The sequence below is a fragment of the Silene latifolia genome, chromosome Y (assembly GCF_048544455.1).
Source record: "Silene latifolia isolate original U9 population chromosome Y, ASM4854445v1, whole genome shotgun sequence".
Classification (NCBI taxonomy): Eukaryota; Viridiplantae; Streptophyta; class Magnoliopsida; order Caryophyllales; family Caryophyllaceae; genus Silene; species Silene latifolia.
The window spans coordinates 101,425,884-101,570,062 of NC_133538.1; the positions used below are offsets into that span (position 1 = coordinate 101,425,884).

Here is a 144,179-nt window from a genome sequence, read left to right on the forward strand (position 1 = left end):
ATTTTGGTCTGCTTTCCGCCTCTTCCTTCTACGTCCTAGTGGCGTAAGTGCACTTTGTGCTTTCTTGATGGTTCAAGCTTCTCGTTGGTTTTCAGATGCCCTTTATCATAGCCAAGGGGATGAATCTCCGAGGCACATTTTTGTGTCTTGTTGCAGGTATTTCTCCGAAGCTTTGTCATGCAAATGAGAAAAGGTATGATCGACCTTTTGGCCGACTCTTTCTAAAGTGCCCTTCATGAATGATGGGGATGTTGAAGATAATCTTTGTGTGCAGTCAGCCGTACGCCATCAACACTCTTATGTTAGCGGATGTAGTTACTTTGTTGTTTTAGCTTATGGTGGTATTACTAAAATAAAGTGCATTTGGCCAAATGAGTCAAATGCCATCGATATAAAGCCTAATCAGATATATCTTTATTTATAAAAAAAAAAAAAAAAAAAAAAAAGCGAAAATAAATTTAAACTCAAATAAATGGATGACCGATTACAAACATGACCGCATCTCCAAAAACAAGAAAAACGTTGGTCCGTAATTCACTTTCCTCCTCTTCCTCTTCCCAATAACCCTACTCTCATCTTCTCTCTCTTAGGATGCAATCAAAAATGGCGACACTGACAAAAACCCTAACCCAAATGAAAACCCTAAATCCCCATTTCGTCAAATCAATCTCCACATTCAGCATCCTTAACCAACAAGCCGTCGTCGAGGATCAACTCCCCAATCCTCCGTCATCTCTTCCGCCAAACCCCTCCACCGGAAGCCCCATGTACAACCAGAACTGGCGTAGCCCATTCCCGTCATCTTCCTCCGCCACTTCCGCTGGCTACACTATTATGTCCCCTCGCATCCACGTATGGCCCCCTCCTTCCATCGACCTCAACTCCCTTTTGAACCAGTTTGCCGATTGGGTTACCTCTCAAGAGTGGTCTGACGTCAAGGCTGTTTTTGATCAGTGGATCAATTCATTGGATGTTAATGGCAAACCCAATAGCCCCAATGTCGAGTTGTTTAATCAGTACCTTCGTTCCCATTTGATGTCTGGCACCTCCGCTGCTGAGTTGCTTGAGATTGTTGAGAGGATGGAGTTGTTTGCTATCAAACCCAATACCGCTTCCTTTAATTTGGTTATTAAGTCTATTCACCATACTGACTGGAAAGCCGCTGTTGCTCTTCTCGAAAGGTACTTCCTTTCATCATCATATATATGGATTTGCGGTAATGGACCATCCATTACTATTAGAGGTAATGGACCATCCATTACTTTTGAGGTAATGGAGAGGATCCTAACTCAACTCCGCTTTAAGTATACTCCGTTATTTCATCTGGTTTGTTCATATCAACTTCTTTCCGCCATTTTATGGTTTTACAAGTACATCAGATATTCATATGGACACGAAAGTTAAGAAAGGGAGAACTTTACCTTTATTCCCTCATATCAATTTCTCCCCTGCCTCTGGGAGCATTATAGCCACTAGTACACTACCCTCACATGTCTCTCACTCAACCCACCTTATACAATGATACCTAACCCAACACCACCACAGAGGCACAGACTTATCAAATAAGGAATAGAGAAGATAAGGTCACCAAGTTCAATAGGAAATAGGGAAGAAAACGCTAACTAGGGGGGAGGACAATTTTACATTGTGCCTTACACCTATGTTGCAAAAACAGAGAGCCTCTTTTAACACGTCTTACAATGAAGATTGTGTCGTTAATTCCATCGACTGGTTATTCAAGAAGCGTAAACAACTTGAAAGAGCCATTTTGGTTCAGTCAATCTACCTAAGCTGAGTATTGAGTTAACTACTACGTCATAAATTTAAATGTAAGGTTTTTAATGGATGGAACCTTTTTTTTTTTTTTCCTGCAATCTAGGATGCTGCAGAGCGGAAAGCTATCCCAGCCCGATGACCAATCTTTTGATATGGTCATTGTCAAGCTATTTCAGGTGAACCAGTTTGAAGCTGCATTGAAATATGTAGATCTAACTCTGAAATCTGACTATATACTGTCGTCAAGGGTTTTCATCGATTCTGTTCGAAGCTGTATTTCTATGCAAAGATTGGACTCGTTGCTGTCTATCATAGAAAAATGCAAGGTAAATTTCGAGTAGTCCGTGGGGAATTAAGTCAATTTCAAGCTACATGTACCAACTTTGACTTTGTCTATTGCCTATATTGTCAGGCTATGGACCAAAATAAATTGCTGTCACCAGATTGGTCCTTGTGCAATGTTATTGCTGAGGTTGCCATGCGGAACGACCATAGCAAGCTGGTCTTTTTAACTTTGGGATTCATGGCTAGATGGATTCAACGGGGTGAGAATACAAGGCCACCTGCCTATCTCTCTGTTGACGAAGGATTAGTGGTTAAAGCTCTTTCCACAGCTGCACGCACATATGACACCAAACTTCTGGATGCATCATGGGCTATTTTGAAGAGATCCTTGCGTGAAAAGAAGATTCCTAACCGCGAAACCTACTTGGCTAAGATCAATGCCCTTGCTTCCGTGGGGAACTTGCCAAGTGCTTTTAGTACTCTTAGTGAGTTTGAAAAAAATCATGCTACAGCTGAAGAGGATGTATTCTCACCATTCACTTCCCTTCATCCACTTGTCATGGCATGCTCAAAAAAGGGCTATGAAACTTTGGATTTGGTAGGCCTTTACTTTCTTTTATTTGATGTCTACTCCTGAGAATATCGATTTTTCTTTATAAATTACCCCTTGGTTAGGCTTTTACCAAGGTGTTAAGGATCACTCGCGTTTACCTTGGGTAATTGAGTACTTGAGTGTATTAGTGTAATCAGATCCAGGCTTTGTGTGGCTTGAACTCTCGCTTGAAAGTTTCTTCTCTATGCCTCATCGTTGGGTTTATAGCCAAGAAAACTTCATTTAGAAGTTTAAGAGTCTAAGCGTAGGCTAAATGTTTTACATGTCCATGTTCTCGTACATTATTTTTTGCCCACAAGGCCATCACTACCCCATGTCAATTATTCGCTACAATTTTTTTTCTCTGATGCACAATTTCCATTTATGGCTTGCTGCAATCACACTAAATCGGATAATTGTTTGATAAATAATGTAATTAGTGTCGTTCTTTAAGTTCATGAATTTACAGTAGCTTTTTTATCCTCACACATTTATGATAGACTAATCCAGAAGATGTTGAACCTTTTACGTGTTGTTAATCATTCATAGTATTCATCATCACCAATGCGTGTCTCTGATTTTTCTGGAACTAATATCCAAGCTGTTTGGTTATATATATACACATTTATGATATACACACATTTATGATAGTTCAATTTGTCAGGTTTATTATCAACTGGAGAATCTTAGCCGGGCAGACCCTCCTTACAAATCTGTTGCTGCCTTAAATTGTGTAGTTTTGGGCTGTGCCAATACTTGGGACCTTGACCGGGCTTACCAAACATTTGAGGCAATTAGTTCAGGTTTTGGTTTGACACCAAATATACATTCGTACAATGCTTTAATGTATGCATTTGGGAAGCTCAGGAAGGTACGTTTGTCCTAATGTCTCTCAACTTGTCTTCTTTTTTCCTTTTGTATTGCTGCTCCCCCCTCTCCCGCGGGGGCCCTTGAGGCATTAGGGTAATGTTGTTGTATTGCTGCTACTAGACCTGTCAAACGGGTCGGGCGGGTTGGGTCCGGGTCGGGTCGAATACGAGTTGGTCATACGGGTCACGGGGCGGGTTAGGGTCAGAATACGGGTCATATTCAAATATGTTAGCATTAATTAATAATTTACGACGTCTTTTTTAAACGATTTTTTTAATTAAAAAAATATTTTTTAAAAATGTAAAACATTTAAAATTAATATTTGAATCATATTCAATGTTTACATTAATTATATTGACATAACTATTAAAATAAAGTTTTTTGATAATCTATTTTTTCAAATATAATATATAAACTAGTGTGATGCCCGTGCGTTGCACGGATTCTAAAATAATTGTCTAAATAAATGTAAAATGCGTAAGATTGTTTTAGCCTTTATTGTGTAAAGAGGACTATAGATCAATTTTAATGCTAACATATTTGATTAACAATAAATATTGCTTAGATAGTATTTAATGCTAAACTAATCAACACTTATTGGATAACATACACATTTTTTCCCTTAGATAGTAGTTTGGAGAGGTTTAATGGGTAAAACAAAACAAAAAATGACAATCCATTTGTATTTTAATTCGCTTAACATTGCATGTGTTATATACAACATGTACACGACTTCTCTCTTTTGATCTTTGAATTTAAAGTATGATAAACGACTAATATAGATGTAGTCATGCAGTATACCCTTAAGCCACTTAGATCCCTTCTTTTTGGACCTATCCTCCCCACCTCAACCATGTGTTTCATATCTTTATTATTGTCAATGTCTCTTGAAACGTTTCTGACAATGAGTTTAATGTGCTCTTTTTTCATCATGAAAATATTTTTGTTACTCAATTTCTTTTTAACCGGATTGTGACTGTTACATCAATTCTCGGTGCTACTTTAAAAGTTTCTCCTTGGCTTCTCTTATTCTAAAGAGTGCTCTTACCTGATTATTTTCCACATGTAGAAAGCATCGTAATTTTCTTTTCTTGTAGCTTGCTTGGTGGGGGTATACTCCCACATAATGTTAGTCTCTCCTCTCAAGGTTTGCCTGTTTCGCCTTCTTTACCATGTGTCACCATCATTCTAAGAGCATCATCCACATTGTGTGGGTCTCGTTTTGTCAGCTCCCGCTTACCTTTTACTCCTTTAATTTGACCTTCATCATAAACTCTTTTAAAACCTTAATCACTTCCAGTCGTCTTGATTTACTCTGATCTTTTCTCCTTAATTTTTTGGTGGTTTTTGTCAACTAAACCCTCTTGATTCCCCATGGCACAAAATGAATGTAGTCGTCTGCTCTTTTGGTGTGTATTGGTTGGATTCCCCGAGATCATTTAGAGACCCATTTTGAGTTGTATTACTTGACATTCAAGTTGACCTTATGTCCCGTGCAATGGCGTGGGTTGTTAAAAACTTGGAATATTTATGAAAAGGTAGTGTAAATTTGAAATTGTTTATGTTAAAATTTTCTTGAAAATGTGGTTTGATAATATTTTTAAGATGTTTTTGTAATTGATCAAACCGAATAAAAAAATCCAATTGGCTTTACAGTTTGAACACATAAACGCATATCAACATATAAAGAAACGTAATTAAGAAAACATTTATCCACAAACGGGGAGAGAAAAATCCGTCCAAGGGGTCATAAAGGCCCAATTTGAATCGAAACCTAATGAAATTTTGTCAAATTAGAAGAAATCAATTCACAGTAATAAAAAGGCAACAACTTGAGGTAAAGACCTCATTTGGTTTTTGTAGGGTATAATAATTATATCATATTAATGTGGTGTAGGTGAAAAGATGATAAAGATGATATTAAACTATATTTGTCTTACTTCTATTTATCTTTTTTTCATACTATATGATTATTTTGAGAGATCCCATCAAAAGCATTATATTCTGTATCTATTTACGTTATTTTTTTACTTATTTCATGTCTTTATTACGTAGAAGAGTCGAATATGAACTAATATGAGATGTATAATATGGCCTATGATATTATTTTCCTAAATTATACTACCGATACGATACATAGTACTTTACTTGTGTTGTGTAACTATTTGTACAAATCTTACTAATAAATAATATTGGTTTAACCGATTTTTTTTATTGATTATAATTTATTTTTATATATATCTATTACGTATCGCTATGTTATCTTTGTGTGAATTTGATTTTAGAGTCGAAAATCATTCTATTTCCATTAGCGACACCGATCTTTCGCCAAATTAAATATTTTTTTTTTATGTGCGTGCACTCCTTTCAAATGTTTTTTTTATCTACATATTAATCATTTAGTAATAACGTATTTAGTAAAATAACTTAAATCTTATTATTAGGTCAATATAAGCATGGTGACTAATGAATATTGTTGAAACATTAAATAGGAGTATAATTTAATTTTTTAAAAATATTTGATTTCAATTTTAAAAATGAGAAAAAAATGGGGGTAATAATGTTTATTGTTGGAACTGACTGCTATCCCTAAATAGTGTGATTATAACCTATCTGAAAATGACCTGAACTTGAAACAACCCGACACAGTGGCGGCGAAGCCAGAAATTAACCCCAACGGGTCGAAAAATCTCAGTAGGGGGCGAACGGGTAATGGTTTAAGGTAAACTCGAAAAAAGTTGGAAAATTTTAACTAAAACAATGAAATTTCCGACCACCCTAGTTCATGTTTGCCCCTCTAACTCCGCCACTTACCCAACCCGACCCATTTCGAACCAGATTCTTTAAAACCTGAATTGGCCCGACCCGAACTTGACCCGGTTGGCTTGTTTTATCAGGTTTATCTCCGTCCCAATCATTTTCTTACATTTGATTAATATATTCCTCATAGAAATTAAAAGGATAAATAAATGATGGGACCTGGGGAATGTCAAAACTTTTTTTTAAGCTAACTTATCGTGTACCTTTGAAGCAAACATCCAGACTGTTGTTTAATACAGAGTATATTACTACGCGTGTAGTAGAGGTTGGACATCCCAAGAAATTTGTGCAAATCTAGATGTTAGAAGGATATAGACAAATACGCAATTATAGCAAAATTTCAAGCGATGGTCGAGAAATTATTATGAAGAAATAAAATGGGCATGCTTGCTCTGATAATCATAAAATACACAATGAATGGATCGTGTAATGATCAATTTCAGCTTGTCATAGGAAGCAATCAGGTCATTTAACAAAATTTAAAGAATGATAGAATTGCTATGAAATTCATTTGCATTCTCGAGAGTAGTTAATACTAAACAAAATTAAGTCGCTTGGATTAATTACAATGACTTGAAACTATTATTAGGTTATTAGATACTCCCTCCATACCAGACAAATGGTAACATGGTAAAAAATGGGGTTTTTAAGAAAAGAGGGTAAAAGCAGGGGTAAAGAGGGAAAAAATAGGTGGGGTATGTAATTGTGGGTTTAATTGTGGGTTGATAGGTGGGGTATGTAATGACATTTTGTGTAAATATCAAAAAGGTATAAGGATAACTTGGTAATGTTGTGAGCCAAATAAGGAATGTTACTATTGGTGTGGTACGGCCGTATTAGGTAAGTGTTACCATTGGTCTGGTATGGAGGGAGTATAATATTTAAAATATGATGTTTAGATAATTACAGTATTAAACTCTATTTCTATTTTATTTTATATATATGTTAATTTTTATTAAACATTATTTCTATATTATTCTTTATGTTAATTTTTAATTTTATTTTAAGTGTGTAAAAAAAAAATTTGAGCTTACAGACGTTATATGTTGTGAATTATCATATTGAATAATGCATATAAAATTAGAGACTATGAATATATCTAAGTTTTTTTTTCTATAGTATATCGAAGTTTTCATATATATAAATAAACACGAATATTAAGAAATAATCTTCAAATTCTAATAGAAAAGGTGGAAAAAGTAATTTTAAAATAATAAGTGCACAAATATTAAAAAATAATTTTCTAATTCTAATAGGAAAAGTGTAAATGATTAATTTTTTCCTAATTCTAATAGAAAAATTGTAAGTAGTAAATTTTAAACTTTAATTAAGTGTTTTAAAAAAGTTGGAGACTACCACGTCACTCGAAAAAAGCCTCAAATATATATTGACTAGATTTAATGCTCGTGCGATGCACGGGCCACTTGTTAGAATCTTTTGTAACAATTTTATTTATGCTTTGGCCTTTTTGTGCATACCATAAATAAAGTTGACCTGCTTAAAAAACTACTCATAAAAAGAACTAAAACTTACCGAATTTCTCAAATTTATAGCCAAACTAAATTAATGCCTACGAAATCCTTAGATGATAAAATCTGGTAGGTTGCCGTTTTGAAGAGAATCCATATCCATGATAAATTAATCTACATATACCGTACCATACCATGCAATAATTAGTGTCAACACCACCTAAGAAAAACAAAATTCATTTAACTCGTCAACTCGTCAAGAATGAGGTATGAAAATTAATCGCTAAAAATTTTCTGAATGAAGAATCAATAATAATGCATATGCTTGTATAGGTAGATTCAAAGTTGACCAAATACAAATGCATGAATGCTTATCATATTTGTACAGTCATATATGCATAATAATATAAGAGTTTAGTCCCAAATAGACTTCTATAATAGTATTTAAGAGTTTAATCTATAATGAGAATCTAATGTTTATGTCAAATATGCTAAACTAATATACACAACAAGTTGGTACTCGTATTACTCATTGTCAGTTGGTATCGCATATCATTTGTGCAATTCATTGAGTGAGTGTGTATGTTTAGCTGCAAGTTATTGGATGTGTATATTATGTTGATCCTTCATCGGGTTGCAGTTCAATTCTAAAATCTTGTCCAATAACCAACCTCGACCAGACTTGAATCTCTGTAACAACAAACTTTCCGTCATCATCGTAACTTGATCTTAGTCTTAACATGTCGCCTTTTATCGTCCTGCGTCAACTCTGTACCGGTTTATCTGGACTCCTTTAGCGAGACCCAAAATTGTAATTTTATCAATGATCCATCTTTGAGATATTGCAAAGTGTCTGTTAGTGACGTTTTATTGAATGATAACGGAAGATTTCACCAAGCTCCATCGCCTATTGAGTCCTCCATAACTATGGATCAACTCCATAGTTAAAGTTGACGGCTCAAAAGAACAAATCTCGACCTTTTTTAACCATCAGACTTACTTCAATTTTCAGATTGACAAATAACATTTTGTCATTGAGTCATTCATTGTTCTTCATAAGCGAACACTTTAAATGCTAAAGGCTTACCTTCATGGATGCATTGATATGACCGGTGCGCTAAGAGTGACGGTACTCCAAGTCGGTGCAGCAATAATACAAATCGTTTATTAACTACTCTCCCCTATGTGTCATTATATGTTGATGCATCCACGTTAATTACTCACAATAACTCATGGTTCACCTATTACTTTGGCTGCTTGCCATGACGTTATTAGTTGTTACCTGTTTTCTACAGAAACCACGCAAACACCAAAACGATCCAAGTAATCCATAAATATATACACAAACGCAATTGTTCTGCAAAAAAAAAGAAAAACAAAATAAGCATCGATCAATGGAATACTATGATGAGCAGACTAAAAAAATACGTGAAAAACTAATAGATAGAAGATGAACGGTGAAGCAAGCAATTAGGACATTGAATATGTATGTATATTAGAGCTGATCATGGGCCGTGCCTATGCGGGCTTGGGCCGGGCCGGGATGATCAAAATGGCCCACATGTGCGGGTTGGGCCGGACCGGGCCAAATGAGAGGGCCTATTTAGCGAGCCCAAGCCCGGCCCTTATGGGCTAAATCGGGCTTTTGGGCCTAAATGGGCTTTTCGGGCCTTAAAATTTACGACTTACCGAATGAGATAAGTAGTATAATACCTTCAATTTGTACTTTAAATGTGCACTTAGTATAAAAAATCGTACAAAGTATGATGAAATACATATGAATTAATCTCCAAAAATAGAATAAAAGCAATCATCGACACATTATAATGCTTAATCATATCTAGTAGATACTGTATGATTTATGTTACGTGAACATCGCTTTTAAATCTCAATAAATATATACATGAGTTTATAAGGAATTATATATAAAATTTACGCTACTTAAACAAATTTTATAAGAAAAATATTCCTTAACTAATAAATATAGGCCGGGCAGGGCCAAAATTTGGGCAAAACGCTTGGCCCAAACCCGGCCCAAAAGTACATTGGGCTTTTTTGGGCCGGCCCATGGGCTTTTTTGGGCCAAAATAAAAGGCCCAAGCCCTTAAAAAAAGCGGGCTGGGCCGGATCGGGCCAATGGGCTTGAGCCATTTGATCACCTCTAATGTATATGAATATTGAGGTGAGTTTATATTTGAGTCATATTAGAATTCTTTGACGAACTGATGATCAAACTATATCTTTAGCATTATTTATTAATCTGAGGTGTTTTGCTAACGTTGGAGACTCTATAATTGCTCGGAAAAAGATTCCTTTAATAATATAGATAAATATTGATTTTAATATTTTAATAAAATTCTTGATTTACCTTTGATCCAACGGGTCGATCCGGGTCTCGACCCTAAAATAACGGGTCATTTCGGGTTCGAGTCAAACGAGTCACGGGTCGAAAAAACCGGGTTTGTAACCCTAAAAAACGGGTCAGACGGGTCGGGTTTTGACAGGTCTAGCTGCTACAGTTGTCCGTTTTCTCTTAGATGACGGCTTCTACAGTTTTACATTTGGCATAAAAGTAGACATGGAAATGCGGCACCTTTATATTTTGTGTTCGATTGTAGAGAGGTTTATAGAGGTACAAGGATTTTGGGATAGGGAGTCCGAAGTAGTTAGCTTTTCAATGTATGTGGTAGTTTGGTACATTATTACCTCTACTGCCTCCAATAATTCTGCCTGTGACAGGGTAAAGGGGTCAGAGGTAGGTATACGTAGAATAACCTACTGACCGAATCTGAGTAAACTGATCCTAGGACCGGAATAGCCAGTAAGGCCTTGTTTGGCTTTCGGCTAAAACAAGCGCTAAATTGAATGGAGTTGGCTGAATTGAACTAAACTGAATGGAGTCGAGCTGAAGTAAATGGAACTGAAGTAAGAGTTAATTTCGTAAAGAGATGAGCTTAACAAAATTGTCTCCTGTACCTGCTTGAACTTTGTTGTACCGATATTGATCCAATCCGAATGTTCGAACCCTAAAATGACTCTCTAAAATGACCCAAAATGACATAGTTAGATTTAAAAACAAAAACCTCAACATTACATGACTCGTAATATACCACTAGCATGACCCTTTAGCCCCAATAGGTAGCACAGACACTCCTCTTAACAAGCGTAACGTCTCCAACACCCACACGCATGGAACACGCGCCCAAAATGTGTCGGACACCTATAAAGTAACTTTCTTCATTTATTTAGGCACGTATTCGACACATGTCCATGGTATTTGGACACGTGTCCATGGTATTTGGACACGTCTCGGACATGTGTCCATGGTACTTGGACACATTTTTAAACAAATCAAGTTGAATTTAAGGTGAATGGTGTATGTTGTTTTATGTTGGAGCTTGGTGGAAATGAGTTGAATTGAGAGTGAATGATGTTCTTTAGACGAGTAATGAGATGTCGAAAGAGATTGATTATAATATGGGTTTGGGTGGGAAATGAGAATGAGTGATAGTCAATGTCAAGTTTTACCTTCGTTGGTTTAAATTTAATATCAATTACTTTTACAAAAATTAAATTGTATGTTTATAACTATAAAATATATAGGGTTTTTCTACGATATACCCTCCAGTTTTCTCATTTTCTACCATATACCCCTTCAGTTCTATAAATCTTCTCTTATACCCCTAAACTTAACTATTTATTCTAAACCGTGACCTAACTACAATTTTAACGTTAAATGCTCTGTTAAGTGCCTTGGTGGACGGCTGACATGGCTGTTTTGAGTCCTAAAATACACAACACGCTTTTCCCTTCATTTTCCCAAAAGTTTCCCTCCATTTGCAGCATTAACACTCCAACCTTTCCTCTTTACTTAACCATCTTTTCTTTCTTTTATCCTATTTTTCTATCTTTTTTTTTCCCTCTCCATTCTCCCTTCATATCATGTCTTCATCCTCATGGTTGAGAAGCAACCCAATTGAAAAACTTAATTTTAGAAACCAACCTTGTAATAGATGTGGAAAAATGCGATCAGTAAGATATCCGGGTCGATAAACAACCCAAGGAAAGCTTACTTCAAATGTGAAGAGTGCAAACACTTTGTTATGTGGTTAACGGAATATCACATGACGATAACGAAGTCATTAAATATGAGATACGAAAATGAAGAAGATGATGTATCAAGTGCAGAGGAAATAAAGTATCAAATGCAGATTTTGAAAGAACAATTTCTCAATATGAAAAAGCAGCAAGTAGAGTTGATTATTCTAATTAAGTTGTTATTAGTTGTGATTATATTTGTTGTTATTTTATTAGTTGTTATTGTGAAATTTTAGATCAAATTAATGAAGGATGTATTATGAGTGAATGTGCAGCAACTAATAAAAGTTCCAGCAAACTTGCTTTCAGTCAGAATATATTAAAGCATAAAGGTTCATCTATCCTTACATTGAGTCACAAAACATTAAAGCATAAACCAATTTTGTTTTGATTACAAAAAGTGATACCCCATAAAACACAATTTGGTTTCATAACAAAAATTTCTCCCAATTGTTTTCATAAGAAATAGCTAATTTCAGAATGCAACAAGTATTGGATTCTTCAAGCTTGAACTTGGACCTGCTTCCTCTTTTTACCTCTGCTGGAACTTGCTTGAGAGTCTCCATTTGCCATTTGTAGCTCCTGCATTTGGCTATTGGCAGTGATTTCTCTTTCAAGCTCCTCTAGTGATTTGAAGGATGTGAACTCAGATGTGAATCCCAAACCCTTTTTGCTCCTACTCTTTGTAACCTTCCCTTGTATTTCATTTCTTTCCCTAGCAGTGTAACCCCCCTTGCATGTTTTGGAATTATGACCAAAACATTTACATTTCTTGCACTTAACTGTCATGGACCTCTTTCCTTTCCTCTGCTCCCCCTGCTCTCTTCTTCTATTCCTTGATGGCCTACCTATTGATCTTCGAAGGGTTGGAGGTTCCAAATATGGGACATCAAATGATGGCCATTGCTCCACATCAGGCATAGGGTTTATTGACAAACCATAAGCTGATTTGTACCTTCTAACAGAGAACCAATCACTTACATAATCAGCAGGCTCCTTCTTAGCATACAAAATAGCTCTAATGGCATACTTACATGGTATTCCAGTAATTTCCCATTGCCCACAAGCACAAGTTCTATTGCGAAGTGAAACTGATAAACGAGACCTACCATCATGCACTTCAAATCCAATACCTTTACTAGATGGATAAGCATGACAAGTTCTTGAATTTTTTTGTAGAACTATAAGCCTCTTCTGAATGTTTGGACATATACCATCATCCAACCATGAATCTGCAATCTGTTGTCTTGTGGCGTGCCTCACCATTGCTATTCTTCGAATGCCTATAATATATATATATATATATATATATATATATATATATAGAGAGAGAGAGAGAGAGAGAGAGAGAGAGAGAGAGAGAGAGAGAGAGTCAAGATCCGGTGAGAACTCCTAAATATTTGAGGATTGAGGATTTGTGAATACAATATCACAAGTTCTTCAATAAAATATCACGAAAAATCAGACCTTTGTCAATTTTTTTTTTTTTTTTTGTTGAAAAAAAAATAATTTTTTGCACAGGTGTTTTTTGTGTGATATTTTATCGAATAACCTGTGATATTGTATTGAAGAACCTCTGATATTGTAACACAATCCTCAATCCTCAAAAAGATAGTGTATCCTCACATGATCCTACTCCTATATATATATATATATATATATATATATATATATATATATATATATATATATATATATATATATATAGAGGAGTTCTAATGAGTCCAACATGTGCCATTGAGTCCATAAGTCCCTCTAAGGGCCATTGGATGGACTCAATGGATGGTTGAGATGAATTTGATTAAAGGCCATTAAAAAGAAAAGGAAAAAAATGTGGATGGTTGGATTGAGATGGGTGGTTGAGATTGAAAATTACCAAAAAAAATTACCACTAATCAAATTTCTATACACTAATTAATTTTTCTTTCTCTCTCTAGCCCCTAATTAATCAGTTTTGAGTTTCAGATTTCAGAAGTGTAAATGTAATGTTGTATGAGTTTTACAAGTGTAAATGTGATGTTTTACGAGTGTAAATGTAACATTTTAAGAGTGTAAAATTTATTTTTTGTGACGGAAATTTTGAATTTATATAATTTTAACATTTTACAAGTGTAAATGTGATGTTTTACGAGTGTAAATGTAACATTTTAAGAGTGTAAATTTGATTTTTTGTGACGGAAATTTTGAATTTATATAATTTTAACATTTTACAAGTGTAAATGTGATGTTTTACGAGTGTAAATGTAGTATTTTAAGTGTAAATTTGAAGGTCTGCTAGTGTAAATTTGAAGGCTTAAGAGTGTAACTTTGATCCTTTTAGTGTAACTTTGGTCCTTTACAAGTGTAACTTTGGTCCTTTATGAGTAAAACTTTAGTCCGACTACCAACAAACACCACCAACGTCGTCCTCCACCACCAATTCATATCCACAAAAATTATGAATGCAAATTTATATATTAACGAGTGTAAATGTAAAAAGTGTAAATGTGAGGAAATGCAAGTGGAAATTTAAAGATGAGTGTAAATGTGAGGAAATACAAGTGTAAATTTAAAAAAATATGAGTGTAAATGTGAGTAATTATGAGTGTAAATGTGAGTAATTATAAGTGTAAATGTAATGATTTACAAGTGTAAATGTGAAGAAGTAGAAAATGTAAACCTGAAAAATGCGTGTAAATGTAAAGAAATATGAGTGTAAATGTAAAGAAATATGAGTATAAATCTGAAAATTGTGTAAAAGTAAAGAAATATGAGTGTAAATGTCAAGAAATACGAGTGTAAATGTAAAAAAAATACGAGTATAAATGTGGAACAATAACAATAACACCAACACCAGCACCAACGATATTAACAACTAACTTTATTATGAAACTTAGAAAAAAAAACAGATCTTAAAAAGACTAAGTATCTATTTTATAGATCTAAGAATAAAAGTAGATCTAAAAATTTTAAAAAAGCTTTTTGTATCTCACAATATAAAAAAAGACGAGATTTAAAAAATATAAAACAAGACCATAAATAAAAAATAAAAAAAAAAACATACAAGTGTAAATTTAAAGAAATATGAGTGTAAATGTGAGGAAATACAAGTGTAAATGTGAGTAAATACGAGTGTAAATGTAATGATTTACACTTTACGAGTGTAAATGTGAAGTACGATTGTAAATGTAAAAAAATATGAGTATAATAAATATATTTATTAGATCTAAAACAAGACGATATCTAGGATAAAGAAAATTATCAAATAAAAAAAAAAAATTAACACAAAAACCGTGAACCATTATAAAACAAAACAAAACAAAACAAAACAATCTAACTACCACCAAACATAAAATAAAAAAAAAAACAAAAAAAAAACAAAACAAATACGACACACATCAACAAAAACAAAACAAAAACGACATAACAAAAGAAATAAGGAGAAGATGGTGGTGGTGATGGCAGCCGCGACAGAGAGAGGGGGGAATGGGACGGTTGTGGGTGACGGAAAGAGAAGGGAGGCGCCAGATCTGGACGGAGGTAGGTGAGGGGGCGCTAGATCTGTTTTTTTTTTTTTTTTTTTTAGTCGAGTTGTAGGTGTCGGGTTGATAGTGGTGTTTGTGGTGGTTGTGTGGTGGAAAAGTTTGTGGTTGTGTGGTTGTGGAGGTCGTGCGGTGGTTGTGGCTCACCGGCTCGAGTGGTGGCAGCCGAGTGGAGGCCGTTTGGGTGACGGGAAAGGAGAAAGAAGGAAGATGGTGGTGATGTGCGGTGGTGGTTGTGGTGTTGGAGAAGGGGAGAGGAGGTGCGGGAAATGGTGGTGGTTTTGGTTGTTGGAGGAGGCGACGAGAAATGGGTGTCGGGGGTTGTGGTAGCCGACGGAGGAGAGGGTGAGGGTGGTGGACTGCGGTGGTGAGGGAGGTCGGGGGTGGGGTGGTGGTGGCGGGCAGGAGGGTGGATGGAAGTCCGGGTAGGTGGGGTGAGGCAAAAGAGGAGGGAATTTTTTTGTTTTTTTGGTTTTTGAATTTTTTGGATTTTTGGATTTTTTTGGTTTTTAGAGAGATTGAGGGATGATATTTGTGTGATAGGAGAGAGAAGTGAGTGGAAAAAGAAAGGTTATATAGTGAAATTAGGGGGTTGATTAGTGATGGTAGTGAGGGAAACTAATTAATTAGCATCAATCCCTTCATTTTAGCCTTAATCCCTTGTTTTTCCTCTTCAATCTCAACCCTCCATCCCATCTTTTTAAGGGCTCTAAATGGGACTTATGGACTCAATGAAAAAGGGTGGACTCACTTGATCCTTCTTCTATATATATATATATATATATATAGAGAGAGAGAGAGAGAGAGAGAGAGAGAGAGAGAGATCAACTAAGGCCAACATATGTATTTGAGTCCATAAGTCCTTCTAAGGGCCATTGGATCAAGGCAATGGAAGGCTAGGATTTGATGACAATATGTGGCTACAAATTAATCCTTCCACCTTTTCTCTAATTAACTCATCAATTCAATAAAACAACCTCACTAATCATTCACCATCTCATTATCACAACTCCTCCTTCTCTCTCTACATCTCACTTTTCTCTCCTCTCTAAAAAAACCCCAAAATCCCAAAAAACCAAAACCCAAATAAATCACCTACTCCTCTCATCTTCATTCACCACCACCCCACCCGACACCAACTCACCACCCACCGCCGCCGCCACCTCGTTTTTTTTTTTTTTTTTTTTTTTTCGGTTTTTTTTTTTTTTTTTTTTTTCTTTCTCGTTTGGTGTTAATTTTTATGTTTTGAGTTGTTTTTTCCATTCATTTTTTTTGTTGTCTTTTATTTTCTTTTAATTGTCTTTTATTTTGTTAGTTCTCATTTTTTATTCATTTTCTCAAATCTCTTCTTGTTATACGTTTTTTTTTTAAGATTTCGGGTTTTAAATCTCGTTTTTTTTTGTGAGATACTTTTTTTTTCATCTAAGATCTACTAAAATATTTTTCATAAAATTTGTTGTTTTAATCTTAGCTATATAAAAATTCTTATAATTTGTTGATTTTAATCTTATATTTGACATTTTTATATAAAAATGATATAAAATGACTAAAGTTACACAGTTATGGGCAAAAGTTATACGGTTATAGACTAAAGTTATACAAAAATTGACTAAAGTTATACGGAAAAGGACTAAAGTTATACAAAACTTGACTAAAGTTATACAAATATGGATTAAAGTTATACAAATAAGGACTAAAGTTATACAAAAATGGACTAAAGTTATACAAAAATGGACTAAAGTTATACAAAAATGGACTAAAGTTATACAAGGACTAAAGTTATACAAAACTTGACTAAAGTTATACAAATATGGATTAAAGTTATACAAAAATGGACTAAAGTTATACAAAAATGGACTAAAGTTATACAAAAATGGACTAAAGTTATACAAATAAGGACTAAAGTTATACAAAAATGGACTGGACTAAAGTTATACAAAAATGGACTAAAGTTATACAAATAAGGACTAAAGTTATACAAAAATGGACTGGACTAAAGTTATACAAAAATGGACTAAAGTTATACAAAAATGGACTAAAGTTATACAAAAATTGGACTAAAGTTATACAAAAAATTGTATAAAGTTTTACAATTTGTTGCATGTTTTCTCATCAGGCAACACACTTGCATGAATTCTCCACTCACAATTTGTTGTAGCACACTCAGCAGTGTATCTCTTGCTATCAGCCTTCACCACTATGACATAGAACCCCTCTTGAATGCAATAATCTCTAAGCACGTCCTTAAAGTGTTCTTTGTCCATAAAAAGCATCCAAGGCCTCAACGTAATAGCACCAAATCCTTTATCGTCATACATTTCCCCATTCTCCCACAGTTCAGCATCAAAGCCTTCTTCCTCACCCGTCCATTGAGGTTGTTGGTATGGGACATAGCCATCATCAATATACTCAAGGGCGGACATGATCTTATTATCCTCCGTTTCTAAATCAGTGAGGTCTTCTTCATCCTCACACAACTCATCTGGTATTGGCGTATAAGAATAATCTGAGTCAGAACCATCATGGTCATTCTCATACTGAACTCTCATCCCTCTTGTGACCATCATTGTACTTCCTTGACTCACACCCACATTACTATCTTTGTTACTCTTACGAACATATATCCCCCTCTTCATAGCAGTTGATTTTGGAAGTTTGAAATGGGTAGTTGTTTGGGTTTGACATGATTCATGTACAACTGGAGTGTCTAAGCCCAGTCGTCTAATACTTCTCCCTGGTGAAATTATAACATCATCGTTTATGCTTGGTAATGGTGACTCTGGTGCAGTATTAGTTCTCATGGGGGATATTGAAGACTCAGCAATCACAGTGGATGTAGAACCCCTCCTAATCACTAATTTCTGCCTTTGAGAAACACCATTTAAGGGAAACTCAACACCCACGGTGGACGGTGCCTTTTCGCTGTCAGCAACATTTGGATTGTTTTCTTTCAATTGCCTTGCCAATACTAACACATTAGAAGGATTTAAATCGGAGCCTATCCAAATATCAATCACATTTTTTCCCCCACATCTACCAAACATTTCTAGTAGACCCTTGTCATCTTTTAAAAGAACAGACTTCATTTGGTATGCATAACTTAATGATGGGTGTTGAGGTAGTGAAAATCCGCGCTTCTCCGCCTCTTCATATAAATCATTAATTACATCAATCAATTGACACTTATCGTGTCATCTACCCTAACATCCACATGACCACCTCTGTAATGCAATTTCAACATAATGTTCTCCATTCTGCATTTAAGACTACCCATGATTAAAAATATGGTCATGATTATGCAAATCATATTAAACCCATATATTGGTAAAAAAATCTAACCAAAAGTTTACAACTTTACCAAATTAAGACTACATTTCCAATTAAATTAACACAATACAATGATCTTATCCTTTAAACTTTAAGAAAATGAAAATTAATTATAAGATAATTAACGAACTTTGCAAACATACCTGGAAATTCAGAGGTAAGAAAGAAGACGAGTATTAGCCGTTGTGAGAGTTCTTACAGAAATGGATGTGGGGTTTGGTTTTTAGGGTTCAAAAAGAGAAGGGTTTAACAAGGGTGGGGGAGTTCAGTGGTTTGTGAGTCTTGTGGAGCAAGTTCAATTGTCATTTAGACTTTCTCAAATGATTCAGCCGTCTTATATCCTTGTCATCAGCACAAAAAGACTTGTCATTATTCCAAACAACCATGTCAGCAGTCCACCAAGGCACTTAACAGAGCATTTAACGTTAAAATTGTAGTTAGGTCACGGTTTAGAATAAATAGTTAAGTTTAGGGGTATAAGAGAAGATTTATAGAACTGAAGGGGTATATGGTAGAAAATGAGAAAACTGAAGGGTATATCGTAGAAAAACCCAAATATATATATTTTATTAAATTTAAATGACGTGTCTCGTGTCCTAAATTTCATGGCATGCCATGTGCGTTTCCGTTTCGGAATGTTGGGTTTTACCTTCGCTTGTTTAAATTTAATATCAATTACTTCTACAAAAATAAAATTGTATGTTTATAACTATAAAATATATATTTTATTAAATTTAAATAACATGTCCCGTGTCCTAAATTTCATGGCATGCTATATGCGTTTTCGTTTCGGTGCTACCTAGAGTCCCATTAACCATTGACCCGGAAATTACCCAACACGGAAAAACGTTAATAAACTCGTTCTGAAATTACTTAACAATATACATAACCCGAATGACCATTTGCTAGATTTATATGTAAGCAGTTCTCCCCGATCCAATATTCCAACCGGACCTATGTCAACTGATACTAGCACATGTGAATCAAACTGAACCCATCCAACATGAAGTACACAATTAACCTTGAACTGACCTGACCGGGTTACCCTTACTGAATCTGTACTCAACCTTTATGGTTCGTGCCAAGTCTCGATGCATTAAGTTTCATCTGGATGACCCATGAAAGTCATACTAATGAAGCAGAATGAAAGTTGTATGAACACTTATGTGAAAAATGGTGTTTATGCTATATGCCTATATCCATGTTAAGTAGACTGATTCTTGAACCTGATGACAGGCTGAAGAGGCTGCAAGGGTTTTCGAACATCTAAGCAGTCTAGGCATGAAATCAAATGCCAAGTCCTATACTTTACTTGTGGATGCTCATCTTGTCAACCGGGATCCTAAATCTGCTTTGTCTGTACTTGAAGCAATGGTAAAGACATCTTTTCTATTGATTTATGTACTACTGTTTTTTCCTTATGACAACTCCTACCAGATTCTAACCTGGAAATGCCCTGCCAGATTGAAGCTGGTTTTGAACCAACTCGAGCCACATTATTGAAAGCTCGAAGGCGTTGTCAGAGAGAGATGGATCATGAAAGCGACAACCTTGTTGAATCCATTGCTAGGAAATGCAAGATCAATTTAGGGTCTGAAAAGCGCCGACACTTATTATTCAACATGGAATACAGCACTGAGTTTGCCTCCTAGTTTCTTTTTCCATTTTGTTTGTACGTATCTTGAGTTCTTCCTTTGCTTGGACTATGAACTTTATTTATACTTACCCTTCTTTCCTGTATTATTTTTGGTAGCCTTATTTTTTTCCCGGACTGCAGTATCTCTCATTCAAACATGAGGTAGTTTTGAAAGCCTAGGAATAATGCAGGAACCAATATTAGCACAAGTTTGGCCATTCTTCTTTCACTTCAGCATTTTTTACCGTGCAATGAATTGTAAGGTAAAATAGAGATCAATAGCTATAAAGAAGTTAACGAGGGACGTTTATGTTAGTTAATGGTACCAAATTATCTTGAAATGGCGTTGTTTCCCAAGTTATTTGGAGCAGGAGTAGCCCTTGGTCGTTTCCAAATAACATGCAAATGTTAAGGTTACATCTCTCTAATACTCCCTCCTAGTCACTTATCTCTTCCCCCTTTCACTTTGCATAAGAAATAAGGAATTGATTTTGGATCACACAAAATTCTATATATCACATGTAATTAAATTTAAACCACATAAAACATTTTGGAAAATGAAAAAGGTAAGAAAATCCGACTAGTTTAAAAAAGAGAAGAGTGAAGAAATGATTATGTGGGAGTATATGCACAAATCTCTGATTCCACGTATATAAGGGGTAACAAATTCTTATTGAAGACGGACATCTGTCACAAACTGAAGACAGGTCAAGTAATACCCAAGTGGGTAGATAAGACAAAAGTAGAATGTTAAGTATTTTACCCATTTGCATATAGATTCTATCTATATGATCCAAGTTTTGTAAATTACTTTCGGGCTATACATAACTAAATCAGAATGCAATAATAATATAAATTATTAAATATAGAGATAGAGATTTTACGGAGTAATACAATTTGAGTCAAACCCAAATTACAAAGTTGCAGTGGAAACCAAATTCCATTACACTACTGATGCATTGTATATTAGTATAAATAATGCAAGATGATAATGGAAGTTTAGCCTTCTAGGCTTTTATGCAGATAAATTACATGGGATCGAGTAGATGTAATTTGGTCAGCAAAAGTAAACCAAGTTTTTTATGACTAATAATTACTAATGCTTTACTGTTATGTCTTCTTGGCCCTCGCCTATGACCCTCTAACATATCTTTTAATCTGTATTAATCGTCTACTTCCTTTTATCCCAATAATTGCTTTGTTAGACGTGCCTATATATTAGAGTTCAGTTATCCTTTTTTTTTTCAATTTGTTTAAACTTCTCGCTTATTCACTAATGGTCTAAGATATATTTTTCGTTTGATAGGTATATAACTTGATCTCGGGAGCCTTCTCAAGACGACCATGTCATCAAAATTTCGAGTTTTTAGGCCTAACATTAATCGAAGTGCATGATGATATTAACGTCAATATAAGGTAAACTTCATTTCTTTTACCGAGATTTCGATAATTAAGTGCTCTTGCCTCTTGAGCAACATAACAGCTTCAACTCTATATGGTAAGTATTATTTTTTATTATGCTATTTAGCTTTTGCAAATGAATTAAAAAACTATTAAGCTTCAACTCTATATGGTAAGTATTATTTTTTATTATGCTATTTAGCTTTTGCAAATGAATTAAAAAAGTATTAAAAACAGACGTATTCATCTTAAATACACGTAGTAATATTGATGTATATTCTCAATTTTTAAAGGGTTCCAATTAAATTCAAATAACAAGCTGCTATTTCCTTTTCTAAAAGATAGAGAGTCAATGATACACGTAGAAATAAACTTCGTAGATAAATTTGGTCACGTAAAATAATTCTAATTGTTGTATATTTTGATCGACTCATTATGTCATGTGATAATTTTCTGCCATTTATTTTGTTCAGGAGAGCGAGGCTAAATGGTCGACAAAAATGAGTGGTGGATTAAAATCTGCCAAGTCAATTAAGGGGGTGTTTGACCTTGCTTATCTAAAATAGCTTTTCCTTTTTAAAAGGAGTTTTTTCATAAGCTACTTTTCATAAAAACTGTGATTGTTTGGCCAAAGTTTTAGAAAAATTGTTTTTCGTTATTTTGATATATGTGATAAATTCTTGATTCTTGTGAAAATACTAGTAAAAGTAGAAGTAGAAGTAGAAGTAGAAACACCTATTTGCTACTTCTACTTCTAAGGATAGTTATTATTTTTTTTAGCTTTTTAAAAGTGCTTTTTAAATCCCTAAAACATGGTGTTTGGCCTAACTTTTAATTTTTCATTTACAAAAGCACTTATAAAGCTAGGCCAAACACCCCCTAAATTGCTTTTCCACAAGACTTCAACATAGTCTAAGAGCTGTCAGTAGTACCAAGTCTTTGTTTATTAGTGTAGATTAAATTTCAAAAGCAGGCGTTGCATACATACCTTGCATTTTATACTTCACATAGAATTAGAAACAACTTATTTAGTCCCTTACGAGTTTCTTTCAAAAAAAGAATGATCAACTTACTTAGCGTGGGTATTGCTAACAATTAGCAATCATTGATCAATACTACTATGTATAATACTAATAATACATAATACCATGTATATTTTGCATTATTATTGTAATTTATTACTCCCTCCAATACAATTAATTTTATACATTTGATTAAAATATATCTGACATATACTCCACAAACGTAAAAAAATGATTAAAATTTGGAATGAGGAGTATTGTATTCAAGTCAATTTGACAAATCACATATCTACCTCCGATTAAGATAAACAATAAGTCTAACTTACATAGGAAAAACATAATAACTTAGCACCATAACTTTATACTAAGCCAAACAGACAACTCGCAATTCAACATTTATGGTTTATGTTCATGTCCACAACATTATCATGTTCTAAAAACTATAAACTTTTGACATCACACTAAAAGTTGAATTTTTGAACAATAATGAAATCTCCATCTTTTACAAACTGGTTTAATTTTAAAAAAAAAAAAAATATAAAAATTTATGTGATTAAATATATTTGTAGGAGCCTACAAATCAAGTTCTTAAAGAAATCTTATCTCTCCGGTTTAGAAAAGGCTAACTTATGAGATTGAGTAAATCTTATAATAGGGTATAAATCTTAATGATGATAGAACAAGTAAAATCTATCTTAAAGTATTTGAGATCTTCCGCCTAGAACGATTTAATTGCGATAATGGGTCTACGTTGTCCATAATTAATTCATACATACTTGACGACCCTGCAATTTTATTGTCAAGTATATCAACATGCATGATAAGAAAACAATCGCCTTTATGGAGAATTAACTTTACCTAACAATATCATATGCTCTTTAATTTGATTGTAAGACTTCCCTCTTAAACTAGGTTTGACAAAGGAATTGGATGTTTGTAAGTCTAGCTCTAATTTGTGAACATACGCTTTAATCGTTCCTTTTCTTATAATTTTGCTCCTAAAAAAAAGTTGGGACTGTTTTTCAAGATAAGTGGACCAAAATAGAATTTTACCGACGGTTTCGAATTTCCATATTTCTTAGTCTTAACTATATCCATTGTTTTTCCACTTTACATATAAGCTAATTACAAGTAGGCCCGTGCATCGCACGAACATTAAATCTAGTATATAATTAAAAGAGACTTTTTTTCGAGACACATTTTCCTATTAAAAATAGAAAATAATTAATTGTTTAAAATTTTCTATTAGAAATAGGAATATAAGTTCTCTATTAGAGATGAGAAATAATTAATTATTTATAATTTTCCTATTAGAAATGGGAAATAATTTACTATTTATTAATATTAGAAAAATATTCATTAATATTTTTACACTTATTATTAAATTAAAAAAAAACATTCGATATATTAGTAATATCCAAATTTTTGGAAATGTGTTAAATATTTCACAACATAAAATGTTTGTAAGAGATTAACAACATAAAAATTAAAGAGACAATTTAAGCAACGATCAAAAGTTTTTTTTTTAAAAAAATTCATGAAAAACACATAAAAAGACATGAAAAACATATAAAAAAGTAAGAGTAGTTTTTCCCTAACTTAGTGAAAGACCGTCTCTCACAAGCGCTTTTGTTGTGACAAATTTATATGCATAAAAAAGGGTACTATTCAATTATATCGAGCAAACTAATTATTATTAATGCTCTATTTTTTTTATTTTGTGTATAAATTGAGCACATCATCAATATAATTTAGGAATATACGAATTGGGAAAGGGTTCCGATAATGAGTTAGATGGTTGTTTAAGGTATTAGGAATAAGGATGACTGCGTCGGATTTGGTGGTTAATTACTTAATTTCATTGTTGGTTTAATTAGTGGGTGTGGAAGTAGGATGTAACACCCGCGAATTTCTCATTTCGACAATTAAAATTTATTTAACCGTTTAATTGATTTATTTTATATTTTTAAATTATTTAATTTAATTAATTCATTTTAAAACATAATTTTTATTAAGGCTATAATTTTAAGGCTTAATTTATATAAAAATAAATATTTTGTCGGATAGTATTAATAAGGATAATAATAGTAATTTTCCGTCTTAAATTATAAGTGTATTTCCGTCTAGCAAGATCGTTGCATTTCTATTATAAAGCTGTTTCTTTTCGGACCATCCCGATTCCGACGACACACTCTCTTACCCTCTAACTTAATGATTATTATTATTATTATTATTATTATTATTATTAGGGTTAATTGATAATCACTACCAACTTTAACACTCTTTTTCATAATCACTACCAAGATAAAAAAAGTTTCAAAATCACTACCCTAAAATCATCTCCGATCCAAAAACACTACCAGTTAGCCCTTTCCGTCAAATTTAAGAAAATAATGACCAGTTTGCCCCTTGCTTCTACATAACTCTTCAACTAAACTCTTCAACTCCATTTCTTATTCCTTTTTTTTCATTACTTGTATTACTTTGCTATTCCGAATCTACCAACATAACGACTTATTTTCTATTCCCATTCTACAACCGCCACTCCAAACCACCGTCCCAGATCTGGCCGGCAATACATCAGACTCCTCGTCTGCACCAATTATCTTCACCGGCGATCGTGATGTCCCCTTCTCCTCCCATAGTTTCTTTTTCCTTTCTTTTCAGCCTTGCGCAATACCGAAGCTCCGTTTATGGTAAGCAGAGGCGACGAAGAGAAGTGTAATGGTGGAGTGTGGGCATTTCTGGTGGTGCATAGTGGTTGTCGGAGGCGCAAAGGATTCGCCGGCGAGATGTGCAATAGGCAATGACGAACGTGGTTGGCTCGCCGGTACTAACTGATGGTGCATAGTGGTGGTCGGAGGGAAAAGTGAATGAAGGGAAAGAGATTGAAGCTTTAATTAACAAGGGGAAGGGTAGAATGGGAATAGAAAGGAAGATTTTGGGCGGGAAATTTGAAATACACGAGTTTAATGGATTTTCCGGGCTATTTGGTAGTGTTTTTAAATCGGAGATGATTTTAGGGTAGTGATTTTGAAACTTTTTTTATCTTGGTAGTGATTATGAAAAAGTGTGTTAAAGTTGGTAGTGTTTATCAATTATCCCTTATTATTATTATTATTATTATTTTTGACTACCGTCCCCACCCCCCAACTTCACTTCCCCTTCTTTGTTTTCACGCAGGAAAACAAACAACAACAATGGAACAATCCCCATTTTCATCCCGACCTTAAAACCTCAGATCCCGCCTCCATTCTCAACCAAATTCGATAAATTTTACACCAATAGCTTCCTCATCTCGTTTTCCTCCTCTGTTTGTAAGAAAGAGCTGGACTTTCTTCATGTTTCTTTTCGGCCGTCTTACAAAGGATTCGGATTTTGGGTAAATTTCTTCTGTTTTGGGTTTCGTGTCATCCTTGGGCGACTCCTGTGGCGTTTAGGAGAGCAAAAAAAAAAGGTAACGGTGATAGGTTACTCGACAAAAATGTCGAAATATCGTCTTATGTTTTATTTTACATTATATGATCCTATAAGGATGAAAGTCGTATGTTAAATTTATAGAATACACTGTATCGTCTTTTGTATTGTTTGAAGTTAGTGTAGGATATAATTGTTGTCCTTAGCATTGGTTAAATGAATTCAGAGAGGGTGTGAGATATGGATGAATGTACAGTCCATTAAATGAATACTCACCAGTATTATATATTGTCTTAGTAATGGTTGATGGTAGTGTAGATTCTAATTGTCAATGAAATTTGAAAGATTTAGGATGTCAGTGTTGCGTGAGGAGACCACTCAGTGGGGTGTCAGTAATCAAACGCCAGAAACAAGGTTCTTGCGGCTGTTTTTAGACGGGTTGCTAGCTTACATTTGAGCCAATTTGTTTACTTCTGCCTCAAGTGTATATGCAAGTATGATATGGGTCCTTTGTATGGTTAGTTTCCGCCTTCTAACATGCTTAAAAACTTTTCTTAAGTCGGCCTCATGAATTGTTAGAAAAACCAAGTGTAGATAAGTTGATGATGGATGGTTTTGGTGGACTGTTTTTGGGTCGATTCCACGGATGATTTGAACCAAATAGATGATTTTCGTCTCCCTTGTATATCCAAGTATGTAATGGGTTGGTTGTATGTGAGAAATTTCACCTTTTCATGCTTAAAATCTCGTCTTAAGACGGTCACAAAAGAACTTTATAAATCGTGAAAATGGATCTTGTCGAGCAGTTTTCGCGGGCTGTTTTGACCGGTTTCTTTATGCTAAATTGAACCAACTTTCTTGCTATTGTCTCAAGTACATGTACATGTTGGGATTGGGTCTTTTGTACGGATGAAATCCGTCCTGGTTTAGCCTAAGAAACCGTACTAAGACGGCTGGACAAAGAGGGAAATAATGTGTTTTGCTGGATTGTATACTGCGTTTTTTTTTGCATGTGTTGTCTTCTTGGGTCGCTTATGCCTGGAATGGATCACAAAGATTGGTACCGAGACGGGTTGCGCCAGGCCGTTCACCGGGTTAGGCCGGTTATGGCTAGGCCGTAGCCTCGATTAGGTTAAATTGTATCCGTGAAATATTTTTGTCCTAAGGTTTGATTAATTTGAATTTCCGTCACATGATTTATGTATCTTAAATTCATTATTTGTCATTTATTTATATACTTCTCACATGAATCGTAAATGTGGAATTATTTATTTATTCAAGTCAGAATTTGATGAAATGTCTTATTTACCTATAATATGAATTTTTAATCCGTTCATTCTCATTTATTTATCGTATCTCAAATACGATTGAATTATTCTACTTGTTTAATTAAATTGGGTCATTTATAAATAAATGCTTGCTTTGCTTATTATAAATGGTTCATTTCCGTTTGTTTACATTTTTATTCAAGTGACAAATATTGAAGAAATGTGTTACTTATTCATATTCATGATTATGATTTGGCGTGAAGTGTCTCACTTGGATTATCATCGGTTCATTACATGTAGTAGTCTCTTTCCAAGTTGATTTGTATCGCTTGGTTGAGTCGTATTCTTTTGATAATGCCTTTATGCTATACCGTATTGCTTGACTTATCTTTACGCCTCTTTCGGACTGTCCTGCCGATTGTGGGTTTAGCTCATATCTTCCGCCTCTTTCGGACTGTCCTGCCGATTGTGGGTTCTCGATTTCCGATCTGTCTTCGAGTCTTGGATGCCGACTGCTTCGCCGCATGTCGAATCGGGAACTGATCTTGTCCCGAGAGTCTGGCCAGATTTAGACTAGGACTGAGTCTTGGGAGTACCATTGTCGTCCTACCAGGGGAATTATATATTTATATATGAGTAGTAAAGGTCTTGCTTGGTTATAGATATTGGTATTTGTCTTTCAAGGCAAGAGTTATGCCTTGTGTTATTTGTCTTGGTCCTATCGGATACTAGGGGTGAGCTATAAGCCCCCTAGTTGCGATATGATCGTCGGGATTGATGTTCCCATCCGTTTTTATGGTGAGATGCAAGCCATAAGTATGAATGTGACATTAGTAGCCACGTCCCGTGCAATGTTTGCTAAGTGGTTTTCCAAGTGATGGCTACAGTTTATATTCTTATAATTCGCATTGATTGATCCCTTAACTGCTTCACATGATTCGGATTCTAATCTCATATCTATGTTGTATTTCCTTGAAATGCGTGCCCCTTTTTATAAATGACCAAATTCTTGTCTTTCATATTATTTAATTGTCTCACATGATTAGTTGTATCTTTATTATGCTAATGTTGATCTATCTTGTTCCATCTCACCTAATTGCCATGTTTAAATATAAATTTGATATTCTTATCTTTTGTAAGTATCTTATATGAGTTACCTGTTTTAGTTCTTTGGTATGTTCATTTTGACATTTTGTGGTTGGGAGAACCTTGAGTTACTCCCCACTGAATGTGGCGTTTATGTTTACATGAATGACAGGTATTAGTTGGTGCATCCATGGGGTGAAGACATGTGTGAGCTAGCGAGCACTTTGGCCTTTTAGTCGGTTTATTAGGATTGTTTAGACTCACCTTTTATTGTATTGTCATTCGAGGGATATATTTTCCCTCACCTTGACTATCACGTTTGTATAATTTAAACTTTACTTCCGCATCCTTTATTTATGTTTTGCATTTTAATGAACCCGCGCCTTAAATTTTAAAAGTTTCAAAAATCTCCTATTTTCCGCTTGAATTTATAAGTTATATTTTCCGCGTTATCGCGGGGTGTCACATAGGATGAATGAAAACTTTGGTATTATTAATTAGAGAAATGAATATAAATGAGGTAATTTTATTAACAAAATATCACATGTGTAGAACGAACCAAAACTAAATGTAAAATATACTTATTATTAAGTAGGAAAACTACTAGATAAATTGGAAAATAAACATGTTAAGAAATAAACTAACTTTGTAGTATCATATGGATAGACTTACTTTTGATTCAGAGCATGAAAGGTTTAATGAATATCGTGTAATAATTTGTGATCTAGGGGCAAAAAAATGAGGCAATAATTATGAGATGAAATTTGAAGGAAAATGTACAATAAAAGTGGAATGGAGGGAGTAAGATTTATTTATGCTAAATGAAATAAGTACCAAAGTTCGTGTATATATATAATATTCAAACTTATTCAGTCTACCAACATAGTACCTGAACACTTTGTTGGAATATTAGAAATGGAGGCAGGGGAAGGGACGAGAAAAGAGGGAAGGGAAAATAGTTGGAAGGAAAGGGAGAGAGAGAGAGAGAGATATAGGAAGGAAGATTGCTTCTTAATCTGTTATTTGTTAGAGGAGAAATAAATTGTCTTTAATAAGGAAACGAGGATCCATTGGAGTAAGGATTGATATTTCATGGAGGATAATGTGATTTAGGACGTCTCAGGTGTAAAATGTGGCAGCAAGGTAGTGGTAGTGGATTGGAGGTTGTTTCAGTAAGAACTGATCACAGTGGTCTGCGATGTTTTATTTTGCGGGTAAATTTAGTCAAGTGGGACGAGGGTGTATTTGTAGAGGGTGATCAGAAATAAGGTTATTTTATCAATAAAATATCACTTGCAGAAAAATAAATAGGTACCCTGAACAATAACAAGAAACCTCTAAAGATCATGTGGATAAACTTAATTTTGACTCCATCGATCCAAAGTAAAATCTTAATCCTAACAACATACGAGGGTAGGGGTTAGTTTCCATTTAGTGATAGATTTTTCTAGAGGCAGGGGTTTAGTTTTTCACTGATTGAATACATTTGAGATGAGTTTTGGAGACAAGGATGAATCTTGCAAGGGATGAGGTTGTTTTAGATCATTTGTGCGAAAAGGGAAGAAAAATAGGGGGTATGCGAGCAAGATTTTTTTTCAAATAAGGATATTGGGGCAAGATTGCGATGGGTTCAGTTGATATTGTATGCGAAAGTTGAGTGGAGATGAAACTATGGTGAATTTGCAGAAGCTAAATCTCACTACATACTGTAACGACATCATTAAACAATGGTAGAATAGACAATTTTATCGAATGATTTCCATTATAATTAATGATTCTGGTGGTGGTCTCAAATGATTGTTTGGAGACGTGGTGTATGTTCATAAGGAGCCGCAGCCATGTAGTATTGCGTTGGAACTTGATTCACATTCAAAAATACGTCTATAGTTTGACCGGGAGATATAACTACCTAACTACTTGTGAATGTTTGAGTAATTACCTTTGATCCAACAATGATTAAATTTGTAACACCCCGTGAGGCTATGAAATTGAGTTGTCCCACATCGGGAAAATATGAGGATCGTGCTATGTTTGTAGGAGCTGTGGTCAAACGCTTCTTCAAGGTCTGGAACGCCGTCTCACAACTCTCATCCCACCGAAATCTGGTCTCTTTCCTCATCAAAGCTGTCATAGGTCGCGCGATCGTAGAAAAGTCTTTCACGAACCTCCTGTAGTAACCAGCTAAACCCAAGAAACTACGAATCTCAGCAACATTCTTCTGTGATTCCCACTTTGTAACTGCCTCCATCTTGCTAGGATCCACCGACACACCCTCTTTAGATACCACGTGACCCAGAAAAGCCACTTTCTCTAGCCAAAACTCACACTTGGATAACTTGGCATATAACTGATTATCTCGTAAGGTCTGCAACATTAACCTCAGGTGCTCCTCATGCTCTTTCTTAGTCTTAGAGTAGACTAAGATATCATCAATGAAGACGACCACAAACTTGTCCAAAAACGGACTGAAGATCCGGTTCATAAGATCCATGAAAACTGCTGGTGCATTTGTCAACCCAAAAGGCATCACAACGTACTCATAGTGACCATAACGTGACCGAAAAGCTGTCTTAGGAATATCCTCATCTGCTATCCTCAACTGGTGATATCCCGACCTCAAATCGATCTTAGAGAATACTCCTGCGCCACTCAGCTGATAAAAAAAGGTCATCAATCCTTGGCAAAGGATACATGGTCTTCACCGTGACATGGTTCAGCTCTCTATAGTCGATGCATAGCCTCATGCTCTCATCTTTCTTTTTCACAAACAACATTGTTGCTCCTCACGGTGATACACTAGGCCGGATATACCCCTTGTCCAACAGATCATGCAACTACTTTTTCAACTCTTCCAGTTCCTTAGGTGCCATACGGTACGGTGCATTAGATATAGAACCTGTCCCCGGTTTGAGCTCCACATTGAAGTCGATATCTCTCTTAGGTGGTAACCCCGGTATGTCATCTGGAAAAACATCACTAAACTCTCCAACCACATGTATATCAGATGCTGTCAGCTGCTCCTGTTGGAGCTGGTGTCCTCCACAAATTAGTGTTATAACATTTGTAAATCTCTTACAGGTTCACAAGGGTATACTTCGTATATTTAATCAGTTGATTAATGTTTACCTAATAACGGTTGACTTGCTAGAAAGTTTGACGTTATGATCATGCAGATGGCGGTGATCAATTGGTCCCTAAAGGTCACACCTATAGGACGTGTTTGAGAAATGTGGTTATAGAAATATAATTACATTGATGCCCAAAATGACTAAAAAGTTAGTCAATGTGTTGATGAGTTAATTATTTAATGAAAATTAAATAATATTAAGTTGAGGCGAATTAACTGTCAATTCGTAAATTAAATATAATAAGTTATATTTAAATTAAATATATATAAGGTTAGTTTGGACGAATTAATCTGTTAATTCGTAGTTAAATATAATCAGTTGTATTTAATATCAACAAGTTGAATGTGTCATAGTGGTAATAGTGAGGGTACACAAGCCAAGAGGTCATGGGTTCGATCCTCACTAGATGACAATTTAACACACTTTATATATTTTTGGAAAGACTAAAATAAGGAGAAAAATACTCCTTATTTCGGTTCACTTGGCCGAAATTAGGGAAAGTTTTTCTTTTCCTAATTGACTCCAAGTTTCGGTCTGTATAAAAAGAAAGGTAGAGAATTATTTCTACCTCAATGTTTTTTCTTGACCTTGCCTCCTCTTTCTCATCACAAGAACAAAAAGACAATTAAATTTTACAGAAAATTTTAGATTGATTTCTAGCATAATCAAAGGGCATATCTCAGATCGTCTTGGGTGCAACTAATAGGCGAATATCAATTTTGATATTGTTCTTAGGCCATATTTGCTAGGACCAAAGGTTATTTCTGAATCCTTTACTTTTGTTTATGTATTTTATTTTATGACCATTAATCATCTTTATTAAATCGTTATAATCCTTCAAGTTTAAGGGAAGTATACAGATTTATTTCTCACAAGTGGTATCAGAGCTTTTGGCTACGATTTTAATTTTGATGATTTTCATAAATTATGTATGTAAACTATAACCTAATTTTCGAGAAAATAAATTAGGGTTTCGTTTTTTTTTTCGGTTGAAATTTTTTTTAGCCGAGACCTTTTTTTTCCCTTTCGGCCTGTTTTTTTTTTTTTTCGTTTTTCCTTTTGTTTGATGATTTATATTCAATTTCTTTTGATCATATCATTGTTTTAATCGGTTAAAATTATCATATGAAGTATTGGGAAATTTTGATTTAATGCAGATTAAGTTAGAATAGATATAGTATCATCATGTCATTGATACAAGAACTTGTTTTTGCTATATAGTTTTAGCATATAAGATTAATCATGATTGTTAATTCATTTGCTAAACCTTGTTCTATTAGCAACTATAAACTTTGTTCTTCATCAATTTTTTTATTAGGGCTTTTTGCCGCAAAAGGAAAATAATTTTGACGGCTCAATTTTTTTTAGGGATGCCGTGAAAAAAAACGTTTTTAGGTTATTTTTTTCTCTATTACCGAATCAGAAAAAAAAAAAAAAGATGGAAAGTTTTTTTTCGGAAAAAAAAATTATGGAAAGTTTTTTTTTCCTTTTCTTAATTGCCGAATAAAAAAAAGGGGAAGGGGCTGTTTTTTTTATGATCAGCCGTGAAGTAGCTGTTAAAAAAAAAAAAAAAATTTGTTTATTTTTTTCAGCCGAACCAATTTTAATTGGTTTTTTTTTTTGGCCAATTAGTTATTGTGAATCGGTTCACAATTTAAAGATACCGAGTTATTTTAAAGCGGTTTAAAATTTTGACGGATAGAATTCATATTACAAGTTTAATATGGATTGAAATGAAATTAATGTGATTAAATTGCGGAATTGTCACTTAATTTAATTTAAATAGGTGGTTTGGATAAATTAATCAACATAATTAATGTATTGTATTATGTATGTTTAATTTATTTTAGTTGATGCTTTTATTTTTGTTGAATGAATCGAATGAATGAATTTTATTTACGTATTTATTTTTGCAATCGGTTGTATTTTGTAATACTTAGTGTGGCCTTAGTCAAATTATGTTTTCGTAATGAAGGAAACATGATTTCTTATGTAATTATGAGATCTCGAATCTCCTTTATTTTAGTTTTGGGTTTTGAAATTAGAATGTAATTAATAGGTCAATTATGTAATTTTATTTATTGTAATTTCAAAGAAGACTAAAGATGAAGATTCAAGCTCACTCCCGCTACATGGATCAAGATGGAACATCAAGACAAGCTTCTCGGGTCCAAGGATGGATTCTAAACTTGTATTTATTGTTCATTTTGATAGGATAGGCCACACTAGGACTTTTACTGTTTTTTTTTTACGTCTTTCATTTTATTGCTTTTCATTCACATGCTAGTAATTGCATCATATTCCGCCTAAAACCAAACCACCTACTACTAAAATGCATGAAAATTGACTCATATAGTTGTATGTTAGTTTTCATGGACATGCGATGTCACACTATAAGCCATCACTTTAGTTTAAATCATTCTCGCATGCTAGATTATAGTTCACTTAAAATGAATTAAAAATAGTTGATGGGATCTTCCTCTAAAACGGAAATTGAGATTAGTCTTTATAAGGGCAAACATCTATGAGTCCCTTCTTCGTCGGTAGGCCTAATATGACCCCTTCTACGTTGGGTAAGTAGTCATGTTGACTTAGTTTACCTCAACATCATAGTCGAAGAGTTTCTCGTGATTATGATGGACTAAAGATAGAATTTACCGAAATTTATCGACCAAGAATTCTAACGGTAGAATTAGCTAAAAAGTTAGCTTATCAATTTACAGAGAATTGAGTCTTGGGGTCATTTATATAATTCTTGAGGGAGGTCAATTGTATAAATGTTTTTAAGTCTTCGCGTTATGACATTAGTTCATTAGACTTAAAATAAAAACGATGCATGCTTATTATTTTATTCTTCTTTCGCAGTGTAGAACACGCTTATTATCAATAATACTTTATTACAACAAATGGTGGAAATAACGCAATCCCAATGCCTAGTGCCACACTAGATCGTTCGTCCTGGCTTAAAATGTTCATGGACCAAATGAATCACCCACTCGATCAAGAATGATGGGTCTAATTTTGGATCGAGGCGGCACTACGGAATGCTGCCGCCATCTGCGACGGTAAGCTCGGTATTTAATCGAGCCAATACCGGTCAACCCAGGCCCAAATGCAAGAATCAACGAGTCACTCGCTTATAGTGATTTCGTTATGGAAGCGGGTGCGATAAAGAACGTACTCATCTTTGCAATGGAAACCAATTTGCAGAGACGCTTCATTGCCCAAGGTGCAAACAAGATTTTCACCACGCTCACTAACGAGTTCTCAAAGGCACCGAGAATCGTTACATATGAGCATACCTGTCGCTTCTTTGATGCGAAACTCCAGAAGGGCCAACCAGTTAGCCCACACATTCATCACATGATTGAGAATGTCGAGAAACTGGAGTCACTGAATTGTACAATCAGTGAGAGCATTGTCATTGACCGAATGCTTCATTCTCTTCACGATGGTTTTGCCCTTTTCAGGGCGAACTACTGCATGAATGACTTGAAAAAGAGTCCTCATGAGCTACACTCCCTTCTCGCATGCACCGAGAAGGATATGAAATTGAGTGGGAGCATGAAGCAGGATGTTCTCACGATTCACAACAAGAGTAAAGGTAAGGGCAAGGCTCATGGCGACCTAGCTGTAGGTAAGCCAAAGTTTAAGAAGCCAGGAAATGGTAAGAGTGCACCTCGTGAGACTAGTGGCTCACAGGGCAAGACAAAGAGTAAGGGCGGTGACATAGAGTGCCACCATTGTCACAAGACTGGACATTGGAGGAGGAACTGTCCCGTCTACCGTGAGGACATCAAGGCAGCCGCGTCGTTCTGTTGGTATGTCATCTTATATTCATATGATTGAGATTAACCATGCAAGTTTCGAACTTGGGTACTAGATACTGGTTGTGGTTCTCATCTGTGTAATCATTTGCGGGGCCTAAAGAACATCATACCTCTCGAAAAAGGTGATGTGGACTGCCGCAAGTCGGGAATGGAGCACGAGTAGTCTGCGCCTCGAAGGGAACATATGTAATCCAACTCCCTAGTGGTTTTGAGTTATCTTTAAATAACTGTTACTATGTACCCAGTTTATCTAAGAACATTATTTCTGTTTCCGTACTAGCTAAAGACGGTTTTGCATTTTCAATAAAGGATAATAGTTGTATTTTCTCTTTTAATGAAATGATTTATGGCAAAGCAGTTTCCATGAATGGAATTTATATCTTAGATCAAACCACGGAAATATTACACATGAATAATAAGAAATTAAAGGTTGGTGACAAAGATCAAACCTATCTATGACATTGTCGAATGGGACACATAAATGAGAAACGCGTAAAGAAACTCGTCGATAATGGGACTATTCCCTCATTCGGATTTTCTGCATATGGCACGTGTGAATCATGTCTCAATGGCAAGATGACTCAAATTTCCTTCAAAGGTGTTGGAATGCGCGCTAGTGACCTATTAGGACTCATACATACGGACGTATGTGGACCTATGTCAATTACCGCTAGAGATGACTATAGATATTTTATCACTTTCACGGACGATTTGAGTAGATACGGATATGTCTACTTAATGAAGCATAAAAGTGAGTCCTTTGAGAAATTCAAGGAATAACAGAATAGGGTACAGAACCAAATGGGTAGAAAGATTAAAGCACTCCGTTCAGATCGTGGTGGCGAATATCTTTCAAATGAGTTTGATCAACACCTAAAAGACTGTGGAATCGTTTTGCAGTTAACTCCACCTGGAACACCTCAATTGAATGGTGTGTCCGAACGGAGAAATCGAACCTTACTTGATATGGTTCGATCCATGATGAGTCACACCATAGTGCCTAATTCATTATGGGGTTATGCTCTTTTGTCAGCTGCTCTTATACTTAACCGAAGTCCGTCTAAAGCTGTCGACAAGACTCCATATGAAATGTGGAAGGGAACAACACCTAACTTGTCCTTTATTCGGGTTTGGGGCTGCGAGACTTATGTCAAGTGGAGACACGAGGATAAGCTCGGCCCGTGATCGGTCAAGACATACTTTATAGGTTATCCAAAAGGAACATTTGGTCATTACTTCTATTCGCCAACCGAACATCGAGTTTTTGTTGCGGCTAGTGCGATGTTCTTAGAGAAAGAATTTCTCGAGAACAAGTCGAGTAATAGAACCTTCGAGCTGTCGGAGATTCCAGAACCAACAACCGAGGAACAGATGGAGGAAGCTGTACCTCCAACTGATGATACAGTTAATATTCCTGAGGAACCTAGGAGGTCATGTAGAGACTCTCATCCTCCGGACAGATACATTGGTATGGTCGAGGAGAATGACGTTTTACTTCTAGAAAGTAATGAACCCGCAACCTATAAAGGTGCTATGGCCTGTTCCGACTCAAAGCTATGGCTCGAAGCCATGCAATCCGAGATGGACTCCATGAATGAGAATAACGTATGGGATCTAGTTGATTTACCTAATAAGGTAAAACCTCTACAGTGCAAATGGCTTTACAAAATAAAGCGCTCTGTAGACGCGCAACCAGATATCTATAAGGCACGACTTGTGGCAAAAGGTTTCACTCAAGTGCAAGGTTTGCATTATGATGAGATTTTTGCACCTGTAGTCATGCTACGTTCCATTCGGATAATCTTAGCGATTGCCGCATTTCATGATTATGAGATTTGGCAAATGGATGTGAAAACCGCCTTCTTAAACGGTTATTTGGAGGAATAGTTGTACATGGTGCAACCCGAAGGTTTCATAGATCCTAAACATCCTAAGAAGGTATGCAAGCTTAAGCGTTCCATTTATGGACTTAAGCAAGCTTCTCGGAGTTAGAATCATCGTTTCGACCAAGTGATAAAAGAGTATGGTTTCACTCGATCGGTCGAAGAACCATGCTTATATATCAAGTCGAGTGGGAGCAAGATTGTGTTCTTAATATTGTATGTCGATGACATACTCTTGATTGGGAATGACATTCCTCTCCTATCTTCGGTTAAAGAATGATTGAAGAACCATTTCCAGATGAAAGATCTGGGTGAGGCACAGCGTATTTTGGGAATCCGTATCTAGCGAGATAGATCACGACGGACGTTATCACTTAGTCAGGAGTCTTATTTAGATAAGGTTCTTGAGAGGTTCAGCATGACCAACTCCAAGAAGGGGAACCTTCCTATGACGACTGGGATGCAGTTGAGCAAGTCTCAGTCACCCACGACGCCTGAAGGGATTGAGCGCATGAGTCGTGTTCCTTATGCATCTGCAATAGGATCGATCATGTATGCCATGATATGCACACGTCCAGGCGTGGCATATGCATTGAGTATGACGAGTCGGTACCAAAAGACTCGGTGAAACACACGGATAGCAATCAAAAATATCCTCAAGTACCTACGGAGGACTATGGATTGGGTATTGACTTATGGAGGCGATACTAAGCTATGCGCAACCGATTCGCAGATGCTAGCTTCCAAACGGATCGAGATGATTCAAAATCTCGGTCGGGTTCGTCTTCACTCTTAATGGTGTCTGCGGTCACCGGAAGAGTTCCAAACAGAGTGTTGTAGCAGATTCTACTACTGAATTCGAGTACTATGCCGCTTCGGAGGCAGCAAAGGAAGCGATATGGATGCGTCAATTCTTACAAGGGCTTTCGGTAGTTCCTAGTTCGAATGACCCGATCACCATCTATTGTGACAATAGAGGTGCCATCTTCCAGGCTAAGGAGCCAAAGTCTAGCAACAAATCTAGACATGTACTTCGGAAGGCTCACCTGATCCGTGATTACGTGGAGCAAGAAGAGATAGTGATTGACAAGATTGCGACGGATGATAACATCGCGGATCCTCTCACCAAACCGTTGAATTATGATAAGCATGTAGGGCATGTTAATTCCATTGGAATTAAACATGTTCCAGAGTTGTAGTACTTGATTATGGATTTGATACATTATCTTTTTCATATATTATTTATAACTTCATCGTTTTATATATATAATATTTTGTTTTTCATGTGGATTGTACTGACAACATTGAATGCCACAAAGTGAATTGAATTACATTATATTTGTTTTTGTCCGTAATCGCCAATGTGAGCTGATAACTCCGGCTATTATATTGTGCAGTCGATTGATGGTGGGTTCAACGAGCCATAAGTTAAACGGTTGACTAATCGATCACAGATACGAGATTATGGCGATACCTCGTAGGACAACTTTTTGTGACAACGTAATGGAGTCCTAAATGTTTAATAACATTCGGTGCCAGGTCGTGGATAGGACATCCATTGTGTTCCTAGAGTCGATTCTTTTGACTATCAACTATCTCTTGAGATTAAGGCGCTTTTGGGTGACTTTGGTTTCTTTCTCACGGTCTCACCGTGAATCGGGGCTAAGTAGATTTTTTCTGGGTCATTTCATACCGTGCTTACATCTGCAGGATTCGAGTTGAGGAAAATATTCAACCCTTATCGGGTATAGTTATTTCTCAGGGCCACTCGAGGAGTTGTAAATGAAATGCATGGCCATGCTCGAATGTTGATTCGTTTATCGCTTAAGTTACTCTCTAGTCGGAAAACCATTCTTGATATCGATCGCTTGTAAAATACGACCTTTGTGAATTCGGATTTGCAAATTGTTTTACTTTGAGTGGGAGAAATTTTATAGGATATGAGAATCGGTTATCGCACATACACTTGTGAGGACAAGTGGGAGTTTGTTGGAGCTGGTGTCCTCCACAAATTAGTGTGATAACATTTGTAAATCTCTTACAGGTTCACAAGGGTATACTTCGTATATTTAATCAGTTGATTAACGTTTACCTAATAACGGTTGGCTTGCTAGAAAGTTTGACGTTATTATCATACAGATGGCGGTGATCAACTGGTCCCTAAAGGTCACACCTATAGGACGTGTTTGAGAAATGTGGTTATAGAAATATAATTACATTGATGCCCAAAATGACTAAAAAGTTAGTCAATGTGTTGATGAGATAATTATTTAATGAAAATTAAATAATATTAAGTTGAGACGAATTAACTGTCAATTCGTAAATTAAATATAATAAGTTATATTTAAATTAAATATATATAAGGTTAGTTTGGACGAATTAATTTGTTAATTCGTAGTTAAATATAATCAGTTGTATTAGTTGAATGTGTCATAGTGGTAATAGTGAGGGTACACAAGCCAAGAGGTCATGGGTTCGATCCTCACTAGATGACAATTTAACACACTTTATATATTTTTGGAAAGACTAAAATAAGGAGAAAAATACTCCTTATTTCGGTTCACTTGGCCGAAATTAGGGAAAGTTTTTCTTTTCCTAATTGACTCCAAGTTTCGGTTTGTATAAAAAGAAAGGTAGAGAATTATTTCTACCTCAATGTTTTTTCTTGACCTTGCCTCCTCTTTCTCATCACAAGAACAAAAAGACAATTAAATTTTACAGAAAATTTTAGATTGATTTCTAGCATAATCAAAGGGCATATCTCAGATCGTTTTGGGTGCAACTAATAAGCGAATATCAATTTTGATATTGTTCTTAGGCCATATTTGCTAGGACCAAAGGTTATTTCTGAATCCTTTACTTTTGTTTATGTATTTTATTTTATGACCATTGATCATCTTTATTAAATCGTTATAATCCTTCAAGTTTAAGGGAAGTATACAGATTTATTTCTCACAGCTCCGTACGCCTATCTCTCACTTGGCAAAGAATCAAGGGACACTTCTTCCTCAAACATGACTTTTAAGATATTACAGCGATGAACTTACACTTTGGCCTCACGACAAACCCTCTATAAGACACTCTGACACCCTTGGGACCCTTTAAGGACACTTTATTTTGTCGGCAGTCTATCTTAGCATCATACTTACTAAAGAGTCTATATAACGATATACTCAAGAGGGGGGGGGGGGGGGGGGGGATTGAGTATGTAAAACTCTTGCCCACTTTTTCGACTTATTGATAATTTATTAATTACTCGAAGTTTATTAATTAAACTCGACTAATTAATTTATCGTATGTGTGAAAATGAAATAATAAATGCGTAAATAAAGGTGACACACGAAGTTTTGAAGTGGTTCAGTTTCACAAGTCGAAACCTACGTCCACTATTCTCGATTAATAACTTTAGTACCTTACTAAGGATTACAAAATTATCAATCTAACTCGTACAACTAACTATAGTTGTAACTCAATTTGAGTATCGTTAAATACTCAATTTCTATCTTACGTTAATAAGAAAGTACTACTAGATTCTACTAGTGTTCACGTTAATGAACGAGTATGAATACAATGAGTACTATTATCCTATTAATGAAACAAACAAGAATGATTGACTTAATGAGGCACACGGTTTTAGCTTTAGACACACTTGGGTTTCGAAAATAATTTGCAAATAAGAAAAGATGGAATTTGAAATATGCTTAATATTTTAGCAAAGGTTTTTCTCAAATTAGTGTCTAATTCTTTCTAATGAAATGCTTTGGTATTTATAGGAGTAGAAAAAACCTAAAACTAGGTTAAAAGCTCGAAACCCTAGCCGCCTCCTTAGGTTCGAAAATCCTTGAGGTGGGCTAGGTCAATTCTTTATATTTATCTACAAAATACCTTTTATTCAAAAACCCTAATTACTACTAGGATATTTTCGACTAGAAGGTGATATGGCCATAATCCATTTCACTCTAATTGAAACCCTAACAATAATTAGTTTTAATTTAGAAAACTAAGATAATGTGATTAGAAACCCTAGATTACATAACAACCCATAAGTTGTATGATAAATCAGTAGGATTAATATAATCTATATTATCAATTTCATTTAGAAAAGATGTAGTATAAATATCATTTTGATTTTCGAAACACTAAGTAAATTTAAAACTTAGATTGCGCTCTCTTAAGTCGTTCATGGTTATAGGTCAAATGGCTATAACCAAGAACTTTGATAGGTAAGGTTAGAGATGAAATAACTATAACCATACTTTCTCAAAAACCATTTTGTTCATACCATTAGTAGAATGAAATCCGATATTCCTAATCTTCATGAGATCTTCAAATATAGATTTCTTTCTTCATTTTGATCTATAAGCTCTTCATCTTGAGCTTCCATCAAATAATATATCATTTTGCTTGATTTAGTCTCCTGAGGTTATGAGCAAAACAATCATAACCAAACTTGATTGCCAAGCTTCAATTTCATCATGATAATTCCATCATATGCTATAACCATAATTAGTCTTCACGGAAATTGTCAACTAAAATGTGCACCATTGAACAAACAATTACACGCACAAGTGTATAACATATTACAAATCATAATACTTGTCATTATCAAAACTTATATGAATACGGTCCAACAAATTCCCCCTTTTTGATGATGGCAAGTCTCTTATGATTTGTGACTAAGGTCAAGTTCCCTCTCAACATGCTACTACCAAAGTTATAGTAAGTTGATCGCAAGAACAATCTATTTGTATTCAAAGTTATAGCATGGAACCCTTTAAGAGATTAAAGATCTTGACAAGGAGCAAGCTTAGGCAATAATTCAAGTCATACGATTTCTTCCCCCTCTTGACATCATCGAAAAGACAAGAACAAGACATAAAACAACTAGAATAATATAAGTTGAGGAAAGAGATAGTCATGCAAACACAATTTAAGAAAACGAGAACAATTGGTCTAAGCACACATCATAAGATTATCCAAAACAAACCATATGGGCCGAAAAAGAGAAGCCACAATGGGCCAAATCAACAAAAGCCAAAATGGGCCGAATGGTGAAGCATTCAAAATAAAGTACTTAGGAAAACAAAAGGAAAAGGGAGATGGGCTTATGGGTTTTGGACTTGGGTAGGGTCAACATAACCGGGTCGAGTCCGGTACTCGAGAGAATCAAGACGATCAAGACGATCAAGACATGAGCGCACATTATTTGCCTGAGCCACCAAGCAAATGTCGAAGTTGGCCATCTTCAAAGTCAAAGCCCGAGTAACTTCATAAAGTTGGCCCATTTCTTCCCTCATTTCACGCCCAATTTGCAACAAAGCTCCGCCTTGAGTTGCAAAATCCGCAACCGTGTTTGATTGACGATCCGTAGCTTTGAGAGTCATGGCCAATTTTGTTTCAAAGGCCATTAGTCTTGCAAACAAGTCATCATTGCTAACACCCGAGCTAGACGACCCAACACCCTTTCCCGTTGCAATTCCCGAGACCAAGATCTCAACCAATTTGGATTGAGCTTCCAATTTTTCATTAACCGACATCATAAAGGCATCAAGCTTTTTGTCCATGGCTTCGAAACCCTCCAATTTCTCATCCGTGTTACCCTTTGCTAGAAATACCAATTCCGGACCACAAGCGAAAATTTTCATCAATTTGAAATGAGTATCACTCATCTCATCCCTAGCACTTACACCATAACTAGTCGGACTAACCACCCCCTTATTCTCCAAAAGCCGAGACACCCACATACCGTAAGGCAAGTCAATAGTTGTATAAACCTTGTCCTCGGTTACTAGCATAGCGGTTTGTATGATACGGTGAAAGACTAACAACGGGAGACTCACTTTATTTCCCTCCATCCAATGATAGACCACAACCATCTCATAGGTCGACAATTTATCCCGACCACCACGGCGAGGCACGACGGTATTCCATAAATAATTAAGGAGGAATTTCAATTTTGGTGACAAATTACCCGCCAACAAACGATTACCACCCTTAGCGTCAACCTCAAAATAATTCTTAACAACCTCCTTCTCACCCTCGGACAAGGTACCCCATTCTGCACTCGGATTAATTTCGGCCCCATCATCAGGAACCGAAAATAGAGCACAAAAATCATCAATGGAGACCTTGACTTTAGTCCCACTCACAACCGCACACAGACATCCATTCTTAATCAACACAGTTGCATAAAATTGAATGACTTCAATAGGGTAAACAGGACCCGAAAACTCACTGATTGTAACCCACCCTTGAAAATTCAAGAAAGTATCAAAGAACTTTAAGGCTTCGTACTTATCATACCATTTTTTGGAATAAGAACGTCCGGCATGAATGTCGTAGTCGGATACATGATGAACCAGTTCCCGTTCCTCCTTGGTAAGACGAAGACGATCAAGACCCATAACAATAACTTTCGGCATAGAGTGTCAAAACAGGGTCCTCTTAGCACCGTCACGAGTTATTACTTCTTGAATTTCTTCCACATTGTCTTCCTCAACATGTTCCTTATTTTTACCCTTGCTTAATCGCCTTTTCTTGCTCTCGACTTCCGGCGGACTCCGGTTTTGGTTGGGATTGAGCGGTTTCGGGTTGGCAGAGGGAGATGGATGAGGAGATGGGGCATTGGAAGTGTTGCATGTGGGTTTGGATGCGTGTGTTTTAGTGTTTGATCGGGTTGTGGGTTGTATGGTTGATGATGGTGATGACTGAAAAGAGGAAGATGAAGGTGGAGTGTTTTGGTTTTTGAGAAGTGATTGTGATGTGAGATGAGGGAGGTGAAGGCTTTTATGGGATTTGATGAATAAGACTTGTGGTAGGTTATAATTACTAGGGTGCCGTGTAAGATGAGTTTGTTTCCTTTTTTTTTTTTTTTGTTTTAAAAATAAATAAAAAGGAAATCTAATAACAGGATTTGAAGAGTCTATATTTAGGGAATAACATGATAGGGTAAATCTTTTGAGGAAGATATGTCAGCTTGTCGATCGACCAACTCTCAACTCCTTTCCTCAGTTCCGCTTCGCGACGGCTTCCAAAATGGGTCGCTTCCGAGCTCCATTAGCATCTAAACTCGGGATGGAAGCTCTCCTTATCTTTGATAGAATTTGGCCCACATTTGCGCATTTGATCAACGTATCGTGCAAAAGTCGAAACATGTACCAACGTAGCAAATACGGGGAATATGACACCAAAATAGCTAATAAGAGCATCTAATATGCGTAGAAATGCGTGACATGATAGTAATAAACGTGCATATAAAATGCACACATCACTCTATAAAACCTCCAATTCCAACCACACAAATACTACTATACAACCAGTTGTATAATGAGCATTGTACAACCCTATACATTTATCCGAGCTTATGTGTAATTTTTCTGAGTTTTGTAAAAGTTTATTTTTTTTTATGTTTAATTGTGTGAGTTCAAAAACTTTACAGCATAACAAAGATTCTTTTAAACAAAACTCGAAAACTTCGGTACACAGCTCGAATTCTACTTCATACAACTACATACAACAGGTTGAATAATCTACTCATTGAACCAACCACACATACCAAGTGCTGCGGAGCAAAATGAAAGCTAGAGGAATGGGAAGACGAGAATTCTCCCTATACCTGTTGCAGCAAGTGTAATAATTTTAGGCTTTTTAGCTGCTCCGGCACTGATTGATTTGAACCTTCTAACATACCGAGTAGATATTCTAATTCATGATGCCACGCACTCCAGGCGACCTAAATTAGTTGTCATAAATACTCCCAATATATGAAAATATAAAGCATTATCCACACTCCATAGACAATATTGCTAAGCAACTTTAACTCTCCGATTAGCGAAAACTCCATATCAACAGCATAAAAGAACAGCAGTAAAGTCCAGGTGGCGTCTGACGAACATAAATAGCCGTATTGAAATTGAAAAACAATGAAAAAATGAAGAGTGCAACATGATAAATAAATAAATAAATAAATAAAAAGACGAGCCAAAATCAGCACAGGCGCAAAGCTATTCCCATGAATAAGACTTCAACTTGACATCGAGATTGACGAGTAGTGTGATAAAACAAATTTTTCACACAGCTTGTACACCTCATCTTTTGCCCCTATTGCCCCCCATCGACGCAGAGCCTTTTCCCTTTCCCTTTCCCTTTCCCTTTTCCTTGGCTTTTTCATCCTTCGCTTTCTTATTCATTCCATGTTGCCTTGCATCTTTCTTCATTCTTCTATCGACAAGAACTTTGCCATTCCCGGGTCTAACTTGGACCCCTTTTTTCGCAACAACCTTCTCTTTCCCGGGTTTTTTGGGAGTGGCCTTCTTGTAAAGTTGGTCAATCATCCTCCTCTTTGAACGGTCATTAATATCAGTCTGGTCAGCAATACTATTAGCCTTCTTTCTTACCTTCTCCAAATTCCTCATGGCCACTCTCTTCTTTCTCGCTTTCGCTTCTGCTACCTTCTTAGCGGGCCGGGCATTGATCTCGTTAAACCTGGCCTTTTCAGCGAGCCTCTCCTCCTTGGTAACAAGCTTAGGAGGTTGATTATGGGTCTTCTCATAGTCCACGAACCACTCGGGCAAAACCCGATGATCATCATCAAACATTCGCTTATTGTATGCCATATCTTCCATCTCTTGTCGTTTCCTTTTGCCGCCAAGCATTTTCTTTCCAAGTGCCCTCAACTCGGCCTTTGTGTCGGAATCATAGTCAGAATCGTCATCCGAGGATGAGCTGTCGCTCGAATTACCAGGAGCAGGGACCACCTCCAATTCATCTGCCACCACCTTTTTGGAAGTTTTACTTGAGCGAGAAGCTTTATGGTCAGCTATAACTCGTACGTCATCATCAAGGTTTTTTTCTTTGGGATCTGGGCCAGACTGATTCTCAGCCTTTGTTGAACTTTTCTTGGGAGATTTTGTGCCTGATTGGTTCTTCAATTTTTTGTTTGATTTCATTTGGGGAGAAACATTTTGTTTTGGGACATCTACCACCATATCATCATCATCATCATCATCACTTTCATCCCTCCCAAGGTCACCTTCCTCGACTGCTTCTACAAATATATTGTCACTAAACCACCTAAGCCTAAGCTCCTCTTGAGTTGGGTCAGTTTCCTTGTCAATTGGAACGACAAGAGGATTAGCTTCTTGATCAGCCTCAACTTTGTCAGAATCATATGGTTCGGCTATGTCATCAGCATCTTCGGTATCCTGCACAAACCAGATGTAAATTGCTACACTAATCAAGATTATGCTACAGTATTTATGGGATTATACCACTAGTTGAATTGCTATCCTCAACACTGGAAAAAACTAAATAAAGAATATTGTTTCACATCAAAGGGAATGACGAGCAGATGCACTCCAGAGATCTGAAAACGTAACGACTGAGAATTGCATTATTTATGGGATTTTATCCCCACTAATTTGCCTCTTAGAGAGAAAATGGATCCTACCTTCTAACCCAACTTGTTATCCAAACAAGAGAAATTATGCCTTTCCCTATCCACCAACCCAAATCAAGGATTAGAGTTTGTTTGGATACAATAGTAGTAGACAAGGGGAGAGGGAGGGAGGAAAAGGACCGGTGATGTTTTCCCTCTAAATTTTACTTATGTTGGAAGGATTCCAATTTGGCTTGAAGAAGAGAAAATGGAATACTCAATTTCCCTCCCAACACAATTAACTACTAAACAAGGGAAATCGTGCCCGTTCATTTTCCTCCAAAATCCATCCATCCAACAAGAGCTATTAATTAAATCACAAATAAAATATACGAAGTACTAACTATTACCTCCAAAAGATCATCAGCATAGGCTTTTTTAGCACGTTTCCTCTGCTTTGTGCTTCCATCTTTCCTAGTTACATATCGTTCATAAGCTTCATCAAGAATCTTTTCCAGCTTTTCATCGTACCTGAAGAAAAGCACAAAATACAGTACTACTCAAACTCAAGATTTTACAAGGAAACATGCATATTCACGAATGAACACTTGTGGCACTCCATTACAAAGAAAGAAGCTCACTTTTCTCGCTCTTCATCGGAATCCAAGTCAGTAGATTCACCACGCTCAACTACCTCATTGTTGTTGACATCGTCATCACTGTCAGGCAATTCGCTGAGATCGACATCATCTGGTTCATCAACAGTTGCTAGATCATCTTTCCCCTGAAGAACATGACATGAGTAACATAAACGAAACTGTACATAATGATGAACATGTCTCTCATGATACCAGTCTTGAATCAAGTACCACTCAACGGAACTATCAAATATGATGAATATGTCTCTCAATGAAAGAAAAGTTAACACCAACAAAAGAAATAGAAATAGATTGACGAAATAGAATGACATTAACGGAAACTAACAACTATTCATGACAAAATGCTTAAGCCGAAAAGATCAGATCCTTTTAACAGTTGTCTTTTTTTTTTTTTTTCCTTTTCTCAAACATGGAAGATCAATTTTATCACCCCCTGCTTGCAGTGAATCATTTTTCTAGATCAAAAGGTCCCCAAAAATAAATTTGAAAAGAAAACAAAATTCAGGAATGAAAAAACTGTCAAAATATCTTTCAAATAAAACTTAATATACGTAGGGGGAGGAGAGGAATTTAAGAAAATTTTAAGGGGTCGTTTGGGTCAAAGTATCGGAATGGATTGCAATGAATTGTGATACCATAGAGGTATGGAGTTAGAACCCCATACTTGCTCACAAGTGTTTGGTTCGATCTTGGAATGGATTGAGTATAGTAATAGAGTGGAATGGATTTAGAAACTTGGGTGTATACATGGGTATGGGATTCCAAAGGGTTAGAATGGAGTTAGAATCCATTGAGTATCTAACTCCATTCAAAAACCTTCCAACCAAACACTAGGATTGAATCATTTCCAAAATCCTAAATTCTATAGAAGCAAGGATATTGGGACCCTTCAAAAGCAACATGAGTGTTTCCTTCCATAAGGAAGCTGACAAAGCTACCAGGCCCAAAGTCTAATGAAAAGACCAACACATCCCTTACAAAATACAGGAAATTAGCTAACAAAAACGCAGCAAAACACTACCATCACATCTACATCTTTGTTTCTACCATGTATCTAATGTGACTCATATTTGTGCACATTTAGTCCCCGAACTAGCCTCGTTCCTATGCTTTCTAGTGCTTATTAGGGTCGTTTCTTATCTTTGGTTCCCTACTTTGCATATTCTTTGAGGTTTTGTGTCCTTGATAAGAGAGGATTGCTAGCCTTGCACTTATGAAGCAAAGTGGAGCTAAATGGAGTGCATCTAATGACCACGCATCAAAGAGGAGACAAATATTAAAGGCCTAAGTGAATAAATCAAGTAGAATGGGCAATGATAAAAGCCCCCACGAGAAGAAGAGGAAAAGTTGATCAAGGATCCGGGCGTCCCGAGCTCAAGACTAGCGTCCCAAGCCACAATCTGGGGTCCCGAGCTCAGGACGAGCGTCCCGAGCCACAATCCGGGCGTCCCGTGGTCAAGTCGAGCGGATCCCTGGGCAGCTCGAGCATACTTCAAGGACAAGTCGGGCGGCTTCTTATGGGACTTGCAAAGCACTAATCTTCTTCTTAGGGACTTAATCGTCATTTAAATCCTTTGTTACCCTAATTCTTGTACTTAGTATAAATACTCCATTGTTTTAGGGGATTCATCATCAAGTTCTAATTAAGTTTTAATCAAGTTTGGATAATAATAATCAAGTTGTATTTACTCAATTCAATATTAATCAAATTTTAATCTCTCTTTAATCATCCAAGTGTTCTTAGATTTAGTTGGGTAATTTGAAGACTATTTGGGGTTTATTGAAGACTTACAACTCTTCATCACTAATCAAGTGTTCTATTATTCTTTGCTTATTATTTGGATCATTCTTAAGTTGGTACAATCTCTTTTACCCTTTGCTTAATTAATTATTGCTTTACTCATTCACCATGTTTAACCTCGTTAATATGATTGACACCCCTATTAGCATGTTTACCATGACCATGAGTGAGTAGTCTTCTAGCTAGGGTTAATAGGGGATTAGGGGAATTAAAACATGGGGGTAGATCCATACTTAATCTAATATGTTTTCATAAAGATTACTTGTTTGTTGTAGTTTCAACTTATGCACATATTATGCTTAATGAATTGCTTGATTGACAATCTTGCATGAATCTCTTATCCATTCAACAAGACTAGTAAAATATAAACTAACTCAAGGCTTGTTAGACCATGCAATAATTTACTTGTACCAACTTAAGAATGATCCAAATAATAGGAATTGTAAGAAACTAAGTCGACTTGTAGGTGTTGTACAGTCTTGACCGACTCGGCTCGGGGACTCAAATCTTCCTAGGAATTGTAAAACATAAACTAACTCGATTCCACTACAACAATAATTTACTTGCATCTATGTAAACATGTTTGTATGATCACCACCATGTATCCCCTATAAACCCATGATACCTTAGTGCCTTAATCAATTGTTTACAAACCCCTATTTGCTTATTTGCTTTGTTTTGCTTTCATTTCTTTACATTTCATTGTTAAGTAGTTTAGTTTACAACCCTCAATCTCAACACAATTTGTGACACCCTAAGACATAACTCTCTACAACCGATAACTTAATTCAGTGGGATCCGACCTTTACTTGCCACTCTACTAAGAGTAGTTAGTTAAGATTATAAATATTGTTTTGATTGGCTAGCTTAGACGACAAAGCCTTACATCGTATCAAAAAAGGCGCCGTTGCGGGGACGATGTTCAATTGAATTGTTATCATTCGTTGTTTTTAGTTGTGTCTTTCTTAACCTTGGGGAAGTCAAACTCCTCAAGGTAATTTTAATTGTTTTCTAGTTGTTTACTTTTTGCATGACCAGGAGATCACAAGGTAGACCTTTACCTATTGATCCCGAGATTGAAAGAACCTTGACCAACATTAGAAGAACCGTTACAGAGAATTCAACAAGTTCGGGTATTGGAGAACTTCTGGACATTGGTGTTGTCCAATCGGATAGTATTGAGTTTACCAACCCTTTTGCAAGAGAAGGAGAGGAGAACCCAATTCAAAACCAACCACAAAATCAATCCACAATGCCTAAATTTTCATCTCATTCCGTACCAACCGAGGAGAACCAACCCAATGATACTCCTATACCACCACATCTAACCGGTAATTTCATTGCCAAATCCGCATTCATACTTTTTGTGACTATTGTGATGCAATTTCTCAAATTGGGGTAACTCAAGACCAAATTCGATGGGTGTTGTTTCCTTCTTCTTTGATCGGAGCCGTAAAGCAATGGTTAAAGAGCCTAGACAAGGCTACCCTTGGAATTGATTCATGGAAGAAGTTAGCACTTGCCTTCTACAAGAAATTCTATCCTCCGGAGAAGACTAACATGTTAGAGAGCCCAAATCACCGGGTTCAAGCAAAGAGATGAGGAATCTCTATATGAGGCTTGGGAGAGATTCAAGGATACATGTCGCTCTTGTCCTTATCATGGACTAAGTGAATGGTTCCTTGTTCAACAATTTTAGAATGACTTATATGAAGATTCGAGAAATGTGCCCAACATGGGTTCTAATGGAAGATTCACCGTGGTTGATGACAACCAAACATGGGCTAAGATCGAAGAAATGGCGGTTCATAACTCTCAATATAGTAGGCCAAGAAAAGCTCCTAGGGGAGGAAAGCATGAAGTGGACTCCATCACGCAATTGGGTGCCCAATTAAGTGCTCATATTGACACCATAAACTTGAAGTTTGAAAAAGCCATGGCCAAGCTTGATGAAGCTTCTAAATCACCCAAACATGTCAATGCCATGATGGCAACATCTTCAATCCCAAATGGAGTGTGAGAGAGTTGTGGAACCTTGGGGCACAATCAACACGAATGTAGGGGAACAAGCGAACGCTTTCCAAGCATACAAAAATGGCACCCCTTATTCCAACTATTACAATGAGAATACCAAATTCCACCTAAACCTTCTCATACAAGAGCCAAAATGTCCAAACCCACATACACACCCCCTCCAATGAGAAATCCTACTCAAAGAGCATGCTACAATCAACCCAATAACCAAGCTTTCGATGTTAAAAAAGCGGTCCTCCAAATGCAAAAGAGTCAACAAGATTTCTTTGTTCAAATGCAAAGGGATAGCCAAGTCAAAGACACTACCATCAACAATATCCTTGCTCACACTAAGATGTTGGAGACTCAATTGTCTCAATTGGCCTCTTCTAGCTCCCAAAGACAAAAGGGACAATTACCTCCTCAAGGTAATCCTCCTACAAGACATGAGACCATCAATGCTATCCACTTGAGGAGTGGTATAAGATATGAGGGACCAAAGATGCCAATTGAAGAAGATATTGTTGAGGAGAATGACAAGGAAAGTGATGTGATTGAACCATTGAGGAGAAATCCTAAGGTGGTAGAGACAACAACCAATGACTCATTAAAGAAGAGAAATGAAGAGAAGGCCAAAGAAGTTGAGAAAGAGCCTATTGTGATTAGACTTCCATTCCCATGTCGCCAAGCCAAGCCCAAGCTTGATGTGCAACTTGGAAAGTTCATTGAGATTGTGAAGAACTTAGGGGGTGTTTGGTTGGGGGTATGGAATGGATTGGAATGGATATCACCGATTCAAGTGTTTGGTTGACCACTTTTGGAATGGATTTAGAAACCCAAGGGTTTCTCAATCCACCTCAATCCCTTAGAATCCCATACTCTACCCCTCCCCCAAGTTTCTAAATCCAATCCCCCCCGGATACAAAACCTAAAATTAAGAAAGAAAAAAGAACCCAAATTGCTGTTGTTCTACTCTAGGTAAGTCTTCATCTTCTACTTTCTTAATATTTTTTTTTGCTTTTATAAAAAATTTGCTTGTGATTGTTCATAGGTATACATGATTCGTTGCAATAATACATGTGTCTATTGCTTTAAACAATATTTACAGGTTGTATGACGACTCGTATGACAATTGCCTTAAAAAATTGTGTTGTTGTATAAGTAATATTGAAATATGCACATGATTGAATTATTTTCGCAGGATTGAATAGTAGAGTTCTCAACTACATTCCGTCTGTTGATTGAATTACAATCCATTACAAAATTGAACCAAACAAGTGTTAAAAGGTATGGGGTTCTAACTCTATTCCACCCTGGATTCTCATCCCAATCCATTCCATTCCCACACTGTGAACCAAACAGCCCCTTAGAGGTTTCTATAGCATTCACGGAGCTAATCAACCATGTTCCGGCCTATGCAAAATACATGAAGGATATCCTTACTAAGAAGAGGTCCATAAGGAAGTTGGAAACCATTGCCTTTACGAAAGTAAGTAGTGCAATTCCTCAAGGGAATTCCCCTCCAAAGCTCAAGGATCCGGGAAGCTTCTCCATTCCATGTACCATTGGTGATACCACAATCAACAAGGCACTATGTGATCTAGGTGCAAGTGTGAGTGTCATGCCATATTCGGTATGTGAAAGACTAGGGGTGGAAGAGCTCAACTGCGCCAAATGACCTTACAAATGGCGGACCGGACAACAAAGAAACCACTAAGGGTGTGGGAAGATGTGCCCGTGAGAGTTGTAAAGTTTTTCATACCGGTGGACTTTGCCATTGTTGATATGGAGGAAGATTCCAACATTGCAATCATTCTAGGAAGACCATTCCTACACACCGCCGGAGCGGTGATCGATGTGAAACATGGAGAGCTCACACTTGAAGTAGGTGATGAAACAATCACCTTCAATCTTGATAAGACTATGAGAGCTCCCAACTTGTTTGAACCATGTTTCATGGTTGATCACTATACTCGGGAGGGTGACAAGAAGATGGAACCCCCATTCAAAGAACAAGGGAAAGAAAAAAATCTCAAAGAGAAGGGCAAAGACACACTGCCCAATTAGAAGAAAGATATTGATGATGTTGAAATGGCTCTATTCGGAGAGCATGGAATTTTTCACAAGAATGAAAGCTTGCAAAACTCACCCATGACAAGTATAGATGGAGGCCTCATTGGCCATGATAACAAGGAAGAAGAGTTGCTCTTGTCAACTCATGATCCACCCAACATAGGGAAAGAAGCAAGAGAAGTATGTGGTGTATGGGATGACGAGTTTGAAGGACTTGTTAACCCATACATTGGGAATGATATGACTCTAGACCAAGGCTATATCGGACTACTACATGAATGAAGACAACAATATGCCAAGGTCTATGCAAGATCTCTATCATGACAATGAACAAGCTTTTGACTACTTCTTCAAGGCGTTGAGCAACATCAACAACGTCCTTGCTTTACCCCCTTGACACCTCTCAAAAGAAGGAGAGTTTGGTGAAGTCCTCCCTAAACCACCATTTGAAAATATTCTAACCTCTTTAACTTGCATTTCTTTTAACTTGTACATTATTCAATTTTTGCATTGCATTTTACATGCTTTGTTTGACGAATTTGTGTAACATGAGAGCAAGTGAGGGGGGGATTTTAATGTGCTTCAAATGTGTAGTGTTTGTTGATCAAGTGTGGGGAAGCACATGCCTAGGCTAATCAAGCCTTTGTAATGCTACCCAAGAAGAAATGACAAAGAAAAGAAGAAGAAATGATACGGGATGAAGATCCCCACGAGCAGACTTGAGCTCGTGGGGGGCTGGAACAGAGGCACGGGTGAAAATAAATCTGCTCTTGGAGAAGAATCTGCCCGAGCCGACAGTAGCTCGAGCATTCCTGAGCTCAGGTCTCATCCAAATTCACCACAATCAAATCCAAACTTGCTCAAATCAAAAACAAATCACTCCTTTATCAACAATAAGACCATTCAAACATCAATTTCTTCACAAAATCAATCAAATTTTCTAGGGTTAGGTGAAAATCCAAAATTCCCAATTTGATTGAGCATTCAATTGAAATTCAAGGAAGAAAGGAGCATTCAAGCATAAACTTGGTTTGTTGATACTAAAATGAAAGGAGAATAGCCATGGCAAGGACTAAAGGAGGCATCAAGGCAACAAAAACAACCAACTTTATCCAAGAGACAACAAGCTCTTGCATCAAAGGCATTGGTCTTGGCTCAACAAAGGGAGCAAGCTCCGGAAACCATCAATGCTATCGAGGAAGCTACTACTTCTATCCCGGAGGTGGAACAATTGAAAAACTATCCGGAGGTAACTTTCATTTCCGATAAGTATAGGCTTGCATTCGAATCCCTAGCCAAGAAAAAGATTTTAACTACTAAATTTGTATGTCAAAATCCTTTGGGTAAATTGGGTGTCCTTGAGCAAACAAAGGCATTCTTCGAGTCTATGGGGTTATCCACCCTCTTTGAAATGAATGAGTTAACATACCCCTCTTTGACATTGGAATTCATTAGTTCCTTAAGGGAGTATAGAATTGAGACTCAAGATTATGTGTCGAATTCTGCCTCGAAAACAAGAGTAGAACGATGCATAAAAGTGATTTCGGTAAAGTGTTTGGGCTTAAGGACGATAACCGATTCATCAAGAAGCCTTTGGAGTTTGATGCCAAGCCCCTTTGGCAAGCCATCACCGTTCGTGAGTTTACTACTTTCCGAGAGTGACATGCCTTGTACATTCATCATCCGGGTATTAGGTATTGGCACAAGTTTGTGGCTAACACTTTGATTGATAGAAAGGAAGCCAATCACTTGACCGAATTAGACTTTGTCTACCTTGAGTCCATTTTGAATGTTGGTGGGAAGTCCAAAAGTGAGTACAATATTCTTCAATTATTGATCAACAGATGGTTGGACATTGATAATTGGAAAGATGGTGCGGCTTTCATTGTTAATATTTCTATGGGTCAAGCATGAAAACTTAGACCAAAAGTACGAGTGGTTTATCAAGGATGCCAATTCCATTGTCTTGCCAAGAAGATTTGTCGCATCTCCACCCACCGAACCAACTACCTTATTCCCTTTTCTGAAAATGTCGAGCGCATCATCAAGCAACAATAAAGCCCTCCTCCATTTTTACACCACCATATCCCTTTGCCTACCACGAGTTCAAACCGAGTAATGTTATGGCGGGCAATGACTATTTGACACAATTAATGCAACATATGCATAAGGAAGCATACAACGATCGGGTGAATGCCTACTACGCCCAATATCCACCCCTCTACCATCTTACTAGGCAAGGACCCCTTGATCCTTCGAGTTCTTTGCCAAATTGGGTGGATAGGAAAGTGTTCTTTCCTAATGCTTCTCAAGATGAAGAAAGGGATGATCGAGAAACAAGGAGAGAGGAGGATGAAGATGATGAGAGCGGGGAAAGTAGCGGGTCTTGCCATGATGAAGATGATGAAGAGCAAAGTTCTAGTTCTAGTGAAGAAGATGTTGGTGAAACCTCCTGTTCATGGAGGTAAATGATGATGATGTCGTGATGAGCGACAATTGATGGTTGACAAGGCATGAAGAAGGACATCACAATGCGGGGTTGATGGCTTACACTAGTATTGACCTATTCCATTGTGAGTCTCCTACCCCTCCTTTTGCCTTGTTTTTATCTCATGTTTCTATAACTTGTATAGTTTTTAACTTGTATCATTTAGAGAGTCACTTTGGGCTCTTGGTAGTTGTTTAGGTATTTTTACCCAAGTCGATTAATTTGGGTCAATGTAGTCTATATTCGTTGGTTGGATGTATGTTCGTTCGTATGTAAATAAGTAAATAGAAAAAGAAAGTGCGTAATGTAAATTAACACGTGAGATTTGGTGACGCGGAAAACCCAATGTGGGAACAACCGCGGGAGGGACGGTACCCTGCCAAGTATTGTACTATATGAATAGGAGGATGATTACAATTATGGCACAAAGCTAATCCTGCTGGCCCTAGGCGTCAGGCCTGCAAGATCTTGGACGAACGTATATTATATGCTGAGATGTGATCTTGAGTGTTGATGTATGAATGCGGGTGTTCAATGAATGTCTTCTTAATTCGCTTCCTTGGCTATTTATAGGGTAAGAACCCTAGATATGTCCTACCTCGAATATGGAAAGGGAATATAATTTCCATAAGGACTCTTTCCAAACCCGGACTCCCTTGCCAATTCTCCCTGATCTCCCTAACTTCTCCCTGACGCTTCTTTCCTTAACGCGGACGCCTCCTATGATGGGCTCCTAATCTTCCTTAAGCCCGTTTCCCTTTTCTCCAACCGCGGGCTTCCTTCCTCCTCACCACTTCTTTCATAGTCTTTACTTTATTAAGTGGGCCTTCTTTATTGTGCTGTTTTTAGCCCAAACAGTTTGGCCCAAATTACTTGTGAAGTACGCTGTCAAGTATCGAGCAAGGAATTTTACGTAACCAAATGCCAAAAAACCCTACGCCGTCTTTTTTTACTCCTTCCCATGCAAGCCGCCCTTCTCCTCTTTTCTCGCACCCAGTTCCCTCTCTCCTCTTTATAACCCAACGTCCATCTTCCACTCTCATTAATCACTTCAAATCATTTCAAAAACATTTCTCCTTTCTTAAACCCTCAACCTTCCTTCTTTTCATCTTTCGCCGGTTCCACTGGTCATCTTCCCCGTCTTCCTTATCAGGTAATCCTTCCTCCTTCCTTTTTTAATTTCCACTCTCTCTCTCTACCATGGGCAAAACTCGTCAATCCTCCACACCTTCTGATCGTAATCTCGACCCCACTTTTCCTTCTCGGGGACTTTTTAAGCACCCCCACGACTGTGATTCTGCTTTAACTCCGGCCGACATTCCCACGATCAAGAATTTGCTTGGTCTTGGTGACGGGGTGGATATCGCCATCCCTGAACCGGGACAAAAAGCTGACGCCCTTCGTCCAGGGTGCGTTAGTTTCTACCTGTACCCGTTTAGATATGGCATCCGTTTCCCTTTCCCTAAACTCATTCAAGATTTCATCTTCACCAACAATTTCGCCATGGCACAAATTTCAGCTGCCATTTGGAGAGTTCTTCTCTATTCTCTTGCCGCTGGTCAAAGTACTGGTAAATCTGTCACTTTGGGTGATCTAGCCCATATGTACAACATCAGATCCCTGGGCAGGGGTCAATTCTCATTTCGGGGCCGTGGAGAGGCTCCCTTTAGACACGTGTCAAAATCCCGTGATGAGAAATGGGTTCTGACTTCGAGTAAGTAGTCTTCCTATCACCTGATTTGTTTTATCTCGCTGCTTACTAGCTTACTTCATCGTCTTCGTGCAGGCCCCTGTGACCTTACCCGTATTGGCGCCAAGATCCTGCAAAGAAACTGTTCGTAAATGCCGAATCGAGAGAAAGTTCCCGAGACTTGCTTCCCGGTTTTTCACCGCTTCCCCGGTTTTTCACCGCTTCTTCCTCCAATCCTCCTCGATCGGTCCCATAAGTATGTCTTCTCCGGTAAGACTTCGCAACCACTTTTATTTGTACTTTTTTTCGCGACGTTTTAAGTATTCTCGTCGTGCCTGAAGCTATATATGCTTGCGAGGTTCAAAAGTTGATCAACCGGAACTCATCCTCCAAAGTGCTAAAAGAAAGAGACCTTCCGCTGCCCGATGTGGCCTCTCGCCTCAAGAGGAGTGCTCTGCTTGCGCTCTTTTCGGACTCCTCCCACGCTTTCCGCTTCACGCACGTGAGCCCTTGAGGTCAACCCATTATCTCGCCATCCGCCTACTCCTCCCGCGCCCCTCGGGCTTCATCTAGCGGAGGCATTATTGCTCACTTCCCGAGGGCTTTGGGAATGTGGACAAGGTGCCCTCATCGGCCGGAGATTGATCACCGCTTCTTTCCTCCCGTAAACGTTTTGAGTTCTCCCGCAGGAGATGGCCGAAAATGACGTGCACAACGCCTTCACGGTAAATATTCTTCGTTTTCTACTGTCTGTTTGTTTGCTTTACTTAGATTCTCGCCTCCGACTTCCTTGCCGACTTTTGATTTTTCCCGCCCCAAACCCTCCAGTCGCTCTCTCTACAACAGAAAATGATCAAAAATAGTGCGAGACGACCGTCTTACCGTGCTACCGCCAAGAACCAGGAGTCGAACGAGATCAGGCTGATTCGATCCGCACGGCGGCGGATCGATCTGAAGGAGCGTGTGGTGGAGCTGAAAACTGAGCTTGCTGTCACCAAGAAGAAGCTGAAAGAGGGGGCTGATCAGCTGGAGCGTACTCAGGCAGTGTGCAATACCTTCTCTGACTCCCTCAAGCGCTTTGATGAGAAGATCGGTGGTGATCTCCCCGGCCACCAACGTTGTCGCCTATGCTACTTTGGCGGGGAAAGATCGGCGGGATGCGTCTTCGCCCTTGAAGAGGCTCCTACCCGGCGAGGCTATAGAGGAAGAGGAGAAACAATGGAGATGCTCCACCCCACCCAACCCGATCCGAGTGTCTTGATGCCCGAAGTTGGGAGGTGAATTCTCCCCGCACTTCTTGAGGAAGGCTGGGGGGATGGAGCGACGTCCCAGGATGCTATGGCGGCTGAGGATGCCAGGCTGGTGCGCGGAAACGAGGGGTCAGCAGGCAGAGGAGGTGCCAGAGGTGGAGGTCATTAATGTGACCGATAATTAAGTTTTTTTGTGTTTTGATGAACTTTTGGTAGTCTGGCCCAGAGGTGACAGACTTTGTAATTTTTTTTTTAAAACTCTTTCTGTGTTTGCTCCTCCAAGGTGGCGGTTAAACTTTGGGCCGTACTTTTGGCCATATTTTGAAAATGCCCCTTGTCATAGTTTGGCAAGGCTTTAGCTTATATATCGTGTGCTGCTTGTTTACTTTCCCTATTTTTAGGAAATTTGCCGTGTCGACTGTTTGATCGATTTAGTAGTCATCGTATCATCGAGAAGGTCGACGTTAAGTCGTATCATCCCGAGAAGGTCGACGTTATGACTCGACTAGTCTGTGTCGGCCACAGTGGGCGATTTAGGCGTATGCCGAATGTAAGGAGGAGTGGCCGTGTCAACCTGAGGCGATTTAGACCCACCTGACGGCGCCGATGGTCGATTTAGGCGTATCTGCCGATTTTGACTACTTAACCTTGTTCATGACGCAAGGTGTGTTCATCTCGTTTAAAGCCGACAGGGGCGTCATTGAGGCAAGCTTATCGTCATTCTAGGACCGATGGAGACGCTGCACTGCAGTAGCGCAGATATCCCTACGTTCCCATGTTCGTGTGCATGCATGCGGGCCCGATTAATTGCGATTAGTGCGAGCTACGTCCGGGGGTGGTATCGGGGGTAGGCTGGATAAGCGTATTCAAATGTCAACCAGGCTCCCTTTCGTATGTTCCACGGTCGGTTGGTGAGGTGCTCCTTGTGGAGAAAATAGGTTAGGCGTGTTGGAGTGCCATGTGCCTTGTCACCCCCCGTTGGCGATTGACGATCTGCTGGACATCCTTTCAAAGTACCATAGATACCAGAATTCAAAGTGGTGTACTTAGAGAAGCCCGAAAATAAGAGAATCTATTAAAATGATGTGAAGTACTGCATCGCCATCTCATGGGTACTGGAGCAATTGTGGTCCCGGGGACGCCGCGGACCACACCATCTAATAGTAGTTTAAAATCTTAAAATAGCTAGACATCGAAATAAAAGTGAAATTGGCGATGCCTACTACCGGATTTTTATTTTAATTTTTAAAAGACGGTTTGGCTTTTCATAGTACATCATTCTGAAAGCTATAGTCTACTTATTATTAAAAGTAATCTCTTCAAGGTGAAGTATGTTCCATGGCGTTGTATGATTTGGCCGTCCATAGTCATCGATCTGATGCACCATGGCCAACAACTCCTTCTACCACGTATGGTCCTTCCCATTTGTAGGCGAATTTGCTCGCTTTTTCGATTCTTGGTGTTTTGAAACACCTCTCGGAGAACTAGGTCTCCTACCTCCCGTAAGCCCGACTTTCACATTCTTGTTATAACTCCCGGCCACAGATCGTTTGAGGCGTGCAGACGGATTTTTTGCGGTCAATCGTGTCCAAGCTTCGGTCATCTCTCGCATTGTTTAGTTCCCTTGTCGTATTTTCATACCCGTGAGTGGGAGCGAACTTCGATGGAATGATCGCTTCGCGCCAAACACCAAGTTGAAGGGTGTTTGGCTGTTGCTATCTTTGGTGTCGTTCGTCCGACCATAACACTAGTGGCACCATCCGCCCACTTTCCTCCTAACCCCCGTAACCTCCTTATCGATTGTCCATAATGATTTTGTTCTCGGATTCACTTGCGTTGGACTTTGGAGTCCTAGGTGCCGACTTTTTTAAGGTGATGTTCCACCCGGCACATTATCCCCAGATCGTTTGAGATGAATTGTGAGCCATTGTCACATATGATTTCTGATGGGATACCAAATCTGCAAATGATGTTTCGTTTTATAAACGAAATGACCTATTGTCTGTACCTCCGTGAATGCTTCGCGCTCTATCCACTGGGAGAAGTAATCCGTCATCATCAGCATCCGGGTTCTATTTTATGTGGCCCGTGGTAGGGGCCTACTATGTCCATGCCCCATGCCATGAATGGCCAGGGAGAAATAATAGGGTGCGGGGGCTCTGTTGGCCGATGGATCATTGGTCTTTGAGCGCCGGCGGCGTCGTATTTTCGTGCGTACTCTGCTGCGTCTCCCTTCATTTGTAGCCAAAGTATCCCCGTCAGAGGGCTTTATTTGCCAGGACTCCGCCCCCTGCATGGTTTCCACATTCGCCATCATGAGAGCATGCAACACGATCCGTGCTTCTTCTTTGCCCAGGCACCGTAGGTGGGGTCTCGTAGCAATTTTCGAACAATGTGTCATCGATAAGTATGAATCTGGAAGCCTTCACTCTAAAAGCTCTCGCTTCCTTCTTGTCATCCGTAGCTTATTCTGTTACAACGCACCCGCTAGGTAAGGTCTGCGCCGGTCGTCTGATCGACGGCTGCAGTGTCAGTGTGTGCTGTTTGATCGAGAGCTCTCACCTTCCTCTCAGAATCGCTCGGATTTCTTTCAGCTCTGTGGATCCTCCCGTTCACCTCTCGTCATTTCGTCCGCCTTCGAATGACGGTTACAACCTGTGTGCTATTGGAATACTTTGGATAGCTCTGTTGGTTTAAATGTTGCCCCGTGGTTCTTTAGGGTGTCTGCTTCCACGTTCGATCTAAGGATCTGTTTAAGCTTACAAAGTTTCGAATTTCGTTTAACCCCTTTGCCACTTTTAGGTATGCAATCATCTTCGAATCTCTGGCTATAAACTCGTCATTCACGTGGTTGACTATTAATAGAGAGTCACCGTATATGAAAGCGGTGTGCCCGACCCCTAACTCCAAAGCTAGCTTCATTCCTAATATCAAGGCCTCATATTCTGTTTCATTGTTGGTTGCCTTGAATTCATTCTCACTTGTTTGTCTTTATCGGTCTCCCTGTGGTGACCGCAGGATTAATCCTACGCCTGCCCCTCTTTGGTTGGAGGCTCCGTCAATATGCATCTGCCAGACTTCTGCCTCTTTGCTTCCTTCTAAGGTGAGGATCTCTTTATCTGCTAGATTCTCGATGGCAGGACTGAAGTCTGACACGAAGTCGGCCAATGCTTGTGATTTGATTGTTGTTCTGGGGTCATATTGGATGTCGTACCCACTTTCGACATTCTGCCTGACAGGCTTCCTCATGATAGCTTTTAGTGGGTAATTGGTTACGACATGTACAATGTGGGACTCAAAATAGGGATGCAATTTGCGAGATGCCACTACCAATGCTAGTACTAACTTTTCAAGGGATGTGTACCTGGTTTCTGCCGGCAGCAGAGACTTGCTCACGTAGTATATCGCTTCGCTCCCTTTCTTGCTCTCAACCAGGACACTCACTCTTACCTCTGTGACAAACTAGGTATAGGAATAGTGGTTCTCCTGCTCCGCTTTGACTGTGGCAGCAGTGCTGCCGAGGTAATGCTTCACTCCTCTCTGAAGGCTTGCTCGTCTTTAAGAGGTCCATTCAAACTTCCGGCTTTTCCTTAGACGTCGTAAAATGCGACTGCATTTATCTCAAGATCTTGAAATGAACCCGTTGTGGCCGCTACCTTCCCGCTAGTCTTTGAACATCTTTAGGCTTCTCGGTGACTCACCGCAAGATGGCTTTGATCTGCTCGATGTTGGCCTCTATCCCTCTTTGAGTTACGATATAGCCCAGGAATTTGCCAGAAGATACTCCGAAGGTGCATTTAGATGGATTTAGCTTCATCTTGTACTCCCTGAGGGTGCTGAATGTTTCTGCCAGATGCCGCATATGATCTTTGGCCTTCTCTGATTTCACTACCATGTCATCAATATACACCTCCATTGTTCTTCCTATCTATTCTTTGAACATTCTCGTTAACCTTTGATATGTGGAACTCGCATTCTTTAGGCCGAATGGCGTACGGCGTTAGAGCAATATATTCCTCTTTCGCATAAATGCCGTCTTCTCTTGATCTGCAGGATCCATCTTGATCCGATTGTATCCACTCCATTCGTCCGGAATGTTAACATCTCACGTCCGGTATAAGTCCACCATCGCATCAATATGAGGGCGGCGGAATGGATCTTTAGGGCGTGCTTTGTTGAGATCGGTGAAGTCCACACATACTCTCCACTTCCCGTTCTTCTTAGGCACCACCACTACGTTGACAACCATTCTCGGATATTTTACTTCTCTTATTTTCTTTGCCAAAGCTATCTACTTCCTGGTTGATTACCTTATTTCTCTCCGCCGCAAACTTCCTTCTTCTCATTGGATGGGCTTACACTTTGGGTCCACACTAAGCTTATGCGTTATGATGGACGGATCTATTCCCCGCCATGTCATCGTGTGACCACGCAAACAATCCATGTTGTCCGTAAGAACTTGACTAGTTCTTTGTCTTAAGCTTCCCGTACATCCCGCTCCAATGAGCACGGTTCGTTCGGATGCAGCTTATCCAGTTGATTTGATCCACTCTTCACGCTTGGAGGTTCGATGTATTCGTCTGGATAGGTCCGTCAGAATGTTGCTATGTGGGGGTGGCGGTGCACTTGAGTGCCTTCTTATAGCGACCTCTAGCTTCCTCCTCCCGATCTCCTCTTATCGTTTCTACTCCCCCCGGAGGGGGGGAATTTTATGACCGGTGGTATGTTGAGGGGACCGCCTTCATTTGGTGCAACCACGGTCTTCCCAAGACGACGTTGTAAGTAGAGGGGCCATCTATAACCAGGTGCACCGACTTGCTTGTTGACTCCCCCACGTAGGTTGGGATGACTATCTCTCCTAGCGAGTGGTCGTTTCCCCACCGAAGCCTACTAGCGGAATAGTCTTCTTCTGCAAATCCTTCTCGCCGAATCCCATATTTTCTATAGTTTTCAAAGATGATCAAGTTAATGACCGAGCTTCCCGTATCTACCAAGACCTTTCTAATCGTGCAATTGGCCGTTGATAAGGTGATGATAAGTGCGTCGATGTTCTCGCTCATCGTATGCATCTCCTTCATCAAAGCCGATCACTAAAGAAGTCACTCGTGAGAAATTTCGCACGAATTGGGGCCTATCTCCTTTGGTCTCGTAGCGTGTCTCTTAGTCCGAATATGTCGGCCCGCTCAGTGGGGCTCAAGTCCGAGCCGCCGTTATCACGTTTATAATTTTGGTGCGTGTGGGTGGGTCTCACGGCCATGAGCCTACCTTATCTTGTTGCTTGCCCCCACGTGGTAATAGGTGGCTCGGCTTCCTGTTCTTGAACAGCGCTGATCTCTCTTCGTAATGTGTAAATCCTCGTGCCCAATATCCCTGGAATTCACACTTCTTCGCTGTCCTTCCTCCACGCTTGCTCTCCTACCTGGGTGGGTTGGGCCACCCGACTCCATCTCCCATCTCCCCGAGTGCCTTCAAGATTCCTCCGATTCCCGTGGTGAATCCGTATTCGCGCAGTGGGGAGTAGCCGATTTTCTTCGATTCTCGTGACTCCCTCCCGTATGGTCCGTACCTCTCATCCTTCTTCTTTGGTGGCTTGCTTTCTTCCCGATTTCTCCACTACCGAGGTACTGTAGATATCTTGGCGTGCTTAAGCAAAGTCGGCTCGGCTAAGACATCTTCCTCCAACCCGATTGCGGCAGCCGCCTTCTCCCGTCTCGCTCAAACTATGGCGTGGATGCGTGGTTAATCGTTTGTATAGGTCGGAGTCGTGGTGGAGGCCTCTTCAAGGCTTCTACTTGAAACATCACACTCTCGCATCGCTACCTTCTCATTGTTGAACCTAGTATCAGTATTCTCCAATGCTCTCTCCCCCCCGACGATTAAGTATAGGTCTCTGCGTGCTTCGTGGCTTTACTGGCACGCTTGCGAATCGAGTAAATGCGTTCACCAATTCAAGAATGTAGATATCGACCTGTTGGGTAGGCCGACAAACCATCGAAGTGCTTAGGTCTGTTAGGGTGGACCCGAATCCTTTCGCACATCGCAAGCCTCCTCGACTTGCCCTATAGCCGTTATTCGTCATCATTTTCTCGCTTATACTTGGTGATATGATCAAAGGGATCTCGTCTTGCCGTCGAAGAGAGGCATATTTGGATTTGTGAATCCCTTTGGCATGGCCGTGATGGATATGGTGTCCACGAATGGTGAATCGGCGAATCGTTGTCAGAGTGTTTTCTCGAGTGGGGGTGGTAGCCACGGGACCCCGCTAGCATCTCGATCTTCTTGATTGGTTATCTTGGTGAATCTGGGTCCGTCATCACCGTCTGCGTATTTCCTCCGATCCGGGTTCTTGAAGGCTCGATAGCTCCGGACCGAGGGGGTTGTGGTAACGATTGTTCCCTGTTTGCAGTTCACTTGCGGGTTTGCTCGGATCCTACTACAGGTGTCCGCTCAATCGTTGCGGGTCGCGACGGGGAGGCCACCCGTTTGTGTCCCTATGCGGTTGGCGTTTGCCGCGTATCTGCGGTGTGAGGTATCCTAACCCTCGTGGGGTTATTCTTCCATCCCGACGATCGTAGCCAAATCTAACCTTGTTATTAGTTCACCCGTGGTATCTGCTGTTTGCCCGATACTCCCCGTGTCGGATCTATCAAAGGAGATCTTCCTTCACCGTCCCATTTACTAGAGTGACAGATCTTGTTTCAGGATATCAATCTGTGCCCGAGCTCTCTGTCTCTCTCCTTCGCCTCGATCTCGCTCTCCTCTAGTCTTCTCTCATGTTTTCCATAGCTTTACTCAAGATTTTCCACGCCGGTGAGTAAGACTTGTGTGGGACTAGGTGGCGGAGTGGTGCACGAACTTCTTGTTCCCTTTTCGACTGGTCACGGCAATGAGTCCCGGGAGGTAGAGAGGCTTTTGTTGTCGGTATGATTCTTGAGGTATGTCCGGGAGCCTGCGTGGCCACTGTTGATGTTGGATTTTGGGTAGACGGTGGTGATGGCGATGGTTGCCTGCTCCCTGACACGGCTTCAGATGCTTGCTTTTCCATTGTATATCTACAATATCAACGATTGACGACCATAATGCCCCACGGTGGGCGCCAAACTGTTTAGGTATTTTTACCAAGTCGATTAATTTGGGTCAATGTAGTCTATATTCGTTGGTTGGATGTATGTTCGTTCGTATGTAAATAAGTAAATAGAAAAAGAAAGTGCGTAATGTAAATTAACACGTGAAATTTGGTGACGCGGAAAACCCAATGTGGGAACAACCGCGGGAGGGACGGTACCCTGCCAAGTATTGCATTATATGAATAGGAGGATGATTACAATTACGGCACAAAGCTAATCCTACTGGCCTGCAAGATCTTGGACGAACGTATATTATATGCTGAGATGTGATCTTGAGTGTTGATGTATGAATGCGGGTGTTCAATGAATGTCTTCTTAATTCGCTTCCTTGGCTATTTATAGGGTAAGAACCCTAGATATGTCCTACCTCGAATATGGAAAGGGAATATAATTTCCATAAGGACTCTTTTTCAAACCCGACTCCTCGCCGATTCTCCCTGATCTCCCTAACTTCTCCCTGACGCTTCTTTCCTTAACGCGGACGCCTCCTATGATGGGCTCCTAATCTTTCTTAAGCCCGTTTCCCTTTTCTCCAACCACGGGCTTCCTTCCTCCTCACCACTTCTTTCATAGTCTTTACTTTATTAAGTGGGCCTTCTTTATTGTGCTGTTTTTAGCCCAAACAGTAGTTTTGAGTTTGGAGTCCTAGCACCATTCAAATGACTCCCACCTCGGTCACATTGAGGTGCCTATCTTTTTACTCCCACTACGAAGAATCCAAAATGACAAATTTCATTTATGCATTGCATTTCATGCCTTGTGAATGAATTTCCCTTCTTTTTGCACTATCAATAGTGTTTTGTCCGGTTTGGGGAAGTTCACTCATAGGGAATGCGAGTTAATCTAAATTAGCTCTCTGAACAATAGAAAGCATGCATCATATAGTTTAGCTTAGTTTGCATCACTTGTATATATTTATCACATGTAAATAGGTCACGTACAATTTGCATTTAGTATAGAATCATGCATCATTTCATTGCATTTGCACAATTCCATATTGTTTTGTCCATTCTAAGTGTGGGGATGGGAAATTCTAACACTATCTAACTCAAAAATTCAAAAAAATGATAAAAATTTCAAAAATCCAAAAACATGTTCTTCCCTTTTGTAGTGTAGAAATGTATATATTGTATATATTTGTTTGTTTGTGTTCACTCTTATCACATTGGACTGACTACGCCACATTCGAGGCATGAGGAATATGAAAACCGCATGGTATGATCTTTCCAAACCTCCTTTTTCTTCTTATATGTTAATGACAATGTGGCTTCTTTTTGCTTGATGCGGTACAAACCGATGATTATAGGAGTTGCATTTAGAATATATGGCATACTAGTGATAGTAGCATATGCATTAGATTGTATATATGCTAGTTGCATCATGGCATATAGTAGCATATGCATTAGATTGAATATATGCTAGTTGCATCATGGCAAACGTATATAGGCCCTTGTAGATAATTTTTCTTCTTGAGACTTTGTTTGCTAGAATACCATCAAAACACCATAGGATGTGTCATACTAGTATCTTTTGACCCATGGACTAAGGCCTAATCAAGAGTACCTTGTGGTGGTGTGATAACTCTTTGCTACCGTTTATTCCAACGTGACCTTTGAAGCCATGCAACCATTCTTTCATTTCTATCATCATATTTTGTCAACAAAAAGGGAATAGGCACAATAATCTCCAATTTGAGTTCAAAGTACCAAAGTGAAAATCAAAAAGTTTGCAAGTTGCATCAATGAAAAGAGTAGCAAAAATAGACTCTTATGCTTCAATAAAAGTACCCTTGCTACAAAATAGAGTTACTTTGAAAATGTTCAAAAATGCAAAGATTGAAAAATTTGTCAAGTATCAAATTGCCAAATATCAAAAACGGCAAAGAAATGTTCTCAAAAGTCAAATGCCAGAAGAAGTTGGGGGGAAAAATCAAAAGCAAACTACCATTGTGAAACTCAATTCATATTGATCCCTTTTATCCATTTATGATCCTTTCTTTGTTGCATGGTGGAGAGGGGACGACCCTTCTTCTTGTCTAGGCAAGAGGGGGAATTCCGCGATCCTACAATGTTTCTAACACCATGGGGAGAAAACATTTAGCGATTGAGGATAAAAGTAGCCTAGTGTAACACAACTTGGAGGTGATTTGTTGGTATCCTTTTGGACTTAGTAACTTGGAGAAATGATATCTACAATGGAATGTGTACCCTTAGATTGCTTCCCCTTTAGATGATTTCCGCCACTTAGATGAGGAAAGTGACTATTATTTTTGTAGATGCATCCCTTGCTTGATCTTGTGTGCTTAAATGATAGGATACATCGCCATTTTAGCAAACCCCACCTTACCTTGCAAGAAGGCATCTTACCTCATGTATGTCTTGTTGTGAGTTGAAGGGGCGGAGTGAGACCCGCTATTGTCTCACATCGGCTAATATTATTAATAAAAGTCATAGTTTTTGTCACCACTTTACTCGAGACAAGCAAATGTTCGGTTTGGGGATATTTGATGTGACTCATATTTGTGCACATTTAGTTCCCCAACTAGCCTCGTTCCTATGCTTTCTAGTGCTTATTAGGGTCGTCTCTTATCTTTGGTTCCCTACTTTGCATATTCTTTGAGGTTTTGTGTCCTTGAAAGGAGAGGATTGCTAGCCTTGCATTTATGAAGCAAAGTGGAGCTAAATGGAGTGCATCTAATGACCAAGCATCAAAGAGGAGATCAATACTAAAGGCCTAAGTGAATAAATCAAGTAGAATGGGCAATGATGAAGACCCCCACAACTCCTCAACGATCCCCACGAATCCTTAGGCAGTCAAGAGAAGAAGAGGAAAAGCTGATCAAGGATCCGGGCGTCCCGAGCTCAAGACGAGCATCCAAAGCCACAATCTGGGCTCAGGACAAGCGTCCCAAGCCACAATCCGGGCGTCCCGTGGTCAAGTCGGGCGGATACCTGGGTAGCTCGAGCATACTTCAAGGACAAGTCGGGCAGCTCCTTATGGGACTTGCAAAGCACTAATCTTCTTCTTAGGAACTTAATCGTCATTTAAACCCTTAGTTACCCTAATTCTTGTACTTAGTATAAATACCCCATTGTTTTAGGGGATTCATCATCAAGTTCTAATTAAGTTTTAATCAAGTTTGGATAATAATAATCAAGTTGTATTTACTCAATTCAATATTAATCAAATTTTAATCTCTTTAATCATCCAAGTGTTTTTAGATTTAGTTGGGTAATTTGAAGACTATTTGGGGTTTATTGAAGACTTTACAACTCTTCATCACTCATCAAGTGTTCTATTATTCTTTGCTTATTATTTGGATCATTCTTAAGTTGGTATAATCTCTTTTACCCTTTGCTTAATTAATTATTGCTTTACTCATTCACCATGTTTAACCTTGTTAATATGATTGAGACCCCTATTAGCATGTTTACCATGACCATGAGTGAGTAGTCTTCTAGCTAGGATTAAGGGGGGATTAGGGGAATTAAAACATGGGGGTAGATCCATACTTAATCTAATATGTTTTCATAAAGATTGCTTGCTTGTTGTAGTTTCAACTTATGCACATATTATGCTTGATGAATTGCTTGATTGACAACCTTGCATGAATCTCTTATCCATTCAACAAGACTTGTAAGATATAAACTAACTCAAGGCTTGTTAGATCATGCATATAGTTGAATAGGAAGAAACTAAGTCGACTTTTAGGTGTTGTACAGTCTTGACCGACTCGGCTCCGGGACCCAAATCTTCCTAGGAATTGTAAGACATAAACTAACTCGATTCCACTACAACAATAATTTGCTTGCATCTATGTAAACATGTTTGTATGATAACCACCATGAATCCCCTATAAACCCATGATACCCTAGTGCCTTAATCAATTGTTTACAAACCCCTATTTGCTTATTTGCTTTGTTTTGCTTTCATTTCTTTACATTTCGTTGTTAGGTAGTTTAGTTTACAACCCTCAATCTCAACCCAATTTCTGACACCCTAAGACATAGCTCTTTACAACCGATAACTTAATACAATACCCGTCCTTTGGGATCAACCTTTACTTGTCACTCTACTAAGAGTAGTTAGTTAAGATTATAAATATTGTTTTGATTGGTGAGCTTAGACGACAAAGCCTTAAACCGTATCAGTATCCTACTACTGTATTTACTAGGAAGCAATAACAGACCAATTAGATTAAAATACAAAGTAAGTTCATGAGTCAAACCTTGATGAAACCAAGAGAAAACAATTCGTTATCACCATAACCATCCTGCATAGCATCTATTTGCATTCCGGTTGCCTTCCGTGCTTTGTCCTGTCATATACGTACCATTAGGCTAATCTCATCAGCATACACAGATCATGTGGGTTGTTTGCACATTCAAATATCTTTTTCAAGTCTGAACCTTTTCTTATTTCCTCAATCAGAGCCTTGATGTTTTTATTTCACATGCTATATGAAAATTCATTTCAACCCAAAAAATCAGAAACCTTCAGACTCAACTGCTTAGGAGTAAAAATATAGGACCACACTAGGTTGACTAAATTGCTAATCTTTATCTATATATTTTTTTTCACTGATGGTTGATAATTTAATTTGGCCAGCATTGACCCTTTGCATTTCTATCCTCAAGCGAAAAAATGTTGGAAAGGAACCAATAGGAAAACATACAGATCAAAAAGAAAAAGGATTAAAACCTTAGCTAATCTTTTTGCCTGAATCTTATTTTCACGTTTGTTTTTACGCCCTACCGCATGTGTCAATTCCTCCATTTCATCTAGAAGCTTTTCATCTTCATCCTTTTCCTCTTCGTCAACACCATCATTCTCCTTCACAGCTTCGACAGTGGTGGTAGTTTTTGTAGTTGAATTAATGGCTTTTCGTATATTAATCCTCCACCTAAAGTATAAATGATATAAGATACCTTACTACATAGAAAAAATCAATTGAAAGTACCAAAATGTTATGGAAGCGCCTCATATAATTGGTCTGGCATGAGAAACAAAACTTAGCTCCGATACATAGCTTGGCACAGAAGTTATAGGAAACCAGTGCCATTGTATAGTTAATACCTGTCTAGAACTTTAATTAATTCAATTAATATACTCCCTCCAATTTAATCCAATCTTCCTATAAATCAAAATATATGAAGGGAATTTTGAAATACAGGGAGATTGGATTGGACGAACGGCATTTTTCAGCTCTCATTTGGTTGAAAATGTTCCTTTGAACACATCCACCTCCAAATAGAAGTAAAATAAAGCACCCATCAACTATAACAGGTGGGGGTAGTATCTTGTAATATCAGCATTTAGCACACTCAATAGGATATATGTGGAAGAAGCCTAAAAGTCACCTAGAATAATATATATCTCAACCATGTATCTCAAGAGTCAATTATTCACAGACAAACCAACCTGCAGCTGCTCACATCAAACATCGGCAAAAGGACAAGAAAAAGGAAATACCAAGAAAAAGCAGAAATGGGAACAATGCTCCTTACTTTAAAAGATGCTTGAAGTCTTGCTTTCCCAAAACACTAAGGTCGTCACATAATGTAATAACCTGGAAACACACCAAATATGAAAGGATCAACTAGAATAAGCAGAAGAAGAAGCAAAGTTGTTATTGCAGAAATACCTCCTCTGTAGTCAAAGCATGTTCCTTCAAAGGCAAACTTGCTGCATCATTAAAGCTTATGGACGTTGTTGTACCAAGCATCTCCACGGGACTGTCGGACCACACAAAATCAGAAGCTGGATGGATCTTTCTCACAAGAGTAAGGCCATCCTCATACCTGCGGTACCAGTCACAATAAGTCAATTAATTAATAAGAAAATATATATTTAAGAAGTTAAAGATTAGCCCGTAACCACTCATTTGGTATATGAACAAGCAGAAACGAAATCTTTGATTGGAACAAAAATCAACTTTTTTAAACCTAAATCTCCTTATATTATCCAGCCTATTAGAAGCTCCAGATGATTTAAAATGATGATCCATGTTAGCCGACCGGCCCGGCCCCAAACTATTTTGGGATTAAGGCTCCAATTAATTAATCAAAACACGTAGCAATTAATTAGTTTTATTGAATATTTCTGTCAGTTCATAATTGTTTAGCTATTATTATCAGCTTCAGTTTCTTCTAGCCTACATAGAAAATGTCATGTTGGCAGGAACAAGCATTCAAAAGTTATCGCCTAGCTGAATAAACACGTAGACAGTAGATAATTAATGTGTTTAAGAAGGGCCAATAACCAGCATTGACATAGAAAGCTTTTATTCTTGGGGGAAATAAAGCAGCAGACATGCCAGTAAATAGAAAACCCAAGTTTCGCCAAGCTACATTTGCTAATTAGCAGATGATGGCTTATAGCAAAGAAACACAGTTCAACATTAGCATGACTGATAACAAATGCAGAAGAAAAGATGTATAGGAACAAAACTCACCCATCACGGTGTCTTTTTTGTTGCTTGTTACCATCTAGGACATCTATCACCTGCATCACCGAGATGACGAATTGACAACAACCATTACAAAGATATCGAGAAAGAAAGGAAACATCTCGAGTGATTAGGTGTAAAGCAGGATACCTTTTGGGGTTCAGCAGCACCCTCAAACAAATACTTGATATCCAGCATGCGAGGATCAATTTTTGCAGGGGCCTTGTACTTTAGACCTATGACATATATTTCTGCGGACGACAAACGACTGGCAATAGGCTTATACACCTCTACTTTATCGAAAAACTGCGTACAAAAAAAAATGAAGATAAGACAAGCAGCACAAATATGATGATAAATAAATTATATAGAGCAAGAGAATGAATCACCTTCCTAAGGCAGTAGACGACGGCGTTGTAATCCTGGGACCTGAAAACCTTAGTGACAAAATGTCCTCTAGGAGCAAGGAAATCGGTAGCAAGCTTGAGAGAATCAATAACAAGAGAATTCTGAGAAGTAGCCTCCTGAGCCCAAGCACCACCAACATTAGGAGAACCATCATGAAGAACAACATCAAAAGCCTTAAACCCGTTATCGGCGAGGAGCTTCTTGACAGTGGCACGGCACTTGGGTTGGGTAATATCCTCTTGTACAGAGACAGCACCTCTGATAGGAGTAATAGAAACGAGATCGACACCGACAACGAGTGCACCAACGGGTGCTCGTTGTACTGCTACTTGCATCCATCCTCCTGGTGCTGCGCACAGGTCAAGTATTGACCTTGACGAGTTTAATAATCCGAATTTGGCGTCTATTTGGATCAGCTTGAATGATGCTCTTGACCTGTAGCCTTGTTCCTTCGCTAAATGGTAGAATTTGTCTAGCCTGTTCTTTCCCGTTACTTTACTCTTCTTCTTCCCCATTTTCGCTGTCTGAGGAGGAAAGAGGCTCCCTGGACTAGGGTATTTTTTAGTTTGGGTATTGGACTATTGGATGACGCTTAAAATGAGACCGCTCTATTCAAGTTTTTTAGTTTGGGTATTGGACTATTGGATGACGCTTAAAACGAGATCGACACCCAAGTTGCAATTTGATGACGCTTAAAATGAGACCGCTCTATTCAATACCAAAAAAAATAAATGAGACCGCTCTATTCTAGTTTTTTTTTTTTTTTTTTTTTTTAGACAAACGTGTACTATTTTATAGAAACGGTAGAAAAAAAGAATATATAGAGTCCGATTACATACCTCTACCATACAAACTGGGGTGTACTAGAGACCCCATAGCGGCTAGAAATCCAACGACATTTCTTAGAGGGAGGATGATAATAGTCTTCAAACTCAATCATCTGAACCTCCTTTCGTTTAGATGTTTTGACCGCACCACTAGTGTTGGAGTACCTGCAAAGAAAAACAGAATGGTTGACAGAAACCTGAGATCTTTTCTTCAAATTAACACCTGCTCGAGCAACACGACCATGGCAATAAGGGTAATCCATCTTACGACTACGTCTCGTGCTTAAATTATCTTGGACCACAGTAAATTGAAATTGAACCATGGAGACCTTACTAGCTAGAGAAAGGTCAGATGATAGTCGTAGCTTCGTATCCACTTGAAGAATAACCTCTTCATGGAGCAACTCAGTAATCGTAGGTTTAGAATCAGTTTTCTTATATTCCTCCGCGTACAAGGGAAGAGAAGAAGGAACTACTACTTCCCTTGAATTTTCTTCAAGGGGAGTTCCTGTCTGGATAGAGTTTTTAAACACGAGGGGGCGAACCCTCAAATAAGACAAGGATCTTGGGTTGAAAAACTGGAGATTCCTCCCGAGCAACAAATTTTCATAGTCTTGAGACGAAAGATATAATTTGTTCCTGTTTTGTTTTTTATTAGAGAAAGTGTAATTTGAAGGTTTCGCGGTAAAGGGATGGGAGGTATTGCCTTTATCTTCAGCTGCCAAAGGTGGGTCAGCTTCACAATTGAGATTAAAATCCATGTTACTATCAGAAGTAATCTCATCTCCACGATCAGAATCAAACCCATTGTTGAACATCGGAACATTACTACAAGACGCGACTTCACACTTGTCAACTGCAAGGAGAGGTTTCTTACCTTTATTTGCAGTAGCCAACGGGTCAAACTGAAAAGCAACCTGTTTCCCGTTGGGGTTCACTACTAATCTGTCAACCATTGCAAGAAGCTCATGATTAGCTTCTTTATTATTCGAATCAAATTGTACAGCATGCTCAAAGTCCTTCAGAGCCTCCTTGAGGAAATTTGACTTTTTATAAGCAAAGCCTCTACGATAAAGAGCTTTAACATTGCAGGGATCAAATTTTATAAAAACAGGCCTGATAAAAGCGAGAGAGCTTCAATTCGCAAGCTGCAAGATTAAAGACCAGAGATAGAGCTAGGGAATAGGTAGTATGCTGATCACGAGAGGTCGAAAAGCCAATAAAGCATAAAACATTAAGGGCTTGTTTGTAAAGGCTGACTGCTAGAGAAAAATTTTGTTCCTTGAAAAGAGAATTGCCCCTATCTTTCATCATTTGTATAGTGTATATAGATGGCTCCCCCATACTCATAATCCACCTAATTAAATCCTCATCCTCCATATCATTGTCATCGAAAATAAATACTTCACTGCGATTGATAATCCATTGAAACAAGAACTTGAGAACAAGAAAACTAGAGAGAAAAAGGGATGGATACAAAGTCGAGACAAGAAAACGATAACAGTAATAGGCGAGAAGAACTACTACGACCACACCAATGCCACCAATACCAATCCATACTAACCACCCAAAAGACGCTCGATCACGGAAAAAAGCATAAACCGCAAGCCACATACAGACCCCACTAACCTCCTGATAAAATCCCAAGAATGGCAGGAAGATGCCCCAACCCAAGGAACGAAAAGCAACCACCTCCTTGATGAATTAAGGAAGACAAACACCCAAACTAACACAGGTGACACATGAACTGTCGTCAAGAAGCAGTGAAATCAACAAAGAAAAAACCCCATGGTTATCAATCAGGCGACGTCCTGAAGACGGACAAAAACACTTGGAATCTATCTGAGAGCAAAATCAGAAGAGCCCAAAAACTCTCATCCACTCAAGTAGCTCATAATCCAAAAACAAGCTTGAAAACGATCAGAAACATAAAGACCTTCAAAGGATAAAGATAAAGCCAGTCAAGAACATACCAAGAGAGATTAGCGGACCCGAGACGAAGGGGACCAACTGTAAACGGAGATACCGGTAGGGCGGAGGCAGATAAGGAGTCACACGCAGACATAAAAAGGAGGAAATATAAGTGGCGACGATCAAATTAAACAGTTAAATCGAGATCGAGTAACGGAAACCGCCAAAGATCGGTCGTAAACAGCCAAACCTGTGGCGGTACCCGAGGTGAGGGCAGGGATGGTAGGGGATGGCGGTGGTAGTAGTTCAAGGGATCCTTAGGGGAAGAGGAAAGGTAGAGAGATAAAGGTAGAGCGAGAAAGCGGTGAAAAGCGTGGGTGATTGCAAACTATTGTTGCAGCGTGCTCTATTCTAGGGTTATTTGATGGAATATTTCAAATTACTGTATTAGTGCTTGTGTCAAATTATAGTTTTTTTTTTTTGGTGCGATTGTCAAATTATACTTTAGTGTGTGTGTTTAACCTATTTTTTTAAGTGTTTTTTTACTAAAAACTACAAATTGGTCAAATACCATGTTCTAAAAAATAAAATTTGTTTTTTAAATGCTCAAAAATCATTTTTTTCGGGCTTAATAAAAATAAAAGCATCAATTTGCTGCTTCTAGTATTTCAAAAACACTTTTTGAAAATTAACTTTGAAAAACAAAAACTCATTTTTAATAAGTTATGTCAACCATGCCCCAATTAATCTGAAAATAAAACTTATTATCAATACTACTCTAGATCCCGCGCAAATGCACGGCTTTTTAGATAATAATGTAGAAAGACGTTAATTATTATATCTTGGTAACATGCTTAAGCGGCATATAAGAGAGAATATTTGATAGTTTTCACACCAAATAAGATTGCCGTTTTAACTGAACCTAATTATATAAATTACTTCATTATTAAAAATAATATATTATTATACGATTACATCTATCAAAAGAATAACCTCAAGTAATGAACAATAAAATTAGAAAATTTGCAAAAAGAGATGGTCAACGTGTAGTACCTTTGTATCAAAAGACAGGAGATAGAATTATGAAAAAAAATTGTGTAGCATATTATTTCTCATACGTATTATTAATGCAATCCCACATGTATAACAAACTCAAAATATGTTGTTGTTGAAGTTGAACGTTGCGGGTCTATGGTTCAATCTGGTATGAAAAATGGGTTGTGTATTAGTTTGCGATACGTGCATTTTGTATAATCTTTTTAGCTTATTTCAGCACGTATTTTGTACTGTTTATATTGCATTTTGCCCCGAATTGGCTACTTTGGTTTGTTTTGTCCGTTTGGTAGGAATGAACGTGAAAGTAGTGGAATCGTACAATTTTCATCCTTTTTTGCATGCATTTTGAGGAGACGGGATTGTTCAGAGCGAGATCTTGCATTGGGATGCGTGAAGGAACGGTCTATGGAGCAGTCGATCACGAGTTTGAGCTGTTTTGGAGGAAGAACACTCGATCGAACTGTTTTGTTACTCGATCGAGTGGTTTCTATGGCTGAGGTTGTGTTGGACCATATAGCTTATATGTTTATGTTTTGATGATGTCAAGGTGTTTTACATATTATATACTTGTTGCGTGTAATCGTTTGTTAAGTGTTTTAGCATTAACCTATTACGAGCAACAAAGAGGATTGTGACGATTACATGAGAAGTTCAAGTCCTTGTTCAAGATCACACAATTCAAAGATTCATTCAAGTATTATGTGAAGACGAAGTTAAATCTAGAAGATTAATCAAGCTTGGATGATGATGTAGCCTATACTCGAAGATCTCCTTGAAGATTAGAATAGTATAGGTGATTATCTCTTAATGGTACTCAAAAGGATAAGTTTCTTTATTAGTAAAGTTATAGCTTTGCACTATAACATTACTAGTAAAAAGCTCAATGTTATAGCTCTTCTACTATAACATTGAAATCTTTGAGTTTTTATACACGACTTTTAAATGGTTCGAAAATTGTTTTGCAATTTCTTAAAGTTTATTTTATATGTTTTAATGAAAGTATTTATTTTATAAAGCCCGGTTTAGTGAGGAGTCCGGTTATATTGTTAGCGTTAATTGATGGTTATTGGATCGACTTATGAGTTGGACTTTACTATCAATTAGGGTTTCCATATAGCCTCTCTTAAAAACCTAAATTCTAATTATATACTAAGATTAGGGTTTGCATGGTTCACGAGCCTATGAGCCGTGTTGTGTCGTGTTGCCTATGAGATATTAGGTAAAGATTTTATTGTATAATAACATCTTTACATATCTTATATCTTAGTTAATATATTTGTTTGTGGTAAAAGATATTCTTGTTTTAGGAAATCTTATCATAATCTTAGAATTTATAGTAAAGATAATATTTGGAAAGATTATATTCTATCTTTTAGAATATTCTTTATTATCTTTTATGGCTTTTAGGTAAGAGATAATAAGAAGATATAATTGGTAATTATATCTTATTATTTCGGCTATTAGGGTTCTTGTAGAAACCGTGTAGCCTTCCTCCTCTTTGCCTATAAATACTTTGCTATTTACAACATCTAAAAGAGAGACCTTAAGCATAAAAATTGTTTTCATATTTTAAAGAGCAAACCGTGTGTTTTTAACGAAAACCGATTTGCATATTTTGAAAGGTCGTGTATTACAAAACTCACATACTTGTTCTTTATTTATCGTTATAAGATAATAGTGCTTAGTTGATTTCTTAACTTGTTCATTAACGTGAACCTTTGTTAGAATCATTAGTGCTTTCTTATTAGCGTAAGTTAGTCACTCGAGTATTTAACGGTACTCATTGAGTTACTGACTAGAGTTAGTTGTACGAGTTGGGTTAGTAAATTTGTAATCCGTAGAAAGGTACTAAATTTATTAATCGAGAATAGTGGACATAGGTTTCGACTTGTGAAACTGAACCACTTCAAAAATCCGCGTGTCTCTTCTTGTTTCGTTCTTTCGTTTACTTTGCTTACAATCATTAGTTGATTAGTTAAAGTTTAATCAATAAACTTTAAATAATCAATTACATACGCACAATCGAAAAAGCTTTCAAAAGTTTTAAATCCTCAATTCACCCCCTCTTGAGTATTTTGGATCAATAGACTCTTCAATTGGTATCAGAGTCTCGTGCTCTTGATTGCCTAACCGCAAAGAGGCTGATCTATCTTGTTTTTCATTTATCTTATTGTTTTATATTCCGCTGCCTATCACGTGATAAATGGATTCCAAATATCTCAAGTGTCCCGTCTTTGATGGGAAGAATTATGGATTATGGAAAAACATGATGACTCACTATGTGAAAGGACACGATTGGGAGTGCTGGAGGATCATTCAAAACGGACCACACAAAATTCTTGTGGCATCCGAGGAAGGCACTACCTATGAAAAGAAAGAAGAGGACTATGTCGAGGCCGACTACAAGAAGGCCGAAAAGAACTCCAAAGCAATAAGTCTTCTGCAAAAACGGAATGACTTCTCTGCGAGTTTGATCGGTTTTCCTCATGCTCTACGGCCAAGGAGATATGGGATGGACTCGAATTAGCTTATGAAGGTACTTCCATTGTTAGGAAGCATCGAATTGATTTGCTTATGCAAAAATATGAGCTATTCATCATGGAGCCTAATGAGTCTCTAGATAGTATGTCCGCAAGGTTCTCAAGTATAATAAATGAATTAAAAAACCTAGGTAGGAAATTTTGTACCGAGGACATTGCTAGAAAGGTTCTTAGGAGCCTTACTAAGAAGTGGCGTGCTAAGGTCACTGCAATGGAGGAATCACGAGATCTTGAAACCCTATCCTATCAAGAACTCATTGGTGCTCTCATGTCCCATGAAATTACTCTTAACAAAGACGACGCTGAACCAAGTCGCAATAAGAGTATGGCTTTAAAGAGCGAAGAAGTGGACTCTGACCTAGATGATGAAACTGTCTTGTTTGCACGACGTTTTAAAAATAAAATTTTTCGAAATAAACAAACAAAATCATCCTATAACAACAGTAACAACAAGTCATTCAACAAAAAGGTTAATGACTCAAAGTCGTCCTTCGCAAATAGAGGTTGCTTCAAGTATGGAGAATCTGGTCACATGATCAAAGATTGTCCAACATGGGAGAAGATTAAGGATAAGACAAAACGTGAGAAGACAAAGAGAGAATTCAAGCAAGTTATGATGGCTTCGTGTTGGGCGGAGACCTTGACTCAGAAGATGACGAGGAATCTAAAGACGACGAAGTAGCAAACCTTTGTCTTAGCAGTGTTAGTCTTGACCTAATCTCCGACAGTGACGATGAAAGCACAAATTCTCACTCAAACTATTGCTTTCTTGGAGAATCAGACGAAGACGACGATGAAGAGGTAAGTTATCTTGAGCTTAAGAAACGTGTTAGGAAATTGTCTAAAAGTGCTTTAATTGAATTCTTTGAACAATCTCTTGATAAGTGTCACGAACAGGATTTGGAATTAAAAGATCTAAAGGAACAGATTCTTGAAATTGCAGAAGAGAATCATACTCTCAAGGCTAAAGCTAAGAAGTTGAAATCTAAAGTTATAGCTGAGAAAGCTACAACATCAGATTCTACAATGGCTGAAAAGAAGGAATTAGAATCCAAGGTTATAGCTAATGAAGCTATAACTTCCGATCTAAAGCTTAACATCAAGCACCTTCAAGCCAAAGTTATAGCTAATGAAGCTATAACTTTAGAACTTAGAAAAGTCAAAGAACTTTTGGAAACTAAGGTCACATCTAATGAAGAAGTGATCCTAGACCAAAAGAAAGAGATAGATTCTCTTTCGAAGCAATTTAAAGAATCTAAGACCGATATGATCAACGTTAAGAAACAACACACTGATGTCGTGTTCATTCTTAATAAACGATTCCAAGACTTTCATGATAACTTCAAAAAGGACAATGATATAGATCATACGAAATGTCAAGAGGAAATTAAAACCCTAAAAGACCTACTTCTACACGCTAGAAAGGTCCATGACAAGTGGGAAGGTAGTACAAAAGTCCTAAACTTCCTAACCGAACAATCTGACAATAATATGAAGATGGGGTTAGGACATGAGTGCTACACCAGAGATCACTCTAAATGCAAATCAACACCTTCGGATTTTGATTTTAGAAAAAGGAAGTATCTTGATCTTCCCGAGTACTTGATTTGCAATTACTGTGGTCATACGGGTCATATCCAAATCAATTGTGTAAAAAAGGCTCAAGACTTACGAAAGAATGCCGAACATGCTAAAACTGTTGACACAGTTGTCGAGGATAAGGAAACCCCCACTAACGAACCTAACGAAGAAAGAAATAATAAATTTCGTTGGTTCTATGACATGGCCTTTGACTACTCTAATAAACCTAGCACCTCACAAAGCCCTTGTAGATCTCAACCCAGTAAACCTATTCGCAAGACAACTAGTCCAGATAGACCTAAAGAAATTCCGAGACCTAGAGAAGTTCCGAGACCTAGAGAAGTTCCGAGACCTAGAGAAAACCCTAACCCTAGAACTTCTCCCAAGCCAAACAAACCTAAGGTTAGAAAAACGGTCATTAGACGTGTTTGGGTTCGAAAGGACTTAGTATTTAGAGTAACTAATCATAAGGGACCCAACTTAGCTTGGGTACCTAAAAATCGTATCTAATCCTTTTCTGCGGTAGAAGTGAAAGAAAACAATCAATGGTATCTTGACAGTGGATGTTCAAGACACATGACCGGAGATAAGAATCTATTTCTTTCACTCAAGCCTTTCAACGGAGGAAAAGTGACGTTCGGGGACAATAAAAAGGGAAAAGTAATTGGCGTTGGCAAAATCGGAATCTCTAAGTCTCACGCAATAAGTGACGTTTATCTCGTAGATGGTCTAAAACACAACTTGCTAAGCATATCTCAACTATGTGACAAAGGTAACAAAGTAGTTTTTCATACTGATAGTTGTCGCATTATTATTGAAGGAACTAGCAACGTTATTCTTGAAGGCCACCGAAAAAGGAATGTTTATATGGTAGATTTAAATCTTTGTGCCTACTAACTCTTTTTCATGTATGAAAGTTACACTTGATGATCCTTGTTTATGGCATAAACGATTCGGTCACATTAGATCGCTAACCTTGAATAAACTCAAGAAGTGGGACTTGGTTGAAGGGTTGCCTAAGATCAAGTTCGACCAAGAAAAGATGTGTGACACATGTGCTAGGTGTAAACAAGTAAGATCATCGTTCAAACCTAAAAGAGTAGTGAGCACAAATGAAGCCTTGGAACTAGTACACATGGATTTATGTGGACCTATGAAGGTACGGAGTAGAGGAGGATCAAGGTACGTCTTTGTTCTTGTAGATGACTACTCAAGGTATGTATGGACTATCTTTCTTCATTCAAAAGACGAAACTTTTGATGAATTTGATTGTCTTATGAAACGTGTTCAAAATAAATATAAGACTAATCTAGTATCTATTCGTACGGATCATGGCACCGAATTTGATAATCAAACCTTTATAGAATATTGTAGAGTTAATGGTGTAGGGCATAAATTTTCTGCACCAAGAACTCCGCAACAAAACGGTGTCGTTGAACGTATGAATAGAACCTTAGAAGATATGACACGTACAATGCTCTTGTGTAGTGGCTTACCTCGTAACTTTTGGGCTGAAGCCATTAGTACTTCTTGCTACATCCATAATCGTGCTATGATCCGACCTATCCTTAAGAAAACCCCCTATGAACTCCTTAGAGGTCGAAAACCTAATATCTCCCATCTTCGTTGTTTTGGGAGTAAATGTTTTGTACATAATAACGGTAAAAACCGTTTGAGTAAATTCGACTCTAGGAGTGATGAAGCGATTTTTATAGGATACTCAGATCATAGCAAGGCTTACAAAGTATTCAATAAGAGAACTCTCTGTATTGAATAAAGTGTCCACGTTATCTTTGATGAAGATAACATGTTCGATAAGCCTTTACAGGATGAGGAAGAAGACTTGGATGAACCCGACTTTCGTCTTTCAAGAGACGATCCCCCGGATTTGGAATTAGAGGATAATGAAATTGAGGGAATAAACGATGAACTCGATCGTTCCTCAAAAGACAAAAAGGAGAAGGACAAAGTTATAGTTGATGATACTATAACATCGACTCAAAATAAGAACTCCCAAACCAATGTTATAGATGATGTTACTGTAACATTGAATCCAAATCAAAGTGGAGAGCCCGAGGTTATAATCGGCTCAAATACAACACCCGGATTGGATTCAGGGGGAACTTCATCTAATTCCGAGCCAAATGAAGTCGGGTCAAGCTCAAATAACGAGGAAGAACCAAGTACTTCGACAAAGTGGAAATACAAGAACTCACACCCCATGGACAATATTCTTGGGAATATTAAGAAGGGTGTTCAAACAAGACGTTCCTTAAACAACTTCTGTTCCTTCTACTCTTTCCTATCCATGATCGAACCAAAGAACATCAATGAAGCTCTAGCTGAATCAGATTGGATTATAGCTATGCAAGAAGAGCTTCAACAGTTCGAAAGAAACAAGGTTTGGCATTTAGTTCCTAGACCAAAAGATCGGACAGTCATTGGAACTCGGTGGGTCTTCAGGAACAAATTAGATGATGCCGGAGTCATTGTCAGAAACAAAGCAAGATTGATGGTCCAAGGATATAATCAACAAGAAGGAATAGATTATGACGAGACTTTCACACCTGTTGCACGTCTTGAAGCTATTAGACTTCTGATTGCATTCGCCGCACACAAAGGAATGAAGCTCTTCCAGATGGATGTCAAGACGACATTCTTGAACGGTTATCTACAAGAAGAAGTCTTCGTTGAACAACTCCCTGGTTTTAAGAATATCAAATTTCAGAATCACGTGTTCAAACTGGATAAAGCCCTATACGGATTGAAGCAAGCACCTAGGGCTTGGTACGACAGATTATCTAAGTTTCTACTTGACAGTGGATTCAGTAGAGGATCCGTCGACAAAACCCTATTTCTAAAAACTGAGGGTTCTGACCTTTTGGTTGTCCAAATATACGTCGATGATATCATTTTTGGATCGACCAACCGAAGCCTATGCAAATACTTTTCTGAGTTGATGACTTCCGAATTCGAGATGAGTATGATGGGAGAATTAAAATTCTTCCTAGGTCTGCAGATACAACAAACAGATGAAGGCATTAAGATCCATCAACAGAAATACATCAAAGAGTTGATTCGGAAATTCGGGATGGAAAATTCACACGCTATGCCTACTCCAATGGTGGTCGAACAAGAAATTGACATTGGATGAAAACGGTAAATCAGTTGATGAAACTACTTACCGTGGGATGATTGGGTCACTGTTATATTTGACCGCAAGTAGACCTGATATTATGTTTAGCGTATGCGTTTGTGCGAGATATCAATCGTCTCCCAAAGAATCGCATATGACGGCCGTAAAACGAATCTTACGTTATCTGATTGGAACGGCTAATTTATATCTATGGTATCCTATGGAATGCAATTTTGACCTAGTCGGTTATTCAGATGCCGACTACGCAGGATGTTCTCTAGACAGGAAAAGTACGTCGGGTGTCGCCACCTTTATCGGACCGTGTATCATCACGTGGGGTTCGAAGAAACAAAATTCGGTTGCTCTCTCAACTGCCGAAGCCGAATATATTGCCGCAGGACTGGTATGTACTCAACTTTTATGGCTTAAGCAACAATTACGTGATTATGGTGTTGACGTAGGATGTATTCCTATTCTATGTGATAATACTAGTGCGATAATAATCTCTAAAAATCCCGCACAACATTCACGTACCAAACATATTGAAATTAGACACCATTTTATTAGAGACCATGTTAAGAAGGGGAATATAAAACTTGAATTTTGTAGTACTGAAAAACAATGGGCAGACATTTTGACAAAATCATTAGCTAGAGAACGATTTGAGACTTTACGTTTGGAAATTGGTTTAATCAGTGGTACCTAAGCTTCTATATTTGTTCAATCTTTTTATGACTGACTAGTTAAGTTAAGATTGTATGATCAGATCCGTATATTGCGTTGCATGAGTAATTTCGTTTATAGAAATATTTTCTTCATAAGATTCTATTTGCTATTTAGAATTTAATTGATATACAAACTTATTTTTATCACAATAAATAAACACACCATATTTTTTTTTATCTTTCCAAATTAATTAAAAAAAAAAAAATCTCACAAACAAGCTCACAATACACGGCTCATATCTTTCCTATATCAAATCAACTTCCTAATTCATGTCATATCATCATAAATTTCCATACTTATCACTTTCCTATTCCTAATTAATAACACTTACCATATTACACCTACACTTGTTAACCCTAATACCTAGACCTATATCTACCCTTGCTTGACCGTCCACCCATACCCACTTGCTCACTTTTCTTCTTCCAAATATTTACCATCATTGCATATCCTCTCCTTTACTCCAACAATCACCATCATCTACTTTTTCAAACAATCTCCATCATCATGAACACATCCCATGCAAAAAAATACCCGATCCTCAACCCGTCACCACCAAAACCGCCCCTTTCCTCACCAAACATCACCTCTACCACCACATACTCCTCATTCCATGAATTGTCCTTCACCACAACCAAACCAAAACTCGCCCCTGTTTCGTAGTCGGGACGAATCGGTCTCCGAGGGCAAAAGACGCCGTCTTTTCAAGGGTAAAAATAAAGTTGTTGTTGATAATGGTGAAGCGATTATAGAGGAACCCGAGGTGATAGTTCGGAATGGTGTGGCTCGTACTACGCCGGGATGCTTGAAAGCCGCAACAAAAGAAGGGTTAAATCGTGTTCGGCTTACTCATGATGAAAGCATCTTGGTTAATCGAGTTTTAAGGTATTCTATTCATGGTGGTCGGTTTTATCCGAAATCTTGGTTGGTTAGTGTACCCGCTCTTGCTTTCTTTATTAATTTTCTTGATTTTCAAGGGTGGAGTCACATAAGTCAGTTTTCGGGTCCTATATACCCGGTTGAGGTGGTACAGTTCTTTGCTAGTGTGTCAATTAAGAAAGGAGTGTTGCATGCAGTTGTTAATGGTGTCGATGTTACCGTCTCTGTTTCGGATTTTTGCTCTGCTTTTTCGGTTCCTAATGAAGGGATTGAATTAAATCCGAGTCTTGAATGGTCTAATGTTAGAAGTGAAAAGGAGTTGTTAGTAAAGCAGTATTTTGAGGAGATGACGGAGGGTGTCAATATCGTGGTTCGACCTCTCTCGGCTAAGATCAAATTCCTCTTAAATTTTTTGTGGAACACAATAGTGCCGAGGAGGGGAGGCCGTGATAAGGTGTCGAGTTATGAAGCAATTATGGTTTATTCTTGGTTGGAGGGACAGAAGGTGAATTTGGGTAGTGTTGTTTTGCACCGTATTCTTCAAACTGGTCTTACGGTGACCAAGGACAAGTTGAGCACCACAATCGATTTGCCTTATGGTATGTGGATATCTCGTCTGTTGGAAATTAAGGGAGTGATAGGGACTGACAGTTACGGTGTTAGTGCTCGGGATAGTATGTGTGATAAGTTGATCAAGCTAATGGGTCTTGTCGTTGATGGACCCGAGTTGCTTCTGGCAAAGGATGTTGAGAAAGCCCCGGTGGATTCGGGTTTAGGAGCTATTGAGTCAAAATTGGAGGGATTTATGAGTGGTTTAATGGAGAAATTCGAGGAGCATTCGACTAGTTTGGCTACGACATTGTCACGGGTTGGACCATCTCGGCCTTTAGACTCGGGTTTGGATGCTAGTCGGGTGTACTCGTGGATGGAGGATGTGGACAAGCGATTAGTGGGTTTTGAGAGGGAGCTGAAGGCTATTCGTGGGGAAGTGTTCCCACACGGTGATCGTCTCACCTTCCTTATGAGTCAGGGTGGTGCTTTGGTGATGCACGGGAAAGCGATGGCCGGTGATCAAGCTCTCACGTTGGAAGCTCCAAAGGCTCTTTCTTTGAAGGTGCTTAATTTTGAGAGGAGCATTGGTACTCTTTCACAGTTGGTTAGGAGCTCATTCGACCGTCTGGATGCTTTGGAGCACCGTACTAGACCCGACTACGTGAACCCGTATAAGACCCGCAACATTTGACCTCCTCTCGTCCTACCCTCATTAACCCTTACCTTGCTTAGCTTTTCTTTTATTTTTATCTAGTGGTGTGTTAATCAAACTCTTATTCGGCCCATTTTGGCATTACACTTGTGGTTATGGCCCAAGTGTTCTATTAGACATGTGATCATTCGGCCCACTTTGGCTTTAGACATGTTTAATTCTTAGTTTGTATGTTACTTATCTTTTGGATGCTTCTAGTCTTTCATGTTATTTTATTTCTTATGGCGTTTTTATCTCTTGTCTCGTTTTATGTTATTCTAGTCATTTTTGATTTGTTCTTAACTTTTCGATGATGTCAAGAGGGGGAAAGAACGTCTATAGTAAGCATCTACCTAATCTTGCTCCTTGTCAAGACCAATTGTCTCTTAAAGTCCTTAAAGCTTTGGTATTGAATATAATTGTTTGATCTTGCGTTAATCTTTATTATCAAGATAACGGTATCATATTAAGGGGGAACTTTTTCATTAGTCACAATTTTAGGAGACTTGCCATCATCAAAAAGGGGGAATTTGTTGGACCATATAGCTTATATGTTTATGTTTTGATGATGTCAAGGTGCTTTACATATTATATACTTGTTGCGTTTAATCGTTTGTTAAGTGTTTTAGCATTAACGTATTGCGAGCAACAAAGAGGATTGTGACGATTACATGAGAAGTTCAAGTCCTTGTTCAAGATCACACAATTCAAAGATTCATTCAAGTATTATGTGAAGACGAAGTTCGTCTAGAAGATTAATCAAGCTTGGATGATGATGTAGCCTATACTCGAAGATCTCCTTGAAGATTAGAATAGTATAGGTGATTATCTCTTAATGGTACTCAAAAGGATAAGTTTCTTTATTAGTAAAGTTATAGCTTTGCAGCTATAACATTACTAGTAAAAGAGCTCAATGTTATAGCTCTTCTACTATAACATTGAAATGCTGAGTTTTTATACACGACTTTTAAATGGTTCGAAAATTGTTTTGCAATTTCTTAAAGTTTATTTTATATGTTTTAATGAAAGTATTTATTTTATAAAGCCCGGTTTAGTGAGGAGTCCGGTTATATTGTTAGCGTTAATTGATGGTTATTGGATCGACTTATGAGTTGGACTTTACTATCAATTAGGGTTTCCATATAGCATCTCTTAAAAACCTAAATTCTAATTATATACTAAGATTAGGGTTTGCATGGTTCACGAGCCTATGAGCCGTGTTGTGCCGTGTTGCCTATGAGATATTAGGTAAAGATTTTATTGTATAATAACATCTTTACATATCTTATATCTTAGTTAATATATTTGTTTGTGGTAAAAGATATTCTTGTTTTAGGAAATCTTATCATAATCTTAGAATTTATAGTAAAGATAATATTTGGAAAGATTATATTCTATCTTTTAGAATATTCTTTATTATCTTTTATGGCTTTTAGGTAAGAGATAATAAGAAGATATAATTGGTAATTATATCTTATTATTTCGGCTATTAGGGTTCTTGTAGAAACCGTGTAGCCTTCCTCCTCTTTGCCTATAAATACTTTGCTATTTACAACATCTAAAAGAGAGACCTTAAGCATAAAAATTGTTTTCATATTTTAAAGAGCAAACCGTGTGTTTTTAACGAAAACCGATTTGCATATTTTGAAAGGTCGTGTATTACAAAACTCACATACTTGTTCTTTATTTATCGTTATAAGATAATAGTGCTTAGTTGATTTCTTAACTTGTTCATTAACGTGAACCTTTGTTAGAATCATTAGTGCTTTCTTATTAGCGTAAGTTAGTCACTCGAGTATTTAACGGTACTCATTGAGTTACAGCTAGAGTTAGTTGTACGAGTTGGGTTAGTAAATTTGTAATCCGTAGAAAGGTACTAAATTTATTAATCGAGAATAGTGGACGTAGGTTTCGACTTGTGAAACTGAACCACTTCAAAAATCCGCGTGTCTCTTCTTGTTTCGTTCTTTCGTTTACTTTGCTTACAATCATTAGTTAATTAGTTAAAGTTTAATCAATAAACTTTAAATAATCAATTACATACGCACAATCGAAAAAGCTTTTAAAATTTTTAAATCCTCAATTCACCCCCCCTCTTGAGTATTTTGGATCAATAGACTCTTCAGGTTGGTCGATCGAGTAGTATTGTACTCGATCAAGAAGAGCTAGAATTAGGAGTTACTCGATCGAGTAACAATTTTGGTCGATCGAGTAGATATTTTGGAGAAGTACTCGATCGAGTTGTTTCAGATTACTCGATCGAGTGGTTTTGGCTGTCATGGGCTTTAATTAGTCCGTGAACGTGTTTTAGCTTATGGACTTAGTAATTTTTCTATATAAACGCATAATAACTAGGTCATTAGGATTAAGTTTATCCTACTTTTCATCTTTCACAGTAAAGACTGCGTTGCTTTCTCTCTTTCACTGTAACTTTGTTTTCGGGGTTATTTAGCTCGGATTTGTTTATTCTTTATGCCGGATTCTTGCGATTGTAATCTCTTTCTCCCTTTTTAATATTAATCTTTCATTTATTCATCTTAATTACTTGTTTTGCTCTTCCTTAATTTCTGCCCTAATCTTTGTTTATGCATTTTAATTACTATTTCATCATGCTTTATATTAGTTATCTTAATATTGTTATTATTGACAACATTAGCGATATGAGTAGCTAAATCATTTCATGTTGGGATTAGGGGATCTGCGGTAGAAATGTGACGATGTAGTAAATAGGTTAGATGAATTAATTGTGAGACTCCGTCCCCTTAGCAATATAACTGTATTTACCGACTTAGTTGAGTGCACGCTTCTGAGTCACCTTTTTAATCTGGTTAAATTTAATCTTGGATCGGAAGATTAGACTAAATAGGCCTGCTATGAACAGTAGACTACCCTGACAAGTACGGAAGTTAAGTTAGTGGTAATTTAGGATACAAAGTGGACCGGAAGGACCTTTCCATATCCGTCTCGCAGTAATTTATCTAAGTTGTTTACAGTTGAGTCACTGGACTACCGTAGTGAACCGAAATCCTGACATGTCCCCTCTCTATTGATAGTTTAATCTCATCTTCTGCCTTTATTGCTCTTTCCTTGCTTATCTTCCTTTTACACCTTTAGTTTAGAAAACCAATTACAACCCCCTCCCCCCCCCCCCTCCATTTGTGACCAAATAGACGGACCTTTACAGATATCTTGCCTTCCTGAGGAGATCGACCTGACTTCCATAGCTATACAGTTAGTTTAGTTAGTTATTTTTTATAGGTATACGACAGCCCTGTCAAATTTTGGCGCCGTTGCCGAGGAGGCAATTGCTCTATCTGTCTTTGTTTCGTTTATTTTATCCATCTCAGGGAATTTTTATTCCTTGAGGCAGTTCTTATTCATTTTCTTTCAGTGTTGTGTATGCCCAGGTCACAGAGGTTGGAGTTAGTTCCAGCTGATTCTAAACCAGAGAGACTGTTCAGGCATAAACTCCGTCTGCAAAGAGAATCACGAAAGGAAGCCTTGAGTTCTTCTAAACTTGAACTTCAGCATTTCCTATTTACAAAGAATCCATCTTTTGAAGAAGACATTTTCAGTTCTAGAAACCAACCAGTAAAGATACCGAATATTGCTAGTCATTCGGAGCCTAAAGCATTATCTATTCCTAAAGGTTTCAATCTCCAGACTGAGGATGGGAATACATTTGACATCCGTCCGTCCTATATCAATCTGGTGGAGAGAAATCTCTTTAGAGGTGTGGCAGGTGAAGACCCGAGGAAGCATATGGAGGTCTGTACGGACTATTGTTCTACTATCCCCGCCACAAAGGGGGTAACTCAAGACAAGATTAAGGAGGTTCTGTTTCCTTTTTCTTTGATCGACTCGGCCAGGAGTGGCTGATCGATTTGGACCGTACGGCCGGGGGTCCTGATCGAGACCCTTGCTCTTGCTTTTTATAAGAGAGATTTCCCTCTGCAGCGCACTAATCAGCTGAGGGCCAAGATTACCAGTTTCAAACAGGCACCGGATGAAACTTTCTATGAAGCTTGTTGCCGTTTCAAGAGGTTGGTGAGGTCTCTTCCTCACCATGGTTTTGATCCGTGGTTGTTGTCCAATCAGTTCTACAATGGGCTATACGATGATCACAGAGCCATACTTGATGCATCATCCAACGGAAGATTCCAAAATAACACTGACAATGATAAGGGATGGGCCCAAGTGTGATAACCCACAAGCTAAGTGTGGATCCAAGCTATAAACCTGTGCAGCAGAAAAGAAGAAAATTTGCTTCTGAAAGAAACCAGGTCATAAATCAAGAAGTAGATAACCTGCTTGCTGCAGGAAAGATTCGTGAAGTAAAGTACCCGGAGTGGTTATCTAATGTGGTAGTGGTTCCAAAGAAGAATGGCAAGTGGAGGGTCTGCGTCGATTTCACGGATTTAAACAAAGCTATCCATTCCTTCTACCACACATAGACGCCATGGTGGATGCTACTGCAGGCCACGAGATGTTGACATTTTTGGATGCCTGGAGCGGATATAACCAGATAAAGATACACCCCAGTGACCAGGAAAAGACAGCATTCAGATCCGAGAGAGGTATCTATTGTTATAATGTCATGCCTTTTGGACTGAAAAATGCAGGATCTACCTATCAGAGGCTGGTAAACATGATGTTTAAAGAGAAAATAGGCCAAACTATGGAGGTATACATAGACGATATGGTCGTTAAATCGAAGCAGGCTTCACAGCACCACCAGCACCTGGCAGAAACTTTCAATACCCTAAGGAAATACCAAATGAAGTTGAATCCTATAAAGTGTACCTTTGGAGTATCCAGTGGAAAGTTTCAGGGGTATATGGTAACCCAGAGGGGGATAGAGGCCAGCACCGAGCAAATAAAAACAATTCTGCAGCTGGAATCACCGCAGAAACCAAAAGACGTCCAGCGCCTGACGGGAAGAGTGGCAGCCTTAAACAGATTCATATCCAGATCCTCGGACAGATGCAGGCTATTCTATGATATACTCAGAAAAAGCCAAAGATTTGAGTGGACGGATGATCACGAAAAAGCATTTCAGGAGCTGAAGCGTTATCTCAGCACCCCACCTCTCCTGTCGAAACCAGAGCCAGGAGAACCACTGTTCCTGTATCTATCGGTCACAGAAGCAGCAGTCAGTGCAGTGCTAGTACGAGAGTAGGAAGGATCACAGCATCCAGTGTACTACATCAGTAAGTCTCTACTTCAGGCAGAGACCAGGTACACGTCACTAGAAAAACTTGTCCTTGCACTAGTTACTGCATCCTATAAATTGCGTCCCTACTTCGAGTCTCATACAATTTCTGTGATAACTAATTACCCTCTTAAAACTATCATGAGAAAACCAGAATTGTCAGGAAGAATGGCTAAATGGTCCGTGCATTTGAGCGGGTACGATTTGAAGTTTGAACCCGTCGGCCATAAAGTCCCGTGCTCGCGCGGACTTTGTGTCCGACTTGCATCAAAGACTCCGGACCCGGCCGAACAGGACATCCTGAATCTGGAAGAAGACAAAGGAGAGCAAGTATGGGAGCTACATGTGGACGGAGCCTCCAACGCCAAAGGAGCAGGAGTAGGACTGGTCCTCAAATCACCCTAGGGAGACCTCATAGTCCAGGCCGTACGATGTGAATTCAAAGCCACAAACAACGAAGCGAGAATATGAGGCACTAATCCTGGTCCGTCTGAAGGGCTCGGATCGAAAATCGACACCTTCAGTCTGCAGGTGATTCTAAGCTTATAGTTAACCATGTTAATGACTGCTATGAGGCCAGGGATCCCAGGATGATGGCATATCTAGACGTAGCAAAGGAGCTGAAAATCAAATTTGTCACATTCAACATCAAGCAAATCCCCAGGGAGCGAGAATCGAAGGCGACGACTAGCCACCCCCTGGGGCAACCTTCAAGACAGAACTATCTCCACGATACCAATTGTCCACGTCTTTGGAGCCAACAACATTAAAATCTCGGCGAAGCGAGAAAAGGTGTGCGGCACCAGCGGTGAAGAAAATACTCCAGATCGGAGGAAACCCTACCTAGACCGGTTTGCGAATGACGTCCTACCAAAGGATAAAAAGGAGGTAAGGAGCTTTAAAATGAGAGCATCCAGATTCATACTAATTGATGATGTTCTTTTCAGGAAATCCCTCGCTGGACCCTACCTCGGATGCCTGGATCGGGAAGAGTCTCGGTCGCTTTTACATGCTCTCCACGGTGGAGAATGTGGAAACCATGCGGGGGGGCGGGGCACATCCAACAAGGCACTGAGGCGGGGATACTTCTGGCCCACAATGCGCAAAGATGCCATGGAATTCGCAAAAAGATGCGACGCTTGTCGAGGCACGCTCACGTTAGCCACCGGCCAGTGAGCCTCGCGCACCAGGTTATCTCACCATGGCCTTTCATGAAGTGGGGGATGGATATCGTGGGACCACTACCCAGAGCACCAGGAAACAAAGTCTATATGCTCGCCATGACGGACTACTTCTCCAAATGGATAGAAGCAGAATCATTCTCCCAGGTTACAGAAACCCAGGTGATATCTTTCATTAAACGCAATATCATATGCAGGTTTGGCATTCCATCTGAGATTATATGTGATAATGGGTCCCAATTCATTGGAAATAAGACAGAAGCTTTTTGTGCTAGGTGGAATATCTCTGTAGATACCCGTATCCGTCGATATTGGAATTTATAGAGAACCCGACAAACACCCGATGATGATAGGACACATGTATTCTTTAGTTGTCATTGTCATTATTTGGAGCTCGTTTTACGAGGTAGAATGGGCGTCGTCGATGAAGTATTTTATTAATTTAAATGATATTTAAATTAATGTTTTTAGTGAATTCATTCTGTTAATTTAAATGATATTTAAATTAATGTTTTTAGTAAGTTCATTTTGTTATTTTAAATGATATTTAAAATTAATGTGTTTTTTAAGTGAATTCATTATTCATTTAATTTAAATGATATTTAAATTAAAGTTTTATTTTGAATTTATTTTCTTAAGTTTATTTTATTGAAAATAAAATAAATATTTGATTTGAAAAATCATTTTATGAGAATGTTTGATTTGAAAAGTCATTTATTTCAATTTATTAATTGATTTGAAAAATCGATTTGAAAAGCGAAGATAACTCGTTTTGAACACTTGTTTTTGAGCTCGTTTTTAGCTCGGTTTTTGAGCCCGTTTCCTTTGCGAATTGGCACGAATCTCGAGTACATTAACCCACCTAGACCAATAACCATCCACCCATGTTCGAACCCCCATACCATGGCCCAAATCCTCGTCCCAAACCCCTCACAAGCAGCCCACGCATAAACCGAGCCCCCTGTTTTTGCGAGCCAATTCTCGAGCCCAAACCCGCTCCAAACACTACCAAGACCCGTACCCATTAACCTTAACCCATACCCTAGTATCCTACCCATATTATCCTAGCTTAATCACCAAGAAAACCCCCCTCAAACCCTCACAAAAACCGATGGACAGCAGCCATACGGGATTGAGCCCGACTGCCTCCTCCTCTCTTTTAACCTATTTTAACTCCTTATAAATACCACCCCTTTACCATACATTCATTCCTCTAAGTTCTACATACATCCTACCATCACCCATAAGCTTTAAACCTCAGAAACAAACCCTAAACATCCTTCAAAAACCCTAAACAAAACCGACACACAAACTGAAACTATTTGTGTGTCCTCTTCGAAAACCCTTTCGTTCCTCCATCAAAACTCCATAAAAATTCGAGTTTCTTGTTCCTAATTAACCACATAACATCCATCTACACATTAGACAAAGATTTACGAGCCAAATTGCCCTTGAGAGTACACGAGATCCCTCGAAAAACAGAGTGAAATAACACTCTGTTTTCGCGGTTTACTCTTGTCTGTCCAGTTCTGTTTGTGCTCGTTTTTCGTGCCCAATAACCCAAAACGAGCAGGGGTTGCTTTAAGATCCTTGTTCTCCTCTCTTTCTAGTTTTCAAAACATCTTTCGAATCGAATTTTCGTCGTGAAACGAGGGAGATATCACTGTTTTAAAATCGCTGTCCAGAAACTTTCCAAAACCCGTGTTTGCTTTGTTCTTCGTCGACGACGGCCTCTCGAGATAAAATCTACCATCGATTACGACCCAAGACGGTGTCAACGATACATGTAGGTTGAGGGTGCATCAAATTCCCTTCTCTTTTCTCTTTTTATTTCGTTTTTTTATGCCTTTTTTATTGTCTTTTTTTGTTTGTTTTTTCGCTTGTTTATCGATTGTTTTAAATTAACTATGAAACTAGTTAGTCCGAGTATGAGTTAAAGTACCACTATGAACACCCGCGTTGACTTGAGATGGGAAAAGAAACCGCTACATCTGTCGGTCGTACACCCCCGTCTCATTTACATATCTTCGTGTTCAAAGTAGGGCATAAATAAAACAATTATCTAACCTTGTTCTTCGTTTTCGACCCCCTTTTGTTTCGGCCAAATCGACAGACCCTAGGACCCGTTGCATGTTAGTTTAACCTCTGGTTGTTAACCTATGGCGTATTTAGATGACTTTAATTTAATTTAATAACCTAATTAGACACGATAGGTGGCTTCGACGTAAGTTATAAAATCAATCGACGATTCTGTAAATAATTGAATGCATCTCTCTCTTTCACCTAATTTCTCGCTAGTATAAGAGTGCGTGATTAGCACCTTCTTATTGACACTCGATGAGTTAAATTAATTAGCGAATTTGACCTAATCAGACCCTTTAGGCCGTGTAGAATGCACCCTCAGGCGACAATCAATCAACACCGTTTTTTAACTCGTTTTCTAACTTGTTTCCTATCCCTTTTCGCAATCATTCGATCTAACCAATGAATCTAACTTAGGAACTAGGTTGGCCTCGTCTTGGCCGTGAGGGTGGCCGTTGGTTTGGGCCGTGAGGTGGCCGTTTTCTTTACCTTTCTCGTTTTGTTTTTATACCGTTTGTTTTCTCGTTATCTCATTGTTTGTAATTTATCGTTTGTTTATCGAGTTGTAACCTTTCAAGTTGGTTTTCTTTTATTGAGTCAAAACCTTTTCAAAAAACCTTAGTCTTGTTTGGTTAGACGGTTGTTCCCCAATGCTTGTAGGAGCGTAGTAAACCGCATGTTGTCTAAAGCAACATGGCCCGGTTTATGCTAATGCATGCTTTGGTGCGTAGCCTTATGTCTAATTCGATGAGATTAAGCGCGAGCATGCATTACGAGGAGTGACCCAAGGACCGTGGGTCATGTGAGCCGTGGGCCACCCTCATGTGCACGGTTTTCAAGGCCCAATGGCCGTGTGTTTTGTGTCGTGTTTTGAGTTGTATGTAGCAATTGTAATTAGATCGAGTTGTAATTTATTTATCGTTGTGTCGGCATGAAATGCCTGGTTTGTAATAGGTAGATCCCAACGGCTCCCCCATTCCCCCTTAAGCCTTGTTTGTTTGCTTTGAATGTTGCTAGATTAATCAACCCACATGCTAAATTACAACTTTGACAAAGTTAGTTTAGTTGCATCTAAAACGACATAGAAATTGTTGTCACATGATAGGGTTAAAACAACGTTTGCATTTCATATATCGTAGTAGCTATGACCTTGTTTGAAATCCATACTTGACTTAGTAGAGGCCGTTATTGACGGGCGGGGTTGGGTGTCCTTATGGGCTTCCCAACACGTACCCTCACCCCTTACTCAAGATCTATGGTTTGTGGATCCGTCTAAATACCATTGGATTACGAGAGTCATTCAAATCGAGTGATATAGGGTACAAGTCTTTATCTTTAATCACTCGTAGTCGATTGGCTTTATGCTTTTCGATGAAAGGTGTAAAGTTGACTTGAACGGTTCCAAGTTCCCAAAAAACTTGGTGGCGACTCTAATATGTCTTAATTCGATTCGAAAGAACCTCGAGTCGATTATGCCTGTGTGGATCCCGGGACGCAGCTTCCCGAGGGCCTTGTCCACGATTTGGCGACTCACTGGGAAAAAGAGGACTAGTTACACTTTGTTTCTAGGGTCTTTTCCTCCGAGGTGAAACTTGAAAAGAAAGTGTTGGAAAGTAAAACATTACTCATAGTGCTACGATTCATGCATAAACCCTTAAGGACTTGCCCGGGCCGTCCCAGCGTTTCTTCGTGATGCGTGGGGGGCGACGTCCCACTATGCTAGGAAGATGCACATTGCTCGCTTCCACTTCACCTCGCGTGGTTCTTGATGGTGGGGACGATCTTCTAGGTACTCTACCTTAAGACACCTTGCTCTATAAGACCGCAAAAGGATGGAGGGCATAGACCTTCTTGTAGAAGACTTGCCGAGACTTAGAGATGTCTAGGAGCATACATCCTTACAACATGAGAATGACAATGTGCAATTTGTTTTCCCGAGTCTTTTTCGAAATTTCCCATGTCCTTTTCAAAACCGAACTTTTGAACAACTCACTTTCAAAATAGCATGGTTTTAAAAAACGTGGAATGCTGCCCAAATAGGACTAGAATTTTCGGCCCAAAACAAGCTTTTATAGCCGGCATGCTGCCCATTTCAAATCTCATTTTTCAAATCGATCATTCGTTTTTCGAGATCAATACAAAATGCCTCTCGAACCTCAACCAAGCATGAAATGCGTCAAGTCGTGTCCAGGTCATGGCCGTGTTAGGCCGGGTGTGTTTCGTTCTAAGAGTCTAGAACACGACCTTGTTGGGTCACCCAAGCTCACCTCTTGGGCTTTGAGTCATGTTGGTCGACCTTTTGGTCTAGGATAGCCCACAAAAACGCCCAAGCTAGGCCATTTAGGGCGTTTCACCCGAACCTATGGGCTATGTTAGTCCAATCACGGGTTTGGCCACACCGAGTCCGGTTTATAACCGATTTATGACAGTCTGAGTCATGTCGTTTTGTCGAGTCTAAAATGAACCAAGGTCTAGATCCAACCGTGAGTCGAACCTCTGGTTAGTCAATCTCAAGTCGAGTCTTTGTTTGAGTCAAGTTGGGGTCGTGTCCTTAAGTGTGCAGGGGCTCTTACTTTAAATATTGACTCAGTACGGGGTTTTCTTGTAGAAAGGCCGCCAAAAACCCGACGTCAAGCAATGGAAGATGTCATTAACAAGCTTACGAGGCCGTGAACCTCATGATGACCCGAATGGATGCAATCGAATCTAAGCTGGGTGAAGATTCCCCTCCACCACTGACTGATCTGGAAAAACGGTTCAAGTTCATCGAGGACCGTTTGAAGCTCTCCCAGGGGAAGAACATTCACTATGAGAATGCTAGGGCCTATGCCCCAGTTCAGGACAAGTTGCCCACGAACATGGTACTCACTGACATCCCAAAGTTCAAGGGCACCGAAGATCCAGTCCACCATGTTAAGGCCTATAAAGGGTACTTGGCACTGAAGGGAGTACCTGCTGATATGCTCTCTGAAATTTTCGCCCAATCTCTGGGAGAACACCCAAAGGCTTGGTTCTACAATCTTGACCTTAAGAACTTCCCCACTTTCGAAGATATTACGGTGGAGTTCTGTAAGCACTATGCGGACAATGTTGAGATTCAAACCAACATAAGAACCTTGGAGGTTATGACACAAAAGGAGAAAGAGGGCTTTACTGAATTCCTCGCAAGATGGCGCGCTGAAAGCGTAAAACTAGCTAAGAAGCCCGACGAAGTTGAAATGGTAGATAAGTTCGTAAAGAATCTACGACCTGTTTACCGTAATGCTCTGAAATACCAGAATTTTGGCTCTTTCAAAGAATTGATAAGAATCGGGATAAAGGTAGAAGATGATGTCATAAGGGCAGAGGCTGAAAAGCCGAAAGGGTACCAAGGGGCCTCATCGTCTAAGGCCAAGGCCCCAGCAACGACCCATATTGATGAAGCCATCAATCTCTTAGAAGGGCAATCGAAGAAGTCGCAACGCCAAACACCTAGGGCATTCACCGATATCGGATGCACTTATACATACGCTCTCCAAAGGCTCATAGCCCAAGGAAAGCTGAAGCCTATTGGTCCAACTCCGGACCCTCCCGCTGATCAACAAGGTAAATGGTATAAACCGAATGCCCTCTTGCCTTTCATCAAGGGAAAGGCCATGATATCGAAAGGTGTTATCGATCAAACACGAAATTAAGACATGATTGAGAACGGAACGCTCCCAATCCCAGCCATAAAACCCAATAACATCACCAATCCATTTGGCGATCACGCCAACTTTGTTTCTGTCGAAGACAATGTCGATTATTCCCATCTTATCCGCCCATGTCACTTGAAAGGGGTGTTTATCGGAAAATATTTTTGGATTGCTCAATTCTTGCCAAACCCGAAGAATGAAATTCAAGTCGGGAGTCTTGCTCTAGAATGTACTCCTCTTATTAACGGTTAATAAAAGACAATTCGATTCACCAACCTTCATCGGCCGGCGTAGATCCTCAGAGGACTACCTCGGGATGGAGGCCGACCATCAAAGAGATCAAGGACAAGAGTCGAGCATCTAAGTGACAAAACTGAACAAGGGAAAGCTCAAGACCAGATTTGAAAAATTATGAGTCGGGATCTGTTTTCTTTTCTTAGTCGAGTCGAGTCTAGGACTTTCCTTTCTTGAAGTTGAGTCGTTTGTCCCGCGATGACCTAGGGTGTGTCCTAGGAATCGTTCTTTCGAGTCCATTAAGCTTTTTGCCATTCCAATAAAAGGTTGCGCTTTCGTTTCCCAATATGTCTTGTTTCCAATCCTCAATCATTCCGAAACATGATAAAACGCACAACACACTCAAAGGAATCCCCGGGGTAGAAATATGTCCTGTTTCAAAATGTAAGGTACACTAGGATCCCGTGTTTGATTCCTTTACCTATTCCATGTCCGGTGGTAGAAAACCTCCATCTGAACCAATGTTTGTGACAAGCTTTTAGATGATTCTATGACAAACCCGGACTAGCTCCCTGTTTCCCCTATCGATGATGGAAGGCAAGCCTTTTCCCCAACAAAATCATCCCATCTCGAAGAGAGAAGAAACCAACCCGTTCTAACAAGGAATTGTTAGTTCTTACCCAAATTAGTTGGCGAAGCCCAGTTTTCAAGGTGTATCCATTTATGACTGAGAGAATGAATAGAAGATCATTTTCAAAGAGAGAAAAAAAAAAGGTGAAAAAGAATGAAAAAATGAGAAGAAGAGAAAAATTGGAAAAATGAAAAAAAAAGAAAAAAAAGAAAAATGAAAAAAGATGAAAGAAAAAGAAAAAAAGAAAAAAAAGATGCTGAAGTTATTGCACAAGGTTTTTGGTTGAATGTCGAAGTTACAGAAGCCAGAAGTCGAGTCAAGTACCCATAGTTGAAGTTCAATGGGCGAAGCCCAAAAGCTTAAGTAGTAACCTCTTTACCCTCTAAGTCCTTCCCGAGACAAGATTCTGAGGGGATAGTCGAATTTTGAGAATCATTCCGCTTGTCTTTGTTACACCCACCTTTTTAGGGTCCGGACATGGAAATTTGAACCCACATCATTTTTCAACCCATTTGCACTCGTGGTTCATCAAACCCGAGACACCCATTCCAACCACATCAACAACCATAGCCCTTGGCCTTAGCACCACAAAACAAACCTTCGAATGATGGTTAACCATTCCAACTTGTTATTACCAAGCTCCACATCCCAAAAGATCCAAGCCTTTTACACCTAACCCCAAACACGGGATTTAACGGTACTTTACAGGCTAGAATGGGATATGACATGATACCTTAGGTGAAACCTTCGAGTGTATACACACAATTAAAATGCCACTTTAATGCACCTGGATCGAACTACGTCGGATTTGATTTCGCTCCACGCAAATACGTAGGCGATCCTTCGAATAAGGGATTCAATCCACTCATCAACCAAGTTGTCATCTTTTCGGTTTCTTACGGGTCTTAACCAAGTCCAAATGAAGCCACCTTTGTTTGGTCGGTCTTAGCACTCGATGTAGGCTAGGATGAGGATATAGGTTCAGATAAGTAGTGTCAAGTCTCGGAATGAGCTTTATCTAACGGTTTAGGCAAAGATCTTTGAGTCATATAGACGTGGGTTTGTGTTGGGAATAGAAAATATGAAAAACCCGCTGAAAAGAAAGAAGGCGTGGAAGAAAAATAGTAAAAGCCCGCTGAAAAGAAAGAAGGCGGTGGCAAGAAATGATGAAAACTCGCTGAAAAGAAAGGAGGCGAGGAGAAGAGTGACAGAATGTTCCCAACAAAAATGATGTGTGATGTCTAAGTGTTCTCATAAAATCAACATGTGTTTAGTGTCTGGGCGAAGCCAACGTTGTTGCTCCGTGAGTTTAATCCATCCTGTCAATGGCAAGTGATCTTGATTCCCATGTGCCCTCGGGAGCATGCCCATGCCATACGAAATCTTCGTCCCAAGTCCGACGACCTTGTGATTCCCATTTGCCATCTTTTGGCGCCAGAACGGCCAATTTACATTTCTACCCTCAACGAGTCAATACTTGAACTAAAACCCATGCACACTTACGGTTTTATTTTCCTTTTTTGTTTTACGGTAGCGGGCTACGCCCACGTGGTTTACGAGTCATACAGAGTGTCTGAGTCGTATTTCATGCTCACCCGTCAAGGTTCGATTTCAAAACAGAGTGTCTAAGTCGTATTTCATGCTCACCCGTCAAGGTTCGATTTCAAAAATTTCAAAATTTCAAAATTTCAAAAAAACTTTTTGCGAATTATGGATAGATGATCCAAGTAGTGGAATCCTTGTGGGTCGATGATCCAATCCTTCGAAATTCAAAAATTCAAAATTCAATTTTCGGGTCGATGGCCCAATCATTCAAAATTTTCAAATTCAATTTTCGGGTCGATGGCCCAATCATTCAAAATTTTCAAATTCAATTTCGAAGGGTCGATGGCCCGACATTCCAAGTGATGTCAAATTCAAACGTCGGGTCGATGGCCCAATTATTCAAAATTTTCAAATTCAATTTTCGGTCGATGACCCAAAGATTTCAAATAATCCAATTTCAAGATCGATGATCCAAATGTGCTTATGTGATGATTATTGCTAGTACGTTTTTGTGTTTCAAATATAGCAGGATATGCTTTTGGGGCTCTAAAGTCTTCGACTTTAGAGCCATTAGAAATCGGGGCTCTGGCCGCTTGGCTTCGAGACCATTATCAAGATGTAAAGGATGACATCCACCAAGAATTCAATTCAATTATAAGAGTAAGAAATGGAAGAATTCCGTAGCTGAAAGCAAATGATGAAAGCGGCGGCAACCTCCTTGGAAAGTCCCGTCCCATTCGGACAAGTGCTAGCAGATGATAAATTTTGGGCAAATGTCAGCAGATAATGAATTTTGGACAAATGCCAGCAGATGATAAACTTTGGGCATGTGTCAGCAGTTGCCGAACTACGACGCGGGTTTGATTCCGTCAGAAACGGATACGTAGGCGCCTAAGGATAAGGCTCAATCCACCATATATGCAATTTATGGGTCGACGACCAATGATGACAATTTGACGCAATGAAAGCAAGAGTCAATCCCCTACGAAGTTTCAGGTATTATCTCTTCTTATGGTTGGCGAGCTTATATACGCAAGTCTAATGGACTATAAACGACCAAGAATCCTCGAGTCGAGAGGGACCTGGGGTATACTTTGACTTTCGCCTTGTCCAAGCCTCGGTCAAAGTGGGGGCTCAGAGATACCCGTATCCGTCGATATTGGAATTTATAGAGAACCCGACAAACACCCGATGATGATAGGACACATGTATTCTTTAGTTGTCATTGTCATTATTTGGAGCTCGTTTTACGAGGTAGAATGGGCGTCGTCGATGAAGTATTTTATTAATTTAAATTAATGTTTTTAGTGAATTCATTCTGTTAATTTAAATGATATTTAAATTAATGTTTTTAGTAAGTTCATTTTGTTATTTTAAATGATATTTAAAATTAATGTGTTTTTTAAGTGAATTCATTATTCATTTAATTTAAATGATATTTAAATTAAAGTTTTATTTTGAATTTATTTTCTTAAGTTTATTTTATTGAAAATAAAATAAATATTTGATTTGAAAAATCATTTTATGAGAATGTTTGATTTGAAAAGTCATTTATTTCAATTTATTAATTGATTTGAAAAATCGATTTGAAAAGCGAAGATAACTCGTTTTGAACACTTGTTTTTGAGCTCGTTTTTAGCTCGGTTTTTGAGCCCGTTTCCTTTGCGAATTGGCACGAATCTCGAGTACATTAACCCACCTAGACCAATACCCATCCACCCATGTTCGAACCCCCATACCATGGCCCAAATCCTCGTCCCAAACCCCTCACAAGCAGCCCACGCATAAACCGAGCCCCCTGTTTTTGCGAGCCAATTCTCGAGCCCAAACCCGCTCCAAACACTACCAAGACCCGTACCCATTAACCCTAACCCATACCCTAGTATCCTACCCATATTATCCTAGCTTAATCACCAAGAAAACCCCCCTCAAACCCTCACAAAAACCGATGGACAGCAGCCATACGGGATTGAGCCCGACTGCCTCCTCCTCTCTTTTAACCTATTTTAACTCCTTATAAATACCACCCCTTTACCATACATTCATTCCTCTAAGTTCTACATACATCCTACCATCACCCATAAGCTTTAAACCTCAGAAACAAACCCTAAACATCCTTCAAAAACCCTAAACAAAACCGACACACAAACTGAAACTGTTTGTGTGTCCTCTTCGAAAACCCTTTCGTTCCTCCATCAAAACTCCATAAAAATTCGAGTTTCTTGTTCCTAATTAACCACATAACATCCATCTACACATTAGACAAAGATTTACGAGCCAAATTGCCCTTGAGAGTACACGAGATCCCTCGAAAAACAGTGAAATAACACTGCTTTTTTTACTCTTATCTGTCCAGTTCTGGTTGTGCTCGTTTTTCGTGCCCAATAACCCAAAACGAGCAGGGGTTGCTTTAAGATCCTTGTTCTCCTCTCTTTATAGTTTCCAAAACATCTTTCGAATCGAATTTTCGTTGTGAAACGAGGGAGATATCACTGTTTTAAAATCGCAAAACTTTCCAAAACCCGTGTTTGCTTTGTTCTTCGTCGACGACGGCCTCTCGAGATAAAATCTACCATCGATTACGACCCAAGACGGTGTCAACGATACATGTAGGTTGAGGGTGCATCAAATTCCCTTCTCTTTTCTCTTTTTATTTCGTTTTTTTATGCCTTTTTTATTGTCTTTTTTTGTTTGTTTTTTCGCTTGTTTATCGATTGTTTTAAATTAACTATGAAACTAGTTAGTCCGAGTATGAGTTAAAGTACCACTATGAACACCCGCGTTGACTTGAGATGGGAAAAGAAACCGCTACATCTGTCGGTCGTACACCCCCGTCTCATTTACATATCTTCGTGTTCAAAGTAGGGCAAATAAAACAATTATCTAACCTTGTTCTTCGTTTCGACCCCCTTTTGTTTCGCCAAATCGACGAGACCCTAGGACCCGTTGCATGTTAGTTTAACCTCTGGTTGTTAACCTATGACGTATTTAGATGACTTTAATTTAATTTAATAACCTAATTAGACACGATAGGTGGCTTCGACGTAAGTTATAAAATCAATCGACGATTCTGTAAATAATTGAATGCATCTCTCTCTTTCACCTAATTTCTCGCTAGTATAAGAGTGCGTGATTAGCACCTTCTTATTGACACTCGATGAGTTAAATTAATTAGCGAATTTGACCTAATCAGACCCTTTAGGCCGTGTAGAATGCACCCTCAGGCGACAATCAATCAACACCGTTTTTTAACTCGTTTTCTAACTTGTTTCCTATCCCTTTTCGCAATCATTCGATCTAACCAATGAATCTAACTTAGGAACTAGGTTGGCCTCGTCTTGGCCGTGAGGGTGGCCGTTGGTTTGGGCCGTGAGGTGGCCGTTTTCTTTACCTTTCTCGTTTTGTTTTTATACCGTTTGTTTTCTCGTTATCTCATTGTTTGTAATTTATCGTTTGTTTATCGAGTTGTAACCTTTCAAGTTGGTTTTCTTTTATTGAGTCAAAACCTTTTCAAAAAACCTTAGTCTTGTTTGGTTAGACGGTTGTTCCCCAATGCTTGTAGGAGCGTAGTAAACCGCATGTTGTCTAAAGCAACATGGCCCGGTTTATGCTAATGCATGCTTTGGTGCGTAGCCTTATGTCTAATTCGATGAGATTAAGCGCGAGCACGCATTACGAGGAGTGACCCAAGGACCGTGGGTCATGTGAGCCGTGGGCCACCCTCATGTGCACGGTTTTCAAGGCCCAATGGCTGTGTGTTTTGTGTCGTGTTTTGAGTTGTATGTAGCAATTGTAATTAGATCGAGTTGTAATTTATTTATCGTTGTGTCGGCATGAAATGCCTGGTTTGTAATAGGTAGATCCCAACGGCTCCCCATTCCCCCTTAAGCCTTGTTTGTTTGCTTTGAATGTTGCTAGATTAATCAACCCACATGCTAAATTACAACTTTGACAAAGTTAGTTTAGTTGCATCTAAAACGACATAGAAATTGTTGTCACATGATAGGGTTAAAACAACGTTTGCATTTCATATATCGTAGTAGCTATGACCTTGTTTGAAATCCATACTTGACTTAGTAGAGGCCGTTATTGACGGGCGGGGTTGGGTGTCCTTATGGGCTTCCCAACACGTACCCTCACCCCTTACTCAAGATCTATGGTTTGTGGATCCGTCTAAATACCATTGGATTACGAGAGTCATTCAAATCGAGTGATATAGGGTACAAGTCTTTATCTTTAATCACTCGTAGTCGATTGGCTTTATGCTTTTCGATGAAAGGTGTAAAGTTGACTTGAACGGTTCCAAGTTCCCAAAAACTTGGTGGCGACTCTAATATGTCTTAATTCGATTCGAAAGAACCTCGAGTCGATTATGCCTGGTGTGGATCCCGCGGACGCAGTTCCCGAGGGCCTTGTCCACAGTTTGGCGACTCCGCTGGGGAAAAGAGGACTAGTTACACTTTGTTTCTAGGGTCTTTTCCTCCGAGGTGAAACTTGAAAAGAAAGTGTTGGAAAGTAAAACATTACTCATAGTGCTACGATTCATGCATAAACCCTTAAGGACTTGCCCGGGCCGTCCCAGCGTTTCTTCGTGATGCGTGGGGGGCGACGTCCCACTATGCTAGGAAGATGCACATTGCTCGCTTCCACTTCACCTCGCGTGGTTCTTGATGGTGGGGACGATCTTCTAGGTACTCTACCTTAAGACACCTTGCTCTATAAGACCGCAAAAGGATGGAGGGCATAGACCTTCTTGTAGAAGACTTGCCGAGACTTAGAGATGTCTAGGAGCATACATCCTTACAACATGAGAATGACAATGTGCAATTTGTTTTCCCGAGTCTTTTTCGAAATTTCCCATGTCCTTTTCAAAACCGAACTTTTGAACAACTCACTTTCAAAATAGCATGGTTTTAAAAAACGTGGAATGCTGCCCAAATAGGACTAGAATTTTCGGCCCAAAACAAGCTTTTATAGCTTTTAAGCATGCTGCCCATTTCAAATCTCATTTTTCAAATCGATCATTCGTTTTTCGAGATCAATACAAAATGCCTCTCGAACCTCAACCAAGCATGAAATGCGTCAAGTCGTGTCCAGGTCATGGCCGTGTTAGGGCGGGTGTGTTTCGTTCTAAGAGTCTAGAACACGACCTTGTTGGGTCACCCAAGCTCACCTCTTGGGCTTTGAGTCATGTTGGTCGACCTTTTGGTCTAGGATAGCCCACAAAAACGCCCAAGCTAGGCCATTTAGGGCGTTTCACCCGAACCTATGGGCTATGTTAGTCCAATCACGGGTTTGGCCACACCGAGTCCGGTTTATAACCGATTTATGACGATCCGAGTCATGTCGTTTTGTCGAGTCTAAAATGAACCAAGGTCTAGATCCAACCGTGAGTCGAACCTCCGGTTAGTCAATCTCAAGTCGAGTCTTTGTTTGAGTCAAGTTGGGGTCGTGTCCTTAAGTGTGCAGGGGCTCTTACTTTAAATATTGACTCGAGACGGGGTTTTCTTGTAGAAAGGCCGCCAAAAACCCGACGTCAAGCAATGGAAGATGCTGTTAACAAGCTTACCGAGGCCGTGAACCTCATGATGACCCGAATGGATGCAATCGAATCTAAGTCGGGTGAAGATTCCCCTCCACCACCGATCGATCCGGAAAAACGGTTCAAGTTCATCGAGGACCGTTTGAAGCTCTCCCCGGGGAAGAACATTCACTATGAGAATGCTAGGGCCTATGCCCCGAGCCAGACAAGTTGCCCACGAACATGGTACTCACCGACATCCCAAAGTTCAAGGGCACCAAGATCCATCCACCATGTTAAGGCCTATAAAGGGTACTTGGCACCGAAGGGAGTACCCGCGATATGCTCTCTCGAAATTTTCGCCCAATCTCACGGGAGAACACCCAAAGGCTTGGTTCTACAATCTTGACCTTAAGAACTTCCCCACTTTCGAAGATATTACGGTGGAGTTCTGTAAGCACTATGCGGACAATGTTGAGATTCAAACCAACATAAGAACCTTGGAGGTTATGACACAAAAGGAGAAAGAGGGCTTTACCGAATTCCTCGCAAGATGGCGCGCTGAAAGCGTAAAACTAGCTAAGAAGCCCGACGAAGTTGAAATGGTAGATAAGTTCGTAAAGAATCTACGACACTGCTTTACCGTAATGCTCGAAATACCAGAATTTTGGCTCTTTCAAAGAATTGATAAGAATCGGGATAAAGGTAGAAGATGATGTCATAAGGGCGAGGCCGGTGCCGAAAGGGTACCAAGGGGCCTCATCGTCTAAGGCCAAGGCCCCAAAGAACGACCCATATTGATGAAGCCATCAATCTCTTAGAAGGGCAATCGAAGAAGTCGCAACGCCAAACACCTAGGGCATTCACCGATATCGGATGCACTTATACATACGCTCTCCAAAGGCTCATAGCCCAAGGAAAGTCAAAGCCTATTGGTCCAACTCCGGACCCTCCCGCCGATCAACAAGGTAAATGGTATAAACCGAATGCCTCTGTGCCTTTCATCAAGGGAAAGGCCATGATACTTGAAAGGTGTTATCGATCAAAACACGAAATTCAAGACATGATTGAGAACGGAACGCTCCCAATCCCAGCCATAAAACCCAATAACATCACCAATCCATTTGGCGATCACGCCAACTTTGTTTCTGTCGAAGACAATGTCGATTATTCCCATCTTATCCGCCCATGTCACTTGAAAGGGGTGTTTATCGGGAAAATATTTTTGGATTGCTCTGAATTCTTGCCAAACCCGAAGAATGAAATTCAAGTCGCGAGTCTTGCTCTAGAATGTACTCCTCTTATTAACGAAGTTAATAAAAGACAATTCGATTCACCAACCTTCATCGGCCGGCGTAGATCCTCAGAGGACTACCTCGGGATGGAGGCCGACCATCAAAGAGATCAAGGACAAGAGTCGAGCATCTAAGCTGACAGCTGAACAAGGGAAAGCTCAAGACCAGATTTGAAAAATTATGAGTCGGGATCTATTTTCTTTTCTTAGTCGAGTCGAGTCTAGGACTTTCCTTTCTTGAAGTTGAGTCGTTTGTCCCGCGATGACCTAGGGTGTGTCCTAGGAATCGTTCTTTCGAGTCTGTTAAGCTTTTTGCCATTCCAATAAAAGGTTGCGCTTTCGTTTCCCAATATGTCTTGTTTCCAATCCTCAATCATTCCGAAACATGATAAAATGCACAACACACTCAAAGGAATCCCTGGGGTAGAAATATGTCCTGTTTCAAAATTTAAGGTACATTAGGATCCCGTGTTTGATTCTTTTACCTATTCCATGTCTGGTGGTAGAAAACCTCCATCTGAACCAATGTTTGTGACAAGCTTTTAGATGATTCTATGACAAACCCGGACTAGCTCCTTGTTTCCCCTATCGATGATGGAAGGCAAGCCTTTTCCCCAACAAAATCATCCCATCTCGAAGAGAGAAGAAACCAACCCGTTCTAACAAGGAATTGTTAGTTCTTACCCAAATTAGTTGGCGAAGCCCAGTTTTCAAGGTGTATCCATTTATGACTGAGAGAATGAATAGAAGATCATTTTCAAAGAGAGAAAAAAAAGGTGAAAAAGAATGAAAAAATGAGAAGAAGAGAAAAATTGGAAAAATGAAAAAAAAAGAAAAAAAAGAAAAATGAAAAAAGATGAAAGAAAAAGAAAAAAAGAAAATAAGATGCTGAAGTTATTGCAAAAGGTTTTTGGTTGAATGTCGAAGTTACAGAAGCCAGAAGTCGAGTCAAGTACCCATAGTTGAAGTTCAATGGGCGAAGCCCAAAAGCTTAAGTAGTAACCTCTTTACCCTCTAAGTCCTTCCCGAGACGATTCTGAAGGGGATAGTCAGGAATTTTGAGAATTATTCCGCTTGTGCTGTTACACCCAGCCTTTAGGGTCCAGACATGGAAATTTGAACCCACATCATTTTTCAACCCATTTGCACTCGTGGTTCATCAAACCCGAGACACCCATTCCAACCACATCAGCAACCATAGCCCTTGGCCTTAGCACCACAAAACAAACCTTCAGAATGATGGTTAACCATTCCAACTTGTTATTACCAAGCTCCACATCCCAAAAGATCCAAGCCTTTTACACCTAACCCCAAACACGGGATTTAACGGTACTTTACAGGCTAGAATGGGATATGACATGATACCTTAGGTGAAACCTTCGAGTGTATACACACAATTAAAATGCCACTTTAATGCACCTGGATCGAACTACGTCGGATTTGATTTCGCTCCACGCAAATACGTAGGCAGTCCTTCAGAATAAGGGATTCAATCCACTCATCAACCAAGTTGTCATCTTTTCGGTTTCTTACGGGTCTTAACCAAGTCCAAATGAAGCCACCTTTGTTTGAGTCGGTCTTAGCACTCGATGTAGGCTAGGATGAGGATATAGGTTCAGATAAGTAGTGTCAAGTCTCGGAATGAGCTTTATCTAACGGTTTAGGCAAAGATGCTGAGTCATATAGACGTGGGTTTGTGTTGGGAAAGAAAAATATGAAAAACCCGCTGAAAGAAAGAAGGCGTGGAAGAAAAATAGTAAAAGCCCGCTGAAAAGAAAGAAGGCGGTGGCAAGAAATGATGAAAACTCGCTGAAAAGAAAGGAGGCGAGGAGAAGAGTGACAGAATGTTCCCAACAAAAATGATGTGTGATGTCTAAGTGTTCTCATAAAATCAACATGTGTTTAGTGTCTGGGCGAAGCCAACGTTGTTGCTCCGTGAGTTTAATCCATCCCACAATGGCAAGTGATCTTGATTCCCATGTGCCCTAGGGAGCATGCCCATGCCATACGAAATCTTCGTCCCAAGTCCGACGACCTTGTGATTCCCATTTGCCATCTTTTGGCGCCGTAACGCCAATTTACATTTCTACCCTCAACGAGTCAATATTTGAACTAAAACCCATGCACACTTACGGTTTTATTTTCCTTTTTTGTTTTACGGTAGCGGGCTACGCCCACGTGGTTTACGAGTCATACAGAGTGTCTGAGTCGTATTTCATGCTCACCCGTCAAGGTTCGATTTCAAAACAGAGTGTCTGAGTCGTATTTCATGCTCACCCGTCAAGGTTCGATTTCAAAAATTTCAAAATTTCAAAATTTCAAAAAAACTTTTTGCGAATTATGGATAGATGATCCAAGTAGTGGAATCCTTGTGGGTCGATGATCCAATCCTTCGAAATTCAAAAATTCAAAATTCAATTTTCGGGTCGATGGCCCAATCATTCAAAATTTTCAAATTCAATTTTCGGGTCGATGGCCCAATCATTCAAAATTTTCAAATTCAATTTCGAAGGGTCGATGGCCCGACATTCCAAGTGATGTCAAATTCAAACGTCGGGTCGATGGCCCAATTATTCAAAATTTTCAAATTCAATTTTCGGTCGATGACCCAAAGATTTCAAATAATCCAATTTCAAGATCGATGATCCAAATGTGCTTATGTGATGATTATTGCTAGTACGTTTTTGTGTTTCAAATGTAGCAGGATATGCTGGGGGCTCTGAAGCCGTTGGCTTCAGAGACCATTATCAAGATGTAAAGGATGACATCCACCAAGAATTCAATTCAATTATAAGAGTAAGAAATGGAAGAATTCCGTAGCTGAAAGCAAATGATGAAAGCGGCGGCAACCTCCTTGGAAAGTCCCGTCCCATTCGGACAAGTGCTAGCAGATGATAAATTTTGGGCAAATGTCACAGAGATGATGAATTTTGGACAAATGCCAGAGATGATAAACTTTGGGCATGTGTCGGCGCTTCCGAACTACGACGCGGTTGGATTCCGTCAGAAACGGATACGTAGGCGCCTAAGGATAAGGCTCAATCCACCATATATGCAATTTATGGGTCGACGACCAATGATGACAATTTGACGCAACAGAAGCAAGAGTCAATCCCCTACGAAGTTTCAGGTATGATCTCTTCTTATGGTTGGCGAGCTTATATACGCAAGTCTAATGGACTATAAACGACCAAGAATCCTCGGTCGAGAGGGACTGGGGTATACTTTGACTTTCGCCTTGTCCAAGCCTCAGTCAAAGTGGGGGCTCTGTAGATACCCGTATCCGTCGATATTGGAATTTATAGAGAACCCGACAAACACCCGATGATGATAGGACACGTGTATTCTTTAGTTGTCATTGTCATTATTTGGAGCTCGTTTTACGAGGTAGAATGGGCGTCGTCGATGAAGTATTTTATTAATTTAAATGATATTTAAATTAATGTTTTTAGTGAATTCATTCTGTTAATTTAAATGATATTTAAATTAATGTTTTTAGTAAGTTCATTTTGTTATTTTAAATGATATTTAAAATTAATGTGTTTTTTAAGTGAATTCATTATTCATTTAATTTAAATGATATTTAAATTAAAGTTTTATTTTGAATTTATTTTCTTAAGTTTATTTTATTGAAAATAAAATAAATATTTGATTTGAAAAATCATTTTATGAGAATGTTTGATTTGAAAAGTCATTTATTTCAATTTATTAATTGATTTGAAAAATCGATTTGAAAAGCGAAGATAACTCGTTTTGAACACTTGTTTTTGAGCTCGTTTTTAGCTCGGTTTTTGAGCCCGTTTCCTTTGCGAATTGGCACGAATCTCGAGTACATTAACCCACCTAGACCAATACCCATCCACCCATGTTCGAACCCCCATACCATGGCCCAAATCCTCGTCCCAAACCCCTCACAAGCAGCCCACGCATAAACCGAGCCCCCTGTTTTTGCGAGCCAATTCTCGAGCCCAAACCCGCTCCAAACACTACCAAGACCCGTACCCATTAACCCTAACCCATACCCTAGTATCCTACCCATATTATCCTAGCTTAATCACCAAGAAAACCCCCCTCAAACCCTCACAAAAACCGATGGACAGCAGCCATACGGGATTGAGCCCGACTGCCTCCTCCTCTCTTTTAACCTATTTTAACTCCTTATAAATACCACCCCTTTACCATACATTCATTCCTCTAAGTTCTACATACATCCTACCATCACCCATAAGCTTTAAACCTCAGAAACAAACCCTAAACATCCTTCAAAAACCCTAAACAAAACCGACACACAAACCGAAACTGCTTTGTGTCCTCTTCAAAACCCTTTCGTTCCTCCAACAAAACTCCATAAAAATTCGAGTTTCTTGTTCTTAATTAACCACATAACATCCATCTACACATTAGACAAAGATTTACGAGCCAAATTGCCCTTGAGAGTACACGAGATCCTCGAAAAACAGCAGTGAAATAACACTGCTTTTTTTACGCGGTTTACTCTTGTCTGTCCAGTTCTGTTTGTGCTCGTTTTTCGTGCCCAATAACCCAAAACGAGCAAGGGTTGCTTTAAGATCCTTGTTCTCCTCTCTTTCTAGTTTCCAAAACATCTTTCGAATCGAATTTTCATCGTGAAACGAGGGAGATATCACTGTTTTAAAATCGCTGTCCAGAAACTTTCCAAAACCCGTGTTTGCTTTGTTCTTCGTCGACGACGGCCTCTCGAGATAAAATCTACCATCGATTACGACCCAAGACGGTGTCAACGATACATGTAGGTTGAGGGGGCATCAAATTCCCTTCTCTTTTCTCTTTTTATTTCGTTTTTTTATGCCTTTTTTATTGTCTTTTTTTGTTTGTTTTTTCGCTTGTTTATCGATTGTTTTAAATTAACTATGAAACTAGTTAGTCCGAGTATGAGTTAAAGTACCACTATGAACACCCGCGTTGACTTGAGATGGGAAAAGAAACCGCTACATCTGTCGGTCGTACACCCCCGTCTCATTTACATATCCTCGTGTTCAAAGTAGGGCATAAATAAAACAATTATCTAACCTTGTTCTTCGTTTTCGACCCCCTTTTGTTTCGGCCAAATCGACAGACCCTAGGACCCGTTGCATGTTAGTTTAACCTCTGGTTGTTAACCTATGACGTATTTAGATGACTTTAATTTAATTTAATAACCTAATTAGACACGATAGGTGGCTTCGACGTAAGTTATAAAATCAATCGACGATTCTCGTAAATAATTGAATGCATCTCTCTTTTCACCTAATTTCTCGCTAGTATAAGAGTGCGTGATTAGCACCTTCTTATTGACACTCGATGAGTTAAATTAATTAGCGAATTTGACCTAATCGGACCCTTTAGGCCGTGTAGAATGCACCCTCAAAGCGACAATCAATCAACACCGTTTTTTAACTCGTTTTCTAACTTGTTTCCTATCCCTTTTCGCAATCATTCGATCTAACCAATGAATCTAACTTAGGAACTAGGTTGGCCTCGTCTTGGCCGTGAGGGGGGCCGTTGGTTTGGGTCGTGAGGTGGCCGTTTTCTTTACCTTTCTCGTTTTGTTTTTATACCGTTTGTTTTCTCGTTATCTCATTGTTTGTAATTTATCGTTTGTTTATCGAGTTGTAACCTTTCAAGTTGGTTTTCTTTTATTGAGTCAAAACCTTTTCAAAAAACCTTAGTCTTGTTTGGTTAGACGGTTGTTCCCCAATGCTTGTAGGAGCGTAGTAAACCGCATGTTGTCTAAAGCAACATGGCCCGGTTTATGCTAATGCATGCTTTGGTGCGTAGCCTTATGTCTAATTCGATGAGATTAAGCGCGAGCACGCATTACGAGGAGTGACCCAAGGACCGTAGGTCATGTGAGCCGTGGGCCACCCTCATGTGCACGGTTTTCAAGGCCCAATGGCCGTGTGTTTTGTGTCGTGTTTTGAGTTGTATGTAGCAATTGTAATTAGATCGAGTTGTAATTTATTTATCGTTGTGTCGGCATGAAATGCCTGGTTTGTAATAGGTAGATCCCAACGGCTCCCCCATTCCCCCTTAAGCCTTGTTTGTTTGCTTTGAATGTTGCTAGATTAATCAACCCACATGCTAAATTACAACTTTGACAAAGTTAGTTTAGTTGCATCTAAAACGACATAGAAATTGTTGTCACATGATAGGGTTAAAACAACGTTTGCATTTCATATATCGTAGTAGCTATGACCTTGTTTGAAATCCATACTTGACTTAGTAGAGGCCGTTATTGACGGGCGGGGTTGGGTGTCCTTATGGGCTTCCCAACACGTACCCTCACCCCTTACTCAAGATCTATGGTTTGTGGATCCGTCTAAATACCATTGGATTACGAGAGTCATTCAAATTGAGTGATATAGGGTACAAGTCTTTATCTTTAATCACTCGTAGTCGATTGGCTTTATGCTTTTCGATGAAAGGTGTAAAGTTGACTTGAACGGTTCCAAGTTCCCAAAAAACTTGGTGGCGACTCTAATATGTCTTAATTCGATTCGAAAGAACCTCGAGTCGATTATGCCTGGTGTGGATCCCGCGACGCAGCTTCCCGAGGGCCTTGTCCACAATCTCGCGTTGCGAAATCTACTCCTAGGAACCCCAGTCAATGGACAAGTCAATCCAAAGAATAAGATTATCATTGAAAACTTGAAAAAGAAACTAGAGGAGATTGGGGGCAAATGGGCGTAAGAGCTACCTCTGGTTCTCTCAAATTTGTGACAAACCGCACCAAAGGTTGCAACGGGCAAACCCCTTCACCGGTGTTCGAGCAGAGGCATCATCCCATCCGGTTAGGGTCCCAACCCACGATATGGATGTATCACGAAGACCGGAACCAGTGGAAATGGCAAGCGGCTGGACACGATAGATGAACTCGAACAGCGCCCGGATCGATGGCTTCCCTACCGACAAACTGTGGCTAGAAGCTACAACAAGAACGTAAAAGTAAGAACTCTACAGGTGGAGATCCGGTCCCGAGGAAAGTCTTCCGAGAATACCAAGAACCAAAGAAGGTGGAAATTTGCCTACAATTGGGAGGGGCCATACCAAGTAGAAAGCACAGTTGGAAATGGAGCTTACCGACTCATGACTATGGAGGGGCAAATGGTTCCCAGATCCTGGAATATCACCCACTTGAAAAAATATTTTACCTAAGTCACCAGCATGGTCAACAACGGGGTACTCAGCCTACCAGATACAGTCCAACCAGGTTCTAGATATTGCCTTACATATTTTCTGGCTCTGAATATTTTTCTGTCTCTAAGTATTTTTATGTCTCCAAATATTTTTCTGGCCATAAGATATTCTCCTGCTTCTAAAATATTTTTCTATTCCTAAATATTTTTCTGGGTCTGAATATCTCCTAATTCTGAATATTTTCTGGCTCTAAAACGTTATTTCTGAATTCAACATTTCTGGTTCTAATAGCCTTGCTCGTATTTTTATTCTAACAAGTTTTAAGTTGTAAAACCACCTTGAATAATTTAAATTTTTACAAATAAGCCAAGTAAATAAAATGCAAACTAATCTGGCAGAGCCTGTATTCATTACAGAAGGCGTGTGTCCGTGGCTAAGCACGTACAACCGGGACAACCAGCCTCCCGCGATGCATTATCACCCACGCAAGCCTGGCTCCTCTGGACGAGTGGGCAACCTAGACCCCTTAGCCAGCAATCTAACAGAGATGACCAAACAAACGACATGCATGCACAAATCAAAGCACCAGAAACGGTACGACACAAAGAGATAACCATTAGAAAATACTTAAGTTGCAAAAGCAAAGTACGTCTGACACCAGAGCCAGACCAAAATACATAAACTGTTCAAAATAAAGATGTTATGCCCCGTAGGGCCAGAAACTAACTAAACATAGCAAAAGTCTTTCAGATGCAGGAGAAAGCTAATCTATATCAATATGCTCCACAGCCTCAGAAGCAGCTGCCTGAGTGTCAGGAGCAGGGGAATTCACCTCATCCTCAGCACCCGGTGTAATACTCCGTATTTATATGTCTTGGGGGTACTCTATCGAGTAGCCCTTACTCTGTCGAGTATGGGCAAGTTGCGAAATAAAATAGTTTCGACTGTTGGGCACTCGATCGAGTAGTCAGGCACTCGATCGAGTAGGGTACTCGATCGAGTACCTTGGGTACTCGATCGAGTGTCCATTCTGGGGAGTTTTTCGCGGGTTTTGTTAATTATGCGATTAAGGTATTTAAACATAATCGTCGTTGTTTTAATTCACTTTTACCAAAACCTAAAACCTGTTTAAGAGAGAAAGCGATCGATCATCTTCCTAATCGCATCCTTAACAATTCCGAGTTCGACGGTCGGTTCGTATCGTAGTTCGCGTCGTTGGATTCCTTGCGTCGAGGGTAAGCTTTTAATATAATTTATATAATGTTTTGCTAGGTTTGGTCAAACCCTAATTTAGGATTTGGGGTTTTGTGAATAGTAAGTAATTGGTAGTCTTTATGTGTTATATGTTAGGAGGAGAATTCGTAGAAGAGGCGTTTTGAGACAGCTGTAGATACCGTCTGCGTGTTGTGCTTTCCAGGTAGGATTTCCTACTCAGTATTAGTCCCATAATGGGATATTGGTGATGTGCTGTAATTAGTTGTTTGATATGATGATTGTGATTGTGATTGTAATTGTGATTGTGGTTGTGTTTGTTGATGGTTCTCGAGATGCGTTCTCGGCTGAGTGGGGTCACTTGCGGGAGTGATCTCACGTCCTAGTTTCGCCCTTCGTGGAACCCGCCACGAAAGGGGATGTGCACATTAATGGACGTGGTTATCGCTCGTACGATGAGCGGGCTTAGGTGGGAACAGGCGGTCCCCATCGGGCGGTCGTCCAGGTGGACGATCGAAGATTGAGATGATGGGGGTTGGTGGTGTGTGTGTGTGTTCTATCGTCTGTTTGTCTTATTGTTGTTATCTATATTGATTGTGTGATTAGTATCGACCCGGTGTTGTTTTGTAAAACTGCGGTGATCCATTCGGGGATGGTGAGCGATATTGAACAGTATAGAGATGATACGGGATAGCTGGGATGGCCACGACATGACGATAGAGTCTTCCGCTGTAGTTTAGTATTTATTTACATTTCAGTTGAGAACAGTTAGTTTGGAATAATGTATTGTACTTTCAGTTTGGTTTCGAGGATTGTACCTATTCATTAAATTACTTATAATAAATGTTGTTTCTGTTTTGTCTATTTGATTATCATACCTCGGGCAACCGAGATGGTGATGTCTTCATACCTGAGTGGTCCTGGTAAGGCACTCGGAGTATGGGGGTGTTACAAATGGTATCAGAGCGACGATCCTGAAACCTGTAACCAATGAACTTAATGAACATAGGGAGTCAATTAAAATGAACCCGGGGTAAAAGTTGTAGGAGCTAGTGCAAAGGCTTGGGAGACGTCCTAAAGTCGCGGGGTTCGCCCTACAACTTTGAACCGGTCATATGGGGGAAATATGTGTTGAGTCATGTGTGTGCTTAGTAACTTGCGTAATAATGTGGTGGAATGTGTGATTGTTGGATGTTGAAGGAGAAGTTGAGAATGTGAAAGAAAAGTAATATATATGTAGACGTGATGATGGAATAACATGTTGGATGTTTACAATGTGGCTTTAATGGCATGATGAATTGACCTTGTTGATAGTAGAGTAGATGCGTAGCATATTTATTATGATATCATATGATTTTATAAAGTTAGCATGTTAGTATGTGACGTAATATGCGGGTAGCTCTTACGTATTGGTGGTACTTGATCGAGTGAGGCTGACTCGATCGGGTAGGTTTTTAGCGATTTTGAGTCCAGAATCGAGTTTTGGGGCACTCGATCGAGTAACTAGGGGTACTCGATCGAGTAGAAAAATCACTCGATCGAGTAGCCTAGATACTCGATCGAGTGGGTTAGAGATCGAAGGTCCGTTTGGTTGGGTTTGGGTACTCGATCGAGTACATGGGGGCACTCGATCGAGTAGCCCGTTACTCGATCGAGTGGGTTTGGATACTCGATCGAGTAGGTTCTCGCGGCGTTTTCGTGTTTTGAGGTTTAGTACGCGTGTTTATGTTTATCCCTTTCTTATATAGCTTCAAGATGCCGCCCAAGAGAAATGCCTTGTACGCGAGAGCCGAGCTTATGACTACGGATGACATCGTTAAGATGTTGGAACACCAGGACGCTCTTCTCGAGACCTTGAAGAGAGTGAATGAGGACAAGGATAAGAGTAAGGAGAAGGAGGTTGACCATGCTAAAGTCAGCCTCTATATTGCGAGGTTTAACCCGAAGGAGTACAAGGGAGTTGAGGAGCCTAACCATCTTGATAGTTGGGTCGAGGGAGATGGAGAACATACTAGATTTAGTTCGTGTCTGATGAGATGAGAGTGGATCAGCCGCATTCTATCCGAGGGAGGCAAACGGCAAATGGTGGGATTCAGTGAAAGTGAGTGCCAAGGAGATATATACCAACCAGGGGTTACCTGCTATACCTTGGGAGGAGTTTCGTAGGGGTCAGTGAGGAAGGAGTTCGTGCACTGGAACATGTGAGAAGTAAGTTGAGAGAGGAGTTCGATAAGTTTAAGATGATCGTTGAGATGTCCGTGGCGAGTACTACAGATTCAATGAGAAATCCGATATGCTTTGAGGATATGGGTTTGAGTGAGGAGAATCTCGCTTTGAGGTTTGAGAGAGGGCTAACCACGAAAATTATGGATAAGTTACCCGTGGGAGTCCTTACCGATGTAAAGGAAGCGTATGAGAGGGCCGGGAGAGGAGAGACTAGTGGAGATGGCTCGGAGAGGTCGGGTGGAGAGAAGAGGAAGTTGGAGAGCGAGGGTGGTGGCCAATCTAATTTCAAGAAAGGCAACCACAATCAATCTAAGGGATTTTCTTAAGTCCGGTTTTAGTCTTTGGAACTTCCTTTGGGCGAGGTCGTGGGAGTGTGAGCAATAGCTGGGGAGTGACTGCTTTGGTTGTGGTGGCGTAGGCCACAAGAGACATGAGTGCACGAGCGCACCGGATCTTTTCGGAGACCCGCACAGAGCTTTGCGAGCAAATGCATCACCGGATCATGGCCAAACCGGGAGGTCGAGCTACCGAGTGGAGGCAACCGCAACGGCGGTAATTCTTATCAGAAGACACCGATGAACAACAACAACAATCAAGGGTCGGTGCTAAGCCGACCGCATCGCCTAGTAATCGTCTTGGGAGGTGGGCGGCGAAGACCATGTGGCAAGTTGTTCATGATGGACAAGAAGGCAGGTGAGGAGGATGCGCACGTTATCACCGGTACATTCCTTGTTAATGGTATTCCTACGTTTGTTTTATTTGATTCGGGGGCTTCTCGATCGTTTGTGTCTTGAGTCATGTAAAGCGATTGGGTTTGAGAGTATATGAGTCCGTTAGGGAGCAAGTTTTCATACCTTCGGGTGAGTCCGTATCGTGTGGGAGGTTGTTTAGAGATGTATCTTTGATAGTTGGGCAAGTCGATTTCCAGGTAGACTTGCTAGAGTTTCCTTTTAATGGTTTTGAGATGATAGTTGGGATGGATTGGTTAGGAAAGTATAAAGCTAAGATAGACTGTCATCAAAAGAAAGTGTCCCTAAGAGGTCCTAAGGGTGTAAGTGTGTCTTATCGTGGGTTTCTAGTCAAACCCAAAGTTAAGTTGATTGCATTTTGTCACTTTGAAGTCGTATCCCGAGGAAGGGATGTCCTCTGATTTTGTGCCATGTGAGAGATGACCGGATAGAGAGCCCGACAGTTGATGAGATACCGGTGGTGGGAGAGTTTGCGATGTCTTTCCGAGGAGATTCCGGGTTGCCACCGAAGAGGGAGATAGATTTCACCGTTGAGTTGAAGCCGAGAACGGGGCCAATATCTAAGGCACCGTACCGTATGGGTCCTAAGGAGATGGAGGAGCTTAGGAAGCAGTTGGATGATTTGATAGAGAAGGGATACATTAGACCAAGTGTATCGCCTTGGGGAGCACCAGTTCTTTTCGTGAAGAAGAAAGATGGGAGTTTGAGGTCATGCATAGATTACGGAGTCAATCGTGTGACGATAAAGAACAAGTATCCTTTGCCAAGGATAGATGACCTGTTTGATCAGTTGAGTGGTGCAACGGTCTTTTCTAAGATTGATTTGAGGTCGGGGTACCATCGGTGAAGATTAGAGATGTGGACATACCAAGACACTTTCACGTCAAGGTATGGCCATTATGAGTATGTGGTGATGCCATTTGGGTTGTCTAATGCGCCGCGGTGTTTATGGATTTGATGAATAGGATCTTCGGACGCTTCTTGGATCGGTTTGTAGTAGTGTTTATCGATGACATCTTAGTCTACTCTAAGACTAAGGAGGAGCATGAGGAGCATCTGAGGATCGTGTTGCAGACTTTGAGGGATCATGAGTTGTATGCTAAGCTGTCCAAGTGTGAGTTCTGGTTGGAGAAAGTTGCCTTTCTGGGGCATGTAATCTCTAAAGATGGGGTAGCTGTGGATCCGAGCGAAGATTGAGGCAGTGACAAAGTGGGAAGCACCAAAGAATGTTGCTGAGGTGAGGAGTTTCTTGGGTTTAGCTGGATACTACAGGCGGTTCGTGAAGGATTTCTCCAAGATAGCTAGACCGATGACAACATTGATGAGGAAAGAGAACAGGTTTCGTTGGGATGAGAGTTGTGAGACGGCGTTCCAAACCTTAAAGGAGCGTTTGACCACAGCTCTCCGTCTTGGCATTGCTGAAGGGAGCGAGAATTTCGAGGTCTATACAGATGCCTCGAAGAATGGGTTGGGATGTGTGTTGATGCAGAATGGTAAAGTAATTGCCTATGCTTCTAGGCAGTTGAAGCCTTATGAGGAGAACTACCCTACTCATGACCTGGAGTTGGGTGCAGTGGTGTTTGCTCTCAAGATTTGGAGGCATTACCTTTATGGAGCAATCTTTAAGGTATTTTCTGATCACAAGAGTCTCAAGTACATCTTCACGCAGAAGGAGTTGAACATGAGACAGAGGAGGTGGATGGAGCTGATTGGTGACTACGACATGGAAATCATCTACCATGAAGGGAAGGCCAATGTTGTTGCTGATGCTTTGAGTAGAAAGAGTGTACATTCCTTGTGTACAGCTCTATCTTTGATGAGGCTGAGGGATGAGGTAGCGAGCTTTGGGATTCATATGATGCGAAAGGAGATGCTATGGGTGATATGACAAAGACACATGGAGTTTTATGATGATATTCGGGATAAGCGAGGCTTTGGATCCTAAGATAGTGGAGTGGAGAGTCGGAGTAGAGAAAGGGACAAAGTGTCCCGGTTTTCCATTCATCTGAGATGGTAGCTTGAGGTTTGATGGTAGGTGGTGTGTTCCTAATGACGAGGAGTTGAAAAAGACGATCATGACAGAAGCGCATTGCACACCATATTCGATTCATCCGGTGGAGATAAGCTATACAAAGATTTGAAGAAAACGTTTTGGTGGCCTGGGATGAAGAAAGAGACAGCTGAGTTTGTGTTCCGTTGTTTGACATGCCAGAGAGTTAAAGGGGAACAGAGAAGACCACAAGGTAAGGTTCAGTCTTTGGAGGTGCCTGAGTGGAAGTGGGAATCCATTTCCATGGATTTCATTGTGGGTTTGCCTAAGAGTCAACAAGGTAACAATATGATTTGGGTGATAGTGGATCGTCTGACCAAGTCAGCTCACTTTGTTCCAATGAAAGATACATGGACTAAGGCACAACTGGCTATGGCCTATCGAAAGAACGTGCTTAAGTTACATGGAGTCCCTAAGGACATAGTGTCTGACAGAGATGCGAGGTTTATATCAAGGTTTTGGAAGGAGTTGCAGGAATCGTTGGGAACAGCTTTGAAGATGAGTACAGCATTTCATCCTGCGACAGACGGGCAGACTGAGAGAACAATCAAGACTCTTGAGGATATGTTGCGAGCTTGTGTGATGGATTTTGGTGGTAGCTGGGAGCAGAGGTTGGACTTGATAGAGTTTTCTTACAACAACAACGCTATCACACCCGATTGGTATGGCACCGTTTGAGGCTTTGTATGGGAGGAGATGTAGGAGTCCGATCTATTGGGACGATAGTCTTTGAGGCAAATGGTTTTAGGACCGGAGATGGTACATGAGATGGTGGAACAGATTAAGATGATCAGAGAACGTATGAGAGCAGCCCAGGATCGACAGAAGAGTTATGCAGATCTACATCGTCGGGACATAGAGTTTCAGGTTGGAGACAAGGTTCTTCTGAAGGTGTCTCCTATGCGTGGGGTTATGAGGTTTGGGAAGAAAGGCAAGCTAAGTCAGAAGTTTATAGGGCCTTATGAGATCTTAGAGCGAGTTGGGGAAGTGGCTTATCGTTTGGCTTTACCGGCTGCATTGGAGAGAGTGCATAATGTGTTTCATGTATCGCAGCTGCGGAAGTATGTGAGTGACCCGTCACATGTGTTGGAGGCAGAGAGCTTAGAGCTGGATGAGTCTTTATCATATCTGGAGGTACCTAAGCAGATCCTAGACCGAAAGGTTAGAAAGACTAGGGGTGGTGAGACAGTTCTGCTTAAGATCCTTTGGTCTAACCACGAGACCGAGGAAGCTACATGGGAGGCAGAGGATATCATGAAAGAGCGTTACCCTTTCCTTTTTGATCCGGTATGTGTGGTTACGGGGACGTAACCTTGTTTCTTTTAGGGGTAGGAGATGATCGCGAGCGCTTTCTAAGAGTTTTATACACCCTTTTTATATGTTGTGTCGGTAGGTTGTCGGGATGAGTTGGGTAAGTAGCGTGCTTTAGATTGAGTTTTGTTTTGGTTGTTGAGTCGGGAATGTTTTGGAGTACCTTTGTTTTGGTAGTGGTTTGAACTTCGGGGACGAAGTTCCTTTTAAGGAGGGAAGACCGTAATACTCCGTATTTATATGTCTTGGGGGTACTCTATCGAGTAGCCCTTACTCTCGTCAGTATGGGCAAGTTGCGAAATAAAATAGTTTCGACTGTTGGGCACTCGATCGAGTAGTCAGGGGCACTCGATCGAGTAGGGGTACTCGATCGAGTACCTTGGGTACTCGATCGAGTGTCCATTCTGAGGAGTTTTTCGCGGGTTTTGTTAATTATGCGATTAAGGTATTTAAACATAATCGTCGTTGTTTTAATTCACTTTTACCAAAACCTAAAACCTGTTTAAGAGAGAAAGCGATCGATCATCTTCCTAATCGCATCCTTAACAATTCCCTTGAGTTCGACGGGGTCGATTAAATATCGTAGTTCGCGTCGTTGGATTCCTTGCGTCGAGGGTAAGCTTTTAATATAATTTATATAATGTTTTGCTAGGTTTGGTCAAACCCTAATTTAGGATTTGGGGTTTTGTGAATAGTAAGTAATTGGTAGTCTTTATGTGTTATATATTAGGAGGAGAATTCGTAGAAGAGGCGTTTTGAGACAAATTGTAGATACCGTCTGCGTGTTGTGCTTTCCAGGTAGGATTTCCTACTCGGTATTAGTCCCATAATGGGATATTGGTGATGTGCTGTAATTAGTTGTTTGATATGATGATTGTGATTGTGATTGTAATTGTGATTGTGGTTGTGTTTGTTGATGGTTCTCGAGATGCGTTCTCGGCTGAGTGGGGTCACTTGCGGGAGTGATCTCACGCCCTAGTTTCGCCCTTCGTGGAACCCGCCACGAAAGGGGATGTGCACATTAATGGACGGGGTTATCGCTCGTACGATGAGCGGGGCTTAGGTGGGAACGGCTGCGTCCCCCATCGGCGGTAGTCCAGGTGGACGGTCGGTATTGAGATGATGGGGGTTGGTGGTGTGTGTGTGTGTTCTACTGTCTGTTTGTCTTATTATTGTTATTTATATTGATTGTGTGATTAGTACCGACCCGGTGTTGTTTTGTAAAACCTGCGGTGATCCATTCGGGATGGTGAGCGATATTGAACAGTATAGAGATGATACTGGGATAGCTGGGATGGCCACGACATGACGATAGAGTCTTCCGCTGTAGTTTAGTATTTATTTACATTTCAGTTGAGAACAGTTAGTTTGGAATAATGTATTGTACTTTCAGTTTGGTTTCGAGGATTGTACCTATTCATTAAATTACTTATAATAAATGTTGTTTCTGTTTTGTCTATTTGATTATCATACCTCGGGCAACCGAGATGGTGATGTCTTCATACCTGAGTGGTCCTGGTAAGGCACTCGGAGTATGGGGGTGTTACACCCGGATCATCAACAGAAGCAGTACCGGGTTCCACCAAGCCAGCCAGCACATCCAGATTCAGACCATCCGGGAAAGCAGCAACAAGCTTCCCCTCTTCAGCTCCTAAGTCCCAGGCCAAATGCTCTCCCTTCTGGAACATCTTTATACATTTGATCTTCGTCTCTAGAGCAGCATAGGACAGAGCATTCACCAAAGTCTCTTTCAACTCTTGCACATCATAAGCCTTCTCCTCCTAGATCTGAGCAACACGAGCCTCAGCATCTGAAGCACGAGCCTCAGCATCTGAAGCACATTTCTCAGCATCTGCAGCACGTTTCTCCACCTCAGAAGTACGTCCCTCAGCTTCTGAGGCACGCTTTCAAAGATCGGCGGCCTTCTTCTCAAAGATCGCAACCTTCCCCTCAGCACCAGAAATCCGCCCTTCAGCAATAGAGAGACTGTTCCGCAAACTCTGCTTCTGAGTGGCCTCCTCCAACAGCAAACTCTGGGACTTGTTTAGATCGGCCTGAGTCTTAAGCCTATCTTCATTAGCTTCTTTCGCCAGCTTCTGGAGTTTCGCATTTTCTGCTACCAGGAGAGACACCTTCTCCCGCAGATACAGAGCCATCTGGAAGGACTGGTGCACCAGAACCAAGTGTTAAAAAAAAAAAATGTGGCAGCTGCCAATGGTCGTTTACCTCAAAAGAATGCTCAGCTGCACGGTCCACCGAGTCAAGCAAAGGTTTGCTATCTAACGCAGACCTAGGAGCTGGAAGAAGCATCTGGTTCATTAAGTCCAAGTTACTCGCAGACCTAGCCCTTCCAAAATCGTTTGGAAGTGTGAAGACAATAACCCTAGAAGCAGGAGCAGATTTGGAACCCGAGGCAGCCCCAGAAGCAGGGACGGCAACAGAAGCAGGGACGGCCCCAGAAGCAGGGGTAGCTCCGGAAGCGGGAAGGGCTTCAGACATTGGGATTGGGCCAGAAGCAGACTTGGCTGGGACAGAAGCGAGAATAGGCTTAGAGACCGGGGGACCCTCAGAAGCAGATGACCCATGCCCAGGCAGTGGAGGCCTCACAGATAGAGGAGTAGCTTCGATAGGAGTCTGCTCCTTGGCCTGGCTAGCAGCAGCAGACCTTCTCTTGGGACGAGGTCCAGAACCAGGGGCAGGGGTAGACTTTCTTTTCTCAGCAGGCTTGGGGGCAACCGCAACCTGCTCCTTTACTTTCTGAGCCAGAACATCGTCCAACGAAATTCTAGATTTTGCAGAACCTGGAAGCAGCAAAGATCAAGTCAAAACCAGATATATGAAATATCCAGAAACAGAACCTAGTCAAAAAAGGAAGAACAACGCACTAGTCGACATTGAATCTTTTTCTTCAGCAGCTGTTTTCTTCACCACAGCAGCAGAATCCTGAACCAGATTGGGGAAAGTCCTATTCTCTGGAGGTGGACTGAATAGCTTGGAAAGAGATGCGGTTCCGTCAGGAGATAAAGGCAAGGGGCACAAACCTGCACAAAAAACCAAGTAAGGAAATATGAGCATCAAAGGAAAATACACAGGAATAAGGGCATGCAAATACCGTCTGTTGATCGCCAGACACTGACAATGTAGTCAGTAGGAGCAGAAAGTGTCAATTTTCACGAAAATAAAGCGGGAAAACCACTTGTTGTCGTCCGGCTTCACGGGGAAGATGATGCAACTCTTTTCCCCGTCTCGAACCCGAATGGTCACTTGACCCCGAGCGAGGGACCTGACCGAAAACAAGTGTGCAAGGTCCGGGAGACCAATCCCATAACCAAAACGGTTATTCATAGCCTCAATCGCAAGCAAGGTCCGCCAGGTATAGGGAGCCACTTGGCAAATAGCCAAATGATTCAAGTTCAGAAACTCTTGAATCAGAGGAGGAAGAGGAAACCTCAAACCCAGACGGAAAGCATATTCATATAAACATATCCACCCCACCCTCACTGAGTCGGCTTTTTGGCCAGGGGTTGGGATGTGAAACACCACATCGTCAGAAAAACCAAAGGTTTTCTTGATATAATCAAGATCCTCGGAGGTGAAATCGGAGTCACAAGAATGTTTGGCGGAAAGGACGCCACCGGAGAGGAAAACGTCAGACGGCATCACTGGATTCGAGGCCGAGGTCGAAGAAGCAGATTTTTGTGACATGATATACAAAGAAATGAAAAGAAAGCAAATTGAAGACGAAGTACCTGTGGAAAAGCAACCGGCAGAAAGAAGGAGGGTTTATAGGAAAGGGAGATGAAAGTGATTGATGGTGATGGAGAAGTGAGAAAGTAGAGAGTTTGGGAATACCGAGGGGATATAAAGGAGAGAGAGGAAGAGTTAGTGGGAGAGTGGGAGAGTTATTGCGGCAGTTGGGAAGTTATCAAGGCTAAGGTAACTGATAAAAGCCCCGTTAGTTCTCCGCGTCGCAAACAGAAATTCCCGCCTAAAATCATTTGAGACGGAAATTTGGGGGCAATTGTTAGGGATAAAAAATATTATTTATCACTCCTGAAGTGGCATCACGTTGACAGGGAAAAGTGGCAAAGAGGTGGCCACGTGGAACGCAACGATTGGTAGAAGGGGGGAGAGAAGGATAGCTGAGGTGGCGCGTTATGGACCACAAGATCAAATAATAACAAACACAAGTTGGGCCAAGTAAAAACACACGAAAGAGAGGAAAGGATTGGGCTTTGACCTTTTCAAATAACCACTACCTATTTTCATGGCAACCGTCCAAGAATCCAGGAGCAGAGGCAGGAGGAAGTCTACCAACTTCAAACCTATTCTTGAAGACTATATAAAGCAAAGAGAAGGGACATTGGAGGCATTCAAACTCGAACAGAATCAACACAACATCTGTTAAAATTCCCGTTTACTATTGGCGATAATTCACTAGCTAAAATTACTCTTGTATTTCCTTACTTGGGCATATTATTCTCGATCATAGTGCAAATTTGGTGGGATTCCGACTCCCCCCGCGGTTGTTCCCACACCGGGTTTTCCGCGTCACCAAAAATCCTTCGTGTCATTCTTTTCACTCGTCTTTATTTCGTTATTCTTATCGTCGCATTTAAACCATAATTGGCATTAGATTAATCACTATCACTCACACAAAATATTCATAACCGGTAAATTTTTACCAAAACAGAGACCCACTGTGCTGAGTATGGGAATCTGAGGGATAATATTAGAACAGTTCATGCAGCCGATAAGCAAGTTGTGGCTCAGCTGGAAGCCATGAATGCTAGGTTTGATAAGTTGGAGCTGCATTCTGCTGGGGAGCCTCAGACGGTCCATTTGCTTACTAGAGGGGAGACTGTCACATGTGAGAGGTGTGGGAGAAACGACGGTCACACTGTCGTTGGCTGTCTTATAGAGAAGGAACAAGTCCTTGCTTTTCAACAATACGGGCTAGGAGGGGGTTCCTATTATAATAACCAAGGGGCAGTCCATCCCAATTTGAGGTGGACAAGTCAAAATGTGCTCAATCCTACCCCTCCTTCGCAGTAGTAGCAGCCATATGTCCCTCCTCATAAGGCTCAACAAGGCTTTCAGAAGCCTCCTTTCTTTCCTACACCTAATCAAGGTGCATCATCTTCTGGTGGGGTAAGTGAGATAGGTGAGTTGAAGACGATGTTGCAGTCGTTGACAAAGCAGTGGCAGCTAAGTGATCAACAAAAAGATGCATCTATCAAGGCACTTGAAACTCAAGTTGCCCAGTTAGCCGCGAACCAGTCCACAAGGAAACCAGGACATTTACCGTCACAAGCCGATAAGAATTCACATGAGACGGTGAATTTAATTAATTTGAGGAGCGGTTATTCAGATGAAGGACCGAAATCAGACCCGGGGAAGGAAATTGCTGCTGATGAACAGTGCACTGTCGAAGAAAAAGAGCTCACGACAAAGAAAGTACTCGATCGGCTAATTTATGGGGGTCGATCGAGTAAAAATACTGAAGAAAGTACTCGATCGAGTGGATTTTCTACTCGATCGAGTGAACAGGAAAAATAAGAGCTTGATCGAGTAAATAAAACTGCTCGATCGAGTGAATTTGCTGAAGGATCTGCTCGATCGAATGATACTTTTGGTCCATCGAGTAATGCAGATAAAGAACAACTCGATCGAGAGTCTGCTAGTGCTCGATCGAGTGAAAAATCACCTGAAAGACCATGTTCGAGAGGAAAGAAGTCTTGATCGAAGGATTTAGAGCTTGATCCAGCTGATACATTGGAAGAGAGGAACAAAGGGCTCGAGATACGCATCACGGTGCCCTTCCCGAGGCATTTTCAGAGTACTAAGGCTAATCAACAATTTGGCAAATTTGCTGAACTTCTGAAGAGCTTGCAAGTCACTGTGCCATTCACCGAATTGCTGACACAGGTACCCTCTTACTTTAAATTTATGAAAGAAATTTTATCGCGTACGAGGCACATTAATGATCATGAGACACTAGCTTTGACCGAGGTAGGGACGGCCCTAGTTCAGAATAAGTTACCTCCCAAACAGTCAGACCCGGGTAGTTTTTCGATTCCGTGTCATATTGGTACCCACTTAATTGATAACGCGTTATGCGATCTTGGCGCTAGCGTGAGTGTCTTACCGCTGTCTCTGGCTAAGAGACTTGGTTTGACCAAGTCTAATTGCACAAATATGACTGTTCAAATGGCCGACCGTAGTATATCACGGCCACTAGGTGTCATAGAAGACATACATGTTAAGATCGGGAGGTTCTTTATTCCCGTTGACTTCGTTGTACTTAACAATCCTGAAGAATCCCATACCCCTATTATTTTAGGGAGACCATTTTTATTTACTGTCTGTGCAGTGATAGACGTCGGGGGTAAGACATTGACTTTCCAGGTTGGGGACGAGGAATTGATATTCCATCAGTCTAAGTTCCGAAGGGCTCCCATGCAAGCTCAGCCTTGCAATGCCCTCTCTTCTACTGACCCTTCTATTGACACTCCAAATGAAGATTTGGAATATCGTGCTGCTATCGTGACCCCTCCACCTCAGGTTGAGAGCAAAAAGGAGGAAAGTTGGTCTGTTTTCCTTACTGCAGGTACAAATGAAGATAATGCAGGAGCTGTCAATAAGTATTGTGCAATTAATGTCAGTCAAAGTGGGAGCGATGATGTTAAAGCTAGTGAGAAAGGAGTAAGGACGAGAAAAGTTCGCGCGTATGTGGACGTCAACTATTCTCCTTCTAACGATTCAAGTTCAAGCTTGTGGAAATTGAAGAGGACGATTAATGTTGCTGAGATGACGTCCTCCAGTCAAAAGCCCTCCGAGGGGCTACTGAATTGCTTTGAGAAGTCAGCGGGGAAATGCCCCGTGTACCAATTTGTAAAAACAATTTTTAATTTTCGTCGGACTTGTTTATTGCTTTTAATTAGGACAATTAGAATTTATAAATTTTTAGCATAGATTAGAAGACTATAGACTGTTACTATTCGTATTTGGTATTTTAGGATATTTTTGCGAGTGTTTTTATGCAGGTTTGGGGAATTATACGCAAATTCAAGAGCTTACACGAGGAAAAGAGCTCGATCGAGTACTTTTTGTACTCGATCGAGTGGAATTTGTTCGATCGAATGGTTTCCTGTTGATCGATCGACAAAAGCTGAAAAGGGGAGTTCTCGATCGAGTAACTTTTTATTCGATCGAGTAGATGAATACAAGAAGTTCTCGATCGAGCACTTCTAAACCACTCGATCGAGTGAAATTGGAAATTACACGCAGGGAGTCTCTTTAACTCCCTCCTTTGTTTTATTCTTTCATTTCTTCTTCTTTATTTCGTTCTACCCCCTTATTTGCGATCAAGAAAACCCCCAAATCCTCCATTTTTCTTGCTCATTTACCAAATCTACCACCTACATTTTGTTTATCGCAAATTAATCGTCATTTTCCCGCTGTTTTCCCTTTGATTTACGCTACTCTACACGGTCAATTAAGGATTTTAGGGTTTCGCGGTTTTTCAATCAAAAATCGCCATTGTTGCTTGTTGATTGTCGATTAATTGCTATTTGTAGGTTCTTTATCATCAAGTAAGTAATTCCTCCACTTATTTGCATTTTAATTTCATTAATTTTGCCTTTTATGAAGTGAATTAGGAATTAGGGTTCGGTATTTACCTTGGGTCAAATTTTCGACTATTATTGTGTTCATATGCTTGATTTACCCTACTTGATGATTAATTCCCTCGCCTCATTGATTTTTACATGATTAATTCGAAATTTTATGGGAAATTTGCGATTAGGGCTAATTTCAGTCGAAATTTTTGACTGTAAACTGGTTTTTCTTTGGTGCTTCCATTTGCCTCATTTGCCTCAATTGTTGCTTAAATGGCTGCTTCTGTCATCTGCTACCCCGCCCCTATCGTTGTTTACCTACTATCATTTGAATTTTTTTTGAGGAAAAGCTGGGAATTTTTGGACTGTTAGTCGAATTTTTTGACTTTCTTTGGGAATTTTCACGCTGTTTTCATGCTGTTTTCTTATCAAATTCCCATGCCCTATTTGTTTAGGATGGATTCTAGCTCTGTGCCTTCTACTAGCTCGACTTCTAGTCCGTCCTTGTCTGAGACAGTAGTCCCTGCTGTCACCACCGCCTCCACTTCTGTTAGTACCGCAGCTCCTGTGTTCTTAGTCTCTCTTTTTGGTATCTTGTTTTTATGCTGCTAAGACTTTGCTAGCTAGCCCTGTTTCAACTACCACCTCGATCCACGACCACGACTCGCTAGCACTCTGCTAGCCTTTCTTCCTCGGTGGCGGTCACAGTGCGACCACGGCCTCTACTTGACCACGGTGAGCACACCTGTGGCGGACTCACCCGCAGTCGCAGCTGCTTTACGGGCGGCTCTAGTTCCTCGTACCGTCAGTGGACAGTCTTCTACTTCAGGTTATAGAGGCCGGGGTCGCAGTCGTGGTCGTGCTACACCCGCTGCTGGCTGTGTTACGATCCGAGTGGACGCCACTCTTGACTCCCACCCTGCGTTCCCCCAGGTAACTTTTATTAACGGTGTTCATCGTAAGAGGTTTTATGACTTAGTTGACTGTGACTTTCTCCCTACGCGCTTTCTTTGCCGTACGTCACTTCAGAGGCTCGGCTTCTACGAGCTATTTTGTGAGCTTTTACGGGGCACGGGGATGGCCGGACTCATCACTATGAGTGGCCACACTTTCAGGGAGCTGAGCCTTGAGTTCTTCAGCTCCTTTACCTTCTCCTCAGAGGCACACGACGCTGTCCCCACTAGTCTTTATGTGTCCTTCCGGTTGTATAACCGGACCTTTTCTATGACACTTGAGGAGTTTGGTACCCGACTCGGCCTTTCCTTTACGGGCGCCACTGTTGCCCCTAGGAAGGTCATTAGTCTGCTTTGGCGGGCTTTGGCACAGACTCCTTTTCACGAGCGAAAGCTCGCTCAGGTCCACTTACCCCCCGCCCGTTACTTTCTTAGATTGATGGGGAGAACTATTTTTGGCCGAAAGGAGCCAAACAACATCAACAACAACGAGCTTTCTATCTTAGGCGGTTACCTGAACATCGACGGCGAGAGTCCCTATACCCTCAACATTGCTTATTTGATTGCCAAGTACTTCCAGGCTCAGGGAAAGAAGCTCATGGGCACTATTGTCTGCGGTGGCATAGCCACCTTTCTTGCCCATTCTCTCCTCACCGTCTTGCCTCGTGACTTACCTTACATAGACGGTGATAGGTATCTAAGCCTAGGTGCCATGCACTCTCAGACTTGGCTGACCACAAACTACCGGACATGGAAGATAGATGGTTCCTTGCCCGTGGACCTTCCTTGTGACACCCTGCCTCGTCTAGCCCCTTTGCCCACTGTTGCACGGGGTGCCCGACCACCCCCTCTACTCGAGTACCACCTCCAGGTCCGCCCACCTACTACCTTACCCGCCGCTAAGAAGCGGCGTAGACTTGAGACCGGTGAGGGATCCGCACCTTCCACGGGTGGCCAGACTTCCACGGCCACACCTACCCCGATCCCTACTCCTACTCCTAATCCCGCGCCTGCTGACCAGACATAGCCGATCCTACCGGCTAACTTTGTACCTCCTCCACCCTTTGAGGCGTCCTCGGTCATGGACCAAGGGCGTCGTGACGGTTTGTTAGTTGAGATTGCAGAGAGACAGGCTCGTATGGAGCGGGACATAGCTTTGACTTTGTTCCCTCTATACGAGTATCACATGAGACAACACCGTCCGATCCCAGAGGGTTGGTGTAATACTCCGTATTTATAAGTCTCTGGGTACTCTATCGAGTAAGCCTTACTCTGTCGAGTAAGGGGGAGTTGCGTCTTAAAATAGTTTCTGACCTGTTGGGTACTCGATCGAGTAACGTAGATACTCGATCGAGTAAGGGGGCACTCGATCGAGTACCTTAGCTACTCGATCGAGTAGCCGGTTTACGGGGAGTGATTTGACGGGTTTTGCTAATAACGCGAGTTTGATATAAAAGGTTTCCGTCAGTTTATTTCGTCATTTCTCTTAACCTTTCTAAACCCTTCAAAAGAAAAGGAGTTACGTAGTTCTCTCCGGTCGCGTTGTTGGCAAATCCCCAAGGCTAGGAGTATCGGATCATCTTGTTCTTTGCATCATAGTGATCCTTGCGTCGAGGGTAAGACCTGTATACCAATTTTATAGTATTTCGTCAAGTTTCGTTAAACCCTAATTTTTGGGATTGAGGGTTTTTATGATTTGTTAAGGTTAGATTGTGATTATGTGATTATGTGATAGGAGAAGGATTTGTAGAGGAGAGGTTTTGAGACAAAATTTGCTAGATCGTCGATGATTGTGTTGCTTTCCGGTAGGGTTTCCTACTCGGTGTTACTTACATAATGTGTGGTGATTGTCTTTGTAATTAGTGTGATTGATTGATTCAGACGGTTGTTGATATTGTGATTGTGATTGTTTGTCTGTGGTTCTCGAGATGCGTTCTCGGCTGAGTGGAGTCACTTGCGGGAGTGGCTTCACGCCCTAGTTTCGCCCTTCGTGGAACCCGCCACGGAAGGAGATGTGCACATTAATGGGACAGGGTTATCGCTCGGTATGATGAGCGGGGCTTAGGTGGGAACGGCTGCGGTCCCCCACTCGCGCGGGGGTCCGGTGGACGATCGGTGACGGAGATGGAGTGGAGTGCACGATTGTGTATGATTGCTTGAGCTTGTGTTGGTTCTTTCTTGTTGATTATATAACTTGTGTAAATAGTACTGACCCCGTTTAAATGTTTTAAAAACTGTGGTGATCCATTCGGGGGTGGTGAGCAGTTATTGAGCAGGTACGATATGACGCGTATGGGATAGCTGGGATTGCCACGATATGATGATAGAAGTCTTCCATTTGTAGCTTAGTAGTTCATAACATTTCGATTAGAACTGTGATGATCGGTTGAGAACATGTATTTATACTTTTGGTTTTGGTTTCGAGTTTGTAACCTTTCACTAAGTATTTCTATTTAAATGTTGTTTCTTCATTGTTTATTTGATTATCATTGCCTCGGGCAACCGAGATGGTAACATCCTTATACCTGGGTGGTCCTGGTAAGGCACTTGGAGTATAGGGGTGTTACAAAATGGTATCAGAGCGACGATCCTGAAACCTGTAACCAATGAATCTAAGGAACCTAGGGAGTCTAATTAAAATGAACCCGGGGTAGAAGTTGTAGGAGCTAATGCAAAGACTTGGGAGACGTCCTAAAGTCGCAAACTCGCCCTACAATTTTGAACCGGTCACCATGGGATATAAGTCGGGATCGCTATGTGTTTACTAGTGCTCTATTGCGTGTGTTGGATGGATGAGTTTTATATAGTTGAATGGATGTGTGGTGGAAAAGATGAAGGTAAATTTTTTTTATGATAACACGAATTGTGATGGGAATTACTACTAGTTACTATTGTGTATATGCATATGATTGCGCGCATATGATTGGATGAATAAGTTGTATGAATACGGGTATGAATGTGATCTATGATTTGGTTAAAAAGATGAGTTAAGGAATTGCATGAGAATATGAAATTCATGTGGAGAACATGTTTATGTGATGGAAGTGGATTTTCTACTTTTGCTATGTTAGTAACATGTGACTAGGGAGATTTTATGTCGTATATTATGTTATTGTGTACGTGAAGTTATAAAATAAAAACATGTGGGTAATACGTGATTGGCAAATTGAGTGATGCATGTGCATAATGGATGTTGTTGCTTGGCTTTTGAAGTTAGTAACATGTGGTTAGGGATACTGGTTTTATGAGCATCGAGTTGTTTTTGTTTACCATGTTGTCATTTAAGTTGTTTGGAAGTAAAAGCAAGTAGTTGTGTTTTCGATTATAGCAAGGTTGTATTTAAACTGTTATAACTTGAGATGCATAAATGATTTTAATGTGATTCCAATTGGAGTTGATAGCTTGTTCTTTTACGATTCTAACGATAGGTCACACGCCCAAAACGGCCAAGAAATGAGTGAGTTATGACTGTTTCTGGCGGGACAAATCTTTGAGAAATGCGTAGGTACTCGATCGAGTAACCTTGGTACTCGATCGAGTTGGGGGGGACTCGATCGAGTACGTCAGTTACTCGATCGAGTAGCCCTGGTGATTTATTTTACGTGCTTCTGACCTTCACCTACTCGATCGAGTAAGTCCCTTACTCGATCGAGTGGCCTGTACTCGATCTAGTGACCCCTATTTTGGGTCATATGCTTATCTTTTGAATTCGTTGCATATTTTGTTTAATTCAAAGTTGTTATATTGCTTCTTTATGCATTGTTTTACATGTATGTTGGTCTTGATATGTAAGCTACCCAATCTTATGGTGAAGTGAGTGGCACCTGTGGTGAGTAGGAATTTGGTGGGAGGACATGGGTTATATGTGTTGTGATAGATAGTGGAAAAAGAAAAGACAGATCGTTATGGCTTAATTGAGACATAGAGCATGTTTTCTAAGATGAAATGAGAGGGGTGATATGATTGTGTGTTGAGTATCGTAAAAATAAGTGAATGTGGGCAGGGGATGATGTGAGTTTATGGAGCGTTAGAATGAAAAGATTGAAAGAAAGGATGTGGATAGTAACAACCTGAGATGTATAACGAATTATGGAGGGAGATGGTTAGGAATAGTGTTGAGTAAGAATATATGTAATGAAAGGTCATCTTAGAGGAATTGAGAAGAGTGGTATATAGTGAACTTAATGGAGACATGTCGCGAGGTGGATTTGCAGATAGTGACTGAGTTTGGAAATTTGTGTTATCGAGAGACGAAACTAATGTGTGATTTCATTGGACGATTAACGATATAAAAAGAATTTTGATTTCTAGAGATGTAAAAAGGGAGATGTAATTATTGAACATTAAACGTTGATTTTTATGGACAAATTAGTGACAAGTGTGAGTGAGTGGAGTGATGAGAAAGGATCCATGGTAAGAAAGAGTGAGATGGTATAGACATGAAATCGTGAGATTTGAGTTTTGGAGCGATGAGAAGGTAATTGGAGCACTAAAGGGGTTAGGTAGAAGTAATAGGAGTTGAGATATTAAATGGAATTGTTGAGTATGAAGAGAAAAGCAGGATAAAAGTAAGCTGAGAAAAAATATTCACCGGAGTTATGTGATATAAAAGTAAGGAATCATCGGGATGCATGATATTATCAAGAGTAAGTAAGTTAATGGTTATACGAAGTTTCGGGACATCATAATTAATCATGAGTTTCGAGGAATTAAAGGAGTATGAAGTTGGTGGAGTATTTGCACGATCGAGATTTTTGGTGGAGATTTAGATGACGATCTGATTCGAGATAGTATTGGGAAGAATGTTGAGGTAATTTTGTTGATGGATTTGATGTTCGTTATTTGGGATGCTAACCACAGATAGGAAAGAAATCGTGATGTTTAGAGATGAGCGTAAGAGGTTTGATGCCCGGACAGTGGTAGTGTTATGGTTTGTGACAAATGGTTAAGAGTGATGGTATATTAGAAAGGTAGCAATTCAAAAGAGGTTGATTTGGTAGGGACCTGATTGTTGTGTATAATTGTGAGAGGGTATAAGATGTGGTTAGATGAGGCGGATGCTAATAGTTGAATAGTAATGGTATGGTTATACTTGGCAGGAAGTGATGGTTGTGCGAATGGGGGAAAATGTTATGAGGGGCATATGAGTTAAGCTCGGGCGGCAGGTAACCTATGTTGGGTGGTAACTTACGTGATCAGGATTGACTAGTTGGTTGTGATTATGGGTCTATGATATGTGTAAATGTTTGTGTGAGGTTCGACCTCACAAGAAGTGGTATATATATGGTGTGATATTTATAAAGTCACATTATCGAATGTTTTGTAATATATGTTGGAAACGATAATTTAATTGAATGATGTGTAAAAAGGTAATAATTTGACTGTTTTGGCATGAATAGTTATGCTTGTATGTATTCATGAAACATGTGTATTCCGTGAAATGGTAAGGATGATGTTCATGAGATTCTTGTCTGTTTATTCCGCATAATATGTTGTGTTGTGATTTAGTAAAGCAGTCTGAGTAAGTTTTCTTGTCCGAGATGTTATACTGAGTCAGTGTTTATGGGATCGTGTATGTAGTTGTGATGTCTATCGATGTGGTTGTGGTACCTCGGGTGGTGATCCTACACGATATTTAGTGTTGTGATGCGGTTATTTTTCGCATCTTGCGGTGTGGTCATTGGTGGCGGTGTTGTGATGCCGTCACCGGTTGTGGTGAAGTAGGGAGGATGATTATGATTCGAGTTTCGAAAGTACATACCAGTTATACATAGATTGTTGTTTTGTTTGATGTTGCTCCCTGCGAGTTTCAGTTTGTGCAGATAGACAGTTGCCTTGTTTATTGATGTTTTCTTTACCAGGTTAAGTTGGGAATGAGGGTATAGTATGATATGAAATAGAGTTGTATATGTCTTCGTTGTTGTCATGGTATAGTGATATTCTGTTAATGGGACACGGTTGTGAGAGGTTGTTACGGTAATTTTGATCTTGTTCTAGATAAGGCTTTAGTAGACATAGTCGTGGCAAGTGATTCTGTAATACTCCGTATTTATGAGTCTTGGGGTACTCTATCGAGTAGGCCTTACTCTGTCGAGTAAGGGAGTTTTGCGAAATAAAATAGTTTCTGACCTGTGGGGTACTCGATCGAGTAACTAGGGTACTCGATCGAGTAAGGGGGCACTCGATCGAGTACCTTAGCTACTCGATCGAGTAGTAAGCCCATTCTGAGAACTGGCTTTTTTGTCGGGTTTTGTTAATAAAGCGATTAAAGTATAAAACACTTCCGTCATTGTTTCCAAATCACTTTTACAAAACCTAAAACCCTGTTTAAGAGAGAAAGCAACAAGTTCATCTTCCTAATCGCATTCTTAGCAATTCCCGGAGTTCAGACGGTCAGTTCTTGTCGTTGTTTATACCGTTGAGTTCCTTGCGTCAAGGGTAAGATCTATGTACCCTTTTTATTGTCTTTCCTTTGATTTGGTTAAACCCTAATTTTGGGATTGGGGGTTTTTATGATTTGTTAAGGTTAGATTGTGATTATGTGATTATGTGATTATGTGATAGGAGAAGGATTTGTAAAGGAGAGGTTTTGAGACAGCTGCTAGATCGTCTGATGATTGTGTTGCTTTCCAGGTAGGATTTCCTACTCAGTATTAGTCCCATAATGGGATATTGGTGATGTGCTATAGTTAGTTGTTTGATATGATGATTGTGATTGTGATTGTGATTGTGATTGTGGTTGTGTTTGTTGATGGTTCTCGAGATGCGTTCTCGGCTGAGTGGGGTCACTTGCGGGAGTGATCTCACGCCCTAGTTTCGCCCTTCGTGGAACCCGCCACGGAAGGGGATGTGCACATTAATGGGACAGGGTTATCGCTCGGTATGATGAGCGGGGCTTAGGTGGGAACGGCTGCGGTCCCCCAATCGCGGCGGTCCGGTGGACGATCGGTGATTGAGATGATTGGAGTTGGGTTGGTTGTGTATGTGTGACGGTTAAGGCATGTCGCTTATCTTATTGTGACATGTATGTTAATTGTGTGATTAGTATTGACCCCGTTTAAATGTTTTAAAAACTGTGGTGATCCATTCGGGGTGGTGAGCGGTTGCTTAAGCGGTATATCTTGGATACGCGTGGGATCTAGGCTGGGATGGAGTCATCACATATCGAGTCTTTAGTCTTCCGTTTGTGTTTGTTAGGACAGTTCCTTTCGGTTGGTTTATAGTTTGAGAACAGTTGTATTTTGCTTACGATTGGTTTTGTAATGTAATCACTTAAACTTATTCAATAAAGTGTGTTTCTTCATTGTCTTATGATTATCATGCCTCGGGTAACCGAGATGGTGGCATCCTTATACCCGAGTGGTCCTGGTAAGGCACTTGGAGTATGGGGGTGTTACAAATGGTATCGAGCGACGATCCCGAAACCTGTAACCAATGAATCTAATAAACCTAGGGAGTCTAATTAAAATGGACCCGGGGTAGAAGTTGTAGGAGCTAATGCAAAGACTTGGGAGACGTCCTAAAGTCGCGAACTCGCCCTACAATTTTGAACCGGTCACATGGGATATGAGTCGGGATCGCTATGTGCATACTTTGTGTGTTGTGTATCTATGTAGTAAGGTGTTGTATGAATCAATGGATGTATACATGTGGAGGATGTGAGATGTGTAGTGAAGGATAATGATGATATGATTATAATTGTCATTGATTGAATACATGAATTGCAAGACGGTTGGTTTGTAATGTTGTTTTGAATTGGTTGAAAAGATGAGTTAAGGAATTGCATGAGAATTTGAAATTCATGTGGAGGACATGTTTATGTGATGGAAGTGGATTTTCTACTTTTGCTATGTTAGTAACATGTGAATAGGGGATTCCATGTCGTACATTATGTTATTGTGTACGTGAGGTTATAAAATAAGAGCATGTGGGTAAATCGTGATTGACAAGTTCAATAATCTATGTGCATGATGAATGTTGTTGCTTGGCTTTTGAACATAGTAACATATGATTAGCAATACTGGTTTTATGAGCACTGAGTCGTTTTGTCTACCTTGTGGTTGTTTAAGTCGTTTGGGAAGTAAAAATCAATAGTTGTGTTTTTCGATTATAAAGAGGTTGTCTTTAAACTGTTATAACTTGAGATGCATAAATGATTTTGATGTGATTCCAATTGGAGGTGATAGCTTGTCCTTTTACGATTCTAACGATAGGTCACACGCCCAAAACGACCAAGTAATGAGTGAGTTATGACTGTTTTACTGAAACCTGGACAGTGCTGAGAATTGGGGTACTCGATCGAGTAACTAGGATACTCGATCGAGTAAGGGGGCACTCGATCGAGTACCTTAGCTACTCGATCGAGTAGCCCTGGTGATTTGTTTTACGTGCTTCTGATCTTCACCTACTCGATCGAGTAAGTCCCTTACTCGATCGAGTGGCTCCTAGACTCGATCTAGTGACCCCTGTTTTGGGTCATATGCTTATCTTTTGACATTCGTGCATATTATGTTTAATTCAAAGTTGCTATTCTACTTCTTATTGTATTGTTTTACACGTGAGTTGGTCTTGATACGTAAGTTACCCAATCTATGGGGTGGTGAGAGGCACCTTATGGCGAGTATGAGTTTGGTGGGAGGAGATGAGCTATATGTGGGTTGTCTTTGAGTAGTGGAAAAATACAAGAAAGATCATTATGGCTTAATTGAGACATAGAGCATGTTTTCTGAGATGAGATGAGTGATATGAGTGTGTGTTAAATAATGCAAGAGTAAGTGAATGTGGGCAAGGGATGATGTGAGTCTAAGGAACGTGAGAATAAAAAGATTGAAAGTAAGGAGGTGGATAGTGGCAGCTTGAGATGTGTAAAGAATTATGGAGGGAGATAGTTAGGAGTCGTGTGGGTTAAGGATATATGTAGTGAAAGTTCGTTTAAAGGGGTTGAGAAGAGTGGTATACAGTGAATTTTATGGAGACATGTCGCGAGGTAGATTTGTACACAGTGAGTAAGTTTGGGAGATTTGGTTTATCAAGAGGTGAAACTACATGTGATTTCTTTGGGCATTTAACAGTATGAAAGGAATTTTGATTTCTAGAGAGGTACAAAGGAGATGCAATTGTTTGAACAGTGAAAGTTGATTTTATGGATAGATTAGTGGCAAGTGTGAGGGATACCATAATAAGAGAAAATCCATGGTAAGAAAGAGTGAGAAGATATCGATATAAAATAATGAGATGTGAGTCTTGGAGCAATGAGAAAGTAACCTAACACTAAAGAGTTAGGAAGAAGTAATAAGGAGTTTTATGGTTAATTGAATTAGAGAGTAAAAGAAAAGAATGAGGGGAGTAAAACTAGGAAGATGTTGACCGAAGTTATGTGACATAAAATTGAGGAATTGTCGAGATGTATGATACTATCAAGAGTAAGTAAGTTAATGGTTATACAGAAGTTTCGGGACAACATGATTAATCATGAGTTTCGAGGAATTAAAGGAGTATGAAGTTGGTGGAGTATTTGCACGATACGAGATTTTTGGTGGAGAGTTAGATGATGATACAATTAAGGATAGTATTGGGAAGAATGTTGAGGTAATTTTGTTAATGGATTGGATGTTCGTTATTTGGGATGTCAACCAAAGATAGGAAACAAATCGTGATGTTTAGAGATGAGTGTGAGAGGTTTGATGCCCGGACGGCGGTAGTGTTATGGTTTGTGACTAGTGGTTATGGGTAATGGTATATTAGAAAGGTAACAATTCTAAAGAGGTTGATTTTGCGAAACCGAGTTGATAAGTACGATTATGAAAGAGTATAAGATGTGGTTATATGAGGCGGTTGTTAGTAGTTGAGCATTAATGGTGTGGCTACATTTGGCAGAGGGTGATGGATATGCGAAAGGGAGAATATGTTATGAGGTGTATACGAGTTAAGCTCGGGCGACAGGTAACCTATGTTGAGTGGTAACTTACGTGATCAGGATTGACTAGTTGGTTGTGATTACGGGTCTATGATATGTGTAAATGTTTGTGTGAGGTTCTGACCTCACAAGAAGTGGTATGATGTGATAATTATAAAGTTGTTTTATGAATGTTACGTAATATATAGGTTGGACACGGTAATTTAATTGAATAATATCCAAAAAGGTAATAACTTGATTAATTTGACATGGCTAGTTATAATTTTATGTGTATTAATAACACATGTGTATTCCGTGAAATGGTAGAGATGATGTTCATGAGATGCTTATCTGTTTATCCATATAATATGTTGCGTGGTGATTTAATAAAGTGGATTTGAGTAAGTTTTCTTGTCTGAGAAGTTATGCTTAGTCAGTGTTTATGGGAATCGTATGCAGTTGTGATGTCTATCGGTGTGGTTGTGGTGCCTCGGGTGGTGATCCGGGTACGGTACATAATGTTGTGATGCGGGTATTTTCGCACTACGGTGTGGCTGTTGGTGGCGGTGTTGTGATGCCGTCACCGGTTGTGGTGGAGTAGGTGGGATGATTATGATTCGAGTTTCGAAAGTGCATACCAGTTATTCATAGTTTGTTGTTTTGTTTGATGTTGCTCCCTGCGAGTTTCAGTTTCTGCAGATAGACAGTTGTCTTGTTTATTGATGTTTTCTTTACCAAGTTAAGTTGGGAATGAGGGTATAGTATGACATGAAATAGAGTCGTATATGTTTCCGTTGTTGTCAGGGTATAGTGATGTTCTATTGATGGGACACGGTTGTGAGAGGTTGTTACAGTAATTTTGATCTTGTTCTAGAGAAGGCTTTAGTAGACATGGTAATGACAAGTGGTCCGTAGGACATGTGTGGTAATGATCTGAAAGCTGCAGGTGGTTCATAATCTTTTGTTGGGACAGTGAGTGTAGGGTGTTGGGGGAATTAGTGTCATATTAGGTTATGTATGAGTCTTGCGGTAATGAAGGAAAGAACTGGAGGGTCTAGTGTGAGTGTACGTAACAAGTGTGGATCGTGAGTTATGCGTTTGGGAGATAGGTGCTTTATATAGAGAGGTATGTCATGTTGCGGTAATGTGGAAAAGTTGAAGTTTTGGGTTAAGATAAAGATTTTGAGGTATAGGTTAGGTGGTGTGGCGAATTAGTTGAGGTATGAGGAATGTTTAAGTAAGAGAACCTTGGATATGTGCATGGCGAGTGTTTAGATTATAAGTGGTTATCTTTGACATGCGATGGTGATGAGGATAATGACACGATATAGCTAGGATTTAGTATTAGTGAGTTACGAGGACGTAACATTTGTCTTAAGAGGAGTAGGATGCGATAAAAGAGAGTTTCATGGTGGTGCATGTTGTAATATAATTGGAAGTAGAGTGTTAGCGTAGCGTAAAGGAGGGATTTGTTTTGTGGATGATACTTATAAAAGGCCATGGCCGTGCTTGTAGTAGTGTGATGCTTCAAGTGTGAGAATATTTTATATAGTGTTGACGGTTGGAGGATGGTGTTATGAGTCCGAGTAAACTTCGAGGACGAAGTTCCTTTTAAGGGTGGTAGAATGTAACATTCCGTTTGATGTTATGAGTATTTTGGTAGTGTATGGAGTTAGTGTTGAGAGAGATATAATGGAGTGGATACGATATCGTGAGCCATGTTGTGGAGGTAGGAATAGTTAGTGGAGTTGGTGTTACGAGTTCATGTTTGGGTTGGAGTTTTGTTTTGAGTTCTTAGTCACGTTGTTGTGTCTTGATCGAGTTAGTATGTTTGTTTTCATGTATGGGTTGAACTTCGTCCCCGAAGTTCTTTTTAAGGAGGGAAGACTGTAATACTCCGTATTTATGAGTCTTGGGGTACTCTATCGAGTAGGCCTTACTCTGTCGAGTAAGGGAGTTTTGCGAAATAAAATAGTTTCTGACCTGTGGGGTACTCGATCGAGTAACTAGGGTACTCGATCGAGTAAGGGGCACTCGATCGAGTACCTTAGCTACTCGATCGAGTAGCCGGTTTACGAAATGTTTTGTCGGGTTTTGTTAATAAAGCGATTAAAGTATAAAACACTTCCGTCATTGTTTCCAAATCACTTTTACAAAACCTAAAACCCTGTTTAAGAGAGAAAGCAACAAGTTCATCTTCCTAATCGCATTCTTAGCAATTCCCGGAGTTCAGACGGTCAGTTCTTGTCGTTGTTTATACCGTTGAGTTCCTTGCGTCAAGGGTAAGATCTATGTACCCTTTTTATTGTCTTTCCTTTGATTTGGTTAAACCCTAATTTTGGGATTGGGGGTTTTTATGATTTGTTAAGGTTAGATTGTGATTATGTGATTATGTGATTATGTGATAGGAGAAGGATTTGTAAAGGAGAGGTTTTGAGACAGCTGCTAGATCGTCTGATGATTGTGTTGCTTTCCAGGTAGGATTTCCTACTCAGTATTAGTCCCATAATGGGATATTGGTGATGTGCTATAGTTAGTTGTTTGATATGATGATTGTGATTGTGATTGTGATTGTGGTTGTGTTTGTTGATGGTTCTCGAGATGCGTTCTCGGCTGAGTGGGGTCACTTGCGGGAGTGATCTCACGCCCTAGTTTCGCCCTTCGTGGAACCCGCCACGGAAGGGGATGTGCACATTAATGGGACAGAATTATCGCTCGGTATGATGAGCGGGGCTTAGGTGGGAACGGCCGCGGTCCCCCACTCGGCGTGGCGGTCCAAAGTGGACGATCGATGATTGAGATGATTGGAGTTGGGTTGGTTGTGTATGTGTGATTTAAGTTTGTCTTCTTATCTTATTGTGACATGTATGTTAATTGTGTGATTAGTCGACCCGTTTAAATGTTTTAAAAACTGTGGTGATCCATTCGGGGGTGGTGAGCGATTGCTTAGCGGTATATCTTGGATACGCGTGGG

General features: G+C 39.7%; 2 protein-coding genes, 1 non-coding gene and 1 pseudogene across 3 annotated transcripts; 1 reads left to right on the forward strand and 3 right to left on the reverse strand.

Moving 5' to 3' along the window:
• The first annotated feature begins 505 nt into the window (after positions 1–505).
• Positions 506–20,623, forward strand: LOC141634070 (pentatricopeptide repeat-containing protein At1g26460, mitochondrial-like). Its single transcript, XM_074446372.1, has 6 exons — positions 506–1,181; positions 1,880–2,102; positions 2,189–2,659; positions 3,318–3,524; positions 19,995–20,132; positions 20,222–20,623. Exons 1-6 carry the CDS (start codon positions 592–594, stop codon positions 20,408–20,410), a joined length of 1,818 nt encoding a protein of 605 aa, XP_074302473.1. The 5' UTR covers positions 506–591; the 3' UTR covers positions 20,411–20,623.
• A 24,633-nt stretch (positions 20,624–45,256) lies between these two features.
• Positions 45,257–73,390, reverse strand: LOC141633449 (adoMet-dependent rRNA methyltransferase spb1-like). The gene is made up of 10 exons (XM_074445916.1): positions 72,744–73,390; positions 72,505–72,660; positions 72,361–72,410; positions 71,551–71,707; positions 71,414–71,475; positions 70,608–70,809; positions 70,135–70,224; positions 47,447–47,589; positions 47,216–47,336; positions 45,257–46,632 (listed from the first exon to the last, which is right to left on the reverse strand). Exons 1-10 carry the CDS (start codon positions 73,275–73,277, stop codon positions 45,517–45,519), a joined length of 2,631 nt encoding a protein of 876 aa, XP_074302017.1. The 5' UTR covers positions 73,278–73,390; the 3' UTR covers positions 45,257–45,516.
• On the reverse strand, positions 50,835–50,933 carry LOC141636131 (small nucleolar RNA R71; annotated as a pseudogene).
• Positions 73,391–90,628: 17,238 nt separating the features above from the next.
• Positions 90,629–90,734, reverse strand: LOC141636439 (small nucleolar RNA R71). The gene has a single exon (XR_012541050.1). It is a non-coding gene; the product is annotated as a small nucleolar RNA R71 (small nucleolar RNA).
• Between the last annotated feature and the right edge of the window lie 53,445 nt (positions 90,735–144,179).

Bases quoted from the DNA above. Each gene is read 5' to 3' on its own strand.
- LOC141634070 (XM_074446372.1), top strand. From the start codon at position 592: ATGCAATCAAAAATGGCGACACTGACAAAAACCCTAACCCAAATGAAA. The intron at 2,660-3,317 runs GTAGGCCTTTAC...TCAATTTGTCAG, and splicing joins GCTATGAAACTTTGGATTTG to GTTTATTATCAACTGGAGAA. The intron at 3,525-19,994 runs GTACGTTTGTCC...ACCTGATGACAG, and splicing joins CATTTGGGAAGCTCAGGAAG to GCTGAAGAGGCTGCAAGGGT.
- LOC141633449 (XM_074445916.1), bottom strand. From the start codon at position 73,277: ATGGGGAAGAAGAAGAGTAAAGTAACGGGAAAGAACAGGCTAGACAAA. The intron at 71,708-72,360 runs GTGAGTTTTGTT...CTGGTACCGCAG, and splicing joins CAAAAAAGACACCGTGATGG to GTATGAGGATGGCCTTACTC. The intron at 46,633-47,215 runs GTAATAGTTAGT...TGGTTTGTGCAG, and splicing joins ATGCTGATGATCTTTTGGAG to GATACCGAAGATGCTGATGA.